The sequence below is a fragment of the Grampus griseus genome (genome assembly GCF_964374135.1).
Source record: "Grampus griseus genome assembly, chromosome: 9".
NCBI classification, from domain to species: Eukaryota; Metazoa; Chordata; class Mammalia; order Artiodactyla; family Delphinidae; genus Grampus; species Grampus griseus.
Window position 1 is genome coordinate 89907591 of NC_139003.1, and position 138747 is coordinate 90046337.

Genomic DNA, 138747 nt, shown 5'->3' on the forward strand with positions numbered 1-138747 from the left:
TTAATGTAACTGAAATCGTTTCCATCTCTTTTCCATCCCCTACTGATGCTTTCTTGGTCCATCTCTCCAACAGACTTGTTGCACTCAAATGCTTGTCTCCAGGTCTGCTTCTAGATGTAGTCAAGTAAAACAGTGACTAATTAGATATTGGGATAAAGGGAAGAATTGAGAATGGCTACGATATTTTTTTCCTATGGTTGACTGGCTATATGGAGGTATCATGAATTATAAATATAAAGGAGACAATATGTATTTAACATTTTAGATATTAGATAATTGCCATTGAGGTGCTGGCAGAACCGCCCAGTTGGATGTGTTCAGTAGACAGCTGAAAATATGGAATTGGAGTCCAGGAGAGAAGTAGAAACAGGAGCTAAGGATCTAGGAGTTATCATTATCAGTGTATGCAGGTGGGTGCTAAAGCCAGGAAAATGGTTAAGATGGCCAAAATGCTTATCTACAGAGGAAAGAAGAGGGAGAATGGATATTGAGTACAAAGTGGTAGCCTCTATAACAAACAGTAAATATCATTCATATCTTCTCTCCTGAAACAGCTTACCTCAGCAAGGAGTAATTTCTTTTTTTCTTTTCTTTTCTTCTTTTTTTGTTGGCCATGCTGCGCGGCTTAGGCTTATGGGATCTCAGTTTCCCAACCAGGGATGAACCTGGGCCCTTGGCAGTGAGAATGCGGAGTCTTAACCACTGGATGGCCAGGGAACTCCCATTAATTTCTAATTAGTATCTAAATCCACGGTGCGTGGGCAGTAAACTTTCAAGAAATGTAGAATTAAGTTTTATCCACGCTATACAGAGTTATTGCAAAGCAAGGATCAGACCTTAGATCTCCGTGCTCAGTTCTGAAGACAATGGTTTTCAGTGTCTCTTAAAAAAGTATGATATCAACCCCCACCCCCCACCCATTCTAATTTGCTTCAACAGGCAGGTGTGTTTCCCATCTGAGGAGATAGAAGATAGTGTGTTTTCTAAACATTGCCAGTTAGCTTAGTTACTCAGAGCAGGATGCCGGTGATACCACAGTCTTTGACCCCATCTCTTACATGGCATTTGAACTGAGGGAGAGATTATAAAGCAGTAATTAAGACTAAAGGCTTTGACTTCAGGGCTGCAGCTATCTGTCCTTGGTGAGACCTTCAGGGTGTTGTTTAACCTCTCAGGGCCTCATCCAAGAAGTAGAAATACTCGGAATCCTTCCTATAGTTAGGGATAAAGTGAGGTAGTGCCCGGAAAGTGCTGAGATTCCTCAGCCTAGCAGCATCAAGAACTGGTGAAACTTTACTTTTTGTAGTGTGCTTTAAGCAAACGATAGCTTTACGATAGCAAACGCCTTTCAAGTATTCTATAAGATCACATTGCAACTCCGGACACTTTCATTCCCCTAGAACGGCCACTCATTCCCCTAGAACGGCCACTCATTCCCCGCTGCCCCAAAGCACTCAGCTCCTTACGACACTGTACGACGCCGAGCCTGTCTGGTCCGCACGGCGCGGGCCAATCGCGCGGCGCCCGACCGATGACGTAGGCCGCGCTCGTGCATGCGCAGCGCGGGGAGACCTTGGCGAGGCGGCGGCGACGCTTAGTGGAGGTGAAAGCTTTTGGCGGAAAGGAAAGTCCAGCGGCAAGATGCAGAGCTGGAGTCGTGTGTACTGTTCTTTGGCTAAGGTGAGGGCCGACTGGGTGGGGTCGTGCTGAGCCCGAGGCACAGAGAGGTCCGGTGACGGGGTCCGGGACGCGGCCTAAGTGGTGGGGGTGGGAGACGCCGGCGGCCAGGCCGGGACCAGCTGAGGCTCCACCCCTGAACCGGCTCAGACCGGGCAGCGGTTCGGAGGCAGAGGCCTGGGCGGTGGAGAGGCCCCGCCGGTTGTATGACGGCCAGCAGTCACACACAGTTCCCTCCCAAGCCTGGGCCGTGGGGCCTGGCGGTCGCACGTAGGCCTTGCCCCCTTGGCGGAGGAAGTATGAGTCTACCTTGCCCCATATGGTCGACTCTTTTTCATAACTTTTGCTCATCCTCGGCCCGGCCCTGAGTGGCCTTTCTGTAGTGGACAGGTAACCTTGGGCCACCGCTTGAAAGACCCAGACCGAGTCAGCCCTAACACGTAGCCCTAGGAATTCCCTTCAGTGTTTGCAGTTTTAAGCTAGTGTGCATTGACTTCCCTCTTAGAAGCTCGTATTTTTAATTGTAACAGGTTATTCTCAGGAAAGCTTTCCTTTTTCATTTATGTACCGAATACAGCCAAAGTGTATATATGTGGGATCGTGCCTGGTTACAATATTGATGCAGACCTTAAAAGTAATACAGTAGTCAGACTCCTTTGTTTCAAAGATGAGTAGCTTATGTTTTCCGAAGTTAATGTAACATGCTAGGAGTTGTACTTTTAGTGAAAGGCAGAGCTGGGACTAAAACTCAGGACTGATATTTATTCTGCTGTTCTTTGGACCACTGTCCTGACCTCAGGTGCAAGAATTGCCTTGAAATAGACAACGTTACTAGCTCAGTGTAGGTTTTGTCACTGCTTCCCATTTGCCTTCTGTGATAGGAGCTATTTGCTTTGTTCCTTTGTGTCTCACTGTTCTTAGGAAATAGTAGCCATCCACATTTAGAGGTTGTTGTGGAGATTATGATGCAGTTTGTAAAACCGTAGTAGTTCTTGAATATGAGTACATTACTTGGTGCATTTTTCTAAGGTATTTTGTCTCATTTTCTATTCCTGTTGGACGGTTCAGGTACATCTTCATAGGTTGTACATGGATCACGTGTAAAAGGATTGCATAATGAAATTATCCAAGTACTTAAGCTAGAACTTTGAACGCTTTAGTTATGACATTAAAATGATCCCTGGCACCAAAAGTTAGCCATGTTTCCTGAAAATTTAATAAAACTTAACACCATTGAGTAACATGTTTTAGTTAGGTTAAATGTGAAATGGGATGTTGACTGTTCATAATGAAAAGTGTGGTAAGCTGACTGTTTTTACAGAAGAGGAGAAATTGATGTGTAACCTCTGTGGCAATGGAAGATACATTAATAATCATTGCTTGATACATTTGCCTTAACTCATTGTTTTCAAGGACGTTCAGGAGTTCTATATTTTGAAATTATACTTTACATAATAGGAACATTTCTTTTCTTTGTTTCAGAGAGGCCATTTCAATCGAATATCTCATGGTCTGCAAGGAGTTTCTGCAGTGCCACTGAGAACTTATGCAGATCAACCAAGTAAGTACTTAGTAAAACAGGTTTTCCTTATATTAAGTCATATTTCCTTTGTGTTTAAATGTAAAAGCAAGTGAATGGTAGAGTAACTAATAATAAAGTAATCGGTCATAGAATTCATTTGTTCATATGTTTATTCACTTAAATGTTTATTGAGCATCTAGTGTGTTCTGGGTGGTGAATGAGGCAAAGCCCTACTGTTATGGAACTTATAGTCTGGGGGTAAAAGACAAACAGTACACAAGTAACAGGGAAATATTTGGGGAGGTCTTTGAAAACGAAAGCTGGTAATTGGGAGGTAAGGAGGCTATTTTAGATAGGGCGTCAGGGCTTTTCTGTGTAAGGGCCTGAATAAAGTGAGGGAGTGAGAAGTTTATTTCAGGCAGAGGGAAACAGCAGTGAGAAGGGTCTGAGGTGAGAATTCAGTTGTGAGGTTTAAGGAATTGCAAGAAGGCTGGTGTGGGTAGAGCAGAGACCCATAGAGTATAAAATCAGAGAGTTAGGCAGGGATCAGATATGGAGGGTTTTATAAGGCCCGCCAGGATTTTACTCCCAAGTGTGAGAGGAAACCACTGAAGGGTGTTGGGCAGAGGAGCGATTTTATATGTTTACACTTAAAAAGTTAGGCACTTCCACTGCAGGGAGCATGGGTTTTGATCCCTGGTAGGGGAACTAAGATCCTGCCTGCTGTGCTGTGTGGTCAAAAAAAACCCCAAAAAACTTAATTCTGTCCACTGGGTAAGATTGAGTGTGTTAGTCGCTTAACACTGTTTAGAATTGTGAGAAATCTTTTTCCATGCTGAATGAAAATCTTGGTGGGCTTATCAAAAGCACGTTTTAAAGACTAGAAGAATGTACCCTGAAAGGAAGCTATGGACTATGAATACTTTTTTCTTTATACTTTTCTATATTTTTGAAGTTTCTGTAAAGGATATGTATTTTATCTTTTAAAGTATTTAAAACAGGGAGTTAATGGGTTTATAGTAAGATACTTTGGCCTCCCATTACCAAGACTGTGGAGTATTTGAAATTGTCTGTTTTTTTTTTTTTTTGCGGTACGCGGGCCTCTCACTGTTGTGACCTCTCCCGTTGCGGAGCACAGGCTCCGGACGCGCAGGCTCAGTGGCCATGGCTCACGGGCGCAGCCACTCCGCGGCATGTGGGATCTTCCCGGACCGGGGCACGAACCCGTGTCCCCTGCATCGGCAGGCAGACTCTCAACCACTGCGCCACCAGGGAAGCCCCTCTTTGTCTCTTTTGTTAAATGGGGTTATTACTTATTCTTCTCAGCTCAGCAGGAGAAATATTAGATTTTCTCTTCCAGAGCATGCAAGTAAGGACTTTTCATGGTTCATTCTGCACCTTTGGTATTACATATTCAAGGAGGATTTATTCAGTACCTTCTATTTGCCAGGCAGTCCCTGGGCAGGAACTTAGATTGTAATGTTACGGGGATAACTGAGCACTCATGAATCCAATAATTTAGTGATCCCTTGACATCGAGTAAATTATAAATCCCTTAGTACCCATGTAGATTCCGTGCATAAAGTCTTTGGTTGCATGAAGTAAGAAGTGTTTTATGTACATACTTATATTTGTCTGAGGTGTTTATTTAATGTCTGTACTTTGCTCAAGAGTGCACACTTCATTAGGGCAAGGACTGATTTGTGACTGTTCGGCACCAAAAATGGTACAGTAGGTACTCAGTGCATGTTTACTGAATAAACTCTGGGGCCATGTCTGTTTTAGTTATGCTCCATCACAAGCATCCAGTGTGATGCCTGGTACACAGTGAGTACCCAGCAGCAACAGTGATATTAACTGATGCATTGAGGGCTTACTCTGTCTCAGGCACAGTCTTTAATCCTTGTGGCTCTCCTACCAGGTGTGTGCTGCTATTTTCCCCATTTAGTGAATGCAGGAGCTGAGTCGAGAGAGCTTAGCTAGGAAATGACAGAGCTGGGAAAATTCTTCTGACTCTAGAGCTTACGCTCTTTATCCTTGTTTTGTTTGGCTTGCCTCGTTACATGAGTATTGCTTGACCAACTTGAGGAGTTCAAGCGTATTATGATACAGTCCCTGTTACAGCATCTGGGAGGTGTTTGAATATGAACCAAATTCATCAAGATTTGAAAAGTATTGTGTGTTGTTGTTGATATGACCTGTTTCGTGACAGGAATAGACTTACAGCCCTTCATCAGTCACATTTGCTACGTTAATTTATTCATTCGTTATTTCAACAGATATGGAGTATCTGCTGTGTGCTAGTTATTGGACTAGTTGCTGGGATACAACAGTGAACAGGACAGACAAGATGCAGCTGTATAGTTTACAGTCCACTGGGGAATATAAACATTCAACAAATAATTGTGATAAGGACTCCACTGAGTCCCAGTGCTCCCAACTGAGCATTGGGAGTTATGATATCTGTATATGGATCAGGAATGGCCACAGTTATTTTCTAAGGAAATGATGATATCTGAAAAGGGTTGGGGTGGGAGTGGGTATGGGAGGAGGTGTTCCAGGCAGAAAGACGTGTATGTGGGAATATTTCGATGCGAGAAGGAGCATAGTGCATTTGAGGAGCCCGAAAAGGACCAGTGTGGCTGAAATGTGTTGACGGTTGACTTCTCCAGGTTACAGAAGACCCTAACTCTTTATTTTAAGGGCAATTGGAGGTCATTGAAGTGTTTTAAGCAGGGACATGATATAATCAGAGTTGTTTTTAAAGCTCGTTTTGGTTGCAGATCAGAGTTTTTATTGTAATAACTTTTTCTCTCGTTAGACTGTAAGAACCAGGGCTCTGTCGTTCATTGGTAGCCCAAGAGCTTAGAATTGTGTCTGTAATGTGAAATACTTGCTGTCAGTATTTATTTCTAGGTAGGTGGGCCAGAATGTATGTGGGTGGACCAGCCCAATTCTGTGCGTGTAAGGTACCAGTAATTCATTATTGCTGAAGCTTAAACTGCATGATATTGGTTGATAAGCAGAATGTGGTGGAAGATGAGGCTGGAGAAATAGCTATCTAAGAGATTTAGATGTGTATATAGGAACTTGGATTTTATCTACCAAGAGGCAGAGAAACCAACGAGGAGCAAGAGAATAAAGTCCTAGTTGGGTTTTGGCAGGAGGTAACATCGTGGTAGCTGAGGAGGGTGGGGATGGGGACTGGAGGCTGCAGGACCAAAATTGGGAGGAGGATCTGAGAAGGGAAGAAACGTGTTGAGTGCCCAGTGTGCACCTGGCATTCTCCCAGGATCTTGACATACCTTATCTCTCACCTCTCTACCCGGGATGTAGATATTACTGTCACTGTTATGCCTATGTTGCATCGAAGCGCAGAGAGATTAAATAATTTTCCCAAGAATTGAAGAGATGGTAGAGCTCATATTTGAACTCAGGTTTGTTTAACTTCAAATCCTTTCTTCTTTTACTGTGTTTCTCTTTCGTTATGGACTAGAGGGTTGTAGGTTTATCATCAGAAAGTAAAAGTATTAGAATTCAAGAATTTCTTTGAAGCTGAACTGTTTAGGGTGATCACAGGTAGAGGATGTGACTATGGAAATAGACTGAAGATTAAGGCTATTGATTATTTTATTGTAGTTTTTGTTTTGTTTTTTGGGTGTGGTTTTTTTTTTTTTTTGGCTGCACCACGCAACATGTGGGATCTTAGTTCTCCGACCAGGGATTGAACCAGTGCCCCCTGCAGTGGAAGTGCAGAGTCTTAACCACTGGACCGCCAGGGAAGTCCCAGGCTATTGATGATTTTAAAACAGACCCCCCCACCCCTCATCAACAAAACAACAAATAAACATTACAACAAGTAGCTCTTATACTCATTTAGTGAAATTGGTAATTAATAATTACTGCCTTATATTTCTTTTCCTATTCTTTTTTTTGTTTGTTTTAAAAATAATCTTGATTTATCTACATTTTGATATGTGCCTATTTCCCCTAACTATAACATAAAGTTTTTGAAGGTAGTGATGATTTCCTCATAGGGTAGGCATTCATGAAATTTGATTTCATTCTGATAATGAAGAGCTTCGTGTCATTTTAGTTGGAGTTCCTGATTGACCTGGAGATTATGGGATCATCTGAGTGTTTGAGAGGCATAATGGTGTAGGAGCATAGGCTTCAGAATCTAAAGAATATGGCTTGAATCCTGGCTGGATCAGTTACTAATTGTGCAACCTTATATAGGTTGTTTCGTTACCCTCAAGCCTTATTTTCTCCCTGTTAAATGGCAATAATAACTGTGTAACAGATATGTGCCGAGGCTTAAATAAGACAACAGGAAGCATTTAACTCACTGCCTGGCATGTAAATTATCCAAGTGGCAGATAATATTGCCGACTGACTTCCTAAAACATGTGTTGTAATTTGTTGATGATTACAGTTGGTTTGTAACTGGACACCTTTATTTCAGTGGTAGCCTTGATAATGTGGTATCCTTAGTTTCCTCATAATGATATAATAAGTAACATTTGTAGAGTAACTTGTAGAGCAGTTCTTCCTGCTTTTTCTTCCGGTTCATTTCATGGCTTTGACTAATTAAGTCAGTCACCTCTTATTGTACCCCAGTATTTCTTGAAGTATCAACCCGATAGCTTTCTCCTGGCATTTTACTGCCACCTGAAATGAAGATTGCTATCCAGCTGTCTTTTGCCATTTTGGCTTAGTCATCGTTCTCTTATGCTATCAATTTGTATATCCTTTTCAGTTTTTCTTTTTCACTTTTAAAGGCTGATGCTAGTTTTGTAAAATTATATATTAAGTGTTCCCTAAATTAATGTATTTGGTTTAACTACTTTTCTATACCCTGATTTTTAAAACTACTTTAAAATTGAGAAATGCTTCTTGACAAGGAGATGGTGAGTCAGAATCAGGTATTGTAAACTGTTACTTACAAGCAGCCTTTGGTAAAGGTGAAAGCTAGCTGGTTTGTTTTTCCAGTATTTTATTATGAAAAATTTCAAACATTTAGAAAAGTTGCAAGAATTTTACAGTGAATACCCATGGATTCTTCACATTTTACTATACTTACATTATCACATATCTGTTCATCCATATACGTATCCATTCATTCTTCTTACTTTTCTGATGCGTTTCAAGGTAAATTGCAGACATTGGTGTACTTCCCCTAAATAATAGCTTATTTTTGAACCTTTGCATTGGATCATACCCTTCTATACTTCCAGTTGACAAATCTTCAGATGATGACTTCCTTTTCCCTTCATCTTTGTGCTTCCTAGCACTTTAGTGGGATTCTGATGGAATGGTGCACTTAGTATCTTCAGTGCAAGGCGAACTATTTCTTGGTATTTTCTACGGTTTTTAAAAAGACCTAAGATGACACAGTAAATTGGGAAATAAAATGCAAGTATTTTGGCTTTTTTTGTGTTTAATCAACAAACATGTATATTATAACCAAAAAAATGTTTAAAAAATCAGCAAAGAAACATGTTTTGGAGCTTGTATTTAGATTACTGTGAAATTAAAAATTAGGACCCAAACTAAGGGATATTGTTTAGGTCCTGATTTGGTTCAAGATTTGAAAATAGAAATACATTTTATTATATACTTAATTCTGAACGTGAATGAGTGAACCAAGCATTGTGGCCAAAAAGCATAAATGGATCAGTAGAAATTGAAGCAATACTTTTATCATGTATTGGACCAGCTATATTTTTTTCATGTATTGAGTAATCCTAATTATCATCTGACATAACCAAGGAGAATCAGTACTATGATTTATTCAGTAGGACGATCCTTAGATTTTGTGGATAACTGGGTTGGCTAACTTGTTAGTTGTCGTCCAACATAGAGGTTATTTGATTCTGTTCAGGCCAGCAAAGGTCTTTTGAATGATACTACACTCCCATCCCCTAGGAGGTGTGGGTTTTGTGGGGGAGGGATGATGATAAATTAAAATTGCTGTCTTTGTAGGTCAGAATATAGTTACTATACAGTGAATACTTACTATGTACGTTCCAGGTACTATGCTAAGCTATTTGCATACATTATTTATTCTGTATTACAGCCCTATGAGGTAGATTTTCTTGTACTGTTTATTTTGCAGATGAGTAAACTGAGGCTGAAGCAGGTTAAATTACTCATCTAAGGTCAGATAGCTAGTTATTATAAAGCTTGATTATTGCCCTTGGGGATGGGTGAAACGGAGGAATGGAGTAGTTTGAATAATGGAAATACCACTGGAAGGAGAGACAGAAAACTTAATTTTGTCTCTGCCACACGATTGCTAGATGACCTTGGGCAAGTTAATTGACCTCTCTGAACCTAGTGTTTTTTATCTGTGATATATCGGATATATGCCATCCTCATCTTCCTCCTAGGAAGTTCTGGGAAAAACATGATAATATATGTGAAAGTGTGTTAAAAACTGCTAAATGCTAGGTTGCAATGACAGTTGGGGGGGTGGAGAAGGGAGACTGTCTCTAACTCTTAACAGTTATTGTTGATTTATTTGATGTTGGATTGAGGAGAATGGGAATAATTGGACTTAATTTTACATTTGTATCATAATTATTATATTCCTCAGGCTGCTGATCAAAGTTAATTTTCAGTTTCTTATCTTTATATGATAAATGTCCAGAATAGTTCATTGAGTTCTGTTTAGCCTATTATCTTAAACTATACAAAATGTATCGTTATTCAAATAAAGTTCAAAACGTATTTGCCATGCATTATAGGGAAGCAGAGTTTTCCCCTTGATATCTTAGAAGTTAAGTACCTGAAAAGGATATAATCAGTCTTAAATTTATTGAGAGAACTAAAGTATTATAGAAAATTATCTTATTTAATCCAAACATCAATCGTTTAAGACAGTGTTATTGTTCCTATATGACAGAAAAATGAGGTCACTTAGTCACACAACTAATAAGTGACAGGAGCTGAGATTTGAAGCCAGCTATGTCAGAATCCAAAGCTCAGGCTCTTTCCTTCATACAGATGTGGTAGTAAATGCCTGTCTGTTATGAAACTATGGAATTTAACAAGGTCAGTGGGTACAAAACTCAGTTATATTTTTGTATGCTGTAATGAATAAATAGAAAACAAAATTTAAAAATCTGTGCCATTTTCAGTTATGTCAAAGAACATCAGGTACCTAGGAATGAATAGTACTGTGTAGAAAATGCTGATTATTTGTACTTTCTTGGAGGTATAAAATGTAAGATTTTTTTTAATGTACTGTTTTTGGTCAATATTAAGCAATTTATTGTTTTGTATCAATTTGCTTTTATTGTAGTTGATGCTGATGTAACAGTGATAGGTTCTGGTCCTGGAGGATATGTTGCTGCTATTAAAGCTGCCCAGTTAGGCTTCAAGGTAAGGTTTAGGCTCAGACTACGTGTTGATTCCTTTTCATTTGGCAAGAGTTGATCACATTCACAAAGTACTTTGCAGGTAATTAATAATGGTAAATACTTTCTTAATTCTATAAATTATATTTAGGCCTGAGACTAATGAAGAGAGAGAGTTTATTCGATTGTAGTATTTTCATGAAATGCAAAGTGAAGTCATTATTTTTCCCCTCCCCCCAATACTTTTTTGTTTTGGCTTCTAATCACACTTTGGAAGATATAGTAATAGAGCCAAAAACATGTATTTGGTTGTTAAACAAAAATATCTTTTAGAATAATTTGCTTTTGGGTTAGTATTATTCAAATAATAAATTATAAAGGAGTCTATTTCATTCTCACAAACACAGCTTCAGTAGCATGTTTTGTAGAAGAATTAAGACAGATACATTTGGAATTTTAGTGAACCGAAACATTGCAGGTTATGTGCAGTAAATGTTTTCTTTGGTTGTAGGCCGTCTGCGTTGAGAAAAATGAGACACTCGGTGGAACATGCTTGAACGTTGGTTGTATTCCTTCTAAGGTGAGCATATGTTTTGTGCAGTGCAGAAATTTTTTCATTAGCCACCAGCTAGAAGGATATATTGAGATTAGAATATTAAACTAATACAGTTATTAAAAAATAAACCAGGGATGATAAAAACACGTTTTTCCCTTGTTAAAACTTAAGAGTACTGTCATGAGTCTGCCATACGTTCCTGAAATACCTTCCTTGTCTCAGAATGCCTAGCCTTTGAGCTAGGCTCTGATGACAGATTCTGATGTTCCACCTTTTTTCTTTTTAGCTTTCCTTTACAGTGAAACAGATAATAGGTAGTAAATTCTTCTTTTAGGCCCTTTATATATGAAAATATGACTGCTTTTTTAACCTGCCTTTCTGAAGTGTGTATTTAATTCATTGCTTTTAAAGAAAGTAGTTTTTTTCATTCTTGTTTGTTGAACGTTTAAGTCGTTATTGTTTGTCTTAGATTAATTATGTAAGAACAGAAACTGAATTGGTGTAGTCCTATATGCTATTTCACGTAGAGAATGTCATTTTGTAAGTGGTTTTTGATTATATATAGTTTGTGAAATTTGATAATTGAATCTATTTCCTTTAGGCTTTATTGAATAACTCTCATTATTACCATATGGCCCACGGAAAAGATTTTGCATCTAGAGGAATTGAAAGTATGTATACCTTTCATATTTAGCAATATTATCACTTAACTTGACTCTTCTGGCTTAACTTGACTTGTGTCTCATGAGTGTGTAATATATGTTCAGTGAGGGAAGAGTAAGAAAAAGATCTTAATGTGAGAAGATTTAAGAAAGAAGGCTTAAATTCATATTCCTACTATGACATCTTGTGTTCCTTTGCTAACGTGTGTGTGTGTGTGTGTGTGTGTGTGTGAGAGAGAGAGAGAGGGAGGGAGGGAGGGAGGGAGAGAGGAGTCAGTTTTTATTTCCCTGAAACCTAGAGATCATTGGGAGGTGCTGGATTCCTGAGTGCCATGGGCAAATAATGGTGAAGGAAGCAAAGTCTCCTTAAGTTGTTGGTAGTGGAAAGAGATGCAGGGAGAGGGGGAAGGATGCAGCATAGTGGAAAAGAAGGACATTTCATAACGTTTTAATTTGTTATGTCATATCTCCTGCCATTCTTTTTGGACTGTTTTCATTTCATCCTTCTTCTCCAGTTATTGTTGTTTACAGATATATATAATATATAGATATAGATATAGAAATATATAGAGATATAGATATATCTTCCTTCTAGGAGGGGCCAAAACACACCTTGGTTGAAGGGGGAGTGTGTTAATTGATTTTCCTTCATTTATTTCTTTGTAGCGGTAGGTTTCTGAAAGATTGGGCTGTAGTGTAGGCAGGCAGGAAGGTATAGGAGTGAGGTATATACATTAAAGCAAATATATTAAGCTAGATGAAAAGTAAAATCAAAACTCACTTTCTGTACCCACAAAGGAAAGAAGAGACAGGGTTAGTCAAAGACGTGCATTGTAGGTAAAGCTTCAGGTTCTAGCTCTGTGACTTTAGGTAAATCAAATCTCTCAGGGCCTCTCTTTCCTCATCTTTAAGATAATGTGTTGGTTGCATGAGCTGATTTCTGAGGTATTACATGTAATGTTCTGTTGAGTTTGAGTTTCTTTATCTTCTGAGTTGCTTCAGAGTTTTCTTCTGAATTAAATGAGTGAGTAAAATCTAGTTTATTAAATTCTTTTATATTAAGCTTCTGTATTTGAAGTTTTCAAATGTGTATTTTTAGTAGTTTCATGAAATTTACCCTTTTGTTTGCAATTTCCAGTGATGTTTTACTTTGTCATTTTTATCAATACTTAAATTTAAATCTCTTCCAGATTTATAGTTATCATAAGGTCTTTGGAGAATATATTGTCATAATGGGTATAATGTTTTATTTTGGACTTGGTTTTTCCTGAAGATGGACTCTTTACAGTGTGTAATAGGTTCTGTTATTGTGATAGGATGCTGTTTGCCTTTTGCCAGCTACGATTATTGTATCAGTTATTAGATTAAATATTTTTAATACTGCCTTTTATACAGTTCTGTAAGTATTAGGCTGCAGTTTTTTAGACCTTGATTAGTGAAAAATATCACACATTGCTCCAGGAATTTAGCTATGGACTAAAGATTTATTTAACAAATTACAGTGTCTGAAGTTCGCTTGAATTTAGAGAAGATGATGGAGCAGAAGAGTAATGCAGTAAAAGCTTTAACGGGTGGAATTGCCCACTTATTCAAACAGAATAAGGTCAGTGTGTTTAATGTTCAAATTTTTGCTTTATTTTATATACACCTTAACATTGCTTTATGCTCACAGTGATGTTATTAGAACTTGGCTGCTGGAGAATATTTAATTTAAAACAGTATGTTAACCTGAAATAGATTTCCCTGATACATATAACAAAACGTTTGCTGTTCCATACGTAGCATTACTAAGTAGGGAAGTATTTTGTATTGGATAAATTATTTAATAGTTTTTTCTTATTAATCATATTTACTCCAAAAAATTACTTTAAACTTTGTGAATTTATAAACATTATTTTATAAAGGTTGCTCATGTAAATGGATATGGAAAGATAACTGGGAAAAATCAGGTCACCGCTACGAAAGCCGATGGCAGCACTCAAGTTATTGATACAAAGAACATTCTTATAGCCACAGGTTCAGAAGTCACTCCTTTTCCTGGAATTACGGTATTTACATGTTTTACAACTGTCACAACCTTCCTACAGAAATATGTTTTATAAACGACTTTATGCTCTTTATGAACTTTGAATGACGGGTCTCTGACTGAAGTACTATATGTTGACAGTCATTCAGCTTTGGAAAATTGCCTGTCTTTATTCTCCAGTGATCGTGACCAGAAATAGAACACTGTATATTAAGATATATTTCAATTCAATATGAAGTTGAAATTGACCATTTTGTTTTGAAATGCTGAATGATAAATTTTTAAGTGAGCATTTTTTTTAAGTGAGCATTTTTTTTTTTTTTTTTTTTTTTTGCGTTACACGGGCCTCTCACTGTCGTGGCCTCTCCCACTGCAGAGCACAGGCTCCGGACGCACAGGCTCAGCGGCCATGGCTCACGGGCCCAGCCGCTCCGTGGCATGTGGGATCTTCCCGGATCGGGGCACGAACCCGTGTCCCCTGCCTCGGCAGGCGGACTCTCAACCACTGCGCCACCAGGGAAGCCCTTAAGTGAGCATTTTTAATGGGTTTTGTTAAAATTGAGTCTATGGATAAAAGTTGTAAGTAGCTCAAAGCAAATAAATGACTTAGTATTTTTAGTGATTATACTGAGTGAGATCACAGTTTATAATCAGTAGGTTTTTCCAAATAATTTTGATTGTATCTTTTTTTAAAATTACAGATTGATGAAGATACAGTAGTGTCATCTACAGGTGCTTTGTCTTTAAAAAAAGTTCCAGAAAAGATGGTTGTCATTGGTGCAGGAGTAATAGGTGTAGAATTGGTGAGTGATGTTTATTTATTTATTTATTTTTTACATCTTTATTGGAGTATAATAGCTTTACAATGGTGTGTTAGTTTCTGCTTTATTACAAAGTGAATCAGTTATACATATACATATGTTCCCATATGTCTTCCCTCTTGCGTCTCCCTCCCACCCTCCCTATCCCACCCCTCCAGGCGGTCACAAAGCACCGAGCTGATCTCCCTGTGCTATGCGGCTGCTTCCCACTAGCTATCTACCTTACGTTTGGTAGTGTATATATGTCCATGCCTCTCTCTCGCTTTGTCACAGCTTACCCTTCCCGCTTCCCATATCCTCAAGTCCATTCTCTAGTAGGTCTGTGTCTTTATTCCTGTCTTACCCCTAGGTTCTTCATGACTTTTTTTTTTCTTAAATTCCATATATATGTGTTAGCATACGGTATTTGTCTTTCTCTTTCTGACTTACTTCACTCCGTATGACAGACTCTAGGTCTATCCACCTCAGTACAAATAGCTCAATATTGTTTCTTTTTATGGCTGAGTAATACTCCATTGTATATATGGCCACATCTTTATCCATTCATCCGTTGATAGACACTTAGGTTGTTTCCATCTCCGGGCTATTGTAAATAGAGCTGCAATGAACATTTTGGTACATGACTCTTTTTGAATTATGGTTTTCTCAGGGTATATGCCCAGTAGCGGGATTGCTGGGTCATATGGTAGTTCTATTTGTAGTTTTTTAAGGAACCTCCATACTGTTCTCCATAGTGGCTGTACCAATTCACATTCCCACCAGCAGTGCAAGAGTGTTCCCTTTTCTCCACACCCTCTCCAGCATTTATTGTTTCTAGATTTTTTGATGATGGCCATTCTGACTGGTGTGAGATGATATTTCATTGTAGTTTTGATTTGCATTACTCTAATGATTAATGATGTTGAGCATTCTTTCATCTGTTTGTTGGCAGTCTGTATATCTTCTTTGGAGAAATGTCTATTTAGGTCTTCTGCCCAGTTGGATTGGGTTGTTTTTTTTTTGTTACTGAGGTGAGTGATGTTTTTTTCTGCCCCTTATTTCTTGGAGTTGGACAGGACTTAGTGGTGCTGTGTTTGATTCTTTGTATAACATCACAGGTAGATCAGCATGGAGGGTTTTTTTTTGTTTCTTTTTTAAATATTTATGTACGTCCATTAGTTTTTTATTTTTGTAATTTTTTTAGAAAAATTTTTGGCTGCTTTGGGTCTTCATAGTTGCATGCGGGCTTTCTCTAGATGTGGCAAGCAGGGGCTACTCTGGCAGTGCGCAGGCTTCTCATTACGGTGGCTTCTCTTCTTGCGGAGCACGGGCTCTAGGTGCGCGGGCTTCAGTAGTTGCGGCACGCGAGCTCAGTAGTTGTGGCTCACTGGCTCTAGAGCGCAGGCTCAGTAGTTGTGGTGCATGGACTTAGTTGCTCCCCGGCATGTGGGATCTTCCCGGACCAGGGATCAAACCCGTGTTCCCTGCATTGTCAGGAGGATTCTTAACCACTGCACCACCAAGGAAGTCCCAGCATGGAGTTTTGCTTAGACACTTATCTAGTAGTAAAGAATTTTCAAGGCAACCTATTTAAGTAATCATTAGTCATTAGGACATTCTCTTTTGTTTTGAAATCTGCTTCCCTGTATCTTTCACATTTCCTATTCCCTAGAACTGGACTAATTTTAAAAAATCTACCAGCCCTTCAGGTATTTAAATCTGCCAGCCCTTCGACCCTTCAGCAGACAGCTCTCATTCTTAGTGAATTACATTTCAGATAAAGACATGACTTATGTGACCTGACTCTTCCCTCCTCCTCCATCCTCATCTCGATCCCTCTTAACTCAGGTTTTAGAAATGTCAGACTACTTGAAGTTCTCTGAATACTGTGCTGTCTCCTACCTTTTCGCTGCCTGGTTCTCCCTTCTTGTCCATCTGGCAGATTTCATGTTTGTCCAGTGACCTCTATGTATTTCAGGAGTCCTTTCCCAGGGCCGTTTTACCTTGTAATCGCCAAGAATGGCTCTACTTCTGAAATCACAAATCCAGACATTTTATTCTCTAACCATAAGCTCCTTTCCTCTTATTAAGTTATTCCTCAGGTAGACAGGTTCTGTAACTTAATCAAGTTTTCTAGTCCCTAGATCCCTCTTATGATTTTGCTCTCTGCCTTTTATCCCGTCTTGACTGCTTTCCCGAGCAGGTTAGATTCTATAATGTGTCTTTTGTCTTTCCACAGAATATTCTCTTTCCTCTTACCTCAGTTACACAAGGACTCATAAATATGTGCAGCCTAATCCTTTCTCCTTGCCTCTGAATTTTTATATCTGAATACTTACCAGCATCTCTGTAGGTCTCACAGGCACTCAGTTCAGTAAGTGCCTCTTAACCTTTCTCTCCCTCTTTCACTCCCCAAAATAAAACAAAGCCTGTTTCTTTTCTAACATTTCCTATTTCTGAGTGGTACTGCCATCTATGTGGAGGCCTAAAGAAGTTTGGAAACTATATGTGACCTCTCCCATGCTTTTGTGTCGCATATTGAGTCAGTCCCTGCATTGTAATGTGATACTACCTGTTAGGTGGCTCATGAATATATCCTCTTATTTTTTTTTTTTTTTTTTTTTGTGGTACGCGGGCCTCTCACTGTTGTGGCCTCTCCCGTTGTGGAGCACAGGCTCCGGATGCGCAGGCTCAGCGGCCATGGCTCATGGGCCCAGCCGCTCTGTGGCATGTGGGATCTTCCCGGACGAGGGCACGAACCCGTGTTCCCTGCATCGGCAGGTGCACTCTCAACCACTGTGCCACCAGGGAAGCCCCTCTTCTTTTCATGTATCTACTTAGATCCCAGTTCATGCCAAGATCATGTCTTACCCTGGGTTTCTCTTCTTTAACTTTTTCTAATCTGTTTTCCCCAGAGTGGCTGAAGTGATTTTTCTCTAACACAAATGTAATTATGTCTCTTCCCTGCTGAAAACGCCTCAATGACTCATTATAGCTGTTAGGATAAGTACAAACTCTTAAATATTGGTTGGTGCTGGCTCAAATCTCCAGCCTCATTTCTAACCACTTTCCCTCTCAAACTATGTTCAAGGTATAGTGAAATATCAGTTCCTGAACAAGCTGCATTCTTTATCTGTAGGTAGACCTCCCTTCTGTTTGGAACATTTCATCCCTCTACGAGTTACTGCACTTTCTGAGCCCTTCCCTGCCTACCTAGATGGCCTTAGGTACTCTTGCTGAGTGTTCCATTGCAGCCTATACTTCTTGTTCTAGCATTTATCTTGCTTTCTTGATGTTACTTGTTCACTTGTCTCTCTTTCATTAAATCATAAACTCCATGAGGGTAGAGATGCTGGCTGTTTCATTTACTGTGTGTCTTTAGGATCTAGCATAGTGGCTGATCTGTAATAAGTACTCATGTATTAGCTTTTATTATTGCTCTATAAACATTTGTTGATATAATAAATACCTTTCAAATGTCACCTTAGAAGTTACGTTTTTAGTGGAGACTTCTGTTTAAGAAAGCTCAGGTCTTTCCTTCTTCGAGTCTTCAGTATAATGTGTCTGCATCTTTGCATCATCTACTAATAATAGTATATTGAATCTATTTGTTTATGTCTGTCTTTTTTATAGGACCATAAGCTCCTTAAAGGCAGAGATTGAGTTTTATTCATATTTAAATCTCCATTGCTTTTCTTTTTTTGTTGTTGTTTTTTGTTTTGTTTTGTTTTCTTGTCTGCACCACACCGCATGCAGGATCTTAGTTCCCCGACCAGGGATTGATCCCGTGCCCCCTAGAGTGGAAGCACGGAGTCTTAACCACTGGACCACCATGGAAGTCCCTGATACTACAGTCTTTAACCAGTTATAAACATAACTGAATACCTTGCTGATACCAAAATATGCTACATTAACCAGCCCAGAAAAACTTTTAGAAAATAAAGTGTGGGTTGTTTAAATGACCTGTTTGAAACACTTGTGGTAGTGTCTAATGATTGTCAAAGCAGCTGTTTAAAAATCTCTTCTAGTATTTAGCAGAGATTGACCTCTGCTCCACATTTCAGAGTCTATTCTTTTTTCTTTTATTTTTTAACTTTTTATTTTATATTGGAGTATAGTTGATTAACAATGTTGTGTTAGTTTCAGGTGTACAGCATAGTGATTAAGTTATATGTATATATGTATTTATTCTTTTTCAAATTTTTCTCCATTTAGGTTGTTATTATATTGATATATATTGATCAGAGTTCCCTGTGCTATACAGTAGGTCCTTATTGGTTATCCATTTTAAATATACTAGTATGTACATATCAATCCCAAATTTCCTAACTTCATTTGTATATTTCTTTTTTCGACCTCACATATAAGCGATATCATATGATATTTGTCTTTCTCTGTCTGACTTCATTCAGTATGACAATCTCTAGGTCCATCCATGTTGCTGCAAATTGCATTATTTCATTCTTTTTATTGGCTGAGTAATAACACCTTTGTATATATGTACCACATGTTCTTTATCCATTCATCTGTCAGTGGACATTTAGGTTGCTTCCATGTCTTGGCTATTGTAAACAGTGCTGCAGTGAACATTGGGGTGCACGTATTCTTTTGGACCATGTTTTTCTCTGGATATATGCCCAGGAATGGGATTGCAGGATCATATGGTAGCTTTATTTTCAGTTTTTTAAGGAACCTCCATACTGTTCTCCACAGTGGCTATACCAATTTACATTCCCACCAACAGTGTAGGAGGGGTCCCTTCTCTACACGCCCTCTCCAGCATTTATTGTTTGTGGATTTTTTGATGATAGTCATTTTGACTGGTTTAAGGTGATATCTCATTGTAGTTTTTTTTTTAAGACTTTTTTTTTTTTTGATTTGGACCATTTAAAAATCTTTATTGAATTTGTTACAGTATTGCTTCTGTTTTATGTTTTGGTTTTTTTGGCTGCGAGGAGTGTGGGATCTTAGCTCCCCCACCAGGGATTGAACCTGTACCTCCTGCATTGGACTGCCAGGGAAGTCCTCTCATTGTAGTTTTGATTTGCATTTCTCTAATAATTAGCGATGTTGAGCATCTTTTCATGTGCCTCTTGGCCTTCTGTATATCTTCTTTGGAGAAATGTCTGTTTAGGTCTTCTGTCCATTTTTTGATTGGGTTGTTTGTTTTTATGATATTAAGCCCTATGAGCTGTTTGTAAAGTTTGGAGACTAACCTCTTGTCGGTTGCATCATTTGTAAATATTTTCTCCCATTCTGTGGGTTGCCTTTTCATTTTGTTTGTGGTTTCCTTTGCTGTGCAAAAGCTTTTGAGTTTAATTAGGTCCCATTTGTTTTTGTTTTTATTTCAATTAGTCTGGGAGATGGATTGAGAAAGATATGACTGTGATTTATGTCAGGGAGTGTTCTGCCTATGTTTTCCTCTAAAAGTTTTATGGTGTTCAGTCTTATATTTAGGTCTTTAATCCATTTTGAGTTTATTTTCGTGTATGGTGTTAGAGTATTTTAATTTCATTTTTTTTTTACATGTAGTTGTCCAGTTTTCCCAGCACCATTTATTGAAGAGACTGTCTTTCCTCCATCGTATAGTCTTGCCTCCTTTATTGTAGATTAATTGACCATAGGTGCATGGATTTATTTCTGGGCTTTCTATCCTGTTCCATTAATCTGTATGTCTGTTTTTGTGCCAGTACCATACTGTTTTGATAACTATAGCTTTGTAGTATAGTCTGAAGTCAGGGAGCCTGATTCCTCCAGCTCCATTTTTCTTTCTCAAGATTGCTTTGGCTATTTGGGGTCTTCTGTTTCTCCATACAAACTTTAAGATTTTTTGTTCTAGTTCTGTGAACAGTGCCGTTGGTACTTTGTTAGGGATTGCATTGAATCTGTAGATTGCCTTTGGTAGGATAGTCATTTTGACAATATTGATTCTATCCAAGAACATGGTATATCTCTCCATCTGTTGTGTTGTCTTCGATTTCTTTCATCAGTGTAGTATAGTTTTCAGAGTACAGGTGTTTTATCTCCTTAGGTAGGTTTATTCCTAGGTATTTTATTCTTTTTGCTGTGATGGTAAATGGGATTGTTTCTTTAATTTCTCTCTCTGATCTTTTGTTGTTAGTGTATAGAAATGCAACAGATTTCTGTGTATTAATTTTGTAACCTGCAACTTTACCGAATTCATGATTATGGGCTCTAGTAGTTTTCTGGTACAGTCTTCAGTATTTTCTATGTATAGTATCATGTCATCTGCAGACAGTGACAGTTTAACTTCTTCTTTTCCAGTTTGGATTCCTTTTATTTCTTTTTTTTTTTTCTTTGATTGCTGTAGCTAAGACTTCCAAAACTATGTTGAATAAAAGTGGTGAGAGTGGACATCCTTGTTTTGTTGAGTATGATGTTAGCTGTACGTTTGTCATATATAGCCTTTATTATGTTGAGGTATGTTCCCTCTATGCCCACTCTCTGTAGAGTTTTTATCATAAATGGGTGTTGAATTTTGTCAAAAGCTTTTTCTCCATCTATTGAGATGATCACATGGTTTTTATTTCTCAGTTTGTTGATGTGGTGTATCACACTGATTGATTTGTGGATACTGAAAAATCCTTGCATCCCTGGGATAAATCCCCCTTGATTGTGGTGTATGATCCTTTTAATGTATCATTGGATTCAGATTTGCTAGTATTTTGTTGAGGATTTTTGCATCTATGTTCATCAGTGATATTGGCCTGTAATTTTCTTTTTTTGTGGTATCTTTGTCTGGTTTTGGTATAAGGGTCATCACCCTCATAGAATGAGTTTCAGAGTTTTCCTTCCTCTGCAGTTTTTTGGAACAGTTTCAGAAGTGTAGGTGTCACCTCTTCTCTAAATGTTTGATAGAATTTGTCTGTGAAGCCATCTGGTCCTGGATGTTTGTTTTTGGGTAGTTTTTAAGTCACAGTTTCAATTTCGGTGCTTGTGATTGGTCTGTTCATATTTTCTATTTCTTCCTGGTTCAGTCTTGGGAGATTGTACCTTTTGAAGAATTTGTCCATTTCTTCCACGTTGTCCATTTTACTGGCATATAGTTGCTTGTAGTAGTGTCTTATGATCCTTTGTATTTCTGTGGTATCAGTTGTAACTTCTCCAGTTTCATTTCAAATTTTATTGATTTGAGTCCTCTCCCTTTTTTTTCTTGACAAGTCTGGCTAAAGGTTTATCAGTTTTACCTTTTCAAAGAACCAGCTTTTAGTTTCATTGATCTTTGCTGTTGTCTCTGTTTCATTCATTTCTGCTCTGATCTTTATTTCTTTCCTTCTACTAACTTTAGCTTTTGTTTGTTCTTTCTCTAGTTGCTTTAGGTGTAAAGTTAGGTTGTTAGGGATTTTTCTTACTTCCTGCGGTAAGATTGTATTGCTGTAAACTTCTGTCTTAGAACTGCTTTTGCTGCATCCCATAGGTTTTGGATTGTTGTGCTTTTGTTTTCATTTGTCTCTAGGTTTTGTTGTTATTTTGTTTTGTTTTGTTTTTGCCAAGCCGGGCGGCATGTGAGATCCTAGTTTCCTGACCAGGGATCCATCCATTGGTTGTTCAGTAGCATATTGTTTACCCTCCATGTGTTTGTGTTTTTTAGCTTTTTTCTTGTAGTTGATTTCTAATCTCATAGTGATGTGGTTGGAAAAGATGCTTGGTATGATTTCAGTTTTCTTAAATTTACCGAGGCTCATTTTGTGACCCAGCACATGGTCAGTTCTGGAGGATATTCCACGTGCCCTTGAGAAGAATGTGTATTCTGCTGCTTTTGCTTTTTTTTTTTTTTTAATAAATTTATTTATTTTTGGCTGTGTTAGATCTTCGTTGCTGCACATGGGCTTTCTCTAGTTGTGGCGAGTGGGGGCTACTCTTTGTTGCGGTGCACAGGCTTCTCATTGAGGTGGCTTCTCTTTATTGCGGAGCACGGGCTCTAGGCGCGCGGGCTTTGTAGTTGTGGCTCGCGGGCTTAGTTGCTCCGCGGCATGTGGGATCTTCCCGGACCAGGGCTTAAACCCATGTTCCCTGCATTGGCAGGTGATTCTCAACCACTGCACCACCAGGGAAGTCCCCTATTCTGCTGCTTTTGGATAGAATGCTCTCTAATTATCAATTAAGTCCATCCGGTCTAATGTGTCATTTAAGGCCTGTGTTTCTTTGCTGATTTTCTGTCTGGATGATCTGTCCATTATGAAAATGGGGTGTTAAAAGTCCTCCACTATTATTGTGTTAGTGTCGATTTCTCCCTTTATGGCTGTTAGTATTTGCTTTATGTATTGAGGTGCACCTATGTTAGGTGCATATATATTTACAATTGTTATATCTTTTTCTTGGACTGATCCCTTGATCATTATGTAGTGTCCTTCTTTGTCTCTTAAAACAGTCTTTATTTTAAGGTCTATTTTGTCTGATACAAGTATTGCTACCCCAGCTTTCTTTTGATTTCCATTTGTGTGGAATACCTTTTTCCATCCCCTCACTTTCAGTCTGTATGTGTCCCTAGGTCTGAAGTGGGTCTCTTATAAACAGCATATACACAGGTCTTGTTTTTGTATCCATTCAGCAAGCCTGTGTCTTTTGGTTGGAGCATTTAATCCATTTACGTTTAAGGTAATTACCAGTATGTATGTTCCTATTGCCATTTTCTTAATTGTTTTGGCTTTGTTTTTCTAGGTGTTTTTTCTTCCCTTTCTCTTTTGTTTTCTTCTCTTGTGGTTTGATGACCATCTTTAGTGTTGTGTTTGGGTTGCTTTTTCTCTTTTGTGTTTGTACGTATTGTAGGTTTTGGGTTTGCTCTGCCCATAAGATTTTGATATAGCTGTCTATATATGTATAAGGTTGTTTTAAGTTACTGGTCTCTTTCTTGCCTAGAGAAGTTCCTTTAGGATTTTTTGGTAAGCTGGTCTGGTTTTGCTGAGTTCTAGCTTTTGTTTGTCTGTAAAGCTTTTGATTTCTCCATCAAATCTGAATGAGAGCCTTGCTGGGTAGAGTATTCTTGGTTGTAGGTTCTTCCCTACCATCACTTTAAATATATCGTGTGACTTTATTCTGGCCTGCAGAGTTTCTGCTGAGAAATCAGCTGATAACCTTATGGGAGTTCCCTTGTATTTGTCATTTTTCCCTTGTTGCTTTTAATATTTTTTCTTTGTGTTTAATTTTTGTCAGTTTGATTACTGTGTGTCTTGGCGTGTTCCTCCTTCAGTTTATTCTGCCTGGGACTCCCTGCGCTTCCTGGACTTGGGTGACTGTTTCCTTTCCCATGTTAGGGAAGTTTTCAGCTATTATCTCTTCAAATATTTTCTCAGGTCCTTTCCGTCTCTCTTCTCCTTTTGGGACCCCTATAATGCGAATGTTGGTGCGTTTAATGATGTCCCAGAGGTCTCTTAGACTGTTTTCATCTTTTCATTCTTTTTTATTTATTCTGTTCACACTGTGATTTCCACCATTCTGTCTTCCATGTCAGTTATCCGTTCTTCTGCCTCACTTATTCTGCTTTTGATTCCTTTTAGTGTATTTTTCATTTCAGTTATTGTTCATCTGTTTGTTCTTTAGTTTTCTAGGTCTTTGTTAAACATTTCTTGAATCTTCTTGATCCTTGCCTCCATTCTTTTTCTGAGATCTTAGATCGTCTTCACTATCATTATTCTGAATTATTTTTCTGGTAGGTTGGCTATCTCCACTTCTCTTCGTTGTTCTTCTGGGATTTCATCTTTTTCCTTCATCTGGGACAAATTCCTCTGCCATCTCCTTTTGACTGACTGTCTGTGATTGCAGTTTCCATTCCATAGGGTGCAGTATTGTGGTTCTTGTTTCTGTTGGCTGCCCTCTGGTGGATGAGGCTGTCTAAGAGGCTGGCAGGCTTCCTGATGGGTGGGGATGTGTTCCCGTCCTGTTGGTTATTTGGCCTGAGGTGACCCAGCACTGAAGCCTACAGGATGTTTGGTGGGGCTGATGGCTGCCTCCGGGAGGGCTCGTGCCGATGGGTACTCCCCAGAACTGTTGCTGCCAGTGTCCTTGTCCCTGCAGTGAGCCACAGCCACCCCCTGCCTCTGCAGGTGACCCTCCAATACTAGCAGGAAGGTCTGGCCCAGTCTCTTATGGAGTCACTGCTTTTTTCCCCTTGGTCCTGGTGTGCATGAGATTTTGTGTGTGCCCTCCAGGAGTGGAGTTTCTCTTTTCCCCAGTTCTGTGGAAGTCCTGTGATCAAACCCCACTGGCCCTCAAAGCCAGATTCTCAGGGGACGAGTCCTCCCGCTCCCAGACTCCCAGGCTGGGAAGCCTGTCATGGGGCTCAGAACTTTCACTCCTGTGGGAGAACTTCTGTGGTATGATTGTTTTCCAGTTGTGGGTCACCCACCAGTGGGTATGGGATTTGATTTTATCTCGATTGTGCCCCTCCTACTGTCTTGTGGCTTCTTCGTCTTTTGATGTAGGGTATCCTTTTTGGTAGGTTCCAGCATTTTTTAGTTGATGGTCATTCAGCAATTAGTTGTGATTTTGGTGTTTCCATAAGAAGGGGGTGATCTCACGTCCTTCTACTCCACCATCTTGAGCTAATCTCCAGAATCTATTCTTCTTTAGAATCTATTCTTTTCCACCTTTGGCTGTACTCTTATGCTAATTAAGTTCCCAGAGTTTACAGATGGACTGTCTCTGCTATCCAAACTCTGTGATCTAATTTGTTTGATTAGGGAGTTAATTCATCCAAAATCATTTGTTGTTGTCTTGGGCTTCACTTCTTGCTTAATGATATTTCTTCAGTTCACTCCACTTTGAAAATTGTTCTCACAGATGGATAAGAAAAGCAAGAAAAAAGGAATAATAATAGATTTACTTTCTTTTGTTAAACAGTATAATAATATCCCAAGCAGTAATTCTATTTCCTCCATCTCTGCACTTTTGCTTTAGGTTTTTTACAAGCCTTGGGTCATTCCAGATATCTTGCCACAATGTTTTAGGTGTCTGTTACCATATTGAATTAGTTTTTACGTGTCATTTTGAAAATTTAGGCTTATCAGAGAATTTACTGTGTAGTCATACATATCTCTTTACTTCCTCATGAAGTTAGTCATATGACTTCTATTTTTTATTTATACTTCTTGTTCCTTCTTCCATTACAGTTTAATGTAGTTCTTTCAAGAACATAGGTTTTGGAATCAGATATAAATTTGAATTTTAGCTTTGCCTCTTCCTTCTTAAATTTATAACCCTCTCTGAACTAGTTGATTCATCATAAAAAGGAGGAAAAGAATAATTGCCTTATAAGATTTTGTTGGGATTTTATAAAGTTAATACTTTTAAGAAACTTAACATAGTGCCTGGCATTTAACAAGCTGTAAATAAATTGTAGATCTTATTGGAGTTTTCCTGTCTCTAAGGATTTTGAAATCAGCTTTCCTAAAGAGTAGGGCACTTGGCTATGGTCATTGTTCCTTACTTTGAATTATAGACTTCGAGATGCTGCTTCTCATCGTTACTACTCTTACTATTTCGATTTCGGTTCAGAAGAGTGATTCCTTTCTTTTAAACACCTTTATTGAGATAAAATTCACATATATAGTTCACCCATTTAAAGTGTACAATTCAGTGATTTTTAGTACATGCACAGTTATGCATCTGTCATCAGTATCTAATTCCAGAACATTTTCATCACCCCAGAAAGAAACCCCGTGACTATTAGTAGTCATTCTATATTCCTCCCTTCTTCCAGCCCTTGGAAATCTAATCTACTTCCTGTGTCTATGGATTTGCCTATCCTGAACATTACATATAAATGGAATTCATGCAATATGTGGCATTTTGTGTCTGGCTTCTTTCACTTAGCATAATGTTCTCAATGTTCAGGTATACTTCATTTCTCCTTATGGCCAAATAATTTTCCATTCTATGGATATAGCATATTTTTCAAATTAATTGATCAGTTGATGAACAATTGGGTTGTTTCTACTTTGGGGCTAGTATGAATAATGCTGCTGTGAACATTTGTGTAGAAGTTTTTGTGTAGACATCTGTTTTCATTTATTTTGAGTATATACTTAGGAGTAATTCTGTTTTTAACCTTTCAAGGAACTGTACAGCAATTGGGAGATTGGGATTGACATATATACACTAATATGTATAAGGTAGATAACTAATAAGAAACTACTGTATAAAATAAATAATTAAATTAAATTTTTTTTAAAAAAAGGAGTTGGGAGGCTAGAAGGAGGAGCTCTCTCGCCCTACTACTAGTAGTCAGTTGCAGATCTAACAGGAGGAGACATACCTTGCATCTCCAACAGGAAGAAGGTTACTACTGTACTACCGCAGCAGAAGGAAGGAAGATTCTCCTTGCAATAACCTTGCCAATGGGAGACTGTCATTACTCAGCCAATAAAAAACCCCTACAACTTCCAATTTGCAGGACTCCAGTGGACTTTTTATTTGTAACAGCCTTCCCAACTCCACCTTCTCCTCTATAAGAGAAACATTCATCTTCTTTGTTCTCTGGACTTGCCTGTGGTTCACCATGGATTGTATGCCCCAAATTGCAATTCTTTGATATTCCCGAATAAACCAGTTTTACTGGTTTTTTTAAAAAAAGGAACTGTACAGCAAAGTGAATCAGCTATATATATACATATAGCCCCTCTTTTTCAGATTTCCTTCCAGGTTCGTTTTCTTATTGAGTTTTGAGACTTCTTTATGTAATCTGGATTTAGATTCTTTATTTAAATCCTTTATATGTTTTTTTTAATTTTATTTTTGCCTGCGTTGGGTCTTTGCTGCATGCAAGCTTTCTCTAGTTGCAGTGAGCTGGGGCTGCTCTTCATTGTGGTGTGTGGGCTTTTCATTGCTGTGGCTTCTCTTGTTGCAGAGCATGGGCTCTAGGCGTGTGGGCTTCAGTAGCTGTAGCTCGCGGGCTCTAGAGCGCAGGCTCAGCAGTTGTGGTGCACGGGCTTAGTTGCTCTGCCACATGTGGGATCTTCGTGGACCAGGGCTTGAACCTGTGTCCCCTGCCTTGGCAGGTGGATTCTTAACCACTGTGCCACCAGGGAAGCCCCCAGTAGATGGTTTGCAAACATTTCTTCACAGCCTGTGGTTTCTCTTTTTGGGTTCATGATACTATCTTTTGAAGAGAAGTTTTTACTTTTGTTGAAGTCTAATTTATCTTTTTTCTTTTATGGATTGTGCGTTTGGTATTGTAGCTAAGAAATCTTTGCCTACTCAAGGTCACAAAGATTCTCTCCTATATTTCCTTCTAGAAGTTTTATAGCCTTGGGTTTTACATTTAGGTCCATGATTTTGAGTTACCTTTTCATGTATGCTTGTTAGTGGATTTTTAGTGTCATTGTATTGCCTCTAGTTAACTCAGCTCTCACCCCAAAAATTCATGAAATTTTAAAAATTAATACATGAACTTAATTTAGTTGGTAAGGTAAACTCTTAAGGTGAATTTTAAATTATGAGATGAATTTAATACAGATTCTTGCAAAGGATATATTCATAGCTTTTCATAGTTTATTTAATGCTGTAAAATTATCTTCATATTGCCAGTTTCATATATAAGTATTCACAAGTTATAACTGATAAAATGTTGTTAAAATATAAAGCCAGCATTTACTTTAAATTATAATTTGAATGAAAATATAAACATTTCTCTGTTGAGAAAATAGAATACGAAATCAGTTTAATATTTTGCAAGCATCAGTAATTAGCAATAAGAGGTTACTTCTTCCCTGTCAAGACCTTCCTTCCCACTGCTGTTCCTCTTTCTGGACCAGTTACCAGCGTATTTCATTCCTTCTCCAAGTCTTTGTGCAAATGGCACTCGCAGTGAGGCCTTCCCCTGGCCACACTGTTTAAAATGACAGTCCCTCTCCTTTCAGTAGTCCTGGTTGTACTTCCTGCTTTATTTTTCTCATAGCTCTTTTACTGTCCTCTGCATGAATTTTACTTATTTGTCTCCCCTGTCGGAATTTAAGGTCCCTGAGGGCAGTGTTTTGTTCACTGACGTATGTCTATCACCTAAAATGGTGCCCTAGCATATAGTACGTGCTCAGTACATGTTGAGTTAGTGAATATTAAGTTATATATGTTTGTCACAGTGTTAATTTTAAACCTCAGAGTTTCTAATAGGAACATATTAACACAAGAAAATATCTTACAATAAACTGTTTAAGATCATTTTTTTAAACATTTGCTATAGAAGCCTTTATTTTTATGATTATTGTTTTTTTATTACGTGCAGGGCTCAGTTTGGCAAAGACTTGGTGCAGACGTGACAGCAGTTGAGTTTTTGGGTCATGTTGGTGGAATTGGAATTGATATGGAGATATCTAAAAACTTTCAGCGCATCCTTCAAAAACAAGGATTTAAATTTAAATTGAATACCAAAGTTACTGGTGCTACTAGGAAGCCAGATGGAAAAATTGATGTTTCGTAAGTATGCTACATTTGTTTTTGTTATGATACCCTTCTGTGAGTTTCTTTAAGAAAAACATTCAGTTTTTAGAATCAGATTCTTCTATAACTTAATACCATTTTACTGTGTAGTATAACTCAGTATTGCTTATCAAGTCAGTCCACTGAAATTCACGATTGCATTGATAGAAAAATGTAGCCAGTGTTCTCATTTGTAATGTACTTTTTCATAGTATACATTCAGAAAACTTTAAACTCTCAACGTTCAGTAAAATTAATTCAGTATTTTTAGACAGATACATGGGGAAATCAGTAATATTACTGATTCAGTTGCTTACTGTGTGCTTGGCATTCTGTTTGTTTAACACTGAAATAACTTGCCTAAGGTCACATAGCTGGTGGGGGCAGAAGCAGTGCTTGAACTTGGATCTGTCGGACTCTAAGACTTAATGTTCTTAAACTGTGTTATACAGCCTGTTGTTGCGAGGTTCTGATGATCGACCTCTAGAGGATATGTACAGTTTTCTTTGCCTGACCCTTATGTTTACTTATAATAAAATAAACTTACACTGTTAGAGGTGTCATTGATACTTGAAAATGTCTGGTCTTAAATTTCCAAGTCTATCAGCTATTCATGTAGATGCGTGTTTAACAGTTATACACTGTTCATTATCTAGTATTGAAGCTGCTTCTGGTGGTAAAGCTGAAGTTATCACTTGTGATGTACTCCTGGTTTGCATTGGCCGACGACCCTTTACTAAGAATTTGGGACTAGAGGAGCTTGGAATTGAGCTGGATCCTAGAGGTAGAATTCCAGTAAATACCAGATTCCAAACTAAAATTCCAAAGTAAGTTGGATACTTACTGCATTTTCAATAATTTTAAGCAACCACTATTTTGAAAATACGCTTTTGTCATGCTTAAAAAGTACCTTGGCTTTGGGGAAGAACAGTAAACTTATAACATGTAAAAGCAAAAGTAATTAATTGAATTTTTTCACTACCCAGAGATTAGAACCTGAACTCACAGACATTTGAAGAGCTGTATTTGATTTATTTTCTTGGTGACTTTATAACTAGAAACGTGTATTTTGTTACCCTGGTATAACTGTAGATGAGTGTCTGTGATTTCAGAAGTTGACTGTTTCTTTTGATCTCCGTGTCAGTATCTATGCAATCGGCGATGTGGTTGCTGGTCCAATGCTGGCTCACAAAGCAGAGGATGAAGGCATTATCTGTGTTGAAGGGATGGCTGGTGGCGCTGTGCACATTGACTACAATTGTGTACCATCGGTGATTTACACACACCCTGAAGTTGCTTGGGTTGGCAAATCAGAAGAGCAGTTGAAAGAAGAGGTAATTCAGAGTAGTTTTCCTCTAATGTGTGATTTGAGTTGACACCAGTGGTTGAGAATCCTTTCATTATTGCATTAATGCATTTTAATAACTATGTAGAACATTATAGGTAAGTTTGTATAATTTTTACTTTGTGAGTATCTTAAAGGAGATCATTTGGTTGCCTCTATTCAAAAACTAGTAATTCCAGAGCTCTTACATTTCGCTTTGAAATATATCCAGGTGGGCTGACATTTGTATTTGCTTGTGTTTGTACCCAAACTGTATTTCAGTAACAAGCCTTTTGGTCTTTCCTTCTATATGCTTTGTGAAGAATTGCCTTCTTGGGATTTATTTTCTGAAGAAATGGTAGACGCTTTCACCAAATGGGAATGAATTTTTTGATACCTATGTACGTTCTCATTTTCTGCTTCTCACAGGGTACTGAGTACAAAGTTGGGAAATTCCCATTTGCTGCTAACAGCAGAGCTAAGACAAATGCTGACACAGATGGTATGGTGAAGATACTTGGGCAGAAATCAACAGACAGAGTATTGGGAGCACATATTCTAGGACCAGTGAGTACTGTAAAACCAGAAACCCCACTAGGATTTCTGGAAAGCATTGTTATTTAGTAGATTAATTTAAAACCACCTGGTGTTTACATTCTGCGGTTATTATTTACTAGCCAAAGTTTGAATATGGCTTCTTCATGCATCGTTTCTAGCACTGACATTCTTGCCCATCATATCATCTGCATTCCATGCTGCAACTAAGTTTATCCCTTTAAAACATACACCAGGCCATTTGCCTGCTTAAAACTCTCTAGTGGTCCTTTCTGCTATAGACTTACATGAAAGGCTCCGCTGAATTTGGCCCTGGTTACTTTTCTGACCTCATCTCTTTCCACTTGTCCCCTTTGCTCATTAATTCTCTGTCTTATGGGCCTTCTCTCAATTTCTTCATAGGCTGAGCTTGTTCCCATTTTAAAGCCTTTGTTCTGGAATCCTCTGCCTTCATATATTTGCATGACTGGCTTATTATTCAGGTCTTAGCTTAGATGTTACCTTCTAAGAGAAGCCTTTCCTGCCACTGCACATGAGGTATGCCCTCCCCTAGGTATCTGGTGCATCAGTAATGATACTAGAACATTTGAGTGCTTCCTCTGTAACAGTTTTTCCTAGATGCATGCATCAGCTTTAGTTTCCATGACCCTTTGAGGTAGGTGGTGGTGTTCCCATTTTTGAGGTGAATAAATGGGCCAAAGCACAGAGTCAGTGAGTGGTTAGGGCAGTAAGTGGTAGGAGTTGAATCCTGGCCATCTCGCTTCAGAGCCCAGGCTCTTAACTTCTGAACTGCTTTTTTTTCTGTTAAGGTTTTTCTGACTGGAGGTAATTAACTGTTCTAATCTCTCGTATTAGAAGATAGTTGTTTTTGCCATAGAAACAAAATTACTTCTTGGTTTATTATTTTAAAGGGTGCTGGTGAAATGATAAATGAAGCTGCTCTTGCACTGGAATATGGAGCATCCTGTGAAGATATAGCTAGAGTCTGTCATGCACATCCGGTAACAACATACGCAATTAATGGCTATCTCAAGTTTCTTCTGATTCACAAATACTTGGTTTTTAATTCTAAATTTCTTCCCTTTGCAGACCTTATCAGAAGCTTTTAGAGAAGCAAACCTGGCTGCATCATTTGGGAAATCGATCAACTTTTAAATTAGAAGATTATATTTTTCTGCAATTTCCTGGGAGCTTTTGTAGAGGTAACATTTCTGAACAGGAAATGCTCACAGCTCCAAGAATTTCTAGGACTGAATTATGAAACTTTTGGAAGGTATTTAATAGGTTTGGACAGAATGGAATAATCTCATATCTATATTTTGAATAAATTTAATATTTTATTTCACTGCGTTAATACTGCAGAAAAAAGCTACTTATAGTAGCATCCTGGAAAATTTTCTTCAACCCATATTTTCATGCTGTTTATGAAAGGCTCAACCTCACTGAATGTATGCTAAGTAGCTTTTATCTCGGATACAGGATTTACTTACATGGATGGAGCTGGAGTATGGTATGTGAACAGCTGTGTTTGAAACAAGGTGATCAAGTTATTTTAAACTTGGTTTTCACATTGGAAACAGTCATTAGAATAAGTTAAACATGTATAAACTGAACTGATGTAAATAAAAAATGATGGTCTATCAGGTATTTTAATCCCCAAAGTCTTGGCCGTTAGAGGTAGAATTTGTGTTTAGATTTTTAAGGTTCTAGTGAGGTCTGCAGTCTGAAGTATAGTTATATAGTTGACCAAAGTAAGGCAGTATATATACGAAATTCATATATTAAGTGGAGAAGCAATGTATTCCAGTGGGAAATTAAGATATGGAAATAAACATGTCTTAAATATTCATAGTGGTTATTCTGAGTGGATGTCAAGATGGTCCTAGATTTTTTATGACTACCTCTACCATACATTCTTGTTTATTACTCTTTATTATTGCTTTTATAGGCCTGGATAGATCTTTTTTTCCCACACTGTAGGACAGTATTAAGGTATTTAAAAGGTCATTATCCTTTTATCTGTTCTAGTGATACCTACTAAATGTTTAGCATTTATTTTTAGAGAAACAACATAAGGGAATCTTTAATCTCTTGTCTTTTCTGAAGTGGATTGCCAGTGTATCCTGGCTGGGTAAAATCGACTGTTTCTTTAAAGAGTGCTATAAAATTATATTTATTGATAAATATTTAAAATGGCTGTTTCTTAAAACACTTAAATAACAAAGTGTTGAATACTAAATAGACTTTATTATAACTAAATTTAAGAATCATTTCAGATTCATTCATCGTATTTGATATAGCATAAATTTCTAAAGAAAGTAAATGAAGGAACTGAAATATGCAAACCAGATATTCACTTGATTGCAATTTAAAGGTTATATATCGTCTTAAGGAAAGTTTGGAGAATGTAATTTATGAGCAGAAAGCTGTATGGAATAAGAAATCATCAGTTGATCCATAGATAAAAGGAAAATGTTTTGTAGCCTTCAGGTTTTTATTGATTTACATGTAGGTCACATTTTCCTTTTACTTCACACGTCCAGTGCTCTTGAATTGTATTATGGTCATTATAAATGGATACATTGTAAAGACTGGATTCTGTTACATACCTCTGAAAAATTCAGAATTTTTTAGTGGGCAGTTAACTTGGTTAAACTCCAAACTCTTGTCTTTGTGCGTGCGTGTGTGTGTAGGGGGAGGGCGGGTGGACAGCTGAAATCTCTACGCAGTTGTTTTAGCTTTACCTGGGCTATCTGAAGTTTGTGCCATGCACATAAAGTTCACAGGTCAGCTAGAGATTGGACAAGGGATATGCAGAATTTATACCTCTTTTCTGGGGTTCCTCCCCTCATATTTCAGTTGCTCTTGGTTACCCCAAACTCTGTCCTCTGATTCCTTAACCAGTAAAACTTGGCTTCTCTTCAAGTTGCCACTTGGGACCTCCCCTCAGTGAAAAGCTATTAAAAATGGAAATCTCACGCAAGGCTGTTATTTGAGTGCAACGTGCACCCCCCTCTTCTGCCTACTTCTGGTTGTTGTCCAGTACCTTTACTTCTGAAAAATATATTTTATTCAGAGTTTTCAGTTGTTATCTGTAGGAGTGGTGGTCTGATATGTGCTATTTGCCATTATTGGTAATGAACTCTGCATCTTTTTAAAATCTGAAATCCCAATATTATGTGAAGTGCTAATTTATTTAAACCTCAAACATGTCCTCTACTCTAGGTACAAAGATTCTGATGAGGGAATAGTGAAATGTAATTTAATACAAAGTCCTAGCTATAGAGACACAAAAGAATAGTTAAGTGCAACTTTAAGGATTCTCTTTCACTGTGAGAATGGAAATATATGTGGTTGGGAATGAAGTCCTAGGTATAAGACAAATTTTTAATGTTCGCTTATTGTTATTGAGTTCTGAGTATTCCTTGGCTTGTGAAGGGTGGGGCTATTAGTTGTCCAATTCATTGAGCTGATTGAAATTACTAATTTTAAAGTGTGACTTTTAGTTGTTTAGCTGAAAAGCAATGAGGGGTAGTGAAGGTTTCTACCTCTGCTTAATTGTAAGTAAAATACTTATAATCAAGGGGAAAAAAAAAGACTTAGTTGCCCTGGTAGATGAGGAGGTACAACCACCTTGCTAGTTATTAGAACTCCTATCTAAATAAAAGTGACAACTGTGTGGAACCAGAGGGAAGTTGCCTTATTATTGAGATTACAGCCATTAACGTAACTTTTGTTCAGGCCCAGCTTCAAATGCAGCTGTGTTGTATGTGTGGGTTGTTGTTACATGGTACAGAGTAGCCTTTTCTATAAGAAGAATGTGTGCAAAAACCACTTAAGACCTGGCCTGTTTCCAGCCAACTCAGCTATAAAGTCGACAAAGGCTTGGCAGTTGTATTCCAGCTATATCCTGTGGAGTAACAGTTATCTGATTGTGAAATCAAATAAAATTCAATGTAAAATCTGAGAAATTATAGCATCCTTCTGTACTTTGAGTAGCACTGCTCACTGTGCACAAGCAGTAATATCCCCAAACTTTGGCTTAACTTAATTTAAACGTTCCCCTCAGCAACCCTAGCCCTGTTTTATGTGGCAATACTCGTATTTTTTTTAATTTTATTGGAATATAGTTGATACACAGTGTTGTTAATTTCTTCTGTACAGCAAAGTGACTGAGTTCTACATATATATATATATATTCCTTTTTTATACTCTTTTCCATTATGGTTTGTCACAGAATATTGAATATAGTTCCCTGTGCTATACAGTATGACCTTGTTAATCCATCCTGTATATAATAGTTTGCCTCTGCTAATCTCAGACTTCCATTCCTTCCCTCCCATACGCCCCCTCCCCCTTGTAGTTGTAAAGGCAACTACAAGTCTGTTCTCCTTATCTGTGAGTCTGTTTATGTTTCGGCGATAAGTTCGTTTGTGTCATATTTTAGATTCCACGTGTAAGTGGTATCATATGGTACTTGTCTTTCTGATTTATTTCAGTTAGTATGATAATCTTTAGGTCCATCCATGTTGCTACAAATGGCATTATTTCGTTATTATTTATGGCTGAGTAGTATTCCATTGTACATATGTACCACATCTTTATCCATTCATCTGTCAGTGGATGTTTAGGTTGCTTGCATGTCTTGGCTATTATGAATAGTGCTGCTGTGAACATTGAGGTGCATGTATCTTTTCAAATTATAGTTTTGTCTGGGTATATACCCAGGAGTGGGATTGCTGGATCACACGGTAATTCTATTTTTAGTTGTTTGGGGAACCTCCATACCGTTTTCCATAGTGGCTGCACCAGCTTACACTCCCACCAACAGTGTAAGAGGGTTCCCCTTTCTCCACAGTCTATCCAGAATTTGTTATTTATAAACTTTTTAATGATGGCCATTCTGACTGGTGTGAGGTGGTACCTCATTGTACTTTTGAGTTGCGTTTCTCTAATAATTAGTGATGTTGAGCATCTTTTCATTTGCCCATTGGCTATCTGTATGTCTTCTTTGGAGAAATGTCTATTTGGGTCTTCCCATTTTTCGATTGGGTTGTTTTTTGTCATTGAGTTATATGAGCTGTTTGTATATTTTGGAAATTAAGCCCTTGTCAGTCACATGGTTTGCAAGTATTTTCTCCTGTTCTGTAGCTTGTCTTTTCGTTTTGTTTATGGTTTCCTTTGCTGTGCAAAAGCTTGTAAGTTTGATTGGGTCCATTTGTTTATTTTTGTTTTTATTTGTATTGGCTTGGGAGACTGACCTAAGAAAACATTGGTACGATTTATGTCAGAGAACGTTTTGCCTCTGATCTCTTCTAGGAGTTTTATGGCCTTAAGCTATTTTGAGTTTATTTTTGTGCATAGTGTGAGGGCGTGTTCTAACTTCATTGATTTTTTTTCTTCAGGATTGCTTTGGCAATTCTGGGCCTTTTATGGTTCCACATAAATTTTAGGAGTATTTGTTCTAGGATCACACTAAATCTGTAGATTGCTTTGGGTAGTATTGCCATTTTAACAATATTCTTACAGTCCAAGAGCATGGGATATCTTTCCATTTCTTTGAATCATCTTTAATTTCCTTTATTAATGTTTTGTAGTTCTCAGCATATGTCTTTTCACTTCCTTGGTGAGGTTTATTCCTAGGTGGGTTTTTTGTGTTTTTTTTTTTTTTTTGATGATTTTATAAGGATAGTTTGTTTACATTCCTTTTCTGATATTTCATTGTTAGTGTAAAGAAATACAACTGATTTCTATATGTTAATCTTGTATCTGCCTACTTTACTGAATTCATTTATCAGTTCTACTAGTTTTTGTGTGAAGTCTTTAGGGTTTTCTGTTGGGTTGGCCAAAACGTTCGTTTGGGTTTTTCTGTAAGATCTTACGGAAAACCTGAACAAACATTTTGGCCAACCCAATATATATAGTATCATGTCACCTGCATATAAAACAATTTTACCTCTTCCCTACCAATTTGGATACCTTTTATTTTTTTCTTGTCCAATTGATGTGGCTAGGATTTCAATACTATGTTGAAGAAAATTGGTGAGAGTGGGCATCTTGTCTTCTTCCAGATTTCAGTCGGAAACCTTTCAGCTTTTCACAGTTGAGTATTATATTGGCTGTGGGTTTGTCATCAATAGCTTTTATTATGTTGAGATATGTTCCCTCTGTGCCCAGTTTTATAAGGGTTTTTTAATCATGAATGGATGTTGAATTTTATGAAGTGCTTTTTCTGAACCTATTGAATGATCATGTGGTTTTTGACCTTTCTTTTGTTGATGTGGTGTCACACTGATTGATTTGCATATGTTTAACCATCCTTGTGACCCTGTGATGAATCCAACTTGGTTGTGTTGTATGACCTTTTTGTGTGTTGTTGGATTTGGTTTGCTAATATTTGGTTGAGGATTTTGATGTCATAATCAAAGATACTGGCCTGTAACTTTATTTTTTGGTAGTTTCTTTGGTTTTGGTATCAGGGTGATGGTGGCTTCATAGAAAGTCTTTAAGAGTGTTCCTTCCTCTTCAGTCTTTTTGGAAGTGTTTGAGAAGGATCAGTATAAGTTCTTCTTTGTATGTTTGGTAGAATTTCCCAGTGAAGCCATCTGCTCCTGGACTTTTGTTTGTAGGGAGGTTTTTTTTTTAAAATTACAGATTCTACTTCGTTTCCAGTGATTGGTCTTTTTTTTGGTGTATGTTGACTTACAGTGTTGTTAGTTTCTGCTGTACAGCAAAGTGAATCAGTTACACATATATCCACTCTATTTTAGATTCTTTTCCCATATAGGTCATTACAGAGTTATAGGTAGAGTTCCCTGTGCTATACAGTAGGTCCTTATTAGTTATCTATCTCATATATAGTAATGTGTATATGTCAATCCCAGTCTCCCAATTTATCCTCCCATCCCCCCTAGTAACCATAAATTTGTTTTTTATATCTGTGACTCTGTTTCTGTTTTGTAGATAAGTTCATTTGTACCTTTTTTTTTAGATTCCCCATATAAGTGATATCATATGATATTTTTCTCTAACTTACTTCCCTCAGTATGACAATCTCTAGGTCCATCCATGTTGCTGCAGATATTATTATTTCATTTTTTTATGGCTGAGTAATATTCCATTGTATGTATGTACCACATCTTCTTTATCCATTCCTCTGCCAGTGGGCATTTAGGTTGCTTCCATGCTCTGCAGTGCACACTGGGGTGCATATATCTTTTCTAAGTATGGTTTTGTCCTCTATTCCTTCTTGATTCAGTTTTGGTGGGCTGTTTCTAGAAGTTGTCCATTTCTCTAGGTTGTCAAATTTGTTGGCATATAATTGTTCATAGTATTCTCTTATGGTTTTTTGTGGTATCAGTTGTGATTTCTCCTCTTTCATTTCTTATTATTTCTTGTGTCTTGTCTTCTTGGTGAGCCTGGCCAGAGGTTTGTCAATTTTGTTTAATTACCCTTTCCAAGAACCTGCTCTTGGTTTTATTTTTTTTTTCTTTTAATCTCTGTTTCCTTCCTGGTCTTTATTATCTCCTTCCTTCTGCTGACTTTGGTTGTTCTTCTCTTCCTAATTGTTTTAGGTGGTGGGTTGAGTTTTGTTTCTTAGATAGAAAGACCTGGGTTGCTATGATCCCTGTAAGAACTGCCTTTGGTGCATCCCATAGATTTTGTATGGTTGTTTTCTCATTGTCATTTGCCATGAGGTATTTTTCAATTTCTTCTTTGATTTTATTGTTGACCCATTGGTTTGTCAGTAGCAAGGTGCTTAATCTCCCTGTAATTTTTTTTTCTGTGGTTGATTTCCAGTTTCATGCCATTGTGGTCAGAAAAGATACTTGAAATAATTTCTATACTCTTAAATTTGTTGAGGCTTGTTTTGTGCCCTAGTACGTGGTCAATCATAGAGAATGTTCCATGTGCACTTGAATGTGTAGTTTGCTTTTTGGGGGGATGTAATGTCCTGAAGATATCAAAGTCACAATGCCCTAAAAGTTGCTTTTGTTGTTCTCTTGCCTAGAGCAAGGAATACTTAGAGGAGTTTTTGGAGATTGGAGCAACTGAGCAGTCGGAAATGGTGAACGTAGCTCAGGCTACTGCCTTCCTCTTTAATCTCCACCTGGGAATCCAACTGGGAGGTGATTTTAGGGGTGGATTTGTAGAGGATATTGACCCAAACAGATGACTGATATTTGTTTATAGACATAAGAAAAATTAGCATCTCTATGAAGGCAATCAGCTTGCTTTTAAATCCATCTTTTACAGTGAAAATAAATTCTTTGTTAAAGGGATTCATGAATGCTTAAATCAGGAAAAGTAACAATGAGTTTAAGAATTATTCCGAATATATATTTATATAAAAGCACTGTACTTTATTTAGCTCCATACAAAAAATGTGATTAAAAACATTAAGAGTCAGTTTTTACCATGTAGTGATTTTGCTTTGGTCACAACACCGTAGCCATCTTTTACTTATAGCCCCTCCTCCTCTGTTACAAGCAGGTGCTGTAAACAGCCACTTTCTGGCTTATATCTTTTAGGAGTGAACGGACTTCTCCTTCCAGTCTTACTAATTCTTGAGCTTTGTCTTCTAGATATTTTTGATTGTCCTCATATTTTCTTTCTAAATCTGTGGGAGATGAAAAGGTCTGAGCAGTTACACTACTATGATGATCTCAAAATCAAATACTGATCCTTTTTGCCTATAAGGCTCTATTTAAGTACCTAAGACAGAATGAATAGATGTTTACCATTTAAATAAACTAAAAAATCATGAGTCTTAAGTGAAAGAAAAAAAAATCTATACCTTTCAGGAGTTGCAGCTTGCTGTTTGCTTGAGCCAAAAGTGTTTTTGCTTCGTTTTGTAGCAGTTCAGCTTTCCTTCTGGCATCAGCTGACTCTTCAGTTTTTTGGGCAATTATATTTTCCACTTTCTTGTACTTTTCATCAAGTTCACCGTCCAGAGTCTGCAGTTCCACATTTCAGCACAAAGAGGTAATAGCATCAGCAGTTATATTTAAGACTGGTAAACGGTGGCAAGCTTGGATGAGATTAACTTGCATGGCAAGCAGTCTGAATTAAAGGCCATGACCAAGGGTACTCAGGCTTCAAGCTCCCCAGTAGTAAATAACTGAAAACATTAACTTGAAACAGTGGAATTAGATACAACGTTTGACATGAGTTTTTTAAATGAAAGATCTTAAAGACATGTTGTGGTAGGTCTTTGCAGATTAGTACTTTTCTACGGAGATGTCGTAGGAGAATGCATGGAGGGAGAGTTTGAGAAATAGGGTTTCTCAGAGGTAGGTTTGCCGAGATCCAAATTTAGAGATCAAAAGAAGCCAAAAAAAAAAAAAATGGTAAGACCATCTTGATTGTGACTAATTTAGGGTTGATAGAGACTTGCTATCAGGAAAATCAGAGGGAAAAGGCAGATTTAAAAAGGAAGGGAGGGCAAGATTATAGCACAAGTGGGTTTGTAAAGATGGTTGTGAGGAATTTCATGTCAAGGGGTTTTCTTATTTCTAGTGAAATTTAATATTGATGCAAAGTGTTCTATAAGAAGACTACTTGGGAGATTTACGCTCTCAGACCTGTAGGAACCTAGACCAGAATGAAAAAAGACAGATGGGGCAGTAAACTTACTGTTCTCTTCCCCAAACCACAGGTGTAGGGAAGTCACCTGTATGTAATGCCTAAAAGCTCGTCGCTTCTAGGAAAATCTCGACTTCATGTCAGTTTATAGCACCCTACTATTCGTTTCAACACTGCTCTGAAAAGTTTCTTTAAATATTTGCTTACAGAAATTTAGAAATTAAATGTGTCTCAATAATTAGTTGGCTTGTAGTGAGAAATTTAAGCTTGAGACTTTCCTCTGCAAAATATATAGTATCGTCCACTGAGAAGCTATAGTATCGTCCACTGAGAAGCAAGAGGTGGTTAATTCCCGATGAGCACAGAAGAGGTGAGATAAGGGTTCTCTACTAGCTGTTGTCTGTTAGGAATTCTTTAAGCAGTTTCTACGCTGCTTTGAAAGATTTCTCAAAGGGCCAGGTAATTTGCCATAAAGGTCTTCCTAATTGAAATACAAGCTCAATAATAACCCTTATCCAAGTTTGGATTTGAGGGCCTACATGTGTATGGATACATTTATATCCACTCCCATTCTTTTCCATCTGTGTCTCTGAAGACTGCTCTTTCAAAACAGGTCACTTGGAGGAGACTAGTTGCTCCTTTATCCACATAGCTGTGAAGTTCCAAAGATTTACTTACCTTCTTAACATCTTCTGCACTTTGTTTCACAGTATATACTACTTTTTCAATATATTCTGCCTCCCCAGAGTTCTGGGCAGCTTTCCGCTTAAGTTCTTCCACGTTTCTCTCTAGCTCGCTGAGGCGCTGGGAGGCATTCAACAAGGTTTCCTCGGAAGCTGCTGTTTCAGACTCGATCTAAAAGCATCATCATTCAGCAAGCCATTAATTCAAGAAGTGGTAGCAAGTGCTATGACCACAGTGTAGAGGAAGATTTAAAAAGCTGCTATGACATTGCTCTAGAACAAAAGAAATTTCAAGAAAGCTTATATAAAGTGCCCAAGTTTAAAATAGTCTCTGTTCTTTCACTACTTCTGCTGGTCTAGGCTGAAATTTTTGTAAAATTTTTCGTTACTGAACCACCTCCAGGCAGCTTGATGTGTTGAGAAAGCACTTTAAGAACTTGCCTAGTGTTCACAAAGCAGCAGATGTGAGTAGAGGGATATCCACACAACTTTGTAACTTCCAGTCAATTTTAATTTTTTTCTATCAACTGTAAATGTTAAACTCTAGTAGCATAGTACTTCAGAAACGACATGGAAATCAGGAATGTTAAAACTCTGAAAAGTTACTATAGGATTGTGAGATGGCATAGGTCTGGGAATGTTATAACTGGACGCTATAAGTGCTCAAAATTATTTAGGGAAAAAGTATCTTATCTGTGCAACTGGTGAGGGTCCACATTGGCTCTCATTTCAAAGTAATTAGTAACCATTGTTTTTAAAGCTAGCCAAAGTAAGCCTGAACCATAACAGAAGAACCAGTTTCACTGAGCACCTAATTTTTCTGAAAAATGATCTTCAAGGCTGGCTCTATTCCACAGAATTACTCTGAAATAACAATGTAACTAATGGGTCAGTATATGCATATTAGTTAACTTAGAAAACAATTCTTAGGGACTATTCTTACAAGATAACCCTTACAGTTTTAAGTAGGCGAATAGTTCGTGACAAGCTTTCGTTAGTGTGGTTTAGGTAAAGGCTCTATTTTTTTTTACTGTTATTAACCTGAAACACTTCTGCCCACCATTATTAACTTGCAACAACAAGCCAGGTATCGCACCTACAGTTTGATTAATAGTTTCCATTTTGCTTTTCAAAACAGTCATTTTTTAAAAAAGTCACTTATTAACATGTTAACAACACACTGACAAATTTGAAAATCCTACAGGTAGAAAAAACAGTAATTGAAAGGGTTAGAATGTAGTCTGGTGGGAAAACATAATTTTTCTAAACTTGAACACGTAGCCTGAAGAAAGGGCCTTAAATTGCTCATAATGTAAGAAAGTGGCTTGGGAACGGTCCGGCTTCATTCTACTGAGAGTAATGGAATACGGGAAGATGGGCTTTTATCAACTACTGGTAGGGAAAGCAGGCTGAAAAGGCATTTCCCAAGATTTTAAACATTAGGGGTCGTTGGCTTGAGAAGGGGGATAGCAGCAAGTAATAAGAGCATCTAACTTCAAAGTGTATTCTGAGAACATAAGGAGGAGTTAAACGAGTCATCCGTTTTCTTTACCCAGTTTCATAAAAAATGAACTTTCCTAAGATTGGAAGGAAAAATTTGCCTCTCGAACTCATTTTTGAAAAGTGAAAGAATAAAACAGAATTAGTTTGCATTACTTTTAAGAGAGAAGTGTTTAGAATAAAGCACTAAATCCATGTGAAAAGTTCTTAGTGTCTCTAGGGTATTTTGCTTATAGATGTCCCATGCATTCTGAACAAAACAGATTGTTTAGTGCATTCTGAACAAAACAGATTGTTTAGCTGTAAGAGCTCTATTAGGTTCCTCTAAAACTGGGTGTTAGAAGCAGACATTTTGTGAATGATCACCTCATAAATCTTGAGACACCGGTCTTACACGCAGTTGCTTTTGGGCTGCAAAACCTTGCTCTGTTCGTCCTCTCTCTCCAGCCAGAGATGGTCTAAAACTGGATAAGAGTAAGAGTGTGCTTCATACTAAATAAAATCTGTGTGATTCCTTGAAGGAACAGGAAACTCTTTTTATCTTTCTTAGGCTTTCTGTGGGGATGAAAATGAGAGGGGGTTTAATGTTTCTCTTTAGAGTCCTTTTTCTTCCTTGAAAATGACACTTTAGTACCTTGTGCGATGGGAATAATTTAGATTTACTGAAAGGACTCCTTTAGTGTTCAATTGTAAGAATTTTCATAGATAACTGTCAAATGCGCTTCTTTTCTGATAAGAGTATATGCGCCTGCATTTTCTCCCACGTGTAATAATGATTGCAATGTCTTACTGAAGTTAGCAGGTTCTGGGTTCCTTGGATGTCTTCATCTGCTTGTTTAATTGCCTTCTCTGCTGCAATCTGGGCCTTTTCTGCTTCTTCCAGAGCTTCCTTTACCATGTCTGCAGTGACTTTAACATCTGTTGCACTGTTGCTGAGTAAAAGAATGAGACAATGTATTATATATGTGAACATGAAAAAAGTACTTCCTCGCAGAAGAGAGCATTTCTTTTAAAGAAAAGCCTTCCTGAAATGACCCTGAGAGACTCACGTGGAGAAATACTTTATTCAATGCTAGATACACAAAGCCCCCCCTAAATGCCATAATACTGTCTTCAGATACCTGGCTCTTTGAGCTTCTTCTAGCAACATCTCAGCTCTGGCAATGTCAGCAGCACTCTGCTGTAGAATAACCTCTACTTGAGAAAGGCTTTCAACTCGTTCACGAATATCTTCTGTCAAGTTCTGTAACTGCTGTGGGGTGCTAGGCATTTCCATTTTCAGTACTTCATTAGCAACTGCTTCAATGCTGTCCAGGTCAGCACTATCCTCTGTTAAAAGCAAAGATATTCCCGTGAAGAGGTGAAAAATCATACATGGTTCACTCATTCAACCACTTACTGGTCATCTACTATGTGATCAGCATGGTGGGGTTACACCAAGACACAGGTACTTCCTATTTAAGAGTTTTTAATCTAGGTTGGGGAGATGAGACCTACACACAGGAACAGTATTGCAGACAGTGTGTACTACTGGAGTTGGTTGTAGGCTGGGGTCGTTGGGTAAAACTGTGGAGGGTGAGGAACTGATCAGGTTTTGAAGGATAACAGGATTTGAGAGAAGAAAGAACATCTCTGGCTGGAGAGGCAGGATGGGCAGAGCAAGTTACGTGGAAGTTGAGTGAAGCGACTGGTTTCTGATTGTAGAAAACGATACAGGCCAGGGTAAAAAAGCTGGGTCTTGATCCTAAAGGGCAATGAAAACTTTCAGTTGAGGTTGAAAAATTAGGTAGGATACTACTGTGAATGCAGATGTAAGTGTTGAAATTCCTAATAAATTATCTGGATTCAGGAAACTACAGAAAGGGAGAAAATCCAGTCAGAAGCAAGAGAATCAGGATAGTTGCCTTATCAAAGAAGGCCAGGGAGTTTCAAATGTCAAATGTGAAAAGAGGTCAAAAAAATACTGGAGTTTAAACTTTAAATATGTCATTGATATTTAAGGCTTTTTTTTTCTTCTTATAAACTGTGAAAGAACAGAACATAAAAATGGAGCCCTAAGGGTTTAAAGCACAGGATAATATGTGAATATTCCATAAGATATCCTTAGCAAACTGAGAACAAAGCTGATATGCTTAAAATGACAGTACAGAAAGATGAGAAGTGCATGGATCCTAGAACGATGGAGCTATTCTACTATTGAACTTACTGTGTGTTATAATATACATCCCTTTTTTGATTAAGTCCATTTCAGTTGAGAGTTTTCTTTAACTTGCAGCCAAAACTATCCTGAGTGGTAACTAACACTCAAACTGTGACCTGCAACATTTGTGAGCTGGACCACAAATCCCAGAGATTTTCTGTTTCTGTACAGAACACTTAAGGTATAGAGCTCTGTAACTAACTATAATATCCTATAAATAATAGGATTACAAAGCTTTAGGGACAATGTCAAAAAAGCTCTACTTTGAATTAAGGTTCTTATGACACATTATATGTAATCTCTAACACAAATTTCAAATTTAGTTCTCATAGTGTATGTTTGACTTCTTGATTTGTTACGTGGGTACCACATCGGGTGTGTCTGTTTCAGCATAAGTTAGAGGTTATTTACATATACATATAAAATTTTGGAAGTATTTTATTCCCTGCAAGAATTTTTTATCTACAAGGCAGATTTGAATTATGGCCTCTCAAACACTCTTAAAAAATTGTTGGACAGGAAGAAATGTCTAAAAGTAGAATGAAAAAGTTCCTTACGGGTCAAAAAGTTCCTGATTTGCTTGATCAGATTTCTCAGATCCTCATTGCTCTTGTCCACTTTTTCTTTGGTAGCATTGGTTTTCAACAGAACAGCTTGAGCATTCTGTTTTGCCTCATCTGCCCTCAGTTTTGCTTCAGAGACCTATGTATGGGGAATAAAATAAATGGTCCAGAAAATGATGTCGAAAAACTTTTTAGAAACAAACATCTCCCCTTCAACCATATTATATTCTTGTATAGACAAAGTATTCACTATACCAGTTCCTATACAACAGTCTTACATAGCTAGGGCTAGCATATAAAATTTTTTTCTAGTTGTTTTTAATTCCTCCAAAACATTTGGTGATGTAGAAGATGTTCATTAGTTTTGTTCTCAGGTACCAACCTACATACTTCAGTTAACAGGAAGTTAATACTTCATGTCACTTCAGAAGAATAAAGGCTCAATTGAAATAACAGCTGGAGGTATTCATAACCCTGGACCCATAGTTAATACATGGTTATTTCAGTTTATTGTGAGAAGCAAGTAGATTCTTAAACCATCTATGAATAAAAACTTCCTCCTCTCTTTCCCTGACCTCACAAAAACTTAGGCCTTTTCGTTTTAGTCAGCATTTGGAATTGACTTGGCCCATTCAGATCCTCCAGTCCATAACAGAAAGGAAACAAACAAAAACAGCCCATCCGTTGAATTACCATCTTGGAGAGCCTTTCCACCTCAGCCAGGGCACTCAGGACATCTTGGTCAAAGTCCATGGCTTTCTGCCAGGCGCCGTGTGCGACAGCGACCAGCCCGCCACAGCCGGGCCCCCCACACTGCTTCTGTCCTTCGTCAGTTCTGCAGTTTGGGCCTCCACATTCGGTCTCGGAACAGGAAGCTCCCGGAGGTGTTCCACACGTCTGCAGCGAGCCAAGGAACAAGCACGGGGTGCAGAGTGAGTCCGCTGCAGCCAACAGCTGTGCAGAGCCTGGGTGGCCCCAGAGAGCGTGTAGGTGGTCCTCAGCGAGGGTGCTTGAAAACAGTATTCAGGATAGAGCGGAGCAAAGAGCTCAGGGCTGAGCTAACCTGCTTAGTTCCAAGGAAACGATGATTTACAGCCCTGCATCAGTACCTTCTGCCCTAATGAACTGCAATGCTATATGGGTTCTGTGCAGGGTTATCAAATGTTATCTGCTCCATCAGGCTGAAGTCAGCCCATATGAAAGCCAAAGAATGTGTCCCGTCCCCTTTCTCCTAACTGGTAGGATTTACCAAAAAAAAAAAAAAAAAAAAAAATATTGAGAACCTTCTTTAGACTTAGCATCCTGTTAACTGTTCTGGTGAAAAGGATGATATAAAAGGCCCATTATTGGGCCTTTTAGTAATTTCCCATCTAGTAAGGAAGACAGATCTTTCTAGGTAAAACGGCCAAGAATAGCTCAGATGCTGCAAGTGCGAAGGAAAGCAGGCAAAGCAGAGACCACTGAGTATTACTGTAGTTTGGGAAGGAGTATTGGCTGGTGGGATCTGTGCAGGGGAAGTGGGGGAACATTCCACAGGGGAGAGGAACAGAGAAGACAAAGGTACGGGTATAACTTTCCAAATAACCTCCCAATGGCCCTGCCAGACTCCTCCAGACTCCTCCTTATCTACCAGAAACTTCCAAAGACCAGGGCTTGGTTGTAGAATATACACAGCAAATTACAAGATTGCTATATGATGGAAAAGGCTGAGCAGGAAGAAAAATTACATTTAGAGCTATCTATCCTTTTGTGGAAAATGGTCACGTTGAAAAGAGGCAAAAGCTATATATACTACAGTGAAAAACAGTTAACAGGATACTCCCAAACAAGTACTCCTTTTAATAAGTAAAAGAGTAGTTTTGAATAAATAGTCAACTGTTTAACCTAATAGTTTTGTAATAATTATAATCCCATTATATCTCAAAATAATAGTCATTAATGTGTCTGGTTTACAGCACATAAAAAGCTTCAGAAAATAACATTTATTCCGCATGCTGTACAAGAACATGAGCCTTAATCAAGAAGAGATGCTTTCTAAAAACTATCTGGCAGCACACTAGAAGATCTGTTTTGTTTTAGCAGCCTGGCAGGCTTAAAAAAAAACCCAGCATGGGTCTAACTAAATATACACAAAGACAAGAACCAAAGGTACTTGAAAAACACAAAGGAGCAAAAATTTTTCTACACGATAAGTGGTGGTATGGACTCTATAAAGGGAACTCTCGCAGGATCATTAACACACGCACAGAGTGGGAGATGGAAGGAGCGTAGGCTGTTCCTAGGCCAGGCCCCTGACGGAAAGCAGGCCCAGGGCAGGGCTCCCGCTCCTGTGGCCAGAGGCACCCACTGCAGCCCCCCCCCCCCGCGACACCCTCTGCTGCAGAGCAAACATTCTTTAGCATGCTTATCTGCTTTTCATTTTAGTTTGGAGAGATTCTGTTTGTGATGACTAGTTTTTAATTAGAATTTATACAGAAAGAGCCAATATACCGAAGGAAGGAAGGAAGATTTGGCATTTCACGCTCGCCTGTGATGGCTTTGTCTCAGGTGCGATTACACATTGATCTAGGCCTCTTTCTCTATTAGAGAAATGGTGACAGGAGATCTCCTAACTCCCTATTTCCATTAGATGCCATCAAGTTTCCTAAGATAATGAAAATATAACCTTGTAGGCATTAATTAGAAAGCACAGTGTGTTTTTGTCTATTTCGGAGAGGGGGTGGGGGGGGAGAAGGCTGGGGGTGGTGGGAGAAGGCTGAGGGGGGGGAGAAGGCTGAGAGGGCGGGGGACTGTTACTAAGACAAAATTGTAGCGAAGCCTGAACTCAGCTTCCTAGGAACCCACCTTCCCCCTTGTACTGATCCTCTGTTCTAAGCTAAGAGAGCAGAAGCCTTATAAAATAAAGGTACAGTATATAAAAACATCCTCCAGAGTCTCTCGGACGGGTGCTCTTCCATGAAAAACAATGGGGGAGCAAGAGGAAGAAACAGGCTTAGTTTGGCTTTTGTTTTTGGCTTTCTGCCTCATTTTCATTGAACTCGCTACTCAGTTTCATTTGGCTTCAGAATTACTTTTTAAAAGCTTCCGGGAAATGAATCCACTTCCTAGGCTGGTCTTCACTAGGTGAAGTTACTGGGACAAGGGAGCATTTTAACACCCACCCACCCATGAAAAAAAATTCTTTAGCGCCCTTTAATTTTTTTAAGAAGTCTCTCCCAGAATGATTCTCAATTGCTCCCCTGAGATGGAGTTTGCACTTCAAATCAGAACAAAGTAAAAAATGTCCACAGTATAAAAAGGATCCAGTTTAGATAAGAAGGCAGTGACTCAATTCAGCAGCCTTGGGATAGTAGTCCTGATTCTTGGTTGTACCACAGAGAAACCTCTAGGAGAGAGGAAGGTTGGAAACCCACACACTGTTGTGTTTAATCTGGCTTGGTCACTGGATACCCCAGACTGTGGGCCAGAGACTGAGCCGCGGAGTTTCCCTCCTGCTGACTCATTTGCAAAGTGGACAATGTTAAAGACAAAGCAGGGTGTTTTTTCTCCTGAAGCATGGCAGCCTTGAGGCCAAACCCTCAAACCTTACCATTTCGGCAGCAGCTGAAAGGTCAAGACTTTGTAGTTTGCCTGCCAGTTCATCCAGAAGGCGGGCCTGCTCCTCCTGTTTTTCCCTGAACTGGGACTCTCGCTCCAACATCAAGTCTTCCACTCTGTCCCGAGTGCGGGCCGACTGCTCCACGGGGCCACTGGAATCTGTGGTGGAGGCGTTCACACGCTCCTCTGCCTCGAGAGACATCTGGAAATACTTGGTGATGCTGTCCAAGGCGCCTAGGGCATGAAATGAAATTGCCCATAGTTAATCCCCTTGTACTCCATCTCCCCGTCAAGCAACGGCTGTATTTCGCGTCTAAACTGACCTTATGTGGTTTTGTTTTAAAATTCAAGGAATAAAATCTTTATGAAGAAATGTAACTTTCCTCTCATGATCAATGAATACACTTTGTCCCGTTAGCACCTAACTCTGGCTCTGGAGGATGCCAAACATCTGGATTAGAAAATTAAGTCGATCATGCAGATGTTGTTCCTACACACAGGCAAGCGTCCAGTTCTCTCTAAATAGCTGGTGTCAGGCAGCCTGTAGATTACATGTCCAGATGATTTTTCCCTTTTCTCACTTAACTATTTAGATCCACTCAAATGGCTAATATTATATACATAAAACAGCTTGACGTGTTTTGGCTTTAAGGATCTAGCCAAAAAAATAAGCAATCACGCATAAAGCAGGATGGATAGGGTGATCTGACACATTTTTAACTTTCTTTTGCTTTGCGGAGGGAAGGTCCTATAATACGGCCTTCGATACCAATAAACGATTTGAAAATGTGATTTCCTGACCAAGTAACATTCTTGAATATAAAACGATATGCAGAAGTATCAACTTAATTTCTTAACTTTTTACAAGAGCCCGTTTCCAAGAGAAGCCAAGGAGGTAAACCACTAACTGGAGAAAAAATTTAAAAATCAGAAAACGCATGCCATTCTAATGCAACAACCACTGGTCGCTCCGTGCAACCCCTTCTGTGCCCCATGTCCCATGTTTGTAAAATGGGGACTTTAATCCTCATTTGTGCCAGAGTCTCAATGAGAAAAAGCTTAAAACTGATTACAAAGCACTTAATTTTCTTCTGAAAGTGCTCTATTAAAAGGTTAGACAGGTGGTAAAATCCATTGCCCAGGATTAAGTATTTGCACAAAAAAGTGCTCACCCCGAATATCTGAATTTTTGATAAATTCCAGTTGTTCAGCAAGCTCCTTCACTGTGTTATCCAGGTTTTCTGCTTCTGTCTGTAGAGCATCTAGTTCTCTGGCCGTGCTGTTGTTTTGCGTAGCTGTGTCGGATAAATTTACTTCTACTTGAGCCATCTTTTCTGTAACATCTTTGGTTAGTTTCCTGTAAGGAGGAGGACACATTTACCGAAGGAAAATAAACCAAAGGGAAAACTCGAAGTCTCAATTTTACATTTTCTACTAATACTTTATCTATTACTCTGTAATTTCAGACCGATTCAGTAGTCTGTAGTTATCTTTAAGTACTGATTTTATTCTTATCATTAAGAGACTCTGTTAAATCTAATAATTTTTCTTTCTTCAAGACTTTGAAGAAAAACACAGCAGCACCACTCAGCTGTGTTGTGGCGGATGGACTACAAGAGTGATTCCGAATGTCTGATGTAACATGAGCACAGTTCCAGAGCGTGGAGCACCAGCTCTGTACATAAGCAGCTTCAAGCCCATACAATCCCACAAACTCAAAAGATGTAAGTGACTCCAGTGTACAATTATGCCTCCCAGCCACCCACCAAAAATGCTCTCACATGAACCTCAGGGATCTCCTTCAAGATGGGACATTCAGAAAGCAAGCCCCACCGCCACCAGGAAGACAGCAGGAGCAACCCAAAGGAGCTTTTCATACCCAACCCCCTTCAAGCCACGTCTCATCAAAGGAGCCTCCTCCTTCCACCAACAAAGCAACCCTTTCGTTTTTCCTGAGAAAGAAGGTAGTACCAGTAAGAATGGAGTATTTCATTTGGAATCTAAACCCAACTGCATTTTGTTCTGTATCTTCCTGTCTCCAAAGCTGTACTTTAGGCATCTATTTGTAAATTACTCGTATATACAGTGGGCATGTGTGTATGTATCTCAAAGAAAGGAATATTTGAGAAGACCTTACCCCTGGGTATCACCTAACTCAGTATTATTGTCTTCTCAGGAATATAATTGTACAAAAAACGGGGAAAATGCAGAGATGCTGAAAGGTTGGGGGCCAGTCGAAAAATGATGTTTAAGGCTGAGAGAATACCATGACCCAACTCAAAGAAAAAGTGCTTAAAAGGATTTGCGGGTTAAATTACATTTAGTAAACCTGATGGCTCTTTTCCTGAGGCTAGTTTCTTTTTTTTCAGTGCTTTGCTTTTATTAATCGGTTGATTCACAGAAGGCTTTCATTTTTCCTCAGGTCTCGTACAGTGTTATACTTTTACAAAGTCAAATCTCACATTGTATATTTGTAAATAATGCCCCTTTGGATCCTAGACCATGCGTCCTTGGATACTGTGTTGAAAAAAGATTGATGAAATTGGTGTTCCTGAGGTGATTACAATCTGTCTGATTAGGTGAAGAGTGAAGGTAGGACCAGGGCTGTCTGAGGAGTGTAGTCGCTCTTGTTTTCCCTTAAGGTGCATGGCACCCAGGTCAAGACATCATTTCCTAAATGGGCTTGCACTCAGACCAGGGCCTTCCACAGGGCCTTCCACAGCTCATTATCGCTACATGTAAGAAGGCTGAGTTGTACCACAGTCTTTTTAATGAGGTTGAGTTCCTCACTAAGTGCATTATGGCCCCACATCAGACATCGCCTAACACCCTGGTCAACCGCATGATCTTGGCCATGAGATCTGAGGCTTGAAATCAAGGGACTAGTTACTTTAAATCTAGGTCTAGGAAGGTACTTGAGCTCATGTCGGCAGTTAGCTTCCTGCTTCTCATACACAGTGCTGAGACGAAAAGGCCATCTCACTTCTTAGAGATGCTGATTAAAAGTCCCATCACACAAAAATGTTACCGTAGTTCTGTCACGATATAATATCGCCTTAATGTATAGGACTTAGCCATGAAACAGCCCCCTTGCTCATGCCAAATGGTGAGTCTACAATAAAAACCCACAGCATTTGGGGAAACACAAATGCTTCATACCCTTTCCTGTTTTGTCCTTTAGCCTACACCTTATGCTGTTTTGGGCCGGGGCCGGGGCGGGGGGTCCTTTTTGGCAAAGGGAGTTGGAATGTTTGAGAGCAGGAAAGATGACTGGCTGGGAGAAATGGGAGAAAAAAATGGGAGAAGGTTCAGCATCACTTTGCTCAATTCTCTCTGCTTCCACTGGCAAAATACACACTTTCCAATTAGAGAGATGATTACCCAGAGAAGGGCTAAGAGGAGGAATTTTCATCACAGAGAACTTGTTATAATTGGATGAATGAAGCACTGCTCTAGTGGACCAACAGCTGAGCAGTGGAAATAACCTAGAAATAGGAGTCTTATTTGTGGTAATGGACTTTTCCTGGTAGTAGCAAAACATATAACAATTCATACTGTTTTCTGCAATTACCTTACCATTTCATAGATCAGTCCTTTTGTCACTCTGTCAGGGAAAGGTAAATACTATCCTCCCCTCCGCAGGAGAGAAGAGAGAGGCTTAGAAATGAGTGAGTCATTCAAGTTCACAAGCCTAGCAAGTAACCCAGCTGTGACTCTGTTACGGATCCTTTGTCTCTGAATCCAGCATCCTTACCATTCTACTGCCCGAGAATACTGTTTGCAGAGAAGAGTGCTGAATATAACGTTCACACATTTTGCACTGCAACTCTGGTCCCCAACAATGAGCCATCGTCCACTCACCCCCATGCCCAGAGCAGCGACTGCTGGGAAAACAAATGGCCCAGTTACCTGTTTTCACTCACAGCACTAACCACGCCTCCTGGTGGAAGGGCCACGCTGTGGATTCATCGAGTGGAAACAGCATCGTGAGCTGTTACTCTGGTCCATCAGCTACTTACTCTGCTTCCTCAAAGAGGTTCCCGATGTTCTTCAGCGGCTCGGCGGCTGGGCTCTGGGCCAGGATGTCTCTGATCTCGTTGACTTTCTTCTCCACCGAGTCCACAGTCTCCCGGTAAGGCCCAATCACGCCACTGATCTTCAAGGCCTTGGCTTTCTCCAGGAACTTCCGTGTCCTGTTGGTCAGCTCGGCGATGATCACGTCCCAAAGGGCAAAGCACTGGTGGCAGGGCATGCAGTCGGGGAAGACGCCCGAGTACCCCCGAGTGCACTTGTCACAGCGTGGACCCTCCACACCCTCGACGCAGACACACTGGCCGGTGGACTGGTCACACTGCGGTGTCTCGATGCCCCTGGGGTCGCAGTCACAGGCTAGAAGGGAGACGGCAGTGCTGGCTGAGCTACTAGAGCCCCAACCTCAGCGACTTGGCAGTTAGAATCCTCAGTCACCGTTACAATGGGAAGGTTTGTAAATGGTCCAAGACAGTTTACCAACGGTTTGCAAAGAGACTGCAGCTGCTTCCTCCAGAACACACGTTATCTCAACCCTGGCTAATCACGTCTTAACTATAATAGTGATGATAGTTTTTTTTTTAAGTGAACACCACTGTACACCATTGTGCCTGCCATTGTACAGATGGTTTACATGCATTATCTCATTTAATCCTCAACATAACCCTACAGGAACCAGGTGTTACAATCATCAGTTTTATGGATGTGGAAACTGAGGTTTAGAGAGGTTACATGACTGCCAAGTCTTCCAGCAAGGAAATGGCCAAGCCAGGATTCTATCTCAGCACTTGGCAGGCTCCAGAGCCTGTGCTCTTAAGCTCTGTCCTGCCTTTGCCTCCCTCTTTTTTTGACCCGTCTGTAGATCCTCCCAGGACAGACAATTCAGGTGACGGCCTGGTGACATGAGGCCTCTGGCCTGAGATACAGCAGTAATGAGCAACACACCAACATCCCTCTATCCGGTCACAAAGCACAACAGTGAATGCTTGATGAAATGCAATAAAGTTGATAAAAAGAAAACGAAATCAGGCAGAAGTCTCAGGAATTCCAAGTATCCCGATTTAAAAGGCTTTCAACTCAGTATCCTCTAACTCAGGCTTTCAACTCAGTATCATCTAACTCGTGGGTGGGTGTCTGCCATTGTGATAACCACCCCTAGCCCTAAGAGCAGAGGCTCATAAAACATCTGAAGTGATAGGAAAGGCCTTGGGAGCCATTCAGTCCCAACCTCTCACGGGCCCAACAGGGTGGGCACCTTAGGCAGAACCAAATGGTACAGGGTGAAATCTGCGTTCTTGGCCAACGGCCTGTGGCTGAGATTACCCATCACAATGCCTATGCCTTTGAACCCTGGCTCAGAGTCCCAAAGCTCAGGTGACTAACTTGGTTTTATATCAACACTTGACATTTCACAGTATCTGTACAGTGTTTGAATAACAAAAGGCCTGTACACACGTCTTATTGCTGGCCTTAAATCCTTTCTGGGAAAAGGTGGGGATAAAAAAAACAAAAAGATCCTATTTCCCTAACTAGATTGTGGACTCCAAGGGCAAAGGTACACCTGTAACCATTTCTCCATTCTCAGCTCTGAGTACAAGGTCAACTTGCAAACGAGTTCAACCGTCTTTGCCAAACGAGCCTTTAACCTCGCTTTTGATACAGGTATGCAAGGGACATCCATACACCTCTACAAAAGAAAATAATCCTCCTAAGACGCAATGTCAACTGTGGCAAAGCATAACAGAATCATCCTCTCTGAGGTAGCTTTGCACCCCAGTGCTCACAGCAGCACTATTTACAATAGCCAAGACACGGAAGCAACCTAGTGTCCATCAACAGAGGAATGGATAAAGATATGGTGTATAACACACACACACACACACACACACAAAATATTACCCAGCCATCAAAAAAGAATGAAATAATGCCATTTGCAGCAACATGGATGGACCTAGAGATTATCATTCTAAGTGAAGAAAGTCAAAGACAAATATATGATATTGCTTATATGTGGAATCTAAAAAAAAAAATGATACAGATGAACTTACTTACAGAACACATAAACCCTGAGACATAGAAAACAAACTTCTGGTCACCAAAGGAGAAAGGTGAGGGAAGGGAGGGATAACTTAGGAGTTTGGGGTTAACATATATACACTACTATGTATAAAACAGATAAACAACAAGGACCTACTGTGCAGCACAGGGACCTATACAATATTTTGTAATAACCTATAGGGGGAAAGAATCTGAAAAAGAATATATAACAATCACTGTGCTGTACATCTGAAACACAACATTGTAATTCAAAAACAAATTAAAAACAAACAAAAAACCCCTTCTTGAGTCAATAGGTACGATTGCCTCTGAAAGACTTTCTAATAAAACATATTCTAGAACCAGTTTCACCGATGGTCCTGAGAAACAAAACGCCTTTATCCTCCAAAGCCAGAAAGACGTGTTTGTGGCTTGGACCGTTCACCTGAACATCCTCACACCTTGCCTTGTATTGTTTAGCTTTTCCTGGCCTTTGTTTGCCAACTACACTCCACGATCTCAAGCGGCAAGTTTGAGTAGCACAGCGTTGTAATAAGAGCACAGGCTGCCTGGTGGTGAATCCTGCCTTCCCCACACCCAGCTATGCGGCCCTGGGGAGGACAGAAACTGAGTCATGGCTTTTCGCATAAAAGGGGTAATGATTATACCTAGCTCCTCCTAGGATTGCTTTCAGGATGAAAGTGTCTGGTCCAGAGTAAGCACTCAATAAATGTTTTTATTCTTATCATTCTATGTCCAAGTGTCTGGTGGTTCCTGCCCAGAGTGTTGCTTGATCATATTTCCATGGGAAAAAAGCTGTCATGGCCTTACGTTTGTCTTTGCATATTTGCCAATAACATGATTATTAAACAATTTGAAGTTTGGAATACTCCAGTCTTTAACCTTTAGAATTTAAAATCTGTAGGTACCTTAGGTTTTCAAAACAAAACTTCTTTTTCCTTAAGCATTTTGTTTCTTTCGAGGCATGTTTCATTTTCCTGTGTTCTTTGGGGCATTCTCATGAATCGGGAAGCAGCTTAGGTGAGCTGTGGATAACTGTCTTCCCTAGACCATTAATTAGTTCTAGGAGATGTTCCCAGAAATGAGAGTTCCATGATCAAGCAGGTTCGGGAAATTCTACATCCTCCTCTTGAAGGTTCAAAACAAACAGCATATTAAACTCATAGGAGTTCTGCAGGAAAAACCCCGTTTCACTTTTTTTTTTTTTTTTACCCAGTCATATCCCAGACTCATTGGACTGTGGGATCTTTCTCTAGTGGAATACCTAATGACACCCCAGAAAAAGAATGGGAAAGGCTTGGGGAAACCACGGCCTTCATCAGTTTCTACAATCAGGAGGATGGGAAGAACTTCAGACTTTAGGAATGAATTTCCATATCATCTTATAAAATTCAGTCATCTTCCAAAAAGCTGTGAGTTACCTGGGTCATCTAGGTCCTAGCCTCTCAAACTCCGGCACGCATCAGAATCACGTGCAGGACTCATTTAACACATTTCCACCCCACCCCCAGATCTGGAACCAGTGAGGTCTGAGAATTTGTATTTCTAGCAGTTGCCAGGAGATGCTGATGCTGAGGGCTGCTACACCCCATTTTGGGGAGTACTGACTGTTATCTTCCCAGCTGTTCTCCTCCCTTTTGCCTGTTAAGTGTGTATGTGTGTGTGGAGTGGAGCAGTCATGAGCCTCAAGTCAAGCCATGTAAGTTGATGCACAGACCTCAGGACCTGTGCAAGTGGGGGGCCTTCATGATGCCACGTTAAATGAATCAGACTGTCAGTCGCTCCTGTCCCGCAGGCCCCAGCACGTAGCCCTGTTTGGGGCCTCAGTGGCCCAGCAGATCTGTCCTACTTTACCATCCCCCTTGGGCTTGGGACAACGGTAGCAGATGCTGCACATGCTTAGAAAGCCTTTCTTTCCCCTAGATAATGCAAAGGCACGGTGCAGTTCAGTCCTAAAGAGGTTTTCACTAGATGCATGCTGGGGGCAAGGGCTGTGTGCATATGTTAAATTTATTTTTAATTTCTCTAACAATTTTTATTTAGGTCATTGGTAAAGACATGTCTTGCTCTCATTCTGTCATGGGAATATTTGAGGGGGAAAATGTTGGCCCCAAACTGGGATTTAGAAGGCAAGTGCCCTCCCATTAAGGCTTTGTTTGTCTTTCACACAGCTACATTTTTTATCCATAAGGAGAATACTTAGCTATGACTCAAGTCTTTCCAGAAGCATATAGGCGGTCCCAGAAAGTCTAAACCTGTGCCCTCCAACAAACCACTTCAACTGAAAGATGAGCAATGGAAAGCATATTTGGCAATTAATTACATAATTTGAGAAGAACGGTCATGTTCTTTTCCCATAGTCCACCTAATTCTCGTCCCAGCTGATCTCTGGACCCTTACCCTCAAGACCAGCATCACAGAGGCGGGGCAGAGCTTCGGCGCCCTCCAGAGACCAGGACCCACTCAGCTGACAACATTCCTCCATTTGAAAAGTAGAGTCAAATTTCATAGATGGCTGGATTGCAGTTTCATCACTGAAAAAGTCAATCCTGACCTTTCTCTGGAAGGGTACCAAATGACTACCTAAAACGCGTCAGGTTTTCATTTCAAACTGAAGCTGGGAAACTGCTGAAGTGCCAGTGGGCACGTGCTTCTTTCCCTCATTGAGTTTGCAGAACTGCTTCTCTAATGGGGTCACCTGGGAGGCAAGAACTAGAAGGCCCACACTTAGGACCTTGTAAAAAGACCTCCCCTAAGAGTAAAGGTTGGTTCTCACCTGACAATTTAAAACTTCAAGGACACTAAAATTGTGAAGGAGACTCTCCAATCAATCATCTCTCACATTCACTGGGATGGGAAAAATTATCAGCTAACTGTGCAGGCTGTCTCTGACGGAGGCCAGTGGGTTTTCTCCTCTCTTCAGAGAAAGGCATAGGTCCAGGGGGACCTGGAACTCAGTGTGGCTTTAAGGAATGGGATTATCTGGCAGAGGATCAAAAACTTTCTCTTGGGAAGAAGAGTGTATATAGCAAAAGTTGTTCCCTGATTTTTAAGCTGAACAAATTGTGAAGATGACGAACAGCATTCTAAAAATGAGACAGTCATCATTTTTACGAGCCATGAGAATTCTACCTTCACCTATAAATATATTCTTGGTTATGTGGGCAGCGGGTTCTGTCAATTTTTACTAAGTTTTCTCATCATTTAAAACAAGAGGTGCAAATTATTAGGTATAAAATAAGCTACAAGGATATCTTGTACAACACAGGGAATATAGCCAATACTTTATAATAACTATAAATGGAGTATAACCTTTAAAAATTGTGAATCGTTATATTGGACACCTCTAACATATAATATCGTACAGCAACGATACTTCAATTAAAAAATAAGTAAATAAAACATGTTCTCTAAGAGGTAGGCAGATGAAAAATATTGTACCCATTTTAGAGATACTGAGATCTAGAGGAAAGCGTTAGCAAGTGAATGCCAGAATGGGAAACGTCAGCCCGTGTGCCTCTATCAGCAGGTTTAACTTTTCTGCTCTCTTTGTATCCTCCCCTCCCTGTCTGCAGACCTCCCCTGCCCATTGAAGAAAATCCATCCCCAATGGTGAAACCAAAGCTCCTCGTTAGTCTCCACGAAGACAGTTTCCATGACACCTGCCAAGTGACTCCAGTTCCTACCGGGCTTCCCTCCTCTGATGCTGCAAAGGACAGCACCACTTACCTCCAGCCATCCTGCTACTTTATCTACCCTTTCCCACAGCCTACAAGCTCCGCCCCCCCAGCCCCCCTCTCAGGGAGTGGCTCTTCTCTGCTGCATCCACTCCCCACTGAGCACCAGTGGGCAGTCACTCAGGGTTGTGTTGGTCCCCCCTCTTCCCTTTTGAAACTTGAACCTGCCTGGGGAGCGAGAGAGTGCTATATCCTAAAATCAGGTGACTGGGTTTATTGGCTTTTGCCGTGGACCTTGCCTCACAGCAATAAGGGACCCCAGGATGTGCTATCATGCCCAAAGCTTTACTCTTACTTTACTTAGGCTTTTCTATTTTACTTTAATGCGGGAAATTTAAATGCTTTTTCATCTCTGAAATGCGATTTTCTTTTCCTTTAAATTCTCTACCTCCTCCAGCCCCACCTTTCTTTTTTTTTGGCCTCAGTACTGTAACTTCAGTTTTGAAATGAAAATTGGGGGAATGACTATGACTTCACCGGCAGAAATGAGCTGGCTGTCTGGCCCAGGAGTTGGCAAATGTTTGCTATAAAAGATACTGCGGGGCTTCCCTGGTGCCGCAGTGGTTGGGAGTCCACCTGCCGATGCAGGGGACACGGGTTTGTGCCCCGGTCCGGGAAGATCCCACATGCCGCGGAGCGGCTAGGCCCGTGAGCCATGGCTGCTGAGCCTGTGCGTCCGGAGCCTGTGCTCTGCAACGGGAGAGGCCACGACAGTGAGAGGCCCGCGTACCGCAAAAAAAAAAAAAAAAAAAAAAGATAGTGCGTATTTAGGCTTTGCAGGCCCTATGGGCTCTGTCACAACCGCTCAACTTGGGCACTGCAGCACGAAGGCAGCCCCAGACAATATGTAAACAAATGGGCATGGCTGTGTTCCATTAAAACTTTATTCACCAGCCCAGGCTATGAGCTGGATTTGGCACATGGCCGTAGACAAGCCTTCCCTCTACTAACAAAAGTATCTGTGGTTCTCTAAAGAATCAAATTAAATCTGATTTCCCGAGCCACCCTGGAAATAAAAAGGTGGGTGATTGTAAATGAATCCTAGCCTGAGAAAAGATGGCAAGCATTTAAAAAAAAAAAAAAATTATGTCTGACAAAAAATGTACTTCGATTTTCTACAAAAAAGTTTGAAATGAGAAACGAGCAGGATGAAAAAAAAATGGCCACTCCCCAGAGCCTCTCACCTATGGCCCACATTTCCAATCAGCCTGGGTTTAAGAAACACTGGCCTTTTCCAAGAGCCAGGATCCCTGCTTCTGCTATCCACCAGTCAACAGGAAGATTCCTCCTGTGACCCCTTCAGTCCTCAGGGCACAAGGCAGGGCTCCGGGCCGAGGCTTTCTCGGGCACGTTCAGGACTGGGTAGGCTAGATCCTCTCCATCCAGCACAGTGATGGGCTTGTTCGGACTTGGCACCATCGGCCAAGAGCCCCAACCCACCAGGACAATGGGAACATTCAACAATTCATGAGCTGGAGGCTCAACTCGTTTGTCCTTGACATAACTCCATTTTTTTCCATAAGAAGACTACTTAGCTCTGACCTAAGCCTTTCTATAAGCATATTGTTAGCAAGGTGGCCCCAGAAAGTCTAAACTTGTGCCCTGTTCAACTAAATGATTTGAATCTGAAGACTCTTGGGCAATGAATGATGTAATTTGAGAAAAGTGGTCACATTTTTCCCCCCATAGTTCCGCCTAATTTCAGATGACACCTATTCTTGTCCCTGCTGGTCGCTGAACCCTGTCCCTTCAAGTTCTTATCCTCCCGTTTTCACTGGTGCCTCTGTTCCACTCCTGAATTTTTGTCCCTGCCCTCATCATATTATACTGGTCCTGCTTCGACTGCCATCCTGTGTGCACAAGGCCCGCAGCTGGCCAGGATTCCCCCATCGTTAACTCAGTTCTCACCCTCTCTGAGTGCCTTGTCAGTTACGAGCTGCCTCCACAGGGTGTCGAAAGCATTTGGGTCCCCATAGTTTCTTATGTAACAGGCTGACCTTTCTTCTAGATGAAACGAACAGAGAAGCTGGCGAACACGGATGCCGTGGATCTTTCTCTCTGCAAACTTTCTAAAACATGATCTAACTTTTGACCTGAACAAGTTGATACTGTTCCTATAAGCCACAATGTCTCTGGCAGATTTAGAGGCGAAAGTTTAAAGATTAAAGGGTAAGGGGTAACGTTCTGAGTATTAAATGAACAATCCTCTGATTGACTCTGACTCCAGAAAACAGGTTTTTCATACTAATAAAGCTTAGATGGAGCAAAAGGTCAGAAAGCTCTGGCAGCCAAAGCTATTTTGCCAATGACACATGCTGACAGAATCAGGCTATAAGCAATGATAGAACTATTATCTGGAGAAAATCAAGCCCTTGGGGCAGTACAAGATTGAGGAATTTAACAGAATTGTGGTTAGAGCTCTGGAGAAGCCAGATTTTAAGCAGGATCTTACTTGCAGGAGACATCTCAAATCAAGTGGTCCACTGAATGTCACGGACCTTCTAAAGGAAGTGAGAAAATCAGATCCCGTTAAGAACCAACGTCGGGACTGAAGGATGATGAATTAAAGCACGCTTATCAACACAGCCTTCATACCTCCTCTGTGGAGCAAACCTTCATCTCATCTAAGATGTTAGTACAGACCCTTCTGGCTACACCTCGAATGAAAAAAAACAAATCATATGCCATTGGGTCTGGTCGTGTCCACTGTCTGAAGTCTTCTGGCTGTTAAGGAACAGATGAGTTGACTCTGAAAGAACACGTAGTATCTAGGTTTGGGACTTTCGACAGAATATTCTGAATGAACCGCTAACGTGCAGATCTGTAGTATTTCTCACTACAGTTGTATCCAAAAAAGAAAAAGATGTATTTTTTTTTAATGTAGAGTCCAACAGGGACCTAGAATTTCAGATGTGTGACGAAGAAAATGGATCAAAGAGCAAATAAGAAACTACAGAAGATGTTTATCCATTGTTATAAACTTAAAACACAGGGAAGAAAACCCAAGTAGGAAAGAAAGAAGAGGAATACAGAATGGCAACAGTCTATTAAAAATCTTTCCCATAAATGCTTTTACTTGAAGATCTTAAAAATAACCTGGCAGGTCAAAAAAAACTGCAACAGCCTAAAAAATTAAGCAATCCTTCTGATTCACATGATTGTAACAAGTTTTGTTCTTAAGAAAACATCGTTTTCCCTCACAGTCCTAGTTAATCATGAGCCTAAGTGGGACGTGGTGCTCCTGTCACCTGTTCCTTTGTTGTCCCCGCTGATGAGGACAGTACGCTCCTGCTGAGGGCTTTAACTGTCAGCACCACCTGCTTGTTACACTGGGATCAAACAATCTTACCAGAACATTTAGCTCTGCTTGTGCAGACAAGAAAGCTGGCCCCAAAATACTGTTCAGAGGGGGAGAAAGTCAATTTGCAGAACTCGATGGTGAATATGAGCACATTTTGGTTGAACGCATTTTTAAAAGCCATTCTGGTTACTCAACCATAAAAAAGAATGAAATAATGCCATTTGCAGCAACATGGATGGACCTAGAGATGATTATACTAAGTGAAGGAAGTCAGATAGAAAAAGACAAATATCATATGATATCCCTTTATAGGTGGAATCTAAAAAATAGTACAAATGAACTTATTTATGAAACAGAAACAGACTTGCAGACATAGAAAACAAACTTGTGGTTACCAAGGGGGGAAAGAGTGGGGGAGGGATAAATGAGGAGGTTGGGATTCACATTTATACACACTACTATATGTAAAATAGATAACCAACAAGGACCTACTGTACAGCACGGGGAACTCTGCTCAGTATCTTGTCATAACGTATAAGGAAAAGAAACTGAAAAAGTATGTTTATATACACACACACACATATATATAACTGAATCACTCTGATGTACACCTGATGCACTGTAAATCAAGTATACTTCCACTTAAAAAATAATAAAAAAAAATAAAGCCATTCTGTGTGTATTTGGGGTACGTACGTATGCTTGTCTGTGCTGAGACAAACCTCACCCCTGGGGAACAGAGCTGGAAGCCAGCAGGTCCACTTTTTACCACTTACATGCCTCCAGGATTTTTTGTGTTTAAACCATGAGCATGCATTTCTTTCGTAATCAAACCTCGTTTTTATAGACAAGTTCATTTGTGCTGTACTGGACAGAAGGCTCCCTCAGACACCCGGCCCCCCCACTCCACCCGAGAGCCCGGTGCCCGCGCCTCACCTCGGCACTCCACGCTGGGGTCCCCCCAGAAAAGCTCCTGGCACTCGCTGCACGTGCGGCCTCCGAAGCCAGGCATGCACTGGCACTGCCCCGTGAACTGCGGCCAGAAGACAGAGCCGGGTCAGACAGGCTGCCAGGCCCAGGCCAGGCTGCACTGCCTTTGCCGGCTGCCAGTTACGGGAAGGGGGACCCATCTGTCTTCCTGAGAAGGCCTCACACCTGACCAGGAACAGGGCATCTTACACTGATCCCAGGTGCTGAGGGCCCCAGGCCGGGGTCTCCTAACTGCTCTTCTGCAACTGGGGCTCGGAAGGCCCAGGGCACGTCTCCCTTTACTGACATGTTTCCTCATATCGCTCACAAGCCTGGACCACCTGTGACTCACTCACCATTCTGTGTGTGTCAGGGAACAGGAGAACTCTCTACAATGTTGGGTATGACTATGTGGCTCATTTCAGGCTGTGTGGTTAAGGAAAAAAAAGCCTGATTCGGCAGCCAGGTATTGAAAAAAAACGGCCCCCCTCGTCCATTCTAAAGCGAGTCTGTACCCCTTCAGCTGGGGTGCTAGGCTGCGGTGCTACAGGTGCATCCGATGGGGCCTCTGGGCACAGTTACACAGCCCCAGCCAAGGGGGACCGGGGATGGTGGATATCCAGTCTGTGCCGTGTTTGCCAAGCTGTGTGCCCTGGTGCAAGGCTGTGACAAGGAGGGGTGCCTTTCTCTAACTGGGGCCCGGCCACCAAATAGCTGTCACCCGGACTCAAAGTCATCTTTCCATATGCCATGACGGCCTCCGCTGGCCACACCACCTCACCTCGTTACAAGACGGCCCAAAGGAATGAGCAGCGTCGCAGTTGCACGGGTCACACCCTGTCCCGCTGGCCAGCTGCCAGGTGTTGGGTGCACAGCGGTCACAGTTCTGGCCCATCACATTAGGGAGACACAAGCACTGCCCGGTGATTTTGTCGCACTGGCAGTCAGAGCCGTTACAGCGCTCCTGCACGGTGCCCAGGTAATTGCAGACACACTCTGAAAAAAGAACCACCGGTCAGATATACTTACAGAGTCACACTCGGAAAACATACAGATCACGCAAAAGTCAGCTACATCAAATGACTACCATCTTCCCTCTCCAGATTTTGATTTGGAAATGCAAACAAGTACAGAAAGGAACAGAGGGGATTAAAAAAAATCTAAAACTGTGGTCTTCATCTTCTTATGATGTTCCATGCAGTTCTGACATTTCCCAGGCAGACCTGCAAAGTGACACATTCTGCCCGGCGGTATTTTCACAACGCTTGATTGAATAAGCGGCTGGTGACTCACTGTAAAGTTGAAGATTTAACTGGAAATAAAACCTATGCTGTGGGAACGGAGATACCTAATGATTTCAAACTCTTGGCAGGGAAGAACAGTCATGGCTGTGTGAGCCGTGGCAGGGACAAGCCCTTTAAGCTAGGAAGGCTTAAAGCAATCAGGTCCTGCTGGTCCTCAACATTCCGCACGTGTTTGTATCAACAAAGACAGGGGCCTGGGGCCCTGCAGACACAGCAGGAAATGCTGGCTGATCTTGTGATGAGAGAGAAATAATGTGTTCCAAAACAGAGACTTCAGAGATGTTACTTCTTTCTTTTCCTTAAGCTGGAGGGCTCTATCCATCAATGACGTAAGAAAAGGTACAGACCAAAGTGCGTATTTAGGACGCAGAAGTCCCAGCCCATCAACAAGTTCATGGGCAGAACATAAACATCAATATACTCTATGGGATGGCATTTATCATGGGGACAGTGACACAGCTTTTGGTTCCCTTTCAGGCACTGAGCCACAGCTCGACACTTCAGCTCTGCCAGGAAATGAGGATGTAAAGAAAAAAAAAATCATCCTCATCTTTCTTTTGTCACCAGTGAAATCTTACCCTCTGAACAAGCATTTTCCCGGATGAGACAAACCCCTGAAGAATAAAATCCCCCAAAGAGGAGGAAGAGGAAGAGAGTGGAAGTCATCCAAAAGAGCGGGCAAAGGGAACAGGCATCTTACTGCGACAATCCTGCTGGAGGGCGTCGCCATAGTAACCGAAGCGGCAGAGCTGGCAGTGCTCGCCCTCCGTGTGGTACAGGCACTTGAGGCACCTCCCGGTCTCCTTGTCACAGGCTTCTGGGTCCGTCGTGTCGATGTTGTGGTGACACCGGCAAGGCTGACACGTGCCCCCCACGTCCGAGGGATTGCCAAAGAAGCCCGAGGCACAGTCGTCGCATCTGGAGCCTGTTGTCCAATAAAACCGGCATGGGACCTTCGGCTTGCCCCCTGAAAGGTCTGGTCCCCGACATTCCCGCCAACCAGAGGTGCCACCCAGGCAGCGCCTGGGCCCCCAGTGTGCTAGCTACCGAGCCGGGTGACTGAGCCTTCAGGGGAAATGGGCCGTTAGTCATGAGGGGAAGCAGCGTCTTTGCAGCGATGCTGCTGCAGCCTGGCTCCGCGGCCACGGCGGGGAGGGGCAGGGAGAGTTTGGAGGTTCCAGCACACAGGAGGTTAGCTCCTCATTACACAGGGATGGACACATCAGGAGTGAAACAGTGGTCTCACAGCGGAAAGCTTAGCTTGATGTTACATCCTAACCCAAGGCGTATGTTCACTGAAAAATCCCTACTCCTCCATGAGCAACCGAAAAATGGGGCCCCTCGGGATGACCGATTTCCCTTCTTAAGGAATCCCGAAGGATGAACAAGGTCCTACTGTACAGCACAGGGAACAATATTCAGTATCCTGGGATAAACCATAACGGAAAAGAATATGAAAAAGCATGTGTGTGTATATACATATATATGTATAATTGAATCACTTTGCTGTACAGAATTTAAAACATTGTAAGTCAACTATACTTCAGTAAAATAAATTATTTGAGAAAATCCTGAAACATGCAAATTGGCTGAGCCATGGATAAGCATAACGAGTATTTGAAACGGCGGCATCAAGGATGAAATAATGTTTGTATGCACAACTAGCCACACTCAGAGTGTTGACAGATAATGTGAGTATAGTAAACAATGAAGAATATCTCTAGCTTTGACTGGTTGTGTTGTCTGGGGCTCCCAGATGATATTCTTTTCTTCCTTCTGCCCCCTATTTGGCCAGTTCACTACTCTGAGACTCTTCCACTAGGAGTTGGAAAAGGAAACGAAAAAGTAAAATGTAAATTAACTTTTCTACTGGTTAAGACCAGAAAAGTGTCAGCAGGGACTTACGGATTAAATGAGCTTGCTATTGTGCCCTGTATTGTAACATGATTATCAGAGACACAAAAATTGACTCTACCCCACATGCCGAACAGGAAAAGAACATCTTCTACATTTCAGATTCCCTTCACTTTTTTTTTTTTTTTTTTGCGGTACGCGGGCCTCTCACTGTTATGGCCTCTCCTATTGCGGAGCACAGGCTCCGGACGCGCAGGCTCAGCGGCCATGGCTCACGGGCCCAGCTGCTCCGCAGCATGTGGGATCCTCCCGGACCGGGGCACGAACCCACGTCCCCTGCATCGGCAGGCAGACTCTCAACCACTGCGCCACCAGGGAAGCCCTCCCTTCACTTTTAATTAAGGATTGTAAAAAAAAAAAAAAAAAAAAGCAACTAAATTGGCTCACTCTTCATCATTTTTCTTCCTTAACAACTAACCTCGTGAAGACGCATCTTTTCCTCCGAAAGTCTGCAAATCACTTACCGATGTATCCAGGATTACAGACACAGGCAAGCTGTAAAGTAACAGGGTCTTGATAACAGCTACTGGCAAACTGGCGTCCACTGTCGGGACCATCTGGACACGGACAAGGACGGCAGTGATCTCCTGACCCAATGATGGCGTCTCCATAGTAACCAGCCGAGCACCTACATCAGTTGCCGAAGAGAGAAGGTCACGAACCACAGTTATATGAAATCTGTTACAAGAAGGAGTCTAAGAAACCACGTTCTCCGTTTAGGAACATCATTCCTCACGTTTCCACACGAAGCACTTTCCAGTAGAGCAGTGGCTCAAACACTAGTTCTAATCAGAAATCCCTGGAGGGCTTTTGAAACACAGATTGCTGGGCTCCCTCTCCCCATTTCTGATTTAGGGGCTGATGCTGCTCCTAGCCTGAGGATCCCATGGCAGGACCCCTGCATTAGGGTGACACCTCTGGCCTCACCCGGACCCTCATTCACTCCTCCCCAGAGGAAGAGGTACATCTCCCCAAGTGCGCCCTACTGCCTGCCCTGAGCATTCTGGTAGCTCCCCTCCTTGCATTAAGGAGTCTGGGGGCGAGGTCTGGGGGGGAAGAGAGCCCGTGGTTGTCAGTCTCTGCCTATGCCTGGGAGGGACGTTGTGTCAGCAAGCCCATGGTGCCTTGTTCTGCAATCCAGCCTTTACCAGTAATAAAGCCAATAGGGATGCTCTCCAGATGCCTGACCCTTGTGTCTGCCTCTCAAGGATGAGAGATGTTATTTATCAGTTCTCAAACCCAACAGGTTCTATCTCCTCTCCTTACAGGTAAGGCAGCCATGGAGCTTAAACGACTGGCAAGGCTTACACAACTAGTGAATAAATGAGCCATGATTTGAATTCAGCCTCCTGACTTTTAGCAAGGAATTCTTTTAGTATGTCATGCTGCTTTTCAACATGACTGGTAATTAGGTTACTTTTTTACTTCCTATAACGTGAGAGCTTGAAGGAAGTTTGGATATCATCTAATCCAACATATTCTACTATCAGAAAGTTGGATACTTGGAGAGGTGAGCTAACTCACCCAAGATAAGCCGGTTACAAGCACAACTGGGCCTGGAACTTCTAATTCAGGGTTTTTTTTTTTTTTTTTTTTTTTTTTGAGGCAGAGGTAATTTTTTTTTAAATGGGGAGCAGGGAAGGATGAAGAAATAGAAGGGGAAAGTTGTTCAGAGGACATTAACCTTCTATTTAATTAGACATAGACACAATACAAGAACATGTGCCCCAATTATGTGCTGGGAAAATCAGCAGTGATGAAGCAATTTTGTGCAACAGTTTGTGAGAAAGTTTTCTATGAGGCTTTTCTAGGTGAAGTAAGTCCAAATACATCATGGTAAGAACTGAGTGTTCATTTCCTGTCTCCTCCCTTCTCTAACCCCTTCGGCAATCATCTGAGCCTAGAGCTTCTTTTTAAATTCACAGGATTAAAAACTGATCATCTCGGAAAGAGGAAAAGAATGAGAAATCAGCTCAAACTAGACAGCAGCATCTGAAATACTTTAATGCACTTTTGTCATCCAAACTAGGGCTGAAAATCTTTTCTCTTCCTATACCCTTTTGAGTTCTGCAAGAAATCAAAATGCTTTACAAACAAAATTCACAGTGGGCCTGATTTCAGGTTGGTCTTGTGGACAACCACCACTATTGACCTGTGTTCCCCACCCATCTCTTCCCCTTTTTCATCTGATGTTATCTGTTTGTCTCTCTCTCTCGAATATATTCTCCATCTCTCAATGAACGAACAGTAATGGAAAACTTAAGGGAGAAAACAAAAGATGACGCTAATATATTAATTTCTTCCTTTTAATCTTGTGTAACTGTTTCCTTGTTATCTTTTCACAACACCATTTGTGGTTGGAAGGACTGACTTTTACTCCAAGGAGTAGTCACTGAAATCGCTGAATTCTTGAATACTATCCAGCAGTATTTGCTGCCTTGCGTATCTTCAAGCCCTAAGGTAATCACAAATGCAGTTTTCACTAACAGCTTCTTTCATCTGATGAGCAACTTTTGCACCGACTGAAGCACTTGCTGAAATTTTTTTGACAACAAAAATCCCATATAATGTGGATGGATACTAGAAGAGAGAAGATTTACTGACTTGAAAGGTGGAGACTAGTAATCCAAAAAAAGCAGGTTCTAAGAGCACGTCTGCCTTTCTTAATTAGTAATGAACGCTGTAGGTCAGGATGTAATTTTTTCATAAGGACTGTTCCGTATCTACTGAGCTGGGCTGTAATGTTGTTAGAGGCACATTTTATGTCCAATTTTTACTATCCCTTAGTGCAGTGCACTACATCCATAATAATTATGCAATTAACATCTGCTAACTGGAGAAAGATCTGCTTGTGCACATTTTATGTGGGCTGTAGCTGCATAACATGTTTCCAAAAAACAAAACCATCTAAAATGACTAATCCTCATTTGCATTTGGTTTCTACTTTGACCTAAATTAGGCATTAACATTTCACAACTCTCATCCTAGGTCAGGATCTGCTGAGACAGAGAGATGATTTCTGTACAGCCTTAAGGTGACCTCTAGAAAGACTCTCCAAAGAGGGCAGATTCACATCAGTTCTGTTCTCTGCTGTATCCACCCCCCCGAGCCCTTGAACAATGCCTGGCACGCAGAGGGTGCAAGCTAAATCTGTTCTGTATAAACGAATGAGTTCCTAGAAAATAAATACCGAGGTGATCGGAAATGAAAGAGCCATCTGGAGACTGGTAGAGACTCATTCTGTGGTTTGTCTAAGATGCTGTTTGCTCAGCCAGAAACAATCTCATTCTCTTTACTTTCAAAAGGCTGCGTGTACCTTTCACAGTTATGCCCCGTGGTGTAGTCCTGGCAGCTCAGGCATTCCCCTGTCACTGAGTCGCAGTCATCTGCATGGCCGTTGCACTGGCAGGGCTGGCAGCTTGGAAAGCCCCAGTACCCGGGTAAGCAGCGGTCACACTGCCGCGTGTACACCCCCTGGAAACAGTGGCACTGGCCAGTGATGGGGTCACAGAAAGCATTGACAGATCCTTGCAGGTGGCACTCACAAGCTGAGGAAATAGGCAACCAAGGGACCAGCTGAAAAACGCATTAAATGCAAACACACCCCTTACACAGGCCAGTCCCCCCCTGCCCAGTGCAGAATGCTCATGGGCCCCTGTGGTCAATTTCCAGAGTGCAGCATGCCTTCTGAAGCTATGGAACCCATGCTAGTACGACTCATGATCTGAAAGAATACGTTACAATTCTGATCAACTTACATTTGCACCCACTGGGGCCAAAGCCAAAGGTGCCGGGCGCACATCTGTCACACCTTCTTCCAACCACATTTGGCCGGCACTGACACTGGCCTCCGCTGGGGTCGCAGACGGAACTTAAGGAGCCCTGAGGGTCACACTCACAAGCTGCAGAGGAGAGAGGCAAGAGCCCATGACCCTATATACAAGAGAATATTACTCAGCCATAAAAAGGAACAAAATGATGCCATTTGCGGCAACATGGATGGACCTAGAGATTGTCATACTGGGTGAAGTTAAGCCAGACACAGAAATACAAGTATCATATGGTATCACTTATAGGTGGAATCTAAAAAAAAAGGTACAAATGAACTTATTTACAAAACAGAAGTAGAGTCACAGATGTGACTCTGGTTACAAACAAATTTCTGGTTACCAGGGGATAGCGGGGGAGGGATAAACTGGGAGGTTGGGATTGACATATACACACTACTAAATATAAAATAGATAACTAATAAAAACCTGCTGTATAGCACAGGGAACGCTACTCAACACTCTGCAATGGCCTATATGGGAAAAGAATCTTAAAAAAATAAAAGAGTGGATATGTATAACTGATTCACTTTGCTGTACACTAATGTTGTATTAGTTTCAACTATACTCCAATAAAAATTTTTTAAAAATTAAAACAAAAAAAAGCCTGTGACCCAGGGTGGCCGTGCTCCCCACAGCGATGAGCCCAGTGAGGACCACTTGGCTCTGCACTGGTCTGTCCTTTTGCTGGGGCCCTTCCCAATCCTCCCCCCAAGAGCACCTTAGCTTGTTCAGAATTCCCATTTAAAGCGGTATCCTCCCTCGGCTGGGTGCCAGGGAAGTGGCAGGAGCCGGAGTTGACAGATAAAAGCGGTTTTTCTAGGAAGGAGGTCATTAAGGTTTTCTCTCCTTGCCTTCAAAGCTCAAATATCACAAGACCTTCAACAAAAGCCCAGTGACCTTTCAAAGAGCAAAATATCAATTTCAGTTACGGGGTGCTGTCATTCCATCCCAACTCCCCACCCTGCGTATGGAAAGTCTCCGGGACCTTTCCCTAGTCCCCTATTCTTTGTGTGTTACTTGATGACTGAGTCCATTGTCAGTGGTGCTCTATCACTAACATGCTCTTAAAGAAACAAACACCAACTGTAGTTGAGACACTATTTCCTTTGGGCTGACTGCCTAACACAGAACTATAGGACATGCCTGCCAACGTACCTCGTGATGTCAAGCGTCCTCACGCCTCTTGAGAAAGAAGGGGCAGAAGCAGCAGCAGTAATACCTACCCAGGCCTGTCTGGTGTAACAGGGCGGAAATGCTAAAGATGATGTTTCTGCAAACATCGGTCATCGGAGTCTTCACGACGCTTCTGCTGTTCTCCAGACATCGGTATCTCTGAAAGGTTTCCCAAGCACTGTTGGTGACGACCCCATCTCCTGAGCCTCCCACAGTGAAGATGTCCAGCGACTTACAGAATGGCATGAGAACAAGCTAGGAAGAAAACAGAACAATACACTGTTCTTACGGGGGTTGTCCCAGGTCATCAATTAACGCAAGCAAACACATAAAAAACCCCAAGTGCTTCTTTGACTCTTGAAAAAAAAAAAAACAGACTCATGGAGTCAAGTGAAAACCTTTTCTTGCCAGCAAACGTTTAGAGACCTCTTACAAAGTTTGATGGGTTTTGAAATGTCATTGTTAAGACACTTCCTATTTTCAGGAAGGATCGTCTTGAGTAGATCCTTTCCAGAGGGTGGAGTTTTATTAAAATAAATAAGCAAAGTGGCCTCGGAGGCAGAAGGAATGACTCTGCCTCACCTCTCAGCATTACCCTCCACAAAACCCTCTGGGGAAGGTGATGCACGCTTTCTGCCCAGTCCTCCCTGCTCGTCAGAAACGACCTCCACTTACAGAATCGATCAGCGTGTAGGGGCTGTCCACATTGCTGTCCGAGGAGGTATACTGGGGCAGCTCTAACCTCACTGTGTAGTTCACACCCTTCTCCAAGCACACGGGGCGGGGGAGGACCACATACCTGCCCCGAAACAAAAGAGAAAAATAACAACCAAAGGTGCGCCTTTAAGTATCTAAGCCATCAAAGCTCCACGTAGATCATCCCAAAGGAAGGAACAGTCCATGTTTGGCTCATGGCCCCAAAATGGTAACTGTGCAACTCACCAGGCGAGACATGAGAAAAAGAATTAATTTGCATGCAGGTTCTGTTGAGCTGCAAACCACTGTCACACTGACCTGGAGCCAGGCGATAGGGACACCACCTGGTTGTCATCATCAGGAACAGTGTTTCCACATCGGCTGCTGGATGGAATCTTCCCAGGTCGCTGCACTGTGATGACAGCTTTCTCCCAGTGGTCGGGGAGCTACAGTAAGAAACAGATGATCGGAAAGACCAACCGAGCTGGCCCACTGCTGCCTGTCTGTTTGGATGGATCCAACCATCCATCCATCTTTTGCCAAGTTTAAATGGGAAACACTCGCTTGCGTTTCCCTTCCCTCTTGACCATTCCCTCGGCTAGTACCGCAGTTCCAGCCCGAGCCCCTTCCCACGTGGACACTCAAACAGCCTCCCACTGCTCTCCCTGCCTCTCCCAACGTCCCTTTTCATCCACCTTAAAACACAGCTTATTATTATTATCTTTTATTGGAGTAGAGTTGACTTACAACGTTGTGTTAGTTTCAGGTGTACAGCAAAGTGATTCAGGTATACATATGTATCTATCTCTTCTTCTTCAGATTCTTTTCCGTTATAGGTTATTACAAGATACTGAATATAGTTCCCTGCGCTATACAGGAGGTCCTTGTTGGTTATCTATTTTATATACAGTAGTGTGCATCCATTAATCCCAAACTCCTAATGCATCCCCCTCCCCCACTTTCCCTTTAGTAACCGTAAATTTGTTTTCTATGTCTGCGAGTCTACTTCTGTTTTGTAGATAAGTTCATTTCTATCGTATTTTAGATTCCACATGTAAGTGATATATATTCGTCTTTCTCTGACTTAAAAGCAAAAAAGAAGATAAAAAAAGAAAAACCCAAAGCCCCACAGCTTAGATAATGACAATCCCTTGCCCAAAACCCTTGGACAGCTTCCTGTTAGTATAGAGTCCAAGTTCATTTACTGATCCCAGCATTTCTCCTAACAGCATCTCCAACCATATCCCTTACCTGGCTATGTGGAAGGATGCTCAAAACACCCCCTTCTCCACTGCTTATACTATTCCTTACTTCCTCTTGGGGCAAAATTCCACCTCTGTTTTAAGGCCTCCAACTGACTCTTTAGTAAACATTTCGGCAGCCCCTGGCCAGTCCGGCTGGTATGAACCTCTCATCTTGCAGCACTGTTTGTGTCTCTGCTCTTAGACTTCCCGCCTTTGATAGCAGTTAGGGACATGTGTCCATCCCTGGGCAGGGCCGGCCATCGAGGCAAGGAGAGAACCTGGCACATTCTCATCACCACCTCAGTTCTCAGCAAGGCTAAGTGCCTAACAAGGAGATCACTACATGTTTGTGAAACTGAAGAAAAATGTACATTTTTTACTTCCAAGGAGCAGAGAAAGTCAGAGAGAGTTCCCTCTGTTACAACGCGCCCACCGCAATTCACAAACACATAGTGTCCATCAGAAGAAGGATTCTTCTACCAATAACCCCCCCGCATTAGTCTACCAAGGGGTTACCTGTGGCTCATAGCGAATTAGGATGTCATACTCCATAGAATATGGTATGTTGTCGATGAAGAACTCCAAATAAGCCCCTTCAGGCACTCGGACGAAGCCTGCTCCAGTCCAGGAAGGAATACGGTCCTGGATATACTGCCGCTCCACTATGCTGACCCCCTGAGGACAAGGGGACAGGACTGATGCTTTACTTGAGATGGAATTCAAGGTAACAGTCAAAGAAATCTGGAGTCACCCAAAGGTCCCAAACTGTAGATACTAAACCCATTTTTTGCAGTCAAATTTTCCAGTAGACTGTATCATTTTTCGCTTTATAAACAGGTAATTGGTTTCTTTTCAGTTTTTAGGTGGAGGTAGTCTTGGGACATTGGAGATGGGCTTAAGGCTTAGGATATATCTTCTATGATATAACCAGGAAAATGAGCACGACGGAAGGAAAGAGAACATCCCAAATGCTGTTACTAGCAAGCCTAGGAGTGACCAGGTATGTCCCAGATTTCCACAAGGCTAGCCCGATATCTAGAGGATGTATTTCTGTCATTCTCATTGGTATTTGTTTCAGGCGCCACGTACAAGTGAGGAAACCTGTTACAACCATGAATGTTCACTACCGATGAGTGAATTCTGATCGTAAGGCTGACAATGGATCAGTTTGAGTTGCTTAACTCGTGCATTTGAGTTTGTTCACAGGATTACATACAGTAACCGTGATCAGCTACCTCCAGAGATGAAGTCCTTCATTCCCTGTAATGCATGTGTGTGCGGCCTTACCCATCATGAGGTGGGACCTATGTTCCCCTGCCCTCGAATCTGGTCTGGCCTTGTGCCTTGTGACCAGCGAAGTGTGAGAAAACAACATTCTGGTACTTCTCAGCCCAGACCTTGAGAGACCTGGCAGTTTGTTTCCTCCTCCAGATGCCAGGTAAGAATTCTCACTGTCCAGACACCTCCATGCTGTGAGGAAGCTCAAGACAGCTGCTTGGAGAACAGCACCCAGCTGGCCTCCAGCTGTTTCCGCCGTCCCAGCTGACGTGCCAGACATATATCCGAAGCCGCTAACTTCTGGCACGGCTTGTTACACAGCATTAGGAAACTGAAGCAATATCCTCTCTGAATATTTACTATACCAGCTAACTCTGGCGCTAACCCGTAGACAAAAGAATGGAAAAAGAAAAAAAAAAAAAAACAACAACCCACCTGCCTAAAAACACCAAAAGCCTTACTAGTGAATATTCCAAAGTCTCCTTCTGCGTTACGGATTTACTTACACTTTAAATACGACTGTTCTCAAGAAGGCCTGCTCCTGGCCCTTATCTTGTGCTCACTGACGAGATGCTTCTTACTTGGTCTCTTTACAAAATGTGTATTGCCATTACTGCCCGCCCCCCATACTCTGCTTTACCCACCTGGCCAGCACCCCCCTACTTACAGGCCCCAAGTTGGCTTCTTCTGCTTCGTAGAGGTAGTGATCCAAGGTGGGGAAGTAGTAACCAGATTCCACTCCGTTGCACTGGCGTCCGATCATGTGGGGTTTGCAGACGCACTGGCCTGACTCTGCAGAGCAACTGGAAAGGAAGGAGAGCTGGTCAGTTGTGCTCACCACATTCATAGTGAACCCACTGGAAGCAGATCCACGTTTGCCATTAAATAGTAAGTGGGGTGAAATATTCAGGTAGGGTTTTCTTACTTCCTTCAAAAAATAAGTACATGGAAGGAAACACTGCCTACAAATTAATCCCAGTCTCCTGAGGTTGAAAGCTCTCAGTGGCCTGGTCTTTCGGTTTTATCTCCCTTGCTCTCTTGACTATGCCCCATCTGTGCCACGTTAAGGTTTTCTGTAGTTATCACATAGGTTCTTGCGTTGATATATCTTTTGCAAATGCAACCCCTTTTCCTGGGCCTCACATCTAAATACCCAGCTCCCAGAAGGACAGCTCCAACTTAGCTGTCCCAGAGGCTCATCAGAGATCCCAGAAAGCAGCACCCAGTCCCTCCCACGTTCTCTGCTGGGAGAAGACTCCACCACCCAGAGTCGACCACATCAGAACCCAGAGGTTCTTCTCTAGCTCCCTTCTGCATAGTCCATCAGGAACCAAATTTGGTTATTTCCCCTCCTAGCATCTTTTTTTTTTTTTTTTGCGGTACGCGGGCCTCTCACTGTTGTGGCCTCTCCCGTTGCGGAGCACAGGCTCCAGACGTGCAGGCTCAGTGGCCATGGCTCATGGGCCCAGCCGCTCTGCGGCATGTGGGATCTTCCCAGACCGGGGCATGAACCCGTGTCCCCTGCATCGGCAGGCGGACTCTCAACCACTGCGCCACCAGGGAAGCCCCCTCCTAGCATCTTGTGTATCCTCTCCCCGCTTTGCACTGACTACGCTATGCCTTTCTTCTCTCTCTCGCTCACAGTAAAAGCAGTTACAGTCCTCTAATTGGTATCCTTATTCCCAATCTTCCAACTTCTCAACCTGAACTTCCACCTCCCCCCAGAGCTACCTGAATGACGCTTATGAGATGCATTAACCACATCACTTCCAGGCACGATGGCCTTGGGGAGGCACACCAGGCCCCCACCAGCTTCCCTACCTTCCTAGCCTCGCCTCTGCCCTCGCCTCTCCAACCACACTGAACTAATTGAGAGTTTTTCCAATGCACTGGGGGACTCATGACCCCTTGCCTTTGCTTGTGTTGTTCCTGCAGCCCGGAACGACCTGATCCCTTATTTACCCAGCAAAGGTCTACCCACTGTTCTTTCGAGATTCAGCTCACAAATCCCTCCCGCTGGGGTGTTTCCTGACCATCACTCCCCAACCCACAGAAGGAACCGCCTTCTCCGTCGTGCCACCGCCTCCTTGCAAGAGAAATGATGTACGCGACACATCAACAACTAAGCTGATCACAAAGTAGGTGTTCATTAAAGTTGACGCGCTGTGTCTTCAAATCCTCCTGATTTTTCAACTGTCATCCCTTCATGAAGGCTTGTGTGGTTCCCTCCCTCTCCTCCTCTCAAATGGTGCCTTCTGAGGCCTCAGTTGTTTGCTATCTTTATTGTTAAGACATTGATCACTTCCTCTCTTGTTGGACAATTATTGACAACTTTGCTCTATACCTGAAACATTGTAAATCAACTATACTTCCAACAACAAAAAAGAAAAAGCCCCGAATTACATGCATCCATTTTGACTTCATTAAAGTCAAGATGTGATTTGGAATTGTTACTTTAAACCTATTCCCAGAGTTCTTTTTTTTTTTCTCATCCCAAAGTTCATTTTAAACCAAATATCTAAGGCAAGTTACAACTCACAGGAAGACTGAACACTCAGAGCTTTATTAGAAACACCCCAAACAGCCCTGTCACGGTCCAGCTGAAGTCTTCCTTTATGTCATGTAAATAGTTTTCATCCTACAGGGGTAAGAACACACTCGACATCCTGTAGACAATTCCCAGAGGAGGCAAGCTTGTTCCAATTAGGACCTAGACCTCTTTCGAGCTAATCCACCAAAAGCCATTTCCCAAAATTCAGGCGTCACACATGACATCACAGGGACAAAAGAAAATCCCTTTCCTCCCCAGCAGATGTTTACTGAGGGAACAGATGTCTCAAACGTAAGCCACTGAAGAAGAAAACACCCAGATTCTTCCCGATGCCATCCAATACCAGAGAACAAGCCAAGGAAGGCAAGGATAGAGGCAGCGGGCAGACTCCCAAGAGGCTTTTACCCGCAGCACAGTTGGAAAGAAGAAACAACTCACGAGGACCTGACCCTGTGCGGGGAATTCCCCTCATGTCAGCTCCACAGCCACACGCCTGTGTCCACACACTTGAACGCTTGTCACCCGTAGGCGTGGCCCCCACTCAACACCTGCTCCCCTTTGGTGAACTCGTTCTTGGGGCTTTACCTGCCTCCATGCAGGTGGCCCTCACCTACAGCTCTTACTTCTGACTCACAACTGTGCTCTGGTTGTACCCCTCCAGCCGTGAATGGGACGTTTCCATGGTTTGCCCAGCCATCACCTCTAATTCATCCTGTCCCAAACTGTTCGCCACCTCACACAGACTTATCTTCAGCTCTGCTATTTCCGTCAGCAGATGTAAAATTACTCTGATGTAGAACAGACTTGTGCTTGCCAAGGGGGAGAGGGGGAAGGGATGGATTGGGAGGTTGGCATTAGCAGATGCAAACTATTATATAGAGAATGGATAAACAACAGGTCCTGCTGTAGAGCACAGGGAACTCTATGCAATCTCCTGTGATAAACCATGACAGAAAAGAATATAAAAAAGAATGTGTGTGTGTGAGTGTATATAAAACACATTGTAAATCAACTATACTTCAATTTAAAAAAAATTCCTCTGATGTAGGTGAGACGTTATCTTCCCTTTATCCTCAATATAACACGTGTTATTTCAAGACGGTTCTCGACTCGGCTTTTTCCTCTCATTGTCACTGCGGCTACCCTAGTCCCACGTGTCATCGTTCTACACCTCCCGAGCTGATCTCTCCAGTTCCTCTCTCTCCCCGCTGCCCAGATCATCCAGCTACACGGCCAAACCAACCTTCCCAAAGCCCCGCCTTCCCCCAAACCCACAACTGTTTCTTCTTCTATCAAGTCACGAAGCCTCTGCCTGGTTTCCCGCAGCCTCTAGAGCCCCTCCTCTGAAAACAACTGCTTCTCTTTCGGGTGTCCACCCTTGGCTTTAGCTGAGCCACACTCATACTCTTCCACAAATATTTACTGAGCAGATATTAGCCCTGGCAGCTGTGCTTCCTGGCGTCCAGACTCTCCCATTTCAGTCCACGTCAGCTCTTTATTTCTTTTTCTGGCTGCACCTCGCGGCATGCGGGATCTTAGTTCCCCAACCAGGGATCAAACCTGTGACCCCGGCAGTGGAAGTGCAGAGTTTTAACCCCTGGACTGCCAGGGAAGTCCCTGTCAACTCTCTTCTGAACCAATCCTACCTTCCTTGTTAAATCTAATATTTCCAGTGAAATGATATGGAGAAAGAAAAATGGGAGAAAAATATAGTTCCTGCCCTAAAGCACTTCCAATCTAACCAAGGGGGATAAACAGTAAAGCAACTGACCAGTACGACCAATCAAAATGCAGGTAGTGCCCACACAGGGCTAAGAGCAAAGAACGGCAGGTGAGACGAAGACACTGCTCACCTGAGGAGATGAGGGGACACCAGATAGAAATGGTACATCTGACGATGCTGTATGTTCCCCCCCACCAATTTCCCTGTAACTAGATACAGATGCAATTCATTGGATCAGTTAGGTAGAATAAAGACATAAAACACAATATATCAGGGCCCGTGGCAGGCAGCATAATGACTCCCAAAGATGTCCACATCCTCAGCCCTGGAATCTGTGGATGTTACCTCATGTGGCACAAAGGACTTTCCTAATGAGATCAAGGTTAAGGACCTTGAGATGGGGAATTATCCTGGGTTACCCAGGTGGGCCCAAGCGAATCACACGAATCTTCAGAAGCAGCAGAGGAAAGCAGAGGAGTGGGTCAGAGCTGTGGCACGAGGATGATCTGACCCACCGTTGTTGGTTGTGAAGGTGAAAGAAAGAGGCAAGGAACGTGGGCAGTTTCTAGAAGCTGGGAACAGCCCTCAGCTGACAGCCAGCAGGAAGACAGGAACTGCATCCTACAACCAAACTGAAAAAGTCCCCAGAATCTTCAGGTGGAAACGTGGCCCTACCGACACCTTGATTTTAGTCCCCGAGATGGTGTCTGACATACAGGACTGTTAAGATAATAAATTTATGTTGTTTTAGGCCACTAAGTGGTGGTAATTTGTTATGGCAGCAACAGAAACCTAACACAGGCCCTATTTTTTTCCTCAAAGGGTAAAGGCCAAGATTATTTCTCGAAAGAGACCCCTCCTACACTGTTGGTGGGAATGTAAGTTGGTGCAGCCACTGTGGAGAAAAGTATGGAGGTTCCTTAAAAAACTAAAAATAGAGTTGCTATATGATCAAGCAATCCCACTCCTGGGCATATATCCAGAGAAAACCATAATTCAAAAAGATACATGCGGACTTCCCTGGTGATGCAGTGGTAAAGAATCCGCCTGCCAATGCAGGAAACACGAGTTCGAACGCTGGTCCGGGAAGATTCCACATGCCGTGGAGCAGCTAAGCCTGTGCGCCACAACTACTGAGCCTGCGCTCTAGAGCCCGCGAGCCACAACTACTGAAGCCCGCACGCCTAGAGTCCGTGCTCCGCAACAAGAGAAGCCACCGCAGTGAGAAGCCCGTGCACCACAACAAAGAGTAGCCCCTGCTCGTCACAACTAGAGAAAGCCCGCGTGCAGCAACACAGACCCAACGCAGCCAAAAAATAAAATTGATTCTTAAAAAGAAAAAAAAGAAAAGATACATGCACCCCCACGTTCATAGCAGCACTATTTACAATAGCCAAAACATGGAAACAACCTAAATGTCCATTGGCAGATGAATGAATAAAGAAGATGTGGTACATGTATACACAATGGAATACTACTCAGCCATTAAAAAAGAATGAAATAATGCCATATACAGCAACATGGATGGACCTAGAGATTATCATACTAAGTGAAGTAAGTCAGACAGAGAAAGACAAAAATCATATGATGTCACTTATATGTGGAATCTAAAATATTACACAAATAAACTTATCTACAAAACAGAAAGAGACACACAGACAGAGAACAGACTTGTGGTTGCCAGGGGCGGGGAGGGGGAGTGATGGATTAGAAGTTTAGGTTGAGCAGATGCAAACTATTATGTATAGGATGGATAAACAACAATGTTTTACTGTATAGCACAGGGAATTATATTCAATCTACTGTGATAAACCATAATGGAAAAGAACATGAATGTATAGAAATGTATAACTCAATCACTTTGCTGTACGTCAGAAATACAACATTGTAAATCAACTACATGTCAATAAAATAAATTTTATAAAAAGATTGTTTCTCAAAAGCACAGTTTTCTCATAAATGTAGCAACTGGCAACTCTTGGAAGGAAAACCCTTTCATTTAAACAGTGATGAGCAGGGAGAATACTGTACAATCTCAACTTTACTACTAAGAAATAAAGCAAAAGAAAAACATTAAAGGATAAAAATCATCATTCATAAGGACCACTACTCTGTTCAACGCTGAAATCTCCTCCAAAATACTGATTACAAATAAGAGCTGGTTCCCCAGTGATGAGCAGGCAGCACCATCCCTTCTATCCAGAGCAGCTTTCCCACCACCCCTCTACCCAACCCCCACCGCCAATTCCCCTACAACTAGAATAGGTTCTTAAAGGGTAGGAGCTATGTTCGATAATCTCTTTATGTCCAGCTGCCACAGCAATTAACAAAGAGTTCGATACACCACAGTTATCCCATACATTGATGAAAATATCTATTAAGTTCTGCTCTGGTTTCGAAGTACAATAAATTTCAGCTCATTTACTGAGCACCTATCAATGGGCTGGGGACAAGAGAATATGCAAAAACAGCTAAGACAAAATCCCTGTCCAAAGAGACCTTTCAAAGACAAACAGCTATAACACAAAGCAGAATGAGTGCTAACAAAGATGCAGAAGTAATGTGTTTTCACATTTAAGGGAGGATTGGGGCCTTCAGTCTAAGAAGGAGAAAGGAGAGATCTTCAGAAGAAAGTGATGAGCTTCAAGCCAGATAGCGAAGTCTCAGAAGAAAGTGGTGGGCTTCAAGCCAGATAGCAAAGTCCTAAATTTAACTGATGAAATAATTTTGAAGGATGCTGTAAGACTGCTTCTATTTTTCAACGTTTTAAACAGTTGCAAGCAGCATTTACTTAGCAACCACTCTTATTCATTAAAGCAGGTTAGGGGACTTCCCCACTGGTCCAGCGGTAAACGCCTTGCAATGCAGGGGATGCGGGTTTGATCCCTGGTCGGAGAACTAAGATCCCACATGCCATGACCACAACTACTGAGCTCGCACACCTGAACTAGAGAGCCTGCGCACTGAGCCGCACACTACAGAGCCTAAGCATTCTGGAACCCTCGTGCCACAACCAGAGAAGAGAAAACCCGCACGCCACAACTAGAGAGAAGCCCGTGCGCCTCAACAAAAGATCCCGCCTGCCTCAACGAAGATCTCGCATGCCGCAACTAAGACCCGATGAGCCAAAATAAATAATTAAAAAAAAAAAAAGCAGGTTATCTACTAGGCCAAACGTTATTAACCTGGTTTGAGTCACATTATTTAAATCAATTAGTTCTTACTTTAAAATATTCCGAAGTTCAGACTAGCTGTCAATATAACAGGCATGGATTACACACTTTAATTGTTCTACCAAAAGCCACTCAGCTCATTAAACAAAACATTTAAAAACTTTTTCCACTTAATGACTTTACACTTAATCTAGCCCTAGCCAAGGTAAATAAGGAATGTTTTGGGATTGATTTAGAGATTGCCTCTCCCGAGGGGGCATGTTTAATTTTTGTATCATAAAAATCTTTTTTTTGTCAAATTCTTTTACCCGGTCAACATTTATTCAACATGTGTCTGAGGCAAAGCAAAGTACAATAATACTGTCAGGTGGAAGATATTTATGACTGTCTGCAACAGATCAATCATTCAGCAAGGACGATCCTGAGCATCTGCTATGCACCGAGCATTCCAGAAGAACTGGTGCTTTAGAAGACACAGCCTCTGTCACCTCTTTGGGACTCTTAAAGTCCTGTGGGGAAAAACAACCTTGAAAAGGATGACTATAAAACACTGAAGAGTCCCAACACTAGAGGCATCTTGAAAGTTTCTTTTCTTCCTCCACCAATGATGCCAACAGATAAGGCATCTATTTCATCCATCATGCTAGAAAGAACAAATTACCCACTTTAAAATCTTCACTAAAGGATATACATATACACGTATAACTGATTCACTTTGCTGTACAGCAGAAACTAACAAAACATTGTAAAGCAGCTCTACTCCAATCAAAATTGAAAAAAAAAAGCTTCACTAAAATGTTTTGTTTCACAAACTCTCTTGACTAGCACATTCTGGTTTTTGCACATTTTTTGCAGGAGAGATTAGGGGCAGGCCAGGGGCTGTGCGTGGGTGCATTGAGAGACAGGAAGCACGTGTGGACGAGCGAGAGAGAGTAAGGGAGCGTAAGCAACAAAAAACCGTTTAGTGTAAAGGAACACAGGACATTCTTGAGTTCAGGACATAATTTGGAGAGTTACGTATGCCACTTTCCTCTAATCGAGAAGCATTTTCGGAGTGCCCAGAGCTTTGAATTGAGGAATCAGTTACTAAAGGAATCATCAGCGTGTGTTCTGGGGGTCACCAAGGGAAGTCAGGGAAGTGATTTCATCAGCAGAGAGAGCAGTTGGTCTTGCTTTCCTCCTTTATGGAACTATCCTTGCGTCCTCCCCTCTGGAGGTTTTCTAAGAACAGGCATTCACCCTGGAGTTCCGGAGGCGACATGCTGTCCCAAGTTTACCGCACGATCTGGAACAGAACAAACCCAAATACGGAGGCCAAAAAGAACATGTTCTTGCTGCCTAAAATCTCATTCCTGCCCAAGCAGACTACTACAGTGTTGGGAAATCTTCCTGTAAGAGAGTCAGTTTTTGAACCCATGAGGCTTACTCAATGAATTCAGCACGTTCTCCCGGGGAAGATCCTGGGCCACAAGGAAACATCTGTCTACCCTCCCAACAGTCACTTATGCTATTTTTACCAGATGTTCTGAATCTCATCCAGTAACACACAGAGACGACTCAAAGGTAATTAATCCAACTCCCACAAACTGAACATCTTGCCGAAATGTGTACTTTGATCATTTTGAGGAGAGAGTCATGTCTCACCAATTCAAGGAATACCAACATATTTAATTAAGTCACTAAAATTATTGTATGTAATTTTCATTAATGTACCCGCAAGCTGGAAAAAATGAAATAGTGAAGAATAAAGTGAAGAGCCTTTACACAAATGAAAATGGGACTGCATTTTCCATCTTTTAAACTGGTGAAAATAAAAGTTTTGATGATACCAGCTGCTGGTGGGGGGTTGGGGAAGAAGGTATTTGTAACTGGTTGGGAGGAAAATAGACTAGCACCATATGTCTGGAGAACACTCTGACATTCTCTAGTAAAATAGAAAATGCACATGTACTTTGACTTGGCACTTCCATCGCTGGGAACCCAATCTACAGATATGTCTACAAACATTCATCGAGATTACCAATAAGGATATTCACTGCAACATTTTTGAAAAGAAAAAAAACCCAAAAAACGGAAATCAATCAATCATGGCACTATCACATGATGGAACACACAAGAAGAGGTAGATGAACAGATGCTGATATAAAAAAACTCTAGATTAAACAAACCAGTTGCAGAGTAATGTACACACATACATTACTTTGATTTATAAAAAATGTCTGTTAAGCTAAGTAGGAAATCAGGGACTACATTCCTTTGTACTTGTCTTGTTTAAAAAGTAACACCTAAGACGATTTCAAAAGAAATGAGAGGAAGAAAAAAAACTGTCATTTTTACAGGTATTTTGAGCACTATTATTAATTTCTAGAGAGACACAAGAAACTTAACGGTGGTACTTCAAGGCAATGGAACTTGGTGGGGAAAAAAGGCAGGATACCTGTCTGAACTGTTTGAATTTTTTTTTTAAAACCACGGGCATACACTGTTTCCATAATTTAAAAAATACTGAAAAGTAAAATACAAAACAAATAACACTATTAAAAACCAAGAAACAATAACCAACAAGGACCAACTATATAACACATGGAACTATACTCAATATTTTATAATAAACTATAAGGGAAGAGAATCTGAAGAACATATATATACAACTGAATATACACATATATAACTGAATATATACATATATAACTGAAACATTGTGCTGAACACCTGAAAATAACACAGTATTGTAACTCAACTATACTTCAATTAAAAAAAAAGACAAAACCTAAAGAAACATGAAAAAACAAAATAAAAAACCCAAGAAACATAAAGACTAGAGAAGGCTTCAAAGCTAACTCTTGGAATGAACAAACCTTTGAAAACTTTGAGAGCGCAGGTAAAAGTGATTATCGGGCATTCAAAGCAAAGGTGAATGCACTCTGCCTATCTTCTTAGGAGACACCAAAAGTCACCCTCGTCCTAGAGGTCGCAAGGACCCTAGGGGTGACTGAGCGCAAGAGAGTCAGAGCAGCTCCACTCACCTATTGTTTAAGGCTCCCCCAAGGTCACAGTCACAAGGTCGACATCCATCCAAGTCATTGCTTAAGCCCCAGTGCTCTGGCTGCAGAACAAAAGGTTAAACATCTAAAGGGGGGTTCCTGTAATTACACAATAGACTCAGCAAGAGACAAGTTATGGCGTGTTTTGGACGTTCCACCAAACGTTTATCTGCACCGTGGAAGGAGAAAGCCTACAATAGGTGTGAGTAGGAGTATTCTAGCATAAAGAACCCAAGCTGTGGGTCACTGGGGTCAGAGAGGGTTGCACATACCCACATGGTAACCCCAGATCACAGCAGTTTCTTTGCCCTGCAAATAGCCTTCATCCAAGAATTAACATGAGCTAGCAGCAAACATGCCAATTTTCTTCACTGGAATTACTCTGGCAGTGAGACAGTAATATGAAAGCAATCACAAAAATGTTTTAAAAGATATAAAATATAATTTTTAAAAATTACACTCATAATTACTCTACCCATAATCACTACAGTCAACTTTTTGGTCTACTTCCTTCCAGATTTTGTTTTTCTTGATGAACTTTTTCCCTAGGCAAGAAACTACTCACATCCTGTGTTCTTTTATATACTTTTTTTACACCAGCATAAGCATTTCCTCATGTTATCATCATTTTCAATGGCAACCAAATATCACACTGCATAGAAACATCCAAATTTATTTAACTATTTTCCCTACTGTTGCTTCCAAGTTATTTTTGTTATGATTAATAAAAGATGCAATGAGTCTTCTGGTGAATACATCTTTGTCCAACCTTCTGATTATTTCATTAGGATAGATTCCCAGAAGTGGGATTACTGGGTCAAAGGGGATGCACATTTCTACAGCCTATGGATACACATCTGCAAAACACTTTTCACAAAGTATGAATTAGTCTGTATTTCCATCAGTAGCACACGAGTACCCGGCCCTCACTATGTCCTCACTTAACAGTCAGCATTCCTTTTTTTTAAAAAACTTTTGTTAATTTTGTCTGTAAAGATGGTACTTCACTGTGGTTTTATTCTGCAACTCTAACAGCGATGGTGAATATCTTGTCAAAATTAGTAATTCCTCTTTTGTGAATGGTCTACTCGTGTCTTTTAATATTAATATTTACATAAAAGCGTGATGGTAGAACCTACGACTGTGAAAATCGTTCTCTATTGAAACGTCATATTCACAAACCCCCCATCCCATGTAATTACGATTTACCTACCAGACACTGGTCACAATGCTGTCCTGTCACCAGACGCTTACAGTAGCAGTAACCAGTCTCAGAATCACAAGGATTCCTGCCAGGAATCGTTCCCAGAGGACTGCAAGTACAAGCTTCATTAAAGATAAAATGAAGTAAAGAAACACAAACCAAGTGAGTCTGTAGTAGTGGAATGGATTAAGAATTGCAAAGTAAAATGGGAATTACGTGCACATGAGAACTCCCAAACTTTTTGAACACATATACTTACATTTACAACCAAATGGATCTTCAGTGCTTAAACCATAGAAGCCTTCTTTGCAGATATCACAATGTTCTCCTTCCACGTGTAATTTACACCGACACTGACCAGCAATGAGACCGGCAGAAAAATCCGTGTGACTGTCACAGACTCCCTTGTTCTGAGAACCAGCTGGGTCACAGGTACATTCTAAGGAGAATCAGAAGCATGAGGTAACACAATGTGTGTGTTTATGTAGAAATACACGTATTCCCTTCATCCCTCCAAACGTCACAAAAATAGACTCAAAAAGGCTGGACTACTAAGTAAATTCTACCCCCGGCATCCTATACAGCAGCTAAAATAAGGCTGGGTCTGAGTCCCAAGAGAAGGACTGTGACCACCAGACTACTCAAGCTGAAAGCTGACCTAAACAGGTCCCCCTCGTGACCTCTCCCCACATACGTTCACAGAGATTAGGATCCCGGATGTCTCTCTCCGGGTGCTGGTAGTAAAACGGTTTGCACTGCTCGCAGTTGCGCCCCATCGTGTTGTGCTGACACTCGTCACACACCCCTCCGCTGACGTTGCCAGTGGCCAAGTAGACCGCCATGTCGAAGTGGCAAGAGCTGGAATGTTCGTTGCAGTTACATTCTGCAAGACAAGACCGACGGCAGGAAAAGCCTTTTCAATCTACTTACCGGGGGAGGATGGGGTTGGTGGGAAGGAAGCTCATTTTGGAAACTGGGGACGAAGTTCAGGTGAAATGGCAATTAACAAGAAGGTGCTGGCGGCGAAAAGGACACATCTGCTTACGACATCAGTTTAAATCCTAAGCCATGCTGGAAACCTTCCGAGTGTGACCTTTATGAAATAACCTCACTTGCCCTCTTTGGAAGAGAATGGGCTATAAAAAGCTGAAAAGTGCTGGGGGAAGTCCCCTTGGAGGCTCACTCACAGGAAGGCCGCGCTGCATGGAGAAGCGCTTGGGCCATGCTCAGGGTGGGACGGGAATACGTCCCTCCAGAGGGTTTTCTAGGCGGCATATGTTCCTGGGGAAGACTGTCTGGGCTGCCGGCTTTGAGGAACATGGTAAGAAGGCCGGATTCTCTTGCTCGTCATTCCCACCACCACACCGGGCCAGGTTCTGTTAATCAGACCCTTAACAGCCATCCAGCCGGCCTTCTTGGGTCATTCTGTCCCTCCTCTAGCCCATTCGGCGGAGTTCTCTTGGTCCAACCCAGCTTTAACCATCGCTCTCTCACGCTCAACAACCCCCATCGACGACTCTTGTCTTCTCACAGTGAAGCTTCTCTCACTGGGGCCCTCACGGGGCTCTACACACTGGCCTTATCCGTCCTGTAGGGAGGGACTGTGTCGTGTGCCCTCGATACGTTGGTTCAATTAAAGCCCAGAATCATGAATTAAACCCTGGTGTCGTGAGAATGCCCTTAGAGCCTTGTGTTTTGTGTTCTCCTTATCTGAACTCCCTTCCACCTCCCCCCCTCCCCGCCCCCTGCACTTTCTTCTCTTTACCTAAACAATCCTAACTATCTGTTAAGGGCCAGCTGGTCGTCCTTACTAACAAACCCTTGACCACTCCAGCCCTCGCTGTTTTCTGAGCTCCTAGAACAGTCCTCAGTGGGGGCAGAGACAGCACGCCTGGCAGGGATGATAGTCTATCAGAATCACTGTGTGTGGGGGGCAGGGTGGTGGTGTTTCAAACTACCCCTCTGCCCAGAGAATAGCACCGGGAGGGATGGGTGGATGGAAAGATGCCACAGGCTGCAGCTGGGCTGGCACAGAAACAAGGCTGACAAATACTCCATCTCTTTTAGACCTTATTGATCCACCACACGACTGTTTTCATTCACTGTTCGCTCATGGTCATTTGCCTTAAAAACAGGTACAGTGTCAGGGATGGCATCTGTCTTCTACTAAATCTGCCAAACACATAGGTGCTGCTCAAATACTAATTGATTAATTTAACAGACTGGATAGTGGCTTCCTGGGATTACCAGGGTGACGCTGAGAAAAGGGTAGTAACTTTTCTTCCTTTTGCAGACCAGTGTACTGTTACAGCATCTCTACTCCAAAAATGGACACCGGGCTCTGAACTGATTCAGAACGTAAGCCTGAGACTTACTTTTACAGGCATTGCTGTTTCGACCTTCGGCGGGTCTCCAAGGTAAATCATGGTAGAAGTCCATGCACTGTTCACAGTTTAAGCCCTTGGTGTTATGCCTGCACATGCAGTGTCCGTGAACCTTGAAAGTTACAAAAACAGAAAAAAGCGAAGGAAGAGATATACTAACGGCCAGACCTTTCCCACAATCAATGGAAAATATCAACCCCTTCGGATACTAATCCTCATCTGTAGCGCACCACAATGAGGGCTTCTTTGTTTTTATTTTGCCCCTTCCCCCCGGTGAGTCCTGTCTTATTGATGGCCGTAATTCCCAACTCTACGAACAGTTCCTGCTATATAATGGGTACTCGATAAATATTCTTATTGAAGTATTGATGAGAAAAAACACAGAAGAACAAAATTAGTCACTTAAAAATTTTTTAAAAAAACAAACTAGTTACTTAACAGTTTAAAAAAATCTATTATAATAGAAACCAACAAAAGTTATAATGGAGAGCTAAATGTGTACACACCACCGGGAACCAACTCAATTTACTGCAAGCTTTACCCCATGCCATACAAAAGACAGGTTTTCTCTGCTTGCTTTGTCTGGCTTTTGACTTCCGGCTCAGCACTTAAAAATGTTTTTTCAACCCAAAATGAAATTTTAAGAATTAATCAGTTACCACATTTACATTTTTAAGGAAAGAAATATAAAATGCCAGAAGAAGATACAGATTATTTCGCTTCAGGAAGGGACCACGATGTGCTCTCTTACACCACACCACCAGTCACACTGGAGCCCCTGAGGCACATAAATGATAAATCACTTCTTTCCGTCGAGCAAATATGCACGTTCACGGATCCCTCACCGTAACACTAGTTTCTACAGGATGGAATTCAGAAACAGGACAGACAGGTCCACCCTGAACCCACCTTGACAAGAGTGCAGTTAGCAGAAGACCAAATTCCTCCCATTATAAGGTGGTTTTCATAGACTTAAACCAGTCCCAAAGCCCCTACCACAGGACCCTATGGCATCCGAATCAACAGTACAACACACTGTGAGACGCATGGTAGTGACGTGACTACATGAGGTTAGCTACACGCAGGATCTGTTACTCTGAGAAGTAAATACCATCTACCTGGCACTCTCTGAAAGACGGAGCAAAAAGACTAGAAGGACATATTCTCTCTTCAGGCTCTGTTAAAAATTCAACTTTATCTGTGCAATAAAGGTTCTAAATAGAGTAAAGGGATGGCAGAAGTTTTAGACTGTTGAATACAAGTCAGTCCTGCCCCTTCACCTTCTTAGATGAGGACTAACAATTTTTGAAAAGGCCAACATCAACTAAGCAAGGCACACCTTTCGTCAAGAAGCAAGGCCCACAGCCCAGTGGAGGCCCCAGTGCAGAGTCAAGTGGGATTTATCCCAGGGATGCAAGGATTCATCAATATATGCAAATCAATCAATGTGATACACCATATTAACAAACTGAAGAATAAAAACCATACGATCATCTCAATAGATGCAGAAAAAGCTTTTGACAAAATTCAACACCCATTTATGATAAAAACTCTCCAGAAAGTGGGCATAGAGGAAACCTACCTCAACATAATAAAGGCCATATACGACAAACCCATAGCAAACATCATTCTCAATGGTGAAAAACTGAAAGCGTTTCTTCTAAGATCAGGAACAAGACAAGGTTGCCCACTCTCACCACTATTATTCAACATAGTTTTGGAAGTCCTAGCCACGGCAATCAGAGAAGAAAAATAAAAGGAATACAAATTGGAAAAGAAGAAGTAAAATTGTCACTGTTTGCACATGACATGATACTATACATAGAGAATCCTAAAGATGCCACCAGAAAACTACTAGAGCTAATCAATGAATTTGGTAAAGTTGCAGGTTAAAAAAATTAATGCACAGAAATCTCTTGCATTCCTATATACTAATGATGAAAAATCTGAAACAGAAATTAAGGAAACACTGCCATTTACCACTGCAACAAAAAGAATAAAATACCTAGGAATAAACCTACCTAGGGAGACAAAAGACCTATATGCAGAAAATTGTAAGACACTGATGAAAGAAATTAAAGACAATACCAACAGATAGAGAGATACACCGTGTTCTTGGATTGGAAGAATCAATATTGTGAAAATGACTCTACTACCCAAAGCAATCTACAGATTCAATGCAATCCCTATCAAATTACCAATGGCATTTTTTAAGGAACTAGAACAAAAAATCTTAAAATTTGTATGGAGACACAAAAGACACTGAATAGCCAAAGCAGTCTTGAGGGAAAAAAAGGGAGCTGTAGGAATCAGGCTCTCTGACTTCAGACTATACTACAAAGCTACAGTAATCAAGACAATATGGTACTGGCACAAAAACAGAAATACAGATCAACGGAACAGGATAGAGAGCCCAGAAATAAACCCACGTACCTATGGTCAATTAATCTATGACAAAGGAGGCAAGGATATACGATGGAGAAAAGACAGCCTCTTCAATAATGGTGCTGGGAAAACTGGACAGCTACATGTAAAAGAATGAAATTAGAATACTCCCTAACATCATACACAAAAATAAATCTCAAAATGGATTACAGACCTAAATGTAACACTGGACACTCTAAAACTCTTAGAGGAAAACAGGAATAACACTCTTTGACATAAATCACACCAAGATCTTTTTTGATCCACCTCTTAGAGTAATGGAAATAAAAACAAATAAACAAATGGGACCTAATGAAACTTAAAAGCGTTTGCAAAGCAAAGGAAACTACAAACAAGACGAAAAGACAACCCTCAGAATGGGAGAAAACATTTGCAAGTGAATCAACGGACAAAGGATTAATCTCCAAAATATATAAACAGCTCATGCAGCTCAATATTAAAAAACAAGCCAATCAAACAATGGGCAGAAGACCTAAATAGACAGTTCTCCAAAGCATACAGATGGCCAAGAAGCACATGAAAAGCTGCTCAACATCACTAATTATTAGAGAAATGCAAATCAAAACTACAATGAGGTATCACCTCACACCAGTTAGAATGGGCATCATCAGAAAATCTACAAACAACAAATGATGGAGAGGGTGTGGAGGAAAGGGAACCCTCTTGCACTGTTTGTGGGAATGTAAATGGATACAGCCACTAGGGAGAAGAGTATGGAGGTTCCTTAAAAAACTAAAAATAGAATTACCATATGACCCAGCAATCCCATGACTGGGCATATACCCAAAGAAAACCATAATTCAAAAAGACACATGCACCCCAATGTTCATTGCAGCACTATTTACAATAGCCAGTCACGGAAGCAACCTAAATGCCCATCGACAGACGAATGGATAAAGAAGATGTGGTACATACATACGATGGAATATTACTCAGCCATAAAAAGGAACGAAACTGAGTCATTTGTAGAGACATGGATGGATCTAGAGACTGTCATACAGAGCGAAGTAAATCAGAAAGAGAAAAACAAATATCGTATATTAACGCATATATGTGGAACCTAGAAAAATGGTACAGATGAACCGGTTTGCAGGGCAGAAAGAGACACAGATGCAGAGAACAAATGTATGGACACCAAGGGGGGAAACTGGCAGGGGGGTGAGCTGGTGGTGTGATGAATTGGGAGATTGGGATTGACATGTATACACTAATATGTATAAAATGGATAACTAGTAAGAACCTGCTGTATAAAAAAATAAATACAATAAAATTCAAAAAAATAAATAAAAATATTTATTTAATTAAAAAAAAAGGAAGCGAGGCCCACAGTCCAGTGGAGGCCCTGGTGCAGTCAGGAGAGCAAGATTTCAACTCGCATCTGCCATGTACTTACACAGGGCCCTTTGGCAAATTACTTACACTCTGGTCTCTTCTAACAAGAATCAACAATTCACTTAGAAACTGGTAAAATATCCTAACGTTACCCATTTGGCAAGTTACCCAAGTCCCCTATTTTTAAAATTACATAATTTGAAAACACAGCATAAAAGTAGGAAAAGAATGAAACTAGAAGATCAAGAAACAAAGTCCAGTTGACTCCTAAAGGGTGTCCATGGTTCTAGGTTCAAATTTCCAGGTTCTCTGGGCTGAGGTCAATTTATGCCTTCTGGCATGCAGGCTGGAATGCTTGTGGTTTTTAATATTCCCTCAAGTAAAGGAAGATGTGACTGTCACGTAGAAAACTTTTTAATCCTTACTGACTAAAATATCTACTGTGGCAGCAGCCCACAGGGACAATTTCCAAAAATTCGGTGTCTGTGAAATGAGTATTCTTTACATTCTCGTAGTCCAAGAAAATCAGCAAACAGAAAAGGAAAAGAAAAAAAAAAATCAACCACTGGAATGGTACAAAGGACTAAATAGCGGTCTGGAAAAATAAGACACCAAATAAAAAGGTAATACTAGCTTTCATCTGCTTTTTAGAATCACCCGTACGAAGGAGGAAGCTGCCTGGAACGTGTACTTACCATTCCTTCTCCTTCTGTGTGGAATCCATCCACCGGGGCACACTCGCTGGCGTGGCCATAGCAGAAGCAGTTTCCTCGAATCACCATATCGTAAACCGCGTAATAGTACTTTTCTCTGATTTCCATTCTGGAATCCAAAAGGTTATCTCCCAAAGTATGTAGTTTCACAAACTTGATCCTCAAGTTGGTGATTTTTAGGAGATCTACGAAGGTCACCAAGAATATGAAAAGTGTGATCAAAGAAGCAAGGCTTCCTTTGCAATTAGACAACTTGTTTTTTTCATCTTTATAGAAACGCATGACAAATAAAAATGGCTTAAGCTTACCCCCGCTGCATGATCTAGATGCACGTAATAATAAAGGTTAACATAATGTGACAGTCTCTCGAAGAAAGGTTATTCCCTTCTCATCAGTTTAACAAGAACATCTGTTTTGTGATGGATTTGTTGGCAGACTGATGTCTCAGGAAGAAGTGTGGAGGCGGAGAAATTTAAAAATGCGGTTGCATGATTGCCGGAAGCCACTGAACACACAGTAATCTAAACTACTGCAATACCATCTGGTTCCCACAGCAATTAGTCTCAAAATCAGAAAATTCCATTCAGGTGGGAAAGAGCTTATCAAAGCACTCCAATTCTCATTATCATTATAAGACAATTAGAGACATGTGTTTATCTTTGGAGAGGAAAATGCTATCTGAAATTTCCCACCGTTTAGGTGAAATCCAAGTTACTAAAATCGATTTAACATGATAGAATAACCACAATCCAGGGCCTGACTTTTCAACCAAGTTTGGAAGCACAGTTACAATCTACAACTTTCTGGGTCTTAGTTTTACAGTTTACCAATATAATTACTAATATTATACAGTGGCGTGAAGATAAAGGAGCTTAGTATTGGGATGCTGAGGCAAATTATTCTTTCCTAAATAGAAGTTACTTCTAGACCAATGTCTCTTATTTGATCTTTTCTTCCTTTTTCTGGGTCTATAGGCCCATGCTTATTACAGAAGCGGGGCTGTCAATTACATTCTCTAATAACTTGATAAACCAAGAGTCATTTAATCTTCTCTATCAGTGTTTTCATTAATCACTAAGTGGGCTCTTGCTGAAGTGGACCCCAAAAGATTCATTAGTCCACCTGTCCTCCCCTTTTAGCTCTGTAGCCTAAAATTGCTCCTAAGCTTTACTTTCATTTCTGCTCATAGATTCTTAAAATTTACAACACGGGACAACGGGGCATTGGCCCAATGCATCAGATACTTTCAAAGCCCAGATACAATTTTAAATACTTATAATATATGCATAGCTTACAATGAAGACTACAGAAATAGCTGTGGGTTGAAAGAGAAAGCCCATGAGTCCATGCATTCAACTTAGGCCCTTTGTAAAATCAAAAACCAAACAGAGAAACTGTGGTACTACTTCACCGAACGGAACTTCTGAATGCCAACATTTCCTCCTGCACAATACGAGCACAAGCGCCTATTGACAAGAGGCCAAACAACAAACGTGAAGAGCAGCTGGAGTATTTAGAAGCCCTTGAGTGATCTCTGTGGAAGCCCTCAGCAGAGCAAATAAGCTCCCTCGCTCTCTCCTGCCACATTTAACAACAGCTAAGCCTCGTATTTACTGCTGTTATAAGAGGCACAATCACTTTTGAAGTGAGTTTCGGAGGCCTCAACAATAGGAACAACTAAAGAGATATTGTTCCCTTGATTACAAAGTAAATCCAAAGCACGATCTGTTACAGTGGATGCTTCTTTAATACAGGAATAGGTTTTCTGATGCCATTTAACAGCCGAAGACAACAGAATTATAATGGCAGCACATTCTCCAAGTCCCACAAATTTCACCCTAAAGGAACAGACCGTGAGTCCTTTTACGGACCCAGGAGGTGCTGGTCATGGAGCCTGTGTGGACATTTCTCGCAACTGGATTTTGAGAGTGGGGAGGGCAGGCCTCCCAGAGCTCACTCAGAAATGGCACAGGGCTGCATGTATCATTAAATATTTGTTTGATATCACACTAAGTGAAGGAAGTCAGACAGAGAAAGGCAAATGTCACATAATATCGCTTATATGTGGGATCTGATTTTAAAAAATGATACAGATGAACTTATTTACGAAACAGAAAGACTTACAGATAACCAAAACAAACTTATGCTCACCAAAGGGGAAACATGGCGGCGGGTGGGGGAGGGATAAATCAGGAGCTTGGGATGAACACACACACATTACTATAGGCAAGACAGATAACCAGCAAGGACCTACTGGATAGCACAGGGAACTCTACTCAATATTCTGGGATAACCCATATAAAAAAACAGTCTGAAAAATAATATATGTACATGTGTAACTGAATCACTTTGCTGTACACCTAAAAGTAACACAACATTATAAATCAACTATACTCCAATAAAATTAAAAAAATAAAAACTTTAAAATAAATATTTGACAATAGAATGTACATTCTATGTACATTCTATGACTTTAATAAATTACAGACCAGACACGGTCTGGGCCATATGTAAAATTAAGTGGGGAAACAGCACTTTTCTGGCAATATTCCCTGGACTCCTTCCATTCTACTCTCCCCTGCTGTGAGCCAGGAAGCGCCACGGGGCTTTGGTACAAAGGAGGGCCATCGCCCACTGAGAAAAACCAGCAAGACCTCACCCCACCTCTGCTCAACTGACTGCACCTCAGTAGCTGGAGAGGGGGCCTTATCCTCACTCTGAGGTGCAGAACCGGGTCTACAGAAGGCCTGAGTGACAGCTGATGGCAGTGACGACACCAACAGCGGCAGCAGCTTCACGGGCCCAACGTTTTCTATGCGTTGGGCACCTTGGTGAGTCATTTATATACATTACTCATTTTCCGTCCACAACAACCAGAGGTCAATATGACTCTCCATTTACAGATGAAAAAGTAGAAGCTAAAAAAAAGTTGTAAGTAAATGACTTGCCCAAGGTCACAGAGCTCTAATATGCTGGAGCTGGGACTTAAACCCAGCTGTGCCAGACTCCAAAGCCCATTCTGCCTACCAAGATCACAATGTATTTCTGTAAAGACATGAGCCTGGTTGCTGGAAAGCACTCTGCTCTAAGAATCATAACACATGCGTTCAGGATCTCTCATTAAATAGCCACGTCACTTTATACGTGTAAGTCCAACTCTGAGCCTCAGTTGACTCATCTGTGAAATGCAACTGCAACCCTCACCTTAATGAGCACATTGAATATGGCTGAGACCTCAAAATTTCCCCCAGGATTCTTTCTTCTCTTCTTCTTTTGACAGTAAGAGCTCTAGCCAAGAGTTAGAGAGCGCACACAGCCACTAGCTAGAGCATCTCACATCTCCTGCGGTGTAGCCAGGGGACTAATTTTGGCCAATGGGGTGTGAACGGATGTGATGTTCGGCTTCAGGTCGCTTGCCCTTTACTTGTCCCCTCCCACAGGTTGGGACAAGGACAGGGTGGGGTTGATGCAGGTCTAACCATGTGGATACAGACTACAAGACAGAGGGAACCTGGGAACCTGGGTGACCTAATGGCTACAGTTGCCAGATTTGGCAATAATAATACAAGGTGCTCAGTAAATTTGAATTTCAGATAAACAATTAATCATTGCAGTAGCAATATGTCCCAAATATCACATGGTTATACTAACCACAAATATTGCATGAAATAGGCTCATACCAGTAACAAATATCACATGGGATATAGTTATCCTAAAAAAATGACTTGTTATTTATCTGAAAGTTCATACTGAACCGGGTATCATCCTGTATTTTAACTGGTAAGCCTGCTTGCGGCAAGCGAATGGTACTTTATCTGTAAATCTCCCTCGGTGATTTCGTAAGAGAGAAGTCGACTTTTTTGAGACACTGCATTTTTGGGGACACCTTGTTACAATGGCCTAATCTGTACCTGTATATACATAATTATATATGTGTATGCATTATATGATATATATCATATACGTGATATATATATATATATATACACACACGTCATATATACATGATACTGAGCAATAAATAAGGTATTATGACCAGCATAATGGTTTGGGGTCTTATGACACAAACCTGTTACTCTTATCAAAACGTGTTCCCCTTCAGTGAGGACTGATAACTGCCCATTTCAAGAGCATTGCAAAGAAAGAAGGAAATGGAGAGGGTGGAATTAGCACTTCATATTCAGATTCTGGGTAGCAGTGCTCTGGGTAAGCATTCTCCCATGATTGCTGTTCCTCATTAAAGCTTTTATTTGAAAACAAGCTTACTCTGTATCCTTGGACTGTAAGGATCTTCTATTCTGAAAGCAGGATCTAAAGCACGAAAAATCACCTAAAAATAGATGTAAGAGTAATTGGTATTTTTGCAATGATCAAAAACCAGATTTGTAAGTAGAATGGAAAACAAAAAGAACAAACAAACCTCTCCTTCCGTTGAGGGTTCAATGTCAGAATATCGGGAATCACAAATTATATCATCGACTTTTTTCATGGGGCCGGTGGAAATGCCGGGAAACGAGCTCTCACAATCATAGGCAAAGTATCTGTATACACCCCAGGTTTTTCCAAAGTCGGACGATCGTTCTATCAGCATAGCGGCTGGTCGGAATGTCTAAAGGCAGGGTGGAAGAGGCTCATTGGACGCTTTTATTGGTAATCTGTATTTTAAAATCTCAGAGGAAAATGTCATTCAATTGTGTGCCACAAACCCTGACTGCATGTGGTTGGTATTTCAGACTGTGGCTGGATTTCAAATATTTCCAGCTGTTCCATGGAGCCTCTTTTCACAGCGAAGTGTCTCGCCTCTAAATTTTGCGCTTCCTCCCACCCTACCGGAGACTAGCAAGCTGCTCCTCTTTATTTACTTATTTATTTATAAGCTGCTCCTCTTTATAAGCTGATTATAAACAGGCCTTAATAGCATACAAGTTTTGGTGCATTTAGCCACCATTCCCATGACATGACTGCTATAGCTTGAGTGTTCCTTCTTTCATTCATTCGTTTAATCATTCAGTAGATGTGTAATGACAGCTACTCGGTACCAGACAAGGGGTCTACATGCTGTAACTAATGCTGTCCAGTGAGGTACAGGAAGGGGCAGAAATTATTTACAAAACAATTCGTCAAACACTATAATAGAGTCACATGTGGTGTGCTTTGGGAAAACAAGAGGAAGGAATTACTAACTCAAGAAGCTAGAGAATCCTGCAATTCCAGCTACACACCCCAAAGAACTGAAAACAGGGACTCAGATGGAGATTTGCACATGAACAGTCAGAGCAGCATCACTCACAATCGCCAACAAGCGGAAACCACTCAAGTGTCCATCAGTGGATAAACAGACACACAAAAGGTGACATACACATGCAATGGACTATTATTCGGCAATAAAAAAGAATGAAATTCTGATACTTCCTACAACATGGATGAACCTCAGAAACATTACTCTAAGTGAAATAAGCCAGACACAGAAGAATAACGTGTGATTCCACTTATATGAAACATATGGAATAGGCAAGTACATAGAGACAGAAAGTAGGTTAGATGTTAAGAGAGGCTGGGAAGGGGCTTCCCTGGCACAGTGGTTGAGAGTCCGCCTGCCGATGCAGGGGACACAGGTTCGTGCCCCGGTCCGGGAAGATCCCACATGCCGCGGAGCGGCTGGGCCCGTGAGCCATGGCTGCTGAGCCTGCGCGTCCGGAGCCTGTGCTCCACAACGGGAGAGGCCACAGCAGTGAGAGGCCAGCGTACCGCAAAAAAAAAAAAAAAAAAAAGAGGGGCTGGGAAGAGGGAGTGATGAGGAGCTATTGCTTAATGGGTAAAGGGTGTCTACCTGGGTGATGAAAAAGTGCTGCAGACAGTGGTGTTGGTCGCACAACATTGTGAATATGCCTACGGCCATCAGAACTGCACATTTAAAAATCGTTAAAAAAGCAAATTCTGTGCTACATATATTTTAGCATGCGCGCACACGCACGCATACACACACACACACACACACACACACACAACTAGGGAATGCTTCAGAGAGAAGATGGCATCAAACTTATCTTAAAACGGTAACTGGGTGTTTTCCAGACAGTGGGTAGAGATGGTTACAGGTGGCAGGAGGGGTTGGTTGGGAAGGAATTTGTTACCATGCTAAGGGGTTTACTTTATCTTTATGCAATGAAGGGGAATACTGAAACATTTAAGTGAACAGAATGAAATGCTTAGATTGCACTTCAGAAAAACAACTCCGGCAGTTACTGGACATGGACAAAACAAGAGACAAGGGAACCAAGTGAACAGAAAAAAGATGAAGGTCTTAACTCAAGCATTACAGTGTGGACTGCGATAAAGGGATGGGATTGACTGCTCTGAAAATTTACTGGAAGTAAAATATGCTGAATTGCACTTGGTGATCAGTTTGATTCCAGTGGAAAGGGAGGGAGAAGAAAGAAACAGGAACCCCTGAGCTTAGGTAGGTGGGCGTGTGTGCTACTACTAACAAAGATACAGAAGAGAAGCAAAGGCATGTAGTTTGGGTCTAGTTACATGCAAGGTCTCAAAATCGAGACGCCCACTGGACAACTGGAAACAGTGGTCTTGGACTCAGCTATGAAAATGGAACTTGAAACATGGATTTGGGAGGCACTGTATACATAATTTGAAACCTCCAAATATTTAATTTCCCCTCAAAAAGAAAAGGACAAGATAAAAGAGAGCCAAGTCAGTGCTCCAACATCAACAAAGCGCTAACAGAAGACAAGAGAGGGGTGCTGGGAACTTTAATCACATTATTTCATTTAATCTTTCATTACGGGCTGAACTGTGTCCTTCCCAAATTCTGATGTTCAAGACCTAATCCCTAGTACCTCAGACTATAACTGTATTTGGAGATAGGGTCTTTAAAAGGGTAATTAAAGTAAAGTGAGGCCACTGGAGTGGACCCTAATCACATAAGACTGGTGTCCTTCTGAGAAGACGACATCAGGACAGACAGGTCCAGACAGAAGACCAGGTGAAGACAGTCATCTAAAAGTCAAGGAGAGAAAGAGGCCACAGAAGAAACCAACTCTGCCGACACCTTGATCTCAAACTTTGTCCCTTGAGAACCCTAGAAAATACATTTCTGTTGTTCAAGCCACCCAGTCTGTGCTACTGTGTTATGGCAGCCCTGGCAAACTAATATACCTTAACAACACATCTGTCCAACAGATGAGGAAATCGAGGCTCAGGGACATTAGTTAACTCGCCAGGTATTGGCAGAGAGATTTCAGTCCAGATTGAACGAAGACCTTTCAAATCCAGGCTGAATGAAGATCTTTTCTGCCTCACTGGCTAATGGTGTAATAGAAGCCTGAAAAATGGATGTCAGAGAGGAAGGAGGAAAAAGACAAGAATTCTGGAAACTGAGGCAGGATGGAGCTTTAGGAGGGTGTGGTGAACAGGGGCAATGGGGAAAAAGAGATGAAGCAGAATGAGCACTAAAAATAGGCAAAAGCTTCAACAGTGATGAACAGGATAAGTGCCTTTCGGGAAGTGGCAGTCAGATGACGATGGAGGAAGATCAAGAAAGTTAAGGCAACTCAGCAAACGGAAGCTCAACAGAGACACTCACTTCTGAATTCAAACCAGTGCTTGACTCACAGATACAGAGAACAAACTAGTGGTTACCAGTGGGGGTCGGGGGAGGGGCGATGGAGGGGTGGGGAAGTGGGAGGCACAAGCTACTTGGTAGAAGACAGGCTCCAGGATGTTTTGTGTTGTACAACACAGGGAGTACGGCCAATATTTTCTAATAACTGTAAATGGAAAGTAACCTTTAAAAATACATAAAAATAGGGCTTCCCTAGTGGCGCAGTGGTTGAGAGTCCGCCTGTCGATGCAGGGGACACGGGTTCGTGCCCCGGTCCGGGAAGATCCCACATCCCGTGGAGCGGCTGGGGCCGTGAGCCATGGCCGCTGAGCCTGCGCGTCCGGAGCCTGTGCTCCGCGGCGGGAGAGGCCGCAGCAGTGAGAGGCCCGCGTACCGCAAAAATAAATAAATAAATAAATAAATAAAAATTTAAAGATTTTTTAAAGAGAGTAAATGTTGGGGGCCAAGACGACCAATACAAGAACTTGAACAGGACCATAAAAAAAAAATAAAACAAATGCTTGACAGAAATCTGGGTGACAACTAAGGGTGAAAACTAGTAACTGCCCAGCTCTCCTTGCACCATCCTTCATAATCCTGATGGTATTTCTCACGGATAAAAGGAGACAAGGGTAAGGAAATGGAAAGCCACATTTCGACAGATTCCTTGACTTATACATTTACTAGTTGCTCAGGTTTTTTTTTTTTTAACCTATTCAGAAATATGAGAAAATGATACTTTATTAAACCCAAGAGAGTATTAGACTAAAAATTTTAAACAAAGGGGGGAAAAACCCAATAACTGAACCAAGGCAAACTCCCCAGGGGACCTGCCTCGTGGGTGGCAACACTTTGGAGAGAGACTAGCCTGATGTCTCTGTGGCACAAGACAGCAGAGAGGAAAAGCCTTATAGCCAGTCCTGGTTATGCTTCCTTCTCTCTCCCTTCTGGAACCTTCTGAGTCCCAAAAGGCCATTGACGAGTTATCCAATTTTCTGTGAAGTTAGGAAACTGCTGGAAACTGGGACAACACATTTTACCTACAGAAGGGAAGCCTTTCCATGTTCATTGCTGAGTCACTGACCTTCTCAGGCCTCACACTGCTGCATAGCTGCCTCTGAATTTATACTAAACAAAAGGGCTGTGAGTTTGGAAACCTTTAGCTATGAACAAAAACAGACTGTGGATGTGCTAACTGGTTTTGCTACCCTAAGAAAATCTAATCCACTTAGTAAACAGCCATGTCCACGCAAACACGAGTTAGAACAAACACACTCTCAATGATCCAGCAATCCCACTCCTGGGCATACACCCAGACAAAACTATAATTCAAAGATACACGCACCCCTGTGTTCATAACAGCACTGTTCACAAAAGCCAAGACGTGGAAGCAACCTCAACGTCCATCAACAAATGAATGGATAAAGAAGACGTGGTATATATACACAATGGAATACTACTCAGCCATAAAAATGAATGAAATAATGCCATTTGCAACAGCACAGATGGACCTAGAGATTATCACACTAAGTCAGAAACAGAAAGACAAATACCGTATACTATCACCTATTATGTGGAATCTAAAATATGACTCAAATGAACTTATATCTATGAAACAGACTCACAGACGTAGAGAACAGACTTGTGACTGCCAAGGGGGAGGGGGTTGGGATGGACTGCGAGTTTGGGATTAGTAGATGCAAACTATTATATACAGAACGGATAAACAACAAGGTCCTACTGTATAGCACAGGGAAGTATATTCAATATCCTGTGATAAACCATAATGGAAAAGAATACATATATACATTTCGTTTTCATAATGGAATCACTTTGCTATACAGCAGAACTTAACAGAACACTGTAAACCAACTATACTTCAATAAAATAAATTTTAAAAAAAAGGAATAATCACACTCTTCATCCTCGACCCCTACCTGTCCTCACCACTCAATGGTATCACCACCCTCCTAGTTCCCCAGCTTGGACATCTCAGTAATTTTTGATTCATCCCTGCCTTCTGCTGTCTGCTTCTACTCCTTCTCCAATTCATGGCTGAGTCTTTGATTCTAAAGGGTCCGACTGACTCCCTTAGAAAACAAGGGCTCTCCTCTCGGCAATGACTCTCCAAGGCAACAGTAGCAGAGGGTAGCAGAGAGGGTAGCAAGGGGCGACGTGGGACTGGGAAAAGCTCTCCAAGTCACACTGTCAGGACTCCGGGTTGCAGCAGGAGGCTTCCTCCTACTTGACAGCCACAGGCAGCCTTTGCGTTAACACCACCCCTGCCTAAGTCAGTTCCAGCTCCCCCTTACCGCTGACCTTGAGAGCCCCCTGCCTCTGTGCCCTCTCATCTCCATGCCCCAGGCCCTCCTCTGTATTTCCTCTTGGCTCCCTTCCTGAAACGCAGGTCTCATTTCCTGTCGATGGCTCCCCATTTTCTATAAAGTTCACACCCCTCAGCAAGGAAGCAAAGTCCTTCTGGCTGTAACCTTACTTCCCGCTCCTCCCTTCACTAGCCCAAGTTCAAGGTACATCTACATAGTACGTGTTGAACAAACTCTGCCCGAACTGTCCCACCACTAGAGCTTTGCTCTCACACTGCCAAGAAGGGTTTTTCTTCTACCTGCTCTCCCTAAAGTCATGCTCACTCTTCCTGGCCCAGGTCAAGTGCAATCTCAGTCCCCTCTTCGTAAAGCTTTCTCCTTTATCCCAGGCAAAAATGAATCTCACCCTCCTCCCTGCCCACGTACTTTATCCGAACTTCTGCTATAGCAGTGAGCACATCCTACCTTGTATTGTAAGTTATTTGCAAGTACGTATTTCTCCCCTAGAAGACTGGAGCTTCCGGACAGCGCAGAGCAGGAACATGCTATCTTTAAAATCTAAGGCAGTTTCTTACAAACAGAAGATGACGGAATTCATTTATCCACTTATTTAGGCCGTATTTGTAAAGCAATTACTACATGCCAAGCATCAGCATATATAAAACCATTCAGGCTCCCACTATATGCCAGGGTGGTAAGATCATCCCTATAATGCAGGCGTTATTTTTCTTCCCATTTTACCAAAGAGGAAGGAGAAGCTCTGGCCACACACGCCAGTAAGGGACAGAATGGGGAGTCACACCCAAATCTGTGCAATCCTGTAGATGTTGCTTTTCACACGTGAACTAGGGGCCCAAAGGATGAGTTGTGCCAACTTGTACCCATTCTTTAGGTCTCAGTTTAATCACCACCTCCTCTGTCTGACTTTCAGCACTTCTGCACAGAATTTCATCTTTGGCCCATTGTACTCACTTGAATGAGTATTCAACTACAGGATATGTGCCCACCCGACTTTTGGATATAAACGAACTACCCATAAAAGGTAGTTTTACCTTTTAAAAGGAGAAAACGAACAAAGTAAAAGACAGGACCATAAACATTCATAAAGACGATTTCGAGTATTTTTAGGTGTCCCATAACGTGGAGGCAACATCCGAAGCTGAGTCTCACTTCTAACTGCCAGGTTGAGCACGTGGCCAGTGAAGGGACAAGGCGTGGTTTAGGAAAAGTCCTCCCTAATCCCTCGCGGGACCAGGTGCCACCGTGTAAACCTTCCCCCCGCCCACCCCAACCAGCAACAGCAGGTTCCCGTGGAGGAGCAAGGGGATAAAGAGCTCAGGCCTGGGGACCAGCAGCCCAGCAACCTTCCTAGTCACGCTGTGACTTCCACGCCCACCCCTGGCCCTTGGCCGCCCAGGCTTAGGCAGAGGACACAAGCAAGACTTTCATGGCTACCCGCCCACACTGTAAACCTACCCCTGGCACCTTTTCCAAACCTGAGAAGGTGTAGATAAGGCCCCCAACTGAAAACGATTCAAAAGTGATTTTAATCTGAGAAGCAATAAGTAAATTATAGGTTTTGTGTGCACCAACATGTATTTTAAGCCATGTGAAGCCTGTCATTTCCAGGCAGCTGCTTAAGAAGAAACAAAGGGACTTTGTACACAGACATTCCCTAGTCCTGGAGTCATTTTACATCTCTCAAAGAAAAAGGATGGGAAAAATCCACGTTGAAGAAGGCAAGCACATTTCTTAAGGAACTCAAAAACCGTTCCCACATATTTTGCAAAACCTTGAAAACTAAAGATAATACACTTCCTTTTCAGTTACCAAAGTCAGCATTAAAATATCAACCCAAGGGAGCAGGGACTGATTCTCCAGATGTCTTACTATGATTTGGGAGCAGGTCAAAGCTGCCTGTCTCCATGGGGAAATAAACAGATATATAATTAAAAGTTTACAGTCGAATCATCTTAGAACAGTGACTCTCTCTACTTACGGCCATGAAGAGAGAGTATCTGTTAGGCATAGTTCTTCATGCCCATGTTGAAAAGCTGTTCAATTATCCCAATTTATAGCAATAATAATGTTTAGGTTCCCACTGAGGCCAAGCCGCAACAGCCATCCATTTTGAAAGGGGAATTTGTGAGAAAGTTAGACCTTACCTTGAAGGTCATGATGAGATGAGTGAAATGGAATTCTGCTTCCAAATCCAGTTGGATGGTTACATTTTCCACGCCTATAGGAGATTTTTTTGAAAAGACAAAAGGAAACAGCAAGGTAAACGGGAAATCTGTGAACAACTGAGACAATTCTCTTCAAGTATCCTTAGGCTCCGCATAGGAGTTCTCTCTGCGGTCCATCTTAAGCTGAAGGTAAGATAAATAATGATAAAACCCTGGCTTGATTCAGGCGATGGAGCACATCTCAGAATGATTCTTCAGTTGTTCATCAATCATTCTGGAGTTCAACGTATTGAATGTATTCCCTGGAACAAGACATCTGGCAGAATGTCAGAATGACAGCCTTTAGTTGCTGTCAAGAAAGACATCTTTTGCTTAGGAAAAAAATGAAAAGTCTTCCCAACCCACTTAGCCAAGGGACTTTCTCAAAGGCGAAACAAGAGGGGGCACTTCCTGTGCACAGTAGGGGTTCAGCTTTGCTGTCTGAAGCCCAGGAACACAATCCTCTTCCAGTGGACACAAACGTATTCCTTTTGTTCTGTGCAGCAGCAAAGAAAACAAATAAGAGTCCACCACGTTTTGTGAGTTACACTCCAATTTAGAAAAACCTATCCCTGACGGAGAAGGCTTTGGGTGCATTTCCACAACCGAGAAACAATGCCAAAGAGACAAAGAATGGGTCAAATAAATAAACTGGCCCAGAACAAATACTAACATCTTCCCTTTCAGGGGAAAGCCTGAACAAACAAATGAGCCTCTGCACTATGCCCTGGGGGTCAATCCACTGGAATTCCAGGGACGGAAAGCACCTCCTCCCCAATCCCTTGGGCCCTCAAGCCTGCCTGTTTAGCGAAGGAGACCTTTCCACATTTCCTGTGCTCGAGAGAGCTTTTGGGGGTCCATCTTCTGAAGCAAAAGAAGTCTTAAATGCAGGAAGACAGGAATGTGTCAGGATGAATGATGTCACAGGCTGGTGTATTTTCAGGAAATCAGTAGGACTTTTGAAATAAACTCTCCCACTGGACAACTGCCAAGTCAATTGGGGATGGGGGTGGGGGGGAAGTGGTCACTGGAACGGATATGAGTTAGTTGGAATGTTAAAGAAAAACATAGCCGTGCTAACTAACCTTATCTAACTTATTAGAAAGAAACTGTACTACAAACCTACTCTCCACGACAAGGTTAGCTAAGCAACTATCTGTCTCTCCTTTCCCAGGCTTTTAAAAACCTGCACTATTTGTTTAAAATGAAGAGATAAGGAAATAGCGTAAAGTACAAGAAAGACTAGGACCAGTTCTGTAACATAAGAACATATCCGGCAATGTGGGCTTGAAAAGCGCATTCCATTTTAGATTCCTAACCTGATAAAGCACTGCAGGTTTGTTTTTGTTTTTGTTTTCTTTTAAATATGGGAAGAAAAATCTACGGAGAAAAGAAATGAGATCATTCTTCTATGGTGTACTTGATTTCTGTCGGACCTAGTAGTAAAGCATCAGGAGGGGTAAGTTAAAAGTAGGTGCACATTCCAAGACTGTTTCTGGGCCTGAGCACTGATAATTTAACACGTCACATCACGTAAAGCTCATCTTGGACAAAACATAAATAGATAAAATCACATTCCTAAACAAAGTCTTCACTTGTGACCTATCAGACAGCAGAGAGATGAGAGGGGACAGTAACATTCAGTCTGACTTTCTAAAACTAAGTTCCATCCATCTAATCTCATCTGATCTCTTGTGACAGAGTGACAGCGCCCTCAAACTCCTCTATTTGAAAATCCCTTCTTTCTGTCATTTGGCCTCTTTTGTCCCACAAACTCAAAGTTGTAGAGACTGATTAAGTCCTGATGTAACCAAGAAAAACCCTCCTCTAGAACAATAGCACGTGATGAACTATTTTACTGTCTATCAACTTGATACTGATATTGAGGCATCCTTCCTCTAATTGTCTTTCGGTCTCACTGGAAAAACGTGGACAGTCAGAGACATCCCACATTTGTCATAAGCTCTATGTGGTTCAGAAGTCCCAGGCTTTCTCTGCCCAGGCTTAGAATCACTTCTTTGAGAGTCCTTTCTCATAAATGTTTTGTAAAAAAGATCTAGTGGTCGGGACTTCCCTGGTGGCGCAGTGGTTAAGAATCCGCCTGCAAATGCACGGGACATGGGTTCGATCCCTGACCTGGGAAGATCCCACATGCCGTGAAGCAACTAAGCCCGTATGCCACAACTACTGAGCCTGCGCTCTAGAGCCCTCGAGCCACAACTACTGAGCCCTCGAGCCACAACTACTGAGCCCACATGCCGCAAGTACTGAGGCCCGCACGCCTAGAGCCCGTGCTCCACAAAAAGAGAAGCCACCGCAATGAGAAGCCTGCACACCGCAATGAAGAGTAACCCCTGCTCGTTGCAACTAGAGAAAGGTCACGCGCACCGACATAGACCCAACGCAGCCAAAAATAAATTAATCAAAAACAAAAGATCTAATGGTAACACTGTTAATGACAAACACATTAACTCTACCTTTAATCCTCAAATTTCAGAATTCAAGTTTGAAACAAATGCAAAACTAATTTGGGCTTAGTTGTACCGCAACAGTATCATATTTGATGAATTTATTAAACCAAAACCCAAGAGGCAAAGAAAGGAAAAACGGTGGGATTCACACACTCACTGGAAAAGCTGACTTGGGGTCATTATCCACGTCGAGTCTGAAAAACTACATCTAATGTATACTCAGAGTACTATGATTAAATGTTCTCTAGATGGAAAGAAGATGGTGGGCGTTGATTCTGCCCTTTCCTTTGGGGTTGATGAAAATGAAAGATGCTGTTTTGTGGAGGAATAAGGGCCTGAGATGATACAGGGCCTTCCCACGCCCTCCCCAGACTGCCCCCGGCCCATGCCCACGCTCCCCAAGGCCCCCTCAGTATGAAGACTATGAAATACTCCTTTGGTCTCGCATGAAAGACCTCTTTCTTATAGAAAGTGCATACTTCAAGAAGAAAGATCGGATTTTATCAAGAGAAGTTAGTGCTTCAGGCAGTAAATCTGTCAAAGGCCATAATTCCAGGATAGAGAAACCAATCGTAATTACAAACACCCAGTAGCCCGTAAACCCCTTCCAGGTGACCCATCACACTCTTTGGAACTTATCCCCATACCAACCACATACCATTTTCGGATTGCCACCAGATCTTAAGACGGTTTGGAGCAAATGTCGTGACCACATTTTCAATGAGATGACTGTCAGGGTTCAGGGTTTCATGATAAGGATCTTGTGAATTGCATATGAAGCATTTTTTGTCCTCCTGAAAGCAAAGTCAGTTCTATGAGTCTAGGAAGCAATCGCGCGTGCACACACACCAAAATCAAGCCCACGATACAAAAACCCAACCTACTTGGTTCAAGAAAAATGCATGTGCCAAAATTACTTAAATGACCTGTCATACGTCTTTCACTTTTTAACTTAACTGAGTATGAAATACTCCTGAAATTTTCCTCTTCTCTTGCAACTTCAAGGTCAAAAGTAGAAGGCGGCATTGTTTCCACAAGCTATTAATTTAATCAAAATGAAAGTTCTAGGCTTAAGTCTTAATCTCAGTGAATAACTGGAGAAGTTTACTCTTGAAGCAAACTGCTGAGGAGCTTTTAGAGAATTTTTGCTGACATAAAGGAAACTGAAAATAAAAAGAGAACAGTTCAATTGGCCTAATTTTCAAAAACCTATATAAAGCAGAAACCAGTTATTAGGCAGACGTATTTAAGCAGCTTTGGGAACTACAGATAAAGATTTCTTAGCTTCTCCTCTGCCCCAGCAGTGAATTCGCAGTGGCAGCGAGCAGGCTAGCCTACAAACTGCTCAGAATATCCAGGAAGAGGACACCAGACTCTCATGTTGGGAGCACTGAAAACTGGGACCAATTCAAAGAACGCCAAATTGGACCCGAATTAAAAATATACTTTAGGTTTTAGAGTAGCTTTGAACTTCTCTCTTCTCACTTTCCTTTTCCTTAAAATGAGGGTCACAGCCAAAAGAGCCCTCATTGCACTGCATCACTGTGAATTATAAACAGCATCACTTAAAGTTTCCTTTTCCACATAAGGCTTTGCTCTCTAAGATTTTCTGAAATGCATATTACTCTTAGGTCTGAAAGTGACACTGAGATGGAAATCTATAGAGACCCACACACATCTTACAAACAACATTTAAGCAAGGGTGGTAATCTTATAAGGACAGTATCAACTGACTGTACTTTTTATGTTTGTATTTATTTAGCTAGCTATTACTTATCACCCTCCTCCCAAAAGGATTTAGAGACTGGCAAGATGTACCAACTAGAAGTCAGGAATACAATGGGACCCTAGACAAAATACTTACGGCTTCCTGCCTCAATTTTTCACCTGTTCAACATCTGAGAGAAGTACACACCCAGGGCCCTTCTCTAGGCTCTAATATCTGTGAAGAGTCCTCCACAGTTTCATGGCTAATCACATAAACCAGAGAGTCTGGCTCTACTTGCTTTTAAGGCAAATAATCCAATTCTCATTCTGGTCAAAGCTGGTTTCAGGATCTGGTGACTCATTTACAGGATGCCCTGGCCTCGGAGGTAAATGTTAGCATAATATTTTGGGTAAAATTTACATGCTAATATTAGAAAAGGTAACATCAACTGCCTTCAGTAACTTGTAGCCAAGGAAACTAATACTGGAGAACAATTACCAGAACTTAAAAAAAGTTTAATTACAGCCTCCCTTCTAATCAGGAGGAAGCAGTCTAGACATCTCCGTATAAACCTGGAAGCAAGTAAGTGGAATCCACTTTACCACATTCCTTTGGTTTAATTTATCAGGTCTCCAGAATGGGCTCTCCTCCTGCTTTGTAAACGTGACTCCATTTGAAGGCATCTGCCTGCAAACCACACGGTATTCTGTCCCACTCCTGAAGGGCAGATCTGCAGGTGGGTGCAGTGACCAAGTTTCGAGCAAGTGGCTTGGCACTTGCCCTGCGCAGGAGATTAAGCCCTTATGCTGGCTTTAGACGCCAGAAATACCTGCCTCCCTTTTCAAAATCAAGGAAAGGGATTTTGATTCTCGGTGGTTTATGCTTTGAGCCTTCTTTTAAAATTACATTTTACTAAAAACGTGACCTTTGGGGCTTCCCTGGGGGCGCTGTGGTTGAGAGTCCGCCTGCCGATGCAGGGTACACAGGTTCGCGCCCCGGTCCGGGAAGATCCCACATGCCGCAGAGCGGCTGGGGCCGTGAGCCATGGCCGCTGAGCCTGCGCTGCGCAATGGGAGAGGCCACGACAGTGAGAGGCAGGTGTACCGCCAAAAAAACAAAACAACAACAAAAAACGTGACCTTTGAAAGCTAGGATCTGTGTCTACTTTTAGAAACAGATAACACTCGGAAATTTCATTTTGGTCCTCCTCTATCGGGTACCATGGCAACCAGGGCATTCTGAAAAAGCAAGCATCTGATTCTGCTATCTAATGGAAGTAGATGGGAACAGCACCAAATGAGGAGACAAAAACATTGGAGTGTTTTTCTCCATGACGGGAGTGACCTTGCAAGGTGTCTGTCAGTGCTGGAATACTCTTTATTCAAGTGAAAGATTTGGGAAAAGACCAAGATCACCACTCAGTATATAAAAAAGAAGAGGTTAAACCACCTTTTATATACATTTCCAGAGAGAAAAGGATAAAAAAACAAACCAAACCAACCAACAAAAAAAAAGACACGGGTCTTTTAGACGCCCGGGTCTTTTAGAGGTCAGGGCTTGGGGGCAGGGCCACCAGATCTGTCTGCAGCCCTGCCTTTCCACACTGACTGTGGCCGCGGCAGGAAATGTTTGGCGGATGCAACTGTGCAAACTGTGAGCCACCACAGTGCAAAAGGGTGAGAGCTACCAGCCTAATCCCGGGACTCCCTAGCTGCGGCGCTTCCTATCTGGATCGCTGGCAGGATGCGGAGTCCCCTGGGCCTTCCCCTTCGGTCTGGACTGGAGGAGGCTCGCGCGCGCAAAGCCTGGAGCCACCTCTCCCCTCACCTGGAGGTGGCTGACGATACAGTAAGGCTCGGGTTTGTACAGCCCACAGGTCGAGGTCACCGAGAGCTTCTGGGCTCGGCCGATGAGAAGGTCACCGGTGGCCGGGTAGCAGCTGCCCTCCGCGCAGCCGTAGCTGAACTCGGGTTCTTGAGCACTCACTTGGGCTCCGCACAGGGCTGTGGAAGGGTCAGGCGACAGGGTAGGGCACAAGCAGGGAGCGGGCCCCAGCAAAGGGAATAAGCAGGGGCGGGGAGAGAGTAGATTCAGAAGAAAAGCAGGATACACGGAAAAGAGACACAATGGGGAGATGATCGAGGCCGGGAAGGCAGGACGCGGAGAGGAGGATTCAGACAGAAACAGAGACGTCAAGTTTGTCCAGCAGCCAAGAGCATCACTCCCAGGAAACCCACCTACACTCGCGCCCACCCTAATGTGCCCGGGAAGCAGCTCCGGGCACTTCGACACGCCTGGATCTGGGCGCAGGGAGGCAGGTGGCCAAACGCCGCACACCCGTACTCGCGCACGTGTGTGTCTGTGAACCCGCGCGCACGCGGCAGCCTGTATATCCTCGGCGTGACAGCGCGTGTGTGTGCGCGGAAATCTGTGAGCGTGCGGGCGCGTGAGTGTGTGTGCATGCACGCTCGGAGGACGCGGGCGCTTCGCCCGGCGACGGGGGATGGTGGGGCTCGCGGGGGACGCCACTCTCCCGAGCGAGGGGCCGGTGGACAGTCCCTGCGGCTTTGGATTGGCTTCAACAATTCGTCATTCCGGGGACGCTCCCGGTCCAGCTGTTTCTGGCGCCATCCGGGGGCAAACAGCGATGCTTAATTAAAGCCACATGGCCCCAATCTGTTCCCAGGACGAAGCCTGCGCTCAGCTCGGGGCACTTTCCCGGAAAATGGGCTCCTGGCGAGCCCTCCACCCCATGAAGCCTGACCCCAGCGACGGAAAGACCCACCGAGAAAGGGCCGGAGATGCCAAGCCCAGAGAGGCAGCCGCGGGAGCACCCGGGGCTCTGGCACAGCCCCCCGCGATGCAGTCGCCTGCGATCCCCGCACACCGTCCCTGGCTACCACCCAGGGCGCTGGCGTTTAATCCCAGCGCAGAATTTCCACCGGGCCCCTCTCCCGATTCCCCCTCCCGATCCCCCAGGCTCCCCCGAAGCTGGGACCAACAGCTTGGTTTATTCTTTCCCCACGTCCAAGCCCACGCCCTTCCCCCACCGTTTCCTCGGAATTACCTAAGAAACTGAACACGAACATCTGGAGCCGCCCCATGGCCAGTCCCTGCAGCCGAGGGGACACAGCAGAGGAGGGGAGAACACGGCCGCCGAGCCGCCGGCTCTTTTCCGCCGTCTTCCTTTCTGGAGAGGGGGAAAAAAAAAGGCAAATATTCAGGGAGAAGAGAGGGGCCCTCGCATTTCCTGCCGCTCCCACGGAAGCGGGGGGATGGGGAAGGAAAAATCGCGCCGCCACTTTGTTCTCCTCACCCGGCGGGGCGAGCGCTCTCCCGGCTCCTGGCAGCCCCGGAGCCCAAAGAAGGGAATTAGAAAGTTTCGCCCTGGGAGGAACCGAGGGTGGCGCCTCTGCTCATGCGCACACGGGGAGCCGGGGCGGAGGGGGCGGGCGGCCCCGACTTGGCGGGGAGGGGGTGAGGGCCAGGTCCAACCCTCCCCCGGCGCCTCTTTTGTTTTAAGGCCGCATCTGTGGACGCGGCGGGGCTGTGGCTCTTAACGTTCCCTGCGCAGAGCTGCGGGGCGGCGGCAGGGTGCGCGTCCCCAGCGGTGCGCAGGGCAGGGGCAGGAGGTGCTCGGATCGCAGGCGAGGAGGCGGGTCGGGACCTACGGGCGCACTGGCTCGTGCATTTACATTTGTAAGGAGTGAGTCATGAAGAGGTGCCCAAGGCTATAAACTCTGGCACCCAGCGCTCCGGGAGGGCTGGTTAAACCCTTTAGAAAGAGGGTCGACCTGGCAGGTTTGCTCCTGAGAAAGCAGGGAAGCCCCCATGTATTGCTGAGCCCGGGCTGGGCGCCACCTCTGATGTCTTCATTCGAACGAAGGAAAGTGCTCTTCGCTCCGCTGCCTTCGCGGACCTGCCTGGAGTCCCTGCTACCCAGGTGGCCACAGCATTGAATTACCCATCTAATTCTGGTTTTTGTTTTTCAATCTACTTTTTACCTAAATCCAGACGTATGGCTCGAATTCAGGTAACTTCTCGAACGCCGCTCTTGGTAGTGACGCTTTTTTCCCATCTTACCGTGAAAGGGTCGACTCAGCCACGAAGCTGGAAGTCTCTCATGAGACACACTTGTCCACAACCTCCACAAAGCACAACCTCGCAAATTCTAGACAGGAATTCCATGGTGTACAAATGGTGAGACGTGCGAGCAAGCCTCTAACGTCGGGTCTCCAGCAGCATTGCGTGTGACCTGTCTGGTTAAATAAGGGGTAAATACACGCTCACCCTTCTAGGGGTTGGAGAGGAAAGAGAGGCTGGTGGTGTGACTCTGCCACCCCTTCTGTGAATTAACCCAATTCTGCTGCCTTAGCAATGGCTGGAATCAGAGCTTGAGCTTTCTTTAGTCCTCTGGGCAGAAGTGCTCCCTGGAATGAGGGGAGTAGAGTTAGTTGTTAGTCCAGTCAGGAGATTTGGTTTCCCAATTAATCACCCCAGGGAGAAGCGGTTAGGTTGCCAGTTGGTCAGCTTTTAACTTAGTTGCAACGAAATAGGGGCCCAGGGAAGTTTAATCATTAGACCATAGAGTAAGCTGCTTTGTGAGTTTATCTACATCCTTTCCACGGAGGGAGGCCTTAGGTCTCGTCTCGGTGATACATTAATTATTCACCGAATCAAGACTTGCCCTGCTGCAGCCTCTGGAGATTTCTGCCTCTACCCAATGCTCAGGATCCTTGGTGCTATCTGGGCAGCCCTGAACACCGAGAGAGCGGGTGCCCTTGCGACGGTCTTAATATTGTGATGGAGGGTCTTCAGAACTTAAAAAAGATTCACAAGCAAATGTCTTCTCCCTTTGTGGAACTTCTGATACCCTGGGCCGAAGCTGATTACAGTTTTTCATCCATACAAATTGCAGGCAGCGTTCGGTTCTGCCTCTTTGGGGGAAACCGGCCTCTGCTCTCACAGCAGCTGAACCCTCCCTGCTACTCGGCAGTTCTGTCTGTCGCAGGTCAGTGTCCTTTCCCAGAGGGCAAGCATCTTCAACACTCTCTGAAAGTCCCCGGTGTGCCTTAACACTTCACCTACAGTGGTAAACTTACCATTACTGAAAGAATTAGATTTGTTGGGTTTTGCATGCATCTATTCTGACCACTCCATCTATGAATGTGTCCGTCTCCGTTCCCACCTTTATCTTTTGTACTTCTGCCCTGGAAAGTGTGCCCCCATCTCATCTCCTGAGAGCAATGCTCTCACACGCACAAACCTGCTCGATGCCCCCGTGTTAAGAGGAAAAAAAAAAAAAATCAAAAAGCTTTATTCTCCACACCCCTCTACTCCTTTCCTCCCTTTGACTTCACAGCCCAGGTTCTTAAAAGGATAGTTTGCACTCGCTTTTGTTTCCTCCTGGTTTCTCCTCCATCCCATTGGAATGTGGCTTCCATCTCCACCACTGGTCTCCGTAATGACCACCAACCCTCTAATTGCCAAATGCAATGGACAGTGTCCCTATTTGATAATTCTGTGGCATGTGTTTCTCACGATTCTTCCCTTCTTAAGACTTTTCCTTGGCTTCCAGGACACAGTTCCCTCTAAAAATTTCCCAAAGGACTGACTCCGCCCCCCATGCCCATTTTCTCTCTCCCTCTCTGATCTCTTACACATTAATGCTCCCGAAGGTTCCGTTTCCAGCTTCTTTCTCCTCTACACCCTTTCATCCACATCCCAGGGCTCTACTACCTTGGCCTTGGTACGCCCCACATGGATGACTCTAGCATGTACCTGGCTTGCGATTTACATCTAATTTCTAACAGCCTATTGACCATCACTACTTTGATGACCCATAGGCACATGGGCTGCAAAACTGAACTCATCACTCCACCCATCTCTTCTGCTTCCAGTTGCAGCTGCTAGTACCATGATCCCCCCACCCTTAGCTGAACGCAGAAACCTGGGAACAGGACAGACCATACGATTCACAGGACCCAGTACAAAAGGAAAATGAGCACGTGGGGCCCCTCATTCAAAAATTATCAGTGATTTCAGGATGGTGCCAGTAGGGACTCTTCTGAGTGGGAGGCCCTGTGAGGCTGCACGGATCACATACCCTGGAAGCCAGCTCAGCCTGGGAATCACACTGGACACTTCTGTCTCCTTCACCTCCTCCCTTCATCAGGTCCCGTCACTTCTACACTAGTGGCAACTAGCCATCCTGCCCCCATCACTCCAACCTCATCACGCTGCCTTAGTTCAGTCTCTGCTCACATCTGGTCTGAAAGCCAGCAGGAGCCTCCTGGCTCGTGTTCCTACTGCCAAACTCTTCCCTTGTCCAGCCTAACCCTCTACAACATTGCCGGAAGGATTTTCCAGAGGCACAACTTTGATCACATCACTCCTTCGTTCAAAAGCTTTCAATGGTTTCCCCCTGCCTACGTTAGCCTCCTGAAGTTCCCTAGACATACTCCTCATATTATACCTTCATTTCTCTGCTACATGGACCCTCCTTGACCTTATCAACTTAGTGAGCTACCTCATATCTTCAACGCTTCTACTTAAACATGACTTTCTCTCCTCCCTCTTCTCCACTCCCAGCTCTGTCTACCAACACCTTGTAAAAGCCTGTTACAGCATACATGACATAATCTTGTAACTATTTGTTTATGCCTTTATCTCCCCCAATAGACAGTGAGACAAATACCATCATCGTGTAACATTCCTTTGTGCATAAACATTGTCTCATGTGACATGGGGCACATCTTAGGTGCTCAATAAATGCTTTTGGAAACAACGTAAATCAAGACTTGTCTCCATGTTTTAAAAACCTTCTTAAATCTTAAATATCTACTTTCGCCTAACAAATTTCCAGTCCAAGACAAAAGACTATCACCACCGGACTTGAGTTCACTTTAGAAATGCTTCCCAATTTCACTCCTGAACAAATTCTTTCTCTCTGTTATATTTCATTCAACTTCCTCTGATTTCTGAAGATGTTACAGTTTAGGAGGAATGAATCCCTTTTGCTAGTGAAGCCTATCAATGCTTCACTCCTGCTGACAGGGGCCTCTTGTCCCTGAACTTACTTACTTGGTACTACATGCTTCAGCGTAAGGCAGTCTTCACTGGAGAGTTCTACAGCAGTTCTGAATGGCAGATGGGATTGCCAGCTGTTGGCCGTTCCATCTCAAAAGAATGTATGACAGTTGTTGCCCTGAGGCATTGTTTTTGTTCAGAAAAAAATCCAAGACGTGCTTTCAAGATCACCTTTCTCAGGACTTCCCTAGTGGTGCAGTGGTTAAGAATCTGCCTGCCAATGCAGGGGACATGGGTTTGACCCCTGGTCTGGGAAGATGCCACAGAGCAACTAAGTCCGTGAGCCTAGAGCCCATGCTCCACAACAAAGAGAAGCCACTGCAATGAGAAGCCCACGCACCACAACGAAGAGCAGCCCCCGCTCTCTACAACTAGAGAAAGCCCGCATTACAGCAACAAAGACCCAATGCAGCCAAAAATAAATAATTTTTTAAAAAAAGATCACCTTTATCATCTTAGAATGCCACCTATGTGTCTCACTTTAAATTCTTGGGTTGACAGTGAAACAAAGACATCACATTCTAGACTTTGATCATTAGGTCCTAAAACCTGGCTATTTACTTAACACTGTTCTCATGAAAATTACTAGGTTTTTGCTGTTTTGAAAATTAGATTTAAGTGTACTTTGCAAGCTTCAGAATTCATCTAGAAAAGTAGGTTCGATGACTAGTAAATTTCAGGACAAAGGTCACAGTACCATCTACATACTTATAATATGCAGGATACTCATGTGTAGTTTTGAGTGTCCTCCCCCCACCCCAATCCCCGGGAGCTCTTTGAGGGTGAGGACTGTATTTTAGTGGAATTTGTATTCCCATAAGGTGGCACAGTTTCTGGTATACTGTACACTCAATATCTACTTGTTGGATGAATAACTAAAATTCAATAACCCTTACTTATAGCCATTTAGAAAGCATACAGGATTATTACTGTCACCAGTAATATAATATGGAAAACATCAGGGGCTGAGTCAGGCAGTTTCAGTCTGGGACCCATACAATAGAAACTGCTGCTTGGGCTTGCATTAACATCCCTTTATCAGGAAACAGCTCCTAGATTTTTTTTTTTTTTTTTTTGCGGTACGCGGGCCTCTCACTGTTGTGGCCTCTCCCGTTGCGGAGCACAGGCTCCGGAAGCGCAGGCTCAGCGGCCATGGCTCATGGGCCCAGCCGCCCCGTGGCATGTGGGATCTTCCCAGACCGGGTCACGAACCCGTGTCCCCTGCATTGGCAGGCGGACTCTCAACCACTGCGCCACCAGGGAAGCCCCAACTCCTAGATTTGAGGTGACTAGTCCTTCCACATTTTCAACCCACATCACTGAATGAGGCTCATCCCTCCATGGGCTCCAGGCTAATCATTGCATTTCCATCTCCCTCTTCCCAGTAATGGGTTCAGGGATGGGCATGCAACTTAAGATTTCCAGTTAGCATGACTTGTGGGATTTTTTTTTTAATAAAATTATTATTATTATTTATTTATTTATTCATTTTGGCTGTGTTGGGTCTTTCTTGCTGTGCGCGGGCTTTCTCTAGTTGCAGTGAGCCGGGGCTACTCTTCGTTGAGGTGCACGGGCTTCTCATTGTCGTGGCTTCTCTTGTTGTGGAGCACGGGCTCTAGGTGTGCAGGTTTCACTAGTTGTGGCACGTGGGTTCAGTAGTTGCGGCTTGCGGGCTCTAGAGCTCAGGCTCAATAGTTGTGGCGCACGGCCTTGGTTCCTCCACAGCATGTGGGATCTTCCCAGGCCAGGGCTCAAACCCGTTTCCCTTGCACTGGCAGATTCTTAACCACTGCGCGACAAGGGAAGCCTGACCTGCGGGATTTTTGTAGGAATTACTGGAATTTTCATGGGAGAGAAGAATACCTCTCTCCCTAGACTTGGAGTTATATGGATGTCTGCCTGGAACTAGTAGAGGCTGCTTGAGATTGGGGCCAACACAGAGGAAAGCAGAACTACGGGATGCAATAGGACAAATCCTTAAGGATCACCTTGGATTATCTTGATCCAGCTATGCCTGAAGCCAGCAGATATTACCTTAGCCAATAAATTTTTCTGTATATGTAGTATAAGAGAGTTAAAAACCTTTCCTGTTTTTAGCCTGAGACTGGGAGGTTTTTGTCTTCTGTTTTAACTGCAACATAATGTATCCTGACTGGTTCCGGCACTTTTTTATCAACATGGTCTTAAAAATAGTCACCTGTCTATTCTTAGATATCTCAAAAGAAATGTCACAAGTGAGAGAGTACCCAAGTCAATATTTGAGTGTTTTAAGATAGTCACTAAAATAGGTGTAGGCAGGCCTCATCCACGCTCTTTACAGGTTTTCTGCAAGGCTGCACACACATTGCATTTCACCTCCCCGTAAGTAGCAAGATGATAGTTTAGATCCAACAGGAGATGGGTAGAAACAAAGTGCCTCCCTACCTATGCCCATGAATTCCAAGGTTTCTTTTTTTTTTTAAATTTCTAACCTATATTTAACATGAAGGCCATAGAAACACCCTAATTGGGGCAAGCCCTCTCAGTTCATTGTTTCTGGAGTTTTAACTTCTGGTTGCTAACCTCATTTAAAAATGAGTAGGAGAGATTAATGTCTGAGGTTGGGCTAGGGAGCCTCAGGAAAGCTCTGACAATTAAAAAAAAAAATCAGATTTATAGCAGGATTAACTTAAATGTAGTCAGTTAAACACCTTAAGACTTGAATACTAGTCATGAGCCCAAGTTTCATTTTTCTGGCGTATCCTATCTTTACCTTCATTCATGAGTGCCCTAACTGAAGGGCAGTAAGAATTTTAAAAAATACAAATACTTGCCAATTCACAGGTAAGGTTTAAGGCCTTCAAAAGTAAAGGCTTTTGTTTCTCTGGTTAGCTTTTGTCACCTATAATAGTTACATTCAAACATTTTTATTTGTATAACTGGAAGTTTAAGAAATGACTACAACTATTTACTATAGAAATACTTACGATGTTTTATACAAGATACTTAGAGAAAAACACACTGGCATGTAAAACTTGAAGTGTAGGACTTCCCTGGTGGCACAGTGGTTAAGAATCCACCTGCCAATGCAGGGGACACGGGTTCGAGCCCCGGCCCGGGAAGATCCCACATGCTGTGGAGGAACTAAGCCCGTGAGCCACAACTACTGAGCCTGCGCTCTAGAGCCCACAAGCCACAACTACTGAGCCCATGTGCCACAACTACTGAACCCCACGCGGTGGAGCCTATGCTCCACAACAAGAGAAGCCACCACAACGAGAAGCCCGTGCACTGCAACGAAGACTAGTCCCCGCTGGCTGCAACTAGAGAAAAGCCCCAATGCAGCAATGAAGACCCAATGCAGCCAAAAATAAATAAATTAAAAAAAAATTTTTTTAAATGAAGTGTATTAAGACTGCTTTTTTTTTTTTAATGTTTCTTGAAAGTCACCAATGTCAAATTGAGTAGGCAACTAACACTCAGTGGTTGATGGTTACTAAGTTTTAGAAAAACTTTCCTTAATTAAAAGGAAGTTCATCTCTTATAGCAATCCACCTAAAATTGTATTTTCAAGATTATCTTGAAAATTTTATCTTAGCTGGTAGTGTTACGTCCTCAGCTTTTTAAGGATGCTGAAATTCAGCACTAGCGAGGAGGAAAAAAAGGACTTTCTGTATACCAATATTTTAATTTTTTAAATCCTCCTTTACTCTTTTAAAAAAATCCAGCGTCTGTCTTTCTCCATTTGAAAGGTCAAGTTCCGCTCCTAGGGAGCCTCTGAAGTCCTTGCTGCACCTCCCTGTGAGTTCCCATACTTGGCACTTAGTGGGTCCTTATTGAATGAAAAAGCGCTTCTTGTTTAGTCTATATTTTGAACCTAGCAAGGTTCAGGCAATATCTTTGTACCAGAGGCTTGAAGCGATAGTCTAATCTACTCGCTGGCTGCAAACCTCTCTCATAGTTCTGGGTTGTTAATTATTACATAGAGTGATCCAGGAAACTGGATTTGATTAGCAAGTTAAATGTTCCAGGAATATTCATGGCTTGTACTAGGAACAGTTTCTAGTTCTCAATCCAGTAATGTTACCTTGGGAAAATGGGATCTTTGCTCTGAGCACAACTCAGAAGTGATGGAAATGCTAGTAAACGCCATCTCCACTCTCAGAGATGCAGTGTTGCCCCAACCACTATGCCCTTGGCTTTCTAGACGCATTAACGCCACCACTGCAGTTCCTCTAAAAGAATAAGCCTGCTCTTCTGGAAAGAGAGCATTTATTTCATTATGGCTGTTGTACTGCTGCCGCCAAGGCTGCTAATCAGATTAGGGAAGGCCAGCCCACCCAGAGCACAGTGGCTGTGTTTTTATCACATCAGAGACAAGTCAGCACTAGGTCTCACTCCAGGATATATTGGGCTGTTTGCCAGACAAAGAAGTTGTAGCATGTGTCTGCCCTTTTCAAGATGGCTAGTAAAATGCTGCCATCAACCTCGAGGACTGCATGATTTCTCAGGGATTCTATTTGGAAATCATGGAACATGGAGCTGACAATCGAGTCATCTACTCTGAGGACGTTTTAATCCAGGTGGTGATAATCCCCACTACTTTGCTGACCTTTGACTCTGGCAACTCCCCCATCTGCCTCATTAGTACCTTAAGCCTTAGCAGTGACATATATCTCTTATTCTTTAAGATTTCTTGAGCATCTACTATGTGCCAAGCTCTGCTATGTACTAATAGTGTATATTCTACATTTTGAGGAGGCCAGGATTGTCTTAGTTTTACACGCTATTAGTAAAGATCAGCAAGGGATAAAGTCTAAGATGAAGGAAGAATATTACAGTTCTCTATTTTTGTAAACATACATACATGAGTAGACAATGATAAAGTTCTAGATGGAGGCAGAGCAAACAGACAATAGTGGGTAACTTGAAGGAAAGTACAGGGATTGTATTTGGGATGGGAGTTAAAGGGAACTTATGCCTTATCTGTAATGTTTCAACTTTTTTTTAAAGTAAGGAGACTATTTGTGTACAACTGGTATAATTAAAAACAAAAAACTGAACCAAAAGTCTTTTTTGAAGTATAAAATGTTATAATTTGAATGAAGTGTGCTCTAAATGTTGATGAAATCAGAGTTCTTAACTTGAAATATAAATTCAAAGACCTACAGAATTAAAATTCATTGTTTCTAGTCACTAATGAGTTTACTGAATTACATTACAAGGCTCTTAAATTGGGACCACGTTAGTCACACTTCTGTGTGCCTCAGTTTCCTTACCTGTAAAAGGAGTACAAAGTTCAGGTTCCTTAACTGGGAGTTTGGGATTAGCAGATGCAAATTAGTATATATAGGATGGATAAACAACAAGGTCCTACTGTATACTATATTCAATATCTTATAATAAACCATAATGGAAAAGAGTATGAAAAAGAATATATATAACTGAATCACTTTGCTGTACAGCAGAAATTAACACACTGTAAATCAAAAATACTTCAATAAAATATTTTTTAGAAGTTCAGGTGCCTTAGCACACCATACAGGCTCTTTCTAATCTGGCTCCAATATAATCTCTCTCATGTCTGCATTCTCAGGATATCAGTCTCCCACCCCCACCAAGCCTCCGTATACTCGCCAGTCCCCAAACCCAGACCCTGTTTTATGGCTCAGACTGGTCCTTCTGCCTGGAATGGCTCTCTCTCTTCTCTGCCAAGCCAGCTTTTACTTATGTTCAAAGTCTACCTCTGATGATACCTCGCCTGTGGAAGCTTCTCAATGCCACTGCCCAGGTACAATACTTGCACATACCCCTATTGGAGAAGGCCTTGCTAGATTGTTCTAGAACAGATGTGCCACTCATGAGGTCATACACACCCTCTCTCCCACTCGCTGCTGTACCCCCAACACCAGCACGGCACAGAGCACATTGTAGGTGTATAATGAGTATTAAGGAAATAAATGGTTAGTGCACGAATAGATTCTGTGTGGGTTGAATTCCAAGTGCCTTCAGAGCATCCTAATTTCCCCAGCACTGAGCACAAACCTCATCAGGTATCTGTTGCATGCATATTTGTTCAGGAAACACCTGGCACTATGTCCACTGTGCTTTTTGGGGAGCAATCATTCCCAGGTAGTGCTTTAGTCAAAATGAGTCGTACTCAATACATATTAGTACTTTAAAAGAGCATATAGTACATTTCATTTTATACCATGGGAAATAAACAAAAGGGAACAGTTTCTGATTTAGATACATGAAGGATTAATCAATTTACAGTATGAACATACACTTGCTCTGTACTATTGTGTGGAGAATGTAAACCTACACAAGGATGACCAAGAAGTGACTACACTTTCACAAACACGTGAGAAGCTGCGAGGTGGTGATGATATGGTTAAGTCAACGTCCCCAAGCCTTACCTGTAATCAAACTCACGAGGGCACTAGTATAAGTGATTATGGGGAAGGTAAAATTGTGCCTTTCTGGAGGGCAATCTGAACAATGTATTAAAATTTAATACATACATCAAATTGACTCTGGAAAAATATGTCAAATTAGGCATAAAGATGTTTACACTATTGTAATGAGAAAAACTGGAAATAACCTAAAAGGTCCTCATTAGGGGATAAGTTAAATAATCATGCTAGATCCCTGTAATGGGATACTCTGTTGCCTAAAAAGATTGGACCTATTTCTATGATACAACTGAAGGAAAAAGTAGGCTCCAATTATGAAAAAAGTATACGTATCATATTTCTTGAGATTAAAAAGAGGTGTCACCCAGGAATTATCTGTGTGTACAACCCCAAATATTAGATGATAGTTCTCCTCTTTCTTCTCCATAATGAACATGTATAGCCCTTGTTCTAAAAAATCAAAATTAAGATAGCTTCCAGTATTTGCATTCCTGTGGCTGCATAAAAGACTGATTCTCCTTGTTTAGAAGTGAAGGTCATGTTAATAGACTTTACAACCTAGATGGAGATATTGGACAATGTTCATATCTCTAAGAAAAGGGTCAGTCTTCTGGCCAGCCGAGACTGAGGAAAAACAAATCAATCTTGCAGATATCCCTTAAAATATGCAGGTACTCCATAAAAACTTGAGTTTGAGTTCTGTAGGAAGTGTCATGGTCTACCTGGGTTTGAATGCAGTGTTACAACAGCCATGATTAATTTTTTAACCACTTCCTTTGCTCCTATGTTCTAATCAAAATATGGTAAGCTGTGTTCACAGTTAAAAGTAGATTTTTCTTAGAGAGTGTGTTTATGTCAAAATTTAAATCTTGAAGATTATCTATTAAATGTGCCTCCCATAGTAGGTCGAAAGAAAATTGAGTTTAAGTAGAAAATTTCGTATACATATTTTTCTGTTTCTGCTGTTTAGCATGTATGATGGTGGTCTAGACAGTTGAGGAACAGAACTGGGATTTTTTTTTTTGGCCATGTGGCATGTGGAATCTTAGCTCCCTGACCAAGGATAAAACCTGTGCCCCCTTCAGTGCAAGTGTGGAGTCTTAACCACTGCACTGCCAGGGAACTGGGATTTTAAAAATAAGAAGTTGTAATTTAACATATCAGTCATCTCTAAATAGACTGACGTTTTTACATTTATTCATAAGACATATTATACTTCCTCTTTCCAAATGAAAGCGATTGTTCCCTTAATCCTGAATATTTGGTTTTTCCCATTCATATCTTGCCTTTCCTAGATGAGTCATAATGGCCAACAAAAAGCTAAACCTGAAGGTCATAAGATCCTAAGTGTTTATCTTTAGATATGGAATGTTTATACAACTTCTCCAAGATTTGAGCTTCTTCCCATGGTATGAATCCCTGGAATCCTCAAACACTAGTTCGGTTGCTAAATTTTTTGGGCTCCATTTAACTTCCATTTCTATTCCTTTTACGAATGTTCACAGTATGGTGGTAACTTTAATAGGCTCAATTAACTGAGAATCAAGAAACAAAGACATTGAATAGTAAAAGGATATGAACATGTAAAAGAGGACATCAGGAGAGCAAGAAAATGCAGTTTTTTTTTTCCCCTAGAATGTGTTTGATCCTATATGACTACCAATTGAAGGCAAGATAGGAAGGGGTTAATATACTTGAAAAACAGGGTAATCACAAATCAGAAACATACAATAGATTCACAAAAATGAAAAAGATGACAACATAAATATAAAAGAAAATCAAACCAAAAAAGGAAAAAGAAGAAGAAAAAGGGACAAAGAAGAAATATAATAAAATCAATGGGAAGACAAGGTTTAAAATGGCAATACATATCTATCAATAATTACCTTAAGCGTCAATGGACTGAATGCTCCAATCAAAAGGCAGAGTGGTGGATTGTATTTAAAAAAAAAAGAGCCTACAATATGCTGCCTACAAGAGACCCACCTTAGGGCAAAGGACACACATGGATTGAAAATGAGGGGATGGAAAAGGATATTTCATGCTAATGGAAATGACAAGAAAGCAGGGGTCACAATACTTTTATCAGGCAAAACAGACTTTAAAACAAAGGCCATAAAGAAAAAGAAGGACACTATATAATAAAAGGATCAATACAAGAAACGGATTTTACACTCATCAACATATATGCACCTAATATAGGAGAACCCAAATACATAAAACAAATACTAACAGATGTAAAGGGAGAAATTGATGGGAATGCAATAATAGTAGGAGACTTTAAAATACCACTGACATAAATGGACAGATCTTCCAGACAGAGAATCAATAAGGCAACAGAGATCCTAAATAATACAATAGAACAGTTAGGCTTAATTGGTATTTTCAGAGCATTACATACAGAATACACATTCTTTTCAAGTGCACATGGACCATTCTCTAGGATTGACCGTGCACTAGGGCACAAAACAAGGCTCAACAGATTTAAGAGTATAGAAATTATCTCAAGCATCTTTTCTGACCACAACGGCATGAAACTAGAAATCAACCAAAAAAAAAGAAATGAGAATAAAATGATTATATGGAGACTAAACAAAATGCTACTAAAAAACCAATGGGTCAACAATGAAATCCAAGAGGAAATTACAAAATACCTTGAGACAAATGACAATGAAAACACAACCATACAAAATCTATGGGATGCAGTAAAAGCAGTCCTTAGAGGGAAGTTCACAGCAATACAGACCTTCCTCAAAAATAAGAAAAATCTCAAATAAATATAACCTTCCACCTAAAAGAATTAGAAAAAGAACAAACAAAACTTAAAGTCAGCCAAAGGAAGGAAATAAAGATCAGAGAGGAAATAAGTAAAATAGAGATTAAAAAAACAATAGGAAAAAATCAAAACCAAGAGCTGGTTCTTTGAAAGGGTAAACACAGTTAGCAAACCTCTGGCCAGGCTCACCAAGAAAACAGAGAACCCAAATAAAATAAGAAATGAAAAAGGAAACATAACAACTGATACTACAGAAATACAAAAAACCATAAGGGAATACTATGAACAATCATATGCCAACAAATTTGACCACCTAGAAGAAACAGATAACTTTCCAGAAACATACAGCCCACCAAAACTGAATCAAAAAGAAATAATTTGAACAGACTGATCACTAGAGGTGAAATAGAATCTGTAACTTAAAAACTCACTACAAAAAAGTCCAGTACCAGATGGCTTCACAGGTGAATACTACCAAACATACAAAGAAGAACTTATACCGATTCTTCTCAAACTTTTCCAAAAAATTAAAGAGGGAACACTCTCAAAGACATTCTATGAAAGCCACCATCATCCTGATACCAAAACCAGAGAAAGGCACCACCAAAAAACACAAAGGCAAATATTTCTGATGAATAAAGATGCAAAAATTCAGCAAAATTTTAGCACACCGAATCCGACGACCCATAAAAAAGATCCTACACCACGACCAAGTGGGATTCATCCCGAGTTCACAAGCATGCTTCAACATATGCAAAATCAATGTGATACATCACATAAGCAAAAGAAAAGACAAAAACCACATGATCATCTCAATAGATGCAGAAAAAGTATTTGACAAAATTCAACATTGATTCATGATAAAAAAAAAACAACTCTTACCAAAGTGGGTATAGAGGGAACATATCTCAACATAATAAAAGCTATTTATCACAAACCCACAGCCAATATAATACTCAATGGGGAGAAGCTGATAGCCCTCCTGCTAAAATCTGCAACAAGACAAGGATGCCCACTCTCACCTCTCCTATTCAACATAGTATTGGAAGTCCTAGTCACAGCAATCAGAGAAGAAAAAGAAATAAAGCTATCCAAATTGGAAGTGAAGAGGTAAAATTGTCATTATATGCAAATGACATGATTCTATATATAGCAATCCTAAAAACTCCACACAAAAACTACTAGAAGTGATCACCGAATTCAGCAAGGTAGCAAAATACAGGATTAACATACAGAAATCATTTGCATTTCTTTACACCAACAATGAAATATCAGAAAAGTAATGTTAAAAATACAATATCTTTCAAAATCACACCTCGCAAAATACAATACTTAGGAATAAACCTGACCAAGGAGGTGAAAGACTTATACACTGAGAACTACAAAACATTAATAAAGGAAACTGAAGATGATTCAAAGAAATGGAAAGCTATCCCATGCTCTTGGATTGGAAGAATTAATATTGTTACAATGGCCATACTACCCAAAGCAATCTACAGATTTAATGTAATCCCTACCAAATCATCCATGACATTTTTCACAGAACTAGAATAATCCTAAAATTTACATGGAAGCATAAAAGAACCAGAATTGCCAAAGCAATCCTGAAGAAAAAGAACAAAGAAGGAGGCATAACCCTCCTAGACTTCAGACAATACTACAAAGCCACAGTAACCAAAACAGTGTGGTACTGGCACAAAAACAAACATATGGATCAACAGGACAGAAAAGAGACCCTATGAATAAACCCACACCCCTACAGTCAATTAATCTTCGACAAAGGAGGCAAGAATATACAATGGGAAAATAACAGTCTCTTCAGCAAGCAGTGTTGGGACAGTTGGACAGCTTCATGTAAATCAATGAAGTTAGAACACACCCTCTCACCGTACAAAACAAATGAAATCACGATGGCTTAAAGACTTAAGACATGACACCATAAAACTCCTAGAAGAAAACATAGGCAAAACATTCTCTGACATAAATCATACCAATGTTTTCTTAGGTCAGTCTCCCAAGGCTATAGAAATAAAAACAAAAATAAACAAATGGGACCTAATCAAACTTACAAGCTTTTGCACAGCAAAGGAAATCATAAACAAAACGAGAAGACAAGCTACAGATTGAGAGAAAATATATGGAAACAATGTGACCGACAAGGGTTTAATTTCCAAAATACACAATAAGCTCATACAACTTAACAACAAAACAACCCAACTGAAAACTGGGCACAAGACCTAAATAGACATTTCTCTGAAGAAGACATACACAGGGCCAGTAGGCACGTGAAAAGATGCTCAAGGAACTTCCCTGGTGGTGCAGTGGTTAAGAATCCACCTGCCAACGCAGGGGACATGGGTTTGATCCCTGGTCCAGGAAGATCCCACATACCGCAGAGCAACTAAGCCCATGTGCCACAACTACTAAGCCTGCGCTCTAGAGCCTGTGAGCCATAACTACTGAGCCCATGTGCCACAACTACTGAAGCCCATGTGCCTACAGCCTGTGCTCTGCAACAAGAGAAGCCACCACAATAAGAAGCCTGCACTGCAACAAAGAGTAGCCCCACTACCCACAACTAGAGAAAGTCTGCACACAGCAACGAAGACCCAACGCAGCCATCAATCAATCAATCAATCAATCAATGTATTTAAAAAAAGACAAGATGCTCAACATCCCTCATTAGAGAAATGCAAATCAAAATTACAATGAGGTACCACCTCACACCAGTCAGAACGGCCATCATTAAAAAGTCTACAAATAACAAATGCTGGAGAGCGTGTGGAGAAAGGGGAACCCTCCAACACTGCTGGTGGGAATGTAAGTTGGTACAGTCATTATGGAAAACAGTACAGAGATTCCTCAGAAAACTAAAAATAGAGTTGCCATATGATCCAGCAATCCCACCCCTGGGCATATATCCAGACAAAACCGTAATCTGAAAAGATACATGCACACCTACGCTCATACAACACTATTCACAATAGCCAAGACATGCGAACAACCTAAATGTCCATTGACAGAGGAAAAGATAAATAAGATATGGTACATATACACAATGGAATACTACTCAGCCATAAAAAAGAATAAAATAATGCCATTTACAGCAACATGGATAGACATGATCATACTAAGTGAAGTAAAACAGAGAGAGAAAGCCAAATACTGTATGATATCACTTATATGTGGAATCTAAAATATGACACAAACGAACCTATCTATGAAACAGAAACACAGACATAGGGAACAGACTGGTAGTTGCCAACAGAGAGGGGGTTGGGGGAGGGATGGATTGGGAGGTTGGGGTGAGCAGATATAAGCTTTTATATACAAAATGGATAAACAACAAGGTCCTACTGTATAGCACAGGAACTACATTCAATATCCTATGATAAACCATAATGGAAAAAATAAAAGTATATATATGTATAACTGAATCACTTTACTGTACAGCAGTAATTAACACAACAATTATATATCAACTATACTTAAAGCAAAAAAACGTGCACTGGTTTAGATATGCACTTTCATGGAAGTAATAATCTGGATGGCTGTTATTACAGAGTCCAAGAAATTTTTATATCATATAGAATACTCCCAAACAAGTAGTTCTTTTAGTAGTTAGGTTTATTTTCTTTTCCTACATGATCAAATGAATTTGTTAAATATATATTGTAGTAAATTTTAGATAAAGCTTCATACCTTAAATTTGGCCTATCTTGTACTTATGTTACCTTGTAGTCCTTTTTTTTTTAAACTACATGAGTTTTGAGCACTGAAAATAATTCAGTTGAATGTGTTTAATAACTACAATGTATGCTCATGGAGTTGGATATTCTCTCAAAAGACATACTAGTTTGAAAAGAGTACACTTTTTTGTTCATACATTAAGGATAAAGTATTTCTATTTGGTTAGCTACTTTGACCTTTTTTTTTTCCAAGCAGAAAGAAAGACTTTCTGTGAAATATTAACGTTAAAAATATTTAACTTTTAAGACAAACCACTTAGGTAAAGAAATGGGTTACTCAACTTTAAGAAAATGGTTTTGCTGGATTTGATGGCCCATTAAGTAGAGCCTAAGACCGGTTAAAAGAGCAAGTGATCTTGAAAGAGAGGGCGAGACAAAGGGGTGTATTTCCTATCACACCTGCCTTGGCCTTTCTGCCAACTAGCTGTGTGACCCTGGCTAAATTAACGTCGGTGCGCTACACACAATGAGGGGACGGGACTAGGCAATTGTTTAGATCTCTTGCATTTGGGATTTCTTCAACCTCTTTCCTGAGCAAGAGGCAGGGTCAGGGAGCACATTATGTGTGAGAGCTCCGGAGATGCCTGCATCTAGTGTCTAAGGGTTTGCCCAGCTGCATCTAATACTTCTGATAGTCATTTTATATCTTTTCCCTTGAGAGGTAACCTCTTCCACTGGTAGATTTTATTATTTGGGTTTTTTGTTTGGTTTTTTACACTACCGGGAACGTTTTGTGGGCTAAATATTTCAAAGTCTTCGCTGCAGGAAAGTAGCAGCACTATTAAGATTAGATTTTAATTCTTGGTGCCACGCTGGGATGACTAGAGAGAGCTCTGAAATGCAGTATCCTTTAACTATTACTACCTAGTGAATATAAGATAAAACGCAACCAACCATCTAACCCTAGCCTCTGGTGCCTGTCATCAACAGAGCTATGGTTGCATGTGGAACTATGTCAGATATCGCTGTAAATCAAACACTTGAGTGTTAAAAAAAAAAAATCACAAATTCCATGACAGTAAAGAAGACACTTTGTGTCTCTGTTCAAAAACCCTGTATGTTCTGATTAATGTTTAATATAGATGGTAGTAAGCTTGCTTGGTGTAACAAACTTCGTTCAGGTGGTAGGCTGAATGAGAGACATGTAGGCAGAGCAGGAAAAGCCTTCTGCCACGGCACCCAGAATTTCATGAGTAAAGTTAAAGATTATATGTAGGTTCGAATGAACTTACAAAACAGAAATAGACTCGCAGACACTGAAGACAAACTTCTGGTTACCAAAGGGCAAAGGCGGGCAGGGACAAATCAGCAATTTGGGATTAACAGATACATGCTACTATATATAAAATAGGTCAACAACAAGGACCTACTATATAGCACAGGGAGCTGTAATAATCTGTAAGGGAAAAGAATCTGAAAAAGAATACATGTATACATATAACTGAATCACTTGGCTGTATACCTGAAACTTTGTAAAATCAACTATACTTCAACTAAAAAAAAGATTATATGTAGGTTCAAGTTATTCCCCAGAAGAGACAAAGCTAGGTGCTGACGGATGAGGTGTTAAGAGAAGATCTGCTTTGGCTGCTTTATGTTGGAGAGGGAAAAACATATCCTCCTTCTGCCACTCTCACAAGAGAAGCAGCAGAGGGCTGAGGGCACGGAACATGAAAGAAGAAACAGGGGACTCCTTCTGAGAAATTGTAAGCAGGCAGCTCGTTACTAAAAGCCTTAAAGCTTATAATGGAAAAAGGCAGTGAGAACTTCGATCCACGTTTCAAAACTGTTCCCTTTTCTGAAGCACGAGAATCAGGGCTGGGAAAGAAATTTTAGTTACAAGCATAAAGTGAGTCAAAAAAAAAAAAATGAAAGTTCTGGTCAAGCTTGCTTGGGGAGGGGTGTGGCATGTTGGGGAGGGGTGTGGCATGTTTGTGAGGGGTGGGCGAGGTTGGGGGCAAGGGGTAGTGAGGGCAGCGTGAGGGTTCCTACACAGGAGGTTTGATTAAACTGGTTTAATGACTAAGGGTTACTGAGAAGCCTACTGATTCTAGCTGCATTAATATAAATTTTGCATGTATCTTGAAGGGTATACATAACTATAAAAACCTTTATATATCTAATATTTATAAAAGTAGGTTTTCAAACGTGTCCTTTAGCGTTGTATGCTTAGTCACTTAAGCACAGTCACTTTTTCTAGACAAAGGCTGACTGAGTGAAGAGGAAAGGCTGCGCTTCCCCCTGGCTCAGTGGGCTCTGCCTAGGAAGTGCGCTGTCACCTGTCGGTGAGGCCACGACCTGGGCTGGGGAGTGACTCACCCTCGTTTATGCTGTGTGACTTGGAAAACGTCAACGGTCCTGTAAACACACATACGTGGTGGGGGGAAAGCAAGCGCGAGCAAGGGCAAAGCGAAGACGCTAGATCTCAGAAGCAGAGGCGGCTACACAACAGAGTGAAGAGCTTGGCCTGGGGGGAGTTCTTAGCAGGGGCGGAGTTTCCAGAAAGAGAGAGAGAGAACAGGATTTGCAATAGCTGCTCCGGAGGGGGTTAGTCACCGAGGGGGACAGAGATGCGGATGAGGATTTCTTTTGTCTTACGTATTCTCCCCAAGTGGCATTGTTTCCTCCAAATATGGAAGTAGAGACTTGAATGATTCTCGAATACGTGTTGAGAGAGTTGACCCATAGGGTGAGCTGGGTTCATATTACAGCGAAGAACGTCTAATTCAGCAGTGGTCCGGAGCATGCCTGACCTCCAACACTTTGGAGTCCATTTACAGAACTAACGCATAAGCGAACAAATACTGAGCGTGTTCTTCATTGTGCCGAGTTCTAACAGGGACACTGATGTGGCCGAGGACATTGTGTCTTCAGGGAACTTATCCTCTGGTTAGACGGGTAAGGTTTATCAGCCAGTTGGCAACAGGAGAGAGAGCTTCAGAGAAAGGGCTTTGAAGCAGGCCAGAGAGAGGGGACTGCAGGGTAAAGTGAGCTTTCCCTTAAGGAAAGGGCAGGTTTGGAGGAGCGATAACAATTGGGGTTTCAAGGAGGACAGCACTACAGGAGCGACAGCGGAAGGGAAATACAGATGTACCACATACAACAGGATAGTAATTATGTCTTAAAGGACTGCAGTAACACCGCACTCTGCTCAAAGCCCTTGCACTCGAATTGGCTCTGTGATCCTGGTGGGTTGGCCAGGTCTATTTACTGGCATGTTACAGCTGAAGGAAATGAGGACTTCAGATTCAGAGAGACTGTGAATCACCTGAGATCGCGGAGGGAACGAACCAGGGTTTGCGCTTATCACCTGACCCTTGGTGCTCTGTCCCAATACAGGGCAGAGAGGGGACTGTTGTAGCCGTCTGCAGAGGGTTTAGCGTCCCCTTAGCACCGCAAAGATACTGATGAGAACGTTGGTTCAGCTGCTTTGACAGAGCCCCAAATCATAGTGACATAAATAGGAGGGGTTTGCTTTTCTACCTTATACAAGTTCAGACTGGCAGGTAGTCCAGGGGAGTCAGGCACAGACAGCTTTAATCCACAAGGTCACTGGACCCCTGCAGATCAATGTGCCCCCGCGCCCCCTGCACCCAGAGGCGGAGCTACTTGGACACAGCAACCCAGTTCCTTGGTTCAGCTAATGGGAAGTACTAGCAAGACATTAGACTTGGGGAGGGGGAGCAAGACCGCAGGGTGTTTACGCCCCTAGACTCTCTGCAGGGTGGTCACAGTTGGCTGCATCCCTCAACCAGAGATCACAGGTTGCTGTTTTTTTTTGGCCGTCCCCTCGGTTTGCGGTATCTTAGTTCCCCGACCAAGGACTGAACCCGGACCACCGTAGTGAAAGCACCAAGTCCTAACCACTGCACCACCGGGGAAGTCCCTACAGGTCCTGTTGAATGCCCCTTCTACGCACTCCATCTTTAGTCTGTTGTTTTCACCCTCTGTCCACACCCCTGTCCAACGGTGGCAAGAGCCCCCCGCCTGGTGCTGGATCTGGGGTGCTGTCCTTTATGGCTTTCCTTCTCCCTGTCCACATCTTTGTCAACAGTTCCTTATTAAACCGTCCAGCTCATGCCCTTGTCTCCTGCCGGAACCCTCACCGGTACAGTCCTCCAGGGACCCGTACTGCTTTTACCTTGTTTCACCAGTGTTATCCCCCTCTACATGGTCACATCGGACTCACCATATTGTGGCCCAGCTGAAGGGTGAAAAAACAAATGGAAGGTGTATTCGTCTCCTATAGCTGCTATAACTAATCACCGCAAACACAGGCCTTAAAACAACATGACTTTACCTTACAGTTCTGTGGGTTCAACGTCTGACACGGGTCTCCCGGGGCTGAAGTCAAGGTGTCCCATGGCTGTCCTCTCTGTTTGGAACCAGCAGAGGAGAATCCTTTTCCTTGCTTCTTCCAGCTCCAAAACCACCAGCAGCCGCCAAGCCCTTCCCAGCCTGGCGTCTCTCTCTGCCGCCTCCTTCCTCGTTTATAAACCTTTATGATTACATTGGGCCCACCTGGGTAATCCAGGCTGATTGCCCTGCGTCAAGGTCAGCTGATTAGTAGATCAGCACCATAATTCCACCTGTAATCCTAATTTCTCTTTACCATGTAATATAACCTCTTCTTAAAGGTTACAGAGATGACAAAGACATCTTTTGGAGGCCATTATTCTGCCTACAGCAGAGGGCAAACAGTTTCCCTTTTTTTTTAATTGACGTACAGTTGATGTACAATGTTGTGTTAATTTCAGGTGTACAGCACAGTGATTCAGTTATACATATATGTATATATATATATTCCTTTTCAGATTCTTTTCCATTATAGGTTATTACAAGACACTGAGTACAGTTCCCTGTGCTATACAGTAGGTCCTTGTTGTTTACCTATTCTATATATAGTAGTTTGCATGTGTTAACCCTAAACTCCTGACTTAGCCCTCCCCCTCCTCCCTTTTCCCTGTGGTAACCGTAAGTTTCTTTTCTGTGTCTGAGTCTATTTCTAAACAGGTTACTTTTAAGGTTGTGCCCTTGTAGTTACACTCAACACTCTCACGACCATCCTGTTGGTCAGAATTTAGTCCTGTGGTCATACTGAACCGCAAGGGAGGTTGAGAAATATAGTCTAAGTAGGCAGCCGTGTGCCTGGTTCAACCATGGAGGAGTTCTAGTACCAAAAGAAAGAAGAGGGATATCGAACAGCACTTTCTAGCCTGTGCCCCATCAGGCTCCTTTGCTCTTGCCGGGATCTACTTTCTGTTTCCCTTCACTTCATTTTGCCCCCTTGGGGCTTTGCTAATTGCACTCACCTACTGCCCCTGAGCTGCCCTTCACCTGGGATTGGTTTCTAATTTAGGAGAAGACATAGAATTGTTTCCTAAATGGACCACACCAGCTACCTCATCATCAGTTGTCCCGATATTCATAATTTCTCTAATGATTATCCCGATCTTCATAGTGAACTCAGGGGTGAGTTGCAAATGTTTCTAGCTGGTCTCTGGTAACAGGGTTTCCTCACACTTACTGGCCCGCACACCTGCTGTGGGGCCTACCCAGCCCGTGGTCCACCATCTTGCTCTGCCTTCCACATGCAGTGTCTTAGGTTTTATCTGCCCACCCCCACTATCGAATCTTCCAGTCTCAGTCTCTACCAGCCTGGTCACTACTCCCAGTGACCTTGGCTCCTGGCCCCTACCCTTCCCTCAACCCCTGCTCTGGGATGTCAGAATTCAGTCTAACCTTCTCTGTGTTGGTCTCTCATGCCTCAGCAGACCTCCCAGTGCTGGGTAGTTGATGTAGCGTTCACTCAACTCATATTTAGCAAACTATTAGAATAATTATAATAGAGGCAAAGGAAATGGATGCATGTTGATGCGTGTAATATTTATAGGAAGAAATAAAATTATCTTCTAATCACATTATTTGTTGACTATCCTATATAGGTGCTTTACATACTCTAATTCATTTAATTCTTCTTCGTTTTTAGCTACTTACATCAAATTATCTTCCTTAGATGGGAGGCAGAGCCATGCCTTCTACCAGGAAAGTTGATGAAGCGTCGTATAGGCAGAATACACGGATCTAAAACTAAGGGTGGAAATACGTGTGAGGCTGCTCACACTTAGATCCAAATGACTCACAGGCAAAATGTTACTTCCTGCACCGATGACTTTGGGCTCTTGTCTCTAAGGAAGTCTCTTGTCACCTGACAACACAACAGTTGTTCCACTGACTGGAATACATACCATTTCCCAGTTTTTCAGGCTTCTCATGCTAAAGGATAAACAAGACAAAATAACGGGGGGGGGGGGAATTATAATTTTGACTGGGGTCATTGATCTCGATTTTTAAAGGGAAATAGAGCTGCTGGTGCACAGTGGCTAGAACCTGGACAGTCTACTCTTGCCACGTCCCAGGGAAAAATATGAGAGCAATCTCCTTCATTTGTGCAGGGCCTTGCAAGGCTCAGAATCCTCAGGAAAGAAGGTTTGGGTCTCTCTACCTGGCAAAGAGATGCTTGCTGAAGACAGAATATAAAGATCAGAAATCCAGACTACAGCTTTTTGAGTAGTTTCAGACGTCTGCGACCTCAATCTGTGTTTCTCAATATGTGATATTTTATAGGTACTTATAGTTTTATTATGAAATAGAAAATATACTTAACTTTTTAATCCCTTTCCCCACTGCTATTCTGTACTTAGCATATGTTGGTAGTGAACTTTATCATTTTGATTTATGAATTCAGTACATCAAGACAGACTTGTAACACAGGTAGAAAAGGAACAGAGTTCAGCTGGAGACACCACCTGAGAGCTGGATGCACTGAGTGAGTGATGGGATCTTAGGTTGGTTCCCCTGAAGACCGGGGATATGCTTTCAGATGGCTGAGTGAATGCAACACTGTGTTTGGTGGAAACATTTGTTTTTGTTTTAGAAGAAAAGATGGAATGAAGAATGTATTATGATATTAGGAAGTCAAAGAGGTGGGCTAGAATGGAAATTTGTAATTCATTGATGCCTGGAAGCAAAATCCTTCCTACCTTGGAAGAGTCCAAATTAGGTAGAGGCAAAATTCCCCTCCCACTACCAGAGCCCAAGCGGGCAGACATTCTCTCTTCTCACTCCCTGGCAGCCAGGGCACATGAGAAGGCTCAGCCCACTGGGCACTTCTACTAGGGATGTTGAGTCATGAGAAAGTGACACAAGAGGGACTTCCCTGGTGGCTCAGTGGTTAAGAATCCGCCTGCCAATGCCAGGGGACATGGGTTCGATCCCTGACCTGGGATGATCCCACATGCCACAGAGCAAGTAAGCCCATGCGCCACAACTACTGAAAACGCGCTCTGGAGCCCGTGCGCCACAACTACTGAGCCCCCGCATCACAACTACTGAAACCTGTGCACCCTAGAACCCATGCTCCGCAATGAGAAGCCACTGCAATAAGCCCACACACCGCAACGAAGAGTAGCTCGCGCTCGCAGCAGCTAGAGAAAGCCCGCATAGCAACAAAGATCCAACACAGCCAATAAATAAATTAATCAAAAAAAAGTGACACTAGCAGCAGGGACGGCTGGAAATTAACAGGATGGTGGAGAGTGTCTATCAGGGCCAGCATGAGCAACCTTACCTGAGTGTCCCTGAGGAGTGATCTTGAATATACGCCCAGATGCATAATTGTCCTTGGTTACATTTTCTCCAGCCATTTCTTCAATTTTATGTGCTTTCAGATATCCTTCTTGTAAATTCCCTTCCTGCTTGATAAGCTCTCCTCGGTTTTCAGTGTTTGCAGTCAAGAACTCAGACTGGGAAAACCATAATATTTAGTTGTTTTTTTATGTTTAGTTATTTGGATTCTTTTCATTTTACCGTAAGTAGTGTGGCAATGAATTATCCCCAAAGCTCCTCTCTCCAGACCCCCGTGTTTAAGATTTAAACAGGTTTAAACAGGTACAGGTTTAACTGGTCTCAGGATAGATCATGCTATACATTGTCAAATTACTTCACAGTGAATAGGAGATACTGTTTTCACTGAATCTTTGTGTTGGTCACATCAAACTGATACAGCAAGTAATATAAGTTAAGATGATTTATCTGACATAACCGAGGAATGAGATTTTCCACCTATGTACATTTTAAAAAGGATAACCAAAGCTTACTATTTTCAACACCAAAGTCTAGAAACCATAATCACTTTTTAGTTACAGTCTTTCCAAAGTACATCACATATTTCCAACCTCATCAAACTGCAATCCCTGGAGGCCCACAGAGATGATGGGTTTACCTTTGCCCTTGCACTTGATTCCTCATGACTGGGGAATTTTCGGTCTCTCTGGAACTCAACAGCCTCCCTAGATAGAGGACAGAAACTCTTCCCTCTTTAACCCTTTCCTCACTCTCTGGCCTATTACTTGTAGAGTCTGCCCACTGTAGAGGTAGAACAACTGAACGTAGCTATTTCAAACAGATCACCATGCTTGCAAAACTAAGTCTATCATTTGTACCAAGTTGAAAGTCATCATCCTAGTGGGAAAGTTGGAGTGTGTTCCACTCTCTACATTGGCGCAAACAATCATGTTTGTGATAGTCGTGTTCTTCGTCTGGTTCATTCTGGGGGCTGTTCGTTGGTGGAAGTTTCCAAAAGTCCAAGTGCTGGATGCATGGAGGATTACAACCATGTATTTCAAGAGAGACTTCTGGGGTGGTCCTTCCTGTAGAAAAGTTTCATCCTATTCTTTAGAATCACCAGGGAAACTGCGATTTTCCTTAGTAACCTACATCTAAAGAAATTCCATACTTATATGGAATCCTAAAGCTCCTTTGTTGCATTTTTAAATCCATCTGTTATGAGTCAGCCCTTAATGGAAATGGTTCCAGCTGCTTTCTCTCTTTTATACATCAGTGTTGATGTATATGATCTCTCATTCACAAACGTGAATTGAGACGTTCAAATTCCCTTAAAATAATCCCTCCAAAGGAGAGCGTTCAGTGTGCTCTGTCATACAACATACACGCAAGAAAAGTTAATACGAAATCATAGATCCATTTTGAAATGAAACAATCTGATCTTTTATACTAAACAATAGCAACATGATTGCTAGTCTTTTAAAAATGAGCAGATCTTACAGCAAAAATGCTTGCAGACAAATTATGAAAAGTAGCTCAATATTTATCTTCTTGTATATTGTTCTAGTGCCATTTGGGAAAAACAGAATCCTTTGCTTGAGAGAATGAATATGTAGGAGA

General features: G+C 41.8%; 2 protein-coding genes across 6 annotated transcripts; one reads left to right on the forward strand and one right to left on the reverse strand.

The window, feature by feature from the left end:
- The first annotated feature begins 1560 nt into the window (after nucleotides 1-1560).
- Nucleotides 1561-53057, forward strand: DLD (dihydrolipoamide dehydrogenase). Of its 5 annotated transcripts, none has more exons than XR_014297223.1 (15): nucleotides 1561-1680; nucleotides 3160-3238; nucleotides 10506-10585; nucleotides 11072-11140; nucleotides 11718-11787; nucleotides 13281-13381; nucleotides 13683-13826; nucleotides 14506-14607; nucleotides 28844-29034; nucleotides 29694-29864; nucleotides 30182-30371; nucleotides 30791-30928; nucleotides 31828-31917; nucleotides 32006-32189; nucleotides 50604-53057. XR_014297223.1 is itself a non-coding variant. In XM_082662154.1 (15 exons), the coding sequence occupies exons 1-14, from the start codon at nucleotides 1642-1644 to the stop codon at nucleotides 32069-32071; spliced, it is 1530 nt and encodes a 509-aa protein (XP_082518280.1). In that variant the 5' UTR covers nucleotides 1561-1641; the 3' UTR covers nucleotides 32072-32118; nucleotides 50604-53057. The 5 variants fall into 5 exon arrangements, 3 of the variants coding, with proteins under 3 accessions (XP_082518280.1, XP_082518279.1, XP_082518278.1); XM_082662154.1 differs by having other exon boundaries at nucleotides 32006-32118; XR_014297222.1 differs by having other exon boundaries at nucleotides 31828-32118.
- Nucleotides 39249-112878, reverse strand: LAMB1 (laminin subunit beta 1). Its single transcript, XM_082662151.1, has 34 exons — nucleotides 112809-112878; nucleotides 112560-112682; nucleotides 111320-111495; nucleotides 108443-108578; nucleotides 105254-105327; nucleotides 97567-97755; nucleotides 97413-97476; nucleotides 93129-93331; nucleotides 88648-88768; nucleotides 86967-87155; nucleotides 86532-86711; nucleotides 86282-86394; nucleotides 85051-85130; nucleotides 75245-75380; nucleotides 73816-73974; nucleotides 72374-72501; nucleotides 72035-72158; nucleotides 71410-71614; nucleotides 70115-70258; nucleotides 69673-69904; nucleotides 66821-66984; nucleotides 65143-65367; nucleotides 63920-64134; nucleotides 63106-63202; nucleotides 53064-53433; nucleotides 50217-50401; nucleotides 49037-49278; nucleotides 46141-46344; nucleotides 45442-45586; nucleotides 43806-44013; nucleotides 43475-43616; nucleotides 41180-41356; nucleotides 39714-39873; nucleotides 39249-39536 (listed from the first exon to the last, which is right to left on the reverse strand). The coding sequence occupies exons 2-34, from the start codon at nucleotides 112594-112596 to the stop codon at nucleotides 39400-39402; spliced, it is 5361 nt and encodes a 1786-aa protein (XP_082518277.1). The 5' UTR covers nucleotides 112597-112682; nucleotides 112809-112878; the 3' UTR covers nucleotides 39249-39399.
- Between the last annotated feature and the right edge of the window lie 25869 nt (nucleotides 112879-138747).

What these genes read in the sequence shown, in the direction of transcription:
- DLD (XM_082662152.1), top strand. Translation starts at nt 1,642, where the DNA reads ATGCAGAGCTGGAGTCGTGTGTACTGTTCTTTGGCTAAG. An exon ending in CTGCCCAGTTAGGCTTCAAG is followed by an intron (nt 10,586 to 11,071) that starts GTAAGGTTTAGG and finishes CTTTGGTTGTAG; the next exon opens with GCCGTCTGCGTTGAGAAAAA. An exon ending in GAGTAATAGGTGTAGAATTG is followed by an intron (nt 14,608 to 28,843) that starts GTGAGTGATGTT and finishes TATTACGTGCAG; the next exon opens with GGCTCAGTTTGGCAAAGACT.
- LAMB1 (XM_082662151.1), bottom strand. Translation starts at nt 112,596, where the DNA reads ATGGGGCGGCTCCAGATGTTCGTGTTCAGTTTCTTAG. An exon ending in AACCCTCAACGGAAGGAGAG is followed by an intron (nt 97,477 to 97,566) that starts GTTTGTTTGTTC and finishes ATCTATTTTTAG; the next exon opens with GTGATTTTTCGTGCTTTAGA. An exon ending in TTACAGTCCAAGGATACAGA is followed by an intron (nt 93,332 to 97,412) that starts GTAAGCTTGTTT and finishes TGACCTTCGTAG; the next exon opens with ATCTCCTAAAAATCACCAAC.